The 144179-nt window shown below is 37.2% G+C and overlaps 4 protein-coding genes across 5 annotated transcripts; 3 read left to right on the top strand and 1 right to left on the bottom strand.

Annotated features, from left to right (window-relative positions):
* The first annotated feature begins 33233 nt into the window (after positions 1–33233).
* On the top strand, positions 33234–37712 carry LOC140809059 (uncharacterized). Its single transcript, XM_073166525.1, has 4 exons — positions 33234–34090; positions 34154–34890; positions 35020–35095; positions 35871–37712. The coding sequence occupies exons 1-4, from the start codon at positions 33323–33325 to the stop codon at positions 37710–37712; spliced, it is 3423 nt and encodes a 1140-aa protein (XP_073022626.1). The 5' UTR covers positions 33234–33322.
* A 52850-nt stretch (positions 37713–90562) lies between these two features.
* Positions 90563–95179, top strand: LOC140810325 (uncharacterized). The gene is made up of 7 exons (XM_073168201.1): positions 90563–90962; positions 91161–91715; positions 91809–92123; positions 92592–93091; positions 94463–94515; positions 94638–94798; positions 95109–95179. Exons 1-7 carry the CDS (start codon positions 90563–90565, stop codon positions 95177–95179), a joined length of 2055 nt encoding a protein of 684 aa, XP_073024302.1.
* A 3728-nt stretch (positions 95180–98907) lies between these two features.
* Positions 98908–108505, top strand: LOC140808848 (long chain acyl-CoA synthetase 6, peroxisomal-like). Its single transcript, XM_073166149.1, has 23 exons — positions 98908–99254; positions 100507–100567; positions 100671–100748; positions 100977–101048; positions 101140–101221; positions 102220–102325; positions 102406–102482; positions 102890–102934; positions 103026–103112; positions 103807–103896; positions 104028–104107; positions 104185–104278; positions 104975–105063; positions 105152–105240; positions 105605–105734; positions 105829–105947; positions 106149–106272; positions 106363–106449; positions 106711–106814; positions 106886–106971; positions 107562–107648; positions 108154–108240; positions 108393–108505. The coding sequence occupies exons 1-23, from the start codon at positions 99137–99139 to the stop codon at positions 108489–108491; spliced, it is 2091 nt and encodes a 696-aa protein (XP_073022250.1). The 5' UTR covers positions 98908–99136; the 3' UTR covers positions 108492–108505.
* Positions 108506–108845: 340 nt separating this feature from the next.
* Positions 108846–136232, bottom strand: LOC140808847 (aminopeptidase P2). Of its 2 annotated transcripts, XM_073166148.1 has the most exons (14): positions 135841–136232; positions 135458–135583; positions 135210–135329; positions 134403–134678; positions 133516–133688; positions 131821–132075; positions 131418–131569; positions 124095–124285; positions 111767–111875; positions 111513–111667; positions 111228–111320; positions 110107–110167; positions 109495–109575; positions 108846–108992 (listed from the first exon to the last, which is right to left on the bottom strand). In XM_073166148.1, the coding sequence occupies exons 1-13, from the start codon at positions 136153–136155 to the stop codon at positions 109532–109534; spliced, it is 2070 nt and encodes a 689-aa protein (XP_073022249.1). In that variant the 5' UTR covers positions 136156–136232; the 3' UTR covers positions 108846–108992; positions 109495–109531. The 2 variants fall into 2 exon arrangements, with proteins under 2 accessions (XP_073022249.1, XP_073022248.1); XM_073166147.1 differs by lacking the exon at positions 110107–110167.
* Between the last annotated feature and the right edge of the window lie 7947 nt (positions 136233–144179).

Raw genomic sequence — 144179 nt, 5'->3', positions numbered from 1 at the left:
AGTCGATAATTTTACGGAAAAAAAATGCAAATTTCGAGGAGTTATAGGACCAAAATTGTAATCTTCGAGAATTTTAAGGACTAAATTGCAAATTTTGAAATTTTGAGGATTAAATTCGAACTTCTGAAGAACACTTAGGTAAAATCAATAATTTTCGAGGTTATGAGAATTGATCTTGGGTCTAATAATCTTAAGATTATTGAACTTTATGTTATAAGAAACCTATAAAATGGGATTAAGAACGCCAAGAACTTATGGGTAATTGTTGAATTCTCGAGATTTAGGACAAATTCGGATAATATTCTGTAACGTACTGTACTTTTCATACTCAAAATTTGCGGAAAAATTTAAAATTTTCTTAAAAATAAAATAACATTCAAAGTTTGCCATAAAATATCTCAACCAAGTCCCCCATAAGACATGGTTGTTCAAAATAACTACAATAAAATTTGCTCACAAAGGTTTGCTCAAAGTATTTCCGTCAAAATATGAAATCAGAGTAATTTAACTTTTGCATAAAACTTAAACATGGCGGTCCTCGGGTTTAGCCTCCCGCTCAGTCCAGCCTGCCCCTAGGTCGCCACCTCTTGTCTCCTCAACAACATACTCACCTGCATCGATCAAGTCTAGAGAGTCTAAAGACTCAACACGTATAAACCGGAATAACGAGTATTACGTAATAAAACCACATTCAACTTTAAAATAGAGCGTACATACTAAAACTTGAACTTGCATAACGTAACTTGAACATACGTACATACATAGACGTGCCATAACTTGAAAGCTTTCATAAACATGCTTGCATAACTGAACGTACTTAAACATACATGACTTTATTTTGCGTAGAGGCATGTTTCAAAGCAAGTGACCCATAACAAAATAAATGTCTGATCAGACAAACCACAGTACTGGGCTGACAGGGACGTATCCACTGCCACATACATGAGATCTCCGTTCATAATTTAACGGGCTGGTTGGTCCCCGTTCATAATTTAACGCTTTCCAACCTCGATCTAACCCGTTCATAATTTAACGGGCGGATTGGTCCCCGTTCATGATTTAACGCTTTCCAATCCTAACATAATTTGGTCACAAGACATTTAGCATACCTTCAAAAACTTAAAATATTTTCTTTGCACGTCATCATACTTACTTGGCGTTGAGGGATTCGTTGGATCTCACTTGGGGCCGCTACTGCACATACTAACATAAATTTTAAATACTTAACTTGCATGTTTTAGACGTAGATACTCGAGCTCACCACCAAAGTGAATAAGTAGCTTAGGACATTCTAGTTCGCTCCTGGCTTGACCTCGTTTAATCATCGTACTAAATCATGACGTAAAACCACAAAACAAATCCTATATTTTTACATAAATAAATTTTAACCATGGTGCTAAACCATGATATAGAACCCCGAAGAAAATCCTAAAAAAAATAATTTTTTTTTTAAAAAAATTTATTTATTTATTTTTAAAAAAAGGGGGTACACGGACCCCATGTAGGGTTCCGTGTACGGATCCAGGTAGACTCTGGAAATTCGTATTTTTGAAAGAAAAAGGACACGGACTCCGTGCCGGGGTCCGGGAAGGGGTCCGGGTACCTTCTGTCTTTGCAAATTCACAAAAATTCACTAACTTAATCTTTCACCCTTTCAATCCAAGCCTAAGAACCATGAACCAACACCTCGAGACTCATCCTAGGAAGTTATTACATTGATTCAAACCCGTAAAAACGCCCCAAACGTCCCTAAGCATCAACAATTAATTCCAACACAACAATAACCCGTAATTAGGCATCGTTTCGCTTCCTACGACTTTTATTACATCCCAAGCCAATCCCGACCCAAACGAACCACCAAATAACACCTAAATACATCTCGTAACATATCTAAATGCAGTAGCACAAGCCCGGCGACGTCCAACGAAGCCTGCAACAAATAACTTCAAGAACACAATTTACATAAAAGTCGCAGCTTGAGCAGTCCCACGAAAAACTCCATAATTCACTCGATTTTCATCCAAAAATTTCGAATTTTATATCAAATCGAAGGTATCAAAACGTTCTACGTTTTTATTGTTGAAAGTTTTCTCAAAATCTTGACCATAAATTCGCAGTAACTCAAAATACAGTGAAAAACGAGATTTCAGATCTAAAAACTCTTTCAAAACGCATCGATAAATTTTTTGCTCAAACTACTACACATCATACGTGGATTTTAAGCATAAAAATAACACAACACATACTATGACATGATCGATGCAGAAAAGAGAGATTATACGTGCCTTTTTTATATCAAACTTTACCGAAACGACGTCACCGAAGCGGAGATGGAAGCGAGGTTGATCCGGGACGATCGTGGCTCGATTGTCTTGCAATAAAATCCACCAAAAATTTGATGGAAAATAAGGGGAAGGGGGCGGCTGCTTGAGGAGTAAGAACCCTAGGTTTCTTTCTTTTAAAATCTGAAAAATGAGATGTGTACGGTGTGTTGTGTGTTTATCGTGTACAAGTGTGTGTAAAAGTGTGTGTGTGCATGTGTTTTAGTAATTAGGGAGTAAATTATGCTTAATTCAATAATTAACATGCAAATTTAAAAAGGCTAATACTCCCCTAATTAAAGAGAAATACACATAAATTTTAAATAGCTCCTTAATTAAAATAACACCCACAAAATAGAAAGTTTAAAAGTCTTAAACTCTCAAAATTACAAAATAATTGATTTAAGCTTGAAAATGCTAAAACTCAATAAATTATTTAAAACGCTCCATTCCTGACTTAAAATAAAATACCGCATAAAATTTTCAAAATCGTCACCGGTCTCTTCCTCGATCCCGCCTCGAATATTCGCCTGGAATATGAATCTTGAAAAACATTCTAACGTGCATCACATAAACACGAATAATTAAAATAATGCAGTTAAATAAATCATGCAATACTAAGACTCGTTTTAAAATTAATTAAATAAATGCATGGGTTATGCGTGTGCTAAGTTTGGACTCTACAGTTCCTCCCCCACTTATAAAAATTTCTTCCTCGAAATTAAATCTTACCGAACAACTCCGGGTAGCGAAGTCTCATATCTGCTTTTGATTTCCAAGTGGCCTCTTCCACTGATTGGTTTAGCCACCGGACTTTGACTAGCTTAGTCACTTTGTTCCGGAGTCTGCGCTCCTGCCTGTCTAGTATTTGGATAGGTCTTTCCTCATAAGACAGGTCTGGAGTAAGCTGCAACGGCTCATAACTCAGAATATGCGAAGGATTGGCTAGATACTTCCTCAGCATAGAAACGTGGAACACATTGTGTACCTCGGGGCCAGATTCGGCGGAAGGGATACACGATAAGCTAATGTTCCCACTCTTTCCAAAATCTCGAATGGTCCAATAAACCTCGGACTCAGCTTGCCTCTCTTCCCAAATCTCATAACACCCTTCATAGGTGCTATCTTGACGAATACGTGATCACCAACGGTAAATTCGAGATCTCTCCTCCTCTTATCAGCATAACTCTTCTGACGACTTTGGGCGGTCTTCATTCTATCACGAATCTTGACCACCATGTCTGCAGTCTGCTGAACTATTTCTGGTCCAAGTTCCGCTCTTTCTCCGACCTCATCCCAATGAACTGGTGATCTGCACTTTCTTCCTTATAAGGCCTCGTAAGGAGCCATACCTATTGATGACTGGAAGCTGTTGTTGTAAGTAAATTCCATTAGAGGTGTCTTAGACTCCCAAGTTCCCTGAAAATCAATCATACAAGCTCTCATCAAATCCTCCAAAATCTGTATCACACGCTCAGACTGGCCATCTGTCTGCGGGTGAAACGCTGTACTAAATAGAAACTTCGTCCCGTAGCTGCATGTAAGCTCTTCCAGAAGGACGATGTGAACCTCGGGTCCCTGTCGGACACTATGAAAACTGGGATTCCATGCAATCGAACGATCTCCCTGATATAAAGCTCTGCATACTGCGTCATGGAGAAAGTCTTCTTCACTGGAAAGAAGTACGCTGACTTAGTGAGTCGGTCCACTATAACCCAAATAGCATTAAAACCCCTGACTGATCTTGGCGACCCAATCACAAAATCCATAGTAATATTCTCCCATTTCCACTCGAGAATAGGGAGTGGCTTGAGCATCCCTGCTGGCCTCTGATGTTCAGCTTTTACTTGCTGGCAAGTGAGACATTTTGTTACGAATCTACGGATGTCTCGCTTCATCCCTGGACACCAATACAATATCTGTAGGTCTTTGTACATCTTGGTGCCTCCTGGGTGAATGGAATACGGAGATGTGTGTGCCTCTGTCAAAACATCCTATCTGATCGAACCAACACTAGGCACCCAAATTCTACCTCTGTATCTCACAATGTCGTCTGAAACTGTGTACAAAACACTGCCCTTGGCTTCATCTTTCAGTCCCCATTTCTGTAACTGCTCATCTGAAGACTGACCTGCTCGGATACGGTCTAGCAAACCATATTTGACTATCAGATTAGACAGTCTAGGAGCTCTGCCCTCACGATAAATCTCTAGACCAAATCTCTGAATCTCCGACTGAAGCGGTCTCTGAGCTGACAACTGAGCAACAATGCCACTTTTATGCTCAAAGCGTCTGCGATAACATTAGCCTTCCTCGGATGGTAGCTAATTTCGCAGTCGTAATCCTTCACAAGTTTCAACCACCATCTATGTCTCATATTCAGTTTCTTTTGCTTGAAGAAGTACTTCAGGCTTTTGTGATCGGTAAATATCTGGCATCGGCAATAGGATTAAATCTGCATATACTAGGTGGCCATGAAGTTCTAGATCGATATCTCTGACCACACTGGTAGCTAACAGCTCTTCCCCTGATGGGACTGTCACTGAAAAGTTCACGTCTAGGCCAATGGACTTGAGGTCCAAATGATTAGCAAACGTCTCTGATATGAAGGAGTGAGTGGCTCTTGAGTCTATCAGTGCAGTTGAGGATAATCTCTTAATAAAAATGTTTCCTGAGATGCGTTAGCACAACACAAAACTTATATCCCCAAAATTACTAACATACCTCAAGCATAATAGAACTCAATATCCCTAGGCACACAAAATATTACTAGCACACTAATAATCCCAAGTAAAAATTCCACATGCAAGGCAAACTAATACTGAACTTAGGTAGAAAAGTTTACCAGTCAGTAAAGTGGTGTCTGGATCCGCCTCCTGTGCATGCATGGCGAATACCCTGCCCTGGGTTGGCTGCTTCCACTGCTGGCACTCTTTCAGCATGTGATCCGTAGCTCCACATTTAAAACATTTTCCTGACCCATATAAGCACTGCCCTGGATGCTGGTGGTTGCACTTTGGGCACACTGGGAAAATAACTGGCTTCTGAGGTGCCCCTTGCTGATGGATTGGACCCTTGACCTTCGGCGGTCCCTGATGAGGTTTCTTTCCTGGTGGCCCCTGGTAAGGCCTCTTGTGCTGGGGTCGCTGATGCTGCTGTTGCGGCGGTTGGTGCGGTGGCGCCTGGTAGGGCCTCTTGCCCAACCTGTCAGCCTCAATATCTCGTTGGTCTTGTTCCGCCGCCAAAGCCCTAGATACGGTGACTGCATAAGAAGTAGGGCCAGCTACCCTCACATCACGGTGCAAAATTGGCCGCAATCCATCCATAAAATGTCTTAGCTTTGCCTGAACATCATTCGCAATGAGGGTACGAAGTAACACCCCCTCTCAAACTTCCGGACGAAGTCTGCCACGCTGTTGTCCCCCTGCCTCAGTGTCATAAAATCCCTGGTCAGGCGGGAGCGTACTTCCTCAGTGAAGTACTTGGCGAAGAACGCTTCCTTGAATCCAGTCCAAGACAAAGTCGGCAAATCAATTGCCACCGACGCACTATCCCACCAACGTCTGGCATCGCCTGCTAAAAGGAATATGGCACAATGGACTCGGTCTGCATCTTGTAGCTCCATGAAGTCAAAGATCATTTCGATGGATTTAATCCATCCTTCTGCCACCATCGGGTCAGTAGATCACGAAAACTCCTTAGGATTCATCATCTGAAACCTCTCATACACTGCCTCTGGTCTAGGCTGATAGAGGTGGATTTTACGTGTTTTTGCGTATCTTGTTATGTCGTATTGTGTTGCATTTATCAATTAGATTTCATGCATTTTGTGTTATTTTAGCATTATTTTTGTTTCTGGTTATTTATGAGTTAAGTTGGTGAAAATGCAGGTGAGTTGGGGATTAACGGAAGATTTAAAGAAAAAAAATCGAAAGTCATCCGCCCGGGCGCACATTTATGTCTGCCCGAGCGCTTCCAAGATGTGGGAAAAAGAAATTTTGCGAAGACCATCCGCCCGGGCGGAAACTTATGTCCGCCCGGCGCGCCAAATAAGAAGAAAAATACAAGATTTGCGAAGACCATCCGCCCGGGCGGAAACTTATGTCCGCCCGGGCACGCCTGTAATTTTGGTAATAATTTTGGACGATTCCTTTCCTTATTTTCTGAAGGAGGCACGATTTGGGAGATATTCAGACATATTTTCAGGGCCGTCACAAGTTGGAGAGGACTTTTGCGCTTGGAGTTGGAGAGTCGAAGATTTCCGGGCGTCGTTCTTCGTGTTTTTCGTCAATTCTATTTTTTCTAATTTAGTTTTCATATTTAAACTTTGTTTTGTTTAGTTTTAATATGAACTCGAGTAGATAAACTTTAAAATTTGTTGGGAATTAAGGGGAGCCTACCCCAACTTTGATCTGAATTAATTTATATTCGATTGTTGCGTAATTCTTGATTATACTATTGTTTTTGTAACGAACCGTACTTAACTACTTGGAATTTGCGGAAAAATTAAAAATTTTATTCAAATAAAACGTTTGTACGGACGTCACCCAACATTCACATAAATATCGTTAAAATATTCCATCATCCAATAAACGTTTGCTAAAAGAATGCTGTCTCAAAACGTCTCACATAAAAAAAACAAAACATCAGAGTAGTTTAAAAGTTTGCATAAACATAAGCTCGCGGTCCTCGGGTTTAGCCTGCCACTCAGCCCAAGCCTGCCCCTTGGTCGCCACCTCCTGTCTCCTGCGCATCGTACTCACCTGCATCGATCAAGTCTAGTGAGTCTAAAGACTCAACACGTATAAACTGGAAGTAACGAGTACTACATAATAAAAATCGCATGCTTCTTTAAAATAGGACATACATAACTTTAAATTGGACTTGCATAAACTTCAACTTGAAATAAGCTTGAACTTGAACATACATACTACGACGTGCCATGAACATAAACTTTTCTTAAACATGCTTTCATACTTCAACATACTTAACTGCATAATTTTACGTGGAGGATGTTTCAAAGCAAGTGACCCTTAACATGATAAACGCCTGATCAGACTCACCACAGTACTGGGCTGACAGGGACGTATCCACTGTCGCATACATAAGATCCCTGTTCATGATTTAACAGGCCAGTTGATCCACGTTCATAATTTAACGCTTCACAACCACGATCTAACCCGTTCATAATTTAACGGGCGGATTGGTCCCCGTTCATGATTTAACGCTTTCCAATCCTTAACTTTCGTTGGTCACAAGACAATTAGCATACCTCAAAGCTTAAAATACTTTCTTGCACGTCATACATACTTACTTGGCGCTGTGGGATTCGTTGGACTTCGACTGGGGCCGTCGCTGCAACATACTAACATGAATTTCAATCTTAACTTGCATAACTTAAACGTAGAGAAATGATGCTTACTCTCGAGCTCCATCATATCTTAGGACCTTCTATAATCTCCCATGACATGACCTTAACAATCCTTGCACTAACCCATGACATCAAACCTTGGAACCAAAAATAATATTCTCTCCAAACAGTGTGTACACGGACCCCTAGCCCGGGTCCGTGTACTGGTCCGTCTACCTACTGTATCATACGTGCCGTGAACAAGAAGGGGCACGGACCCCGTGCTTGGGTCCGGATGGGGGTCCGTGTAGGCTCTGGAAGAAGGCATCGACTGAAACATGAAGACACGGACCCCGTGAGAGGGTCCGGGTGGGGGTCCGTGTACGTACTGCCTAGACGCACTAAGTGAAAAGTAACGGCACGGACCCCGTGCTCAGGTCCGTGTCCGGGTCCGTGTGGCCACTTACGTCGAAACCTGCGAGAAATCTTATACACTGTCTATACACCCAAGTTGACACTTGAATATAATGGTTCAACACTTTAAGACCCTTCTTAGGACACTATAACATTGCATCAAACTTATACAAACACCTCAAAAATACGACGCCCACTATACAACACAATGCAACACCAATTATGCAATTGACATCAATCGATTTCCTACGACTTTAAACCGATTCAAACGCCTAACGACGTCCAACGAAAACCATGAAAAATACAACAAACCTCAATACTAACATACTTATATGCAGCAACGATCGCCCGTCGATTTCCAACGAAGCCTGCAACATAAAACTTCAAAAATACAATGATACCAAACTTTTCTTAAAATTACAGTTTGAGCAGTCACACGAAAAATATCATAACTCTCTCATTTTTCGTCCAAAAATCTCATACTTTATATCAAATCGAAGGTATCGAAAAGTTCTACGTTTTTGCCGTTGAAAGTTTTCCCAAAATATGAACAGAAAATTCGCAGTATTTGAAAAGACAGCAAAAACGAGTTTTAGATCTAAAATTTTACCCTCGAAATTGATCCGATCTATAATCCGCTCAAACTACTAACATGATACATAACTTTTACGCATAAAAATCAACGCAACACATAATATGACTTGATCGATACAGCAAGAACAGAATATACGTGCCTTATGATATCAAACGTTACCGAAACGGCGTCACCGAAGCGGAGATAGAGAGGGGCTTGATCCGGGACGAACGTGGCACCGTTTTCTTGCAATAATATTGACCGAAATCTGCTGGAATATGAGGGGGAAGGGGGCGGCTGCTTTAGGCTAAGAACCCTAGGTTTTCTTTCTCTCAAAATAATGAAACTTGAATTGAGACTTGTGTGTGTGTTTTGTGCGCTACAGGTGTGTGTAAAAGTGTGTAATTTGTGTGTGTAGCGTGTGTTTTAAAATATTAGGAGACTAACTTTTGTTTAATTAAAATAATAGTCTACTAATCCAAAACACTAACTCACACTTAACTTTTAAATAAAGCTCTTTAGTTAAAATTTCACACACCATACTAGACTTTAAAAGTTTAAAAATCACTAATTAAATGTTTAGGCTCAAAATACTAAAACTCACTAAATTATTTAAAATACCCCCAAACTCAACTAAAAATAAAATACCACTTTTAAAATTGCCAAAAATCGTCCCCGGGTCTTTTCCTCAATCCCGCCTCGAATAATCGCCTGAAACATGAAACTCGAAAAATATATTTTAACGTGCATTGCATAAACGTAATTAAATTAAAAATAATGCATTTAAATAATATGCATGACTAACTTCTTTAAAATTAATTAAATGCTTTAATAATTTAAATAAATGCATGGGTTATACGTGTACTGAAATCGGGTTCTACAGTTCCTCCCCGACTTATATAAATTTCGTCCTCGAAATTAAGTCTTACCGAACAACTCCGGGTAGCGAAGTCTCATATCTGCCTCTGACTCCCAAGTGGCCTCTTCCACTGATTGGTTCAGCCACTGAACTTTGACTAGCTTAGTCACTTTGTTCCGGAGCCTGCGCTCCTGACTGTCGAGAATTTGAGTCGGTCTCTCCTCATAAGACAAATCTGGAGCAAGCTGCAAAGGCTCATAACTCAGAATGTGCGAAGGGTTAGCCAAATATTTCCTTAGCATCGAGACGTGGAACACATTGTGTACCCCGGCCAGATTCGGCGGAAGGGCTACACGATAGGCTAATGTCCCAACTCTGTCAAGAATCTCGAACGGTCCAATAAACCTCGGACTCAACTTGCCTCTTTTCCCAAATCTCATAACACCCTTCATGGGTGCTATCTTGACGAAAACGTGGTCCCCAACGGCAAACTCGAGATCTCTCCTCCTCTTATCGGCGTAGCTCTTCTGACGGCTTTGGGCGGTCTTCATTCTGCCACGAATCTTGACCACCACTTCTGCAGTCTGCTGAACTATCTCTGGGCCTAGATCTGTTCTCTCACCAACTTCGTCCCAATGAACTGGCGATCTGCACTTCCGACCATACAACGCTTCATAGGGAGCCATACCAATAGATGCTTGGAAGCTGTTGTTGTATGTGAACTCCACTAGAGGTAGTCTAGACTCCCAAGTTCCTTGAAAATCAATCATACAGGCTCTTAGCAAATCCTCCAGAATCTGGATCACTCGCTCAGACTGACCGTCTGTCTGCGGGTGAAAAGCCGTACTAAACAGTAGCTTCGTCCCCATGGCAGCATGCAAGCTCTTCCAGAAGGACGATGTAAACCTTGGGTCCCTGTCGGACACAATCGAAACTGGGAAACCATGCAAACGGACTATCTCCTTAATATAAAGCTCCGCATACTGCGTTATGGAGAAAGTCGTCTTCACTGGCAGAAAGTGCGCTGACTTAGTGAGTCGGTCCACTATAACCCAAATAGAATTAAAATCTCTGACTGACTTAGGTAACCCAACGACGAAATCCATAGTGATGTTCTCCCATTTCCACTCTGGGATAGGGAGGGGCTTAAGCAAACCTGCTGGCCTCTGATGCTCTGCCTTTACCTGCTGACATGTGAGGCACTCAGATACAAATCTGCGGATGTCTCTCTTCATCCCTGGCCACCAATACAGAATCTGCAGGTCTTTGTACATCTTGGTACCTCCTGGGTGAATAGAATACGGAGATGCGTGCGCCTCTGTCAGAATATCCTGTCTGATCGAATCAACACTAGGCACCCACATCCTGCCTCTGTATCTCACGATACCATCTGACACTGTGTACAAAACACTGCCCTTAGCTTCGTCCTTCAGTCTCCATTTCTGTAGTTGCTCATCTGAAGACTGTCCTGCTCGGATGCGGTCTAGTAAGTCAGATTTGACTGTCAGATTAGACAGTCTAGGAGCTCTGCCCTTATGATAAACCTCTAGACCAAACCGCTGAATCTCAGACTGAAGAGGTCTCTGAACTGACAATTGTGCTATGACTGCCACTTTTCTGCTCAAAGCGTCTGCTACGACGTTAGCTTTTCCCGGATGGTAGCTAATCTCGCAATCATAGTCTTTCACAAGTTCTAACCACCGTCTCTGTCTCATATTCAGCTCTTTCTGCGTGAAGAAATATTTGAGACTTTTGTGATCGGTGAAAATCTGACACTTCTCGCCGTATAAGTAATGTCTCCAAATCTTCAATGCAAAGACAACTGCGGCTAATTCCAAATCGTGAGTCGGGTAGTTCTTCTCATGCACCTTTAACTGTCTGGAAGCATAAGCTATAACTCTACCCTGCTGCATCAACACTGCTCCTAAACCGAGTTTAGATGCATCGGTGTATAACACATAGTCCCCTTGCCCTGATGGCATGGCTAACACCGGTGCTGAAATGAGAGCTTGCTTCAAGGTGTCGAAGCTCTTCTGACATTCATCACTCCACACAAATTTAGCATTTTTCTTGGTTAGTGAAGTGAGTGGCACTGCTATAGACGAAAATCCCCGAATAAACTTACGGTAGTAACCCGCTAAACCCAAAAAGCTGCGGATCTCTGATGCATTCTTTGGCTCTACCCATTCCTTGACAGCTGCCACTTTGGCTGGATCCACTTCAATCCCTCTACTAGACACTATATGCCCCAAAAACGCGACTTTCTGCAACCAGAACTCGCACTTACTGAATTTTGCATACAACTTACGGCTCTGCAAAGTCTGCAAAACTGTCCTCAAGTGCTGGTCGTGCTCCTCATGGCTCTTCGAGTATATGAGGATATCGTCAATGAACACTATGACGAACTGATCGAGGAACGGCTGGAATACTCGGTTCATGAGATCCATGAAAATAGCTGGAGCATTGGTCAATCCAAACGGCATCACTAAGAACTCGTAATGCCCGTATCTGGTCCTGAAAGCTGTCTTATGCACATCTGCATCCTTTACTCTCAGTTGGTGATACCCTGATCGAAGATCGATTTTGGAGAACACGACAGCTCCCTGCAACTGATCGAACAAATCTTCGATCCTAGGCAACGGATACTTATTCTTGATCGTTACCTTGTTCAACTCACGGTAATCGATGCACAGTCTCATGCTCCCATCCTTCTTTTTCACAAAGAGTACTGGTGCGCCCCACGGTGAGAAGCTCGGGCGGATAAACTCCTTGTCTAAGAGTTCTTGAATCTGCTGTTTGAGTTCTAGCATCTCTGCTGGAGCTAATCTGTACGGTGCCTTAGAGATGGGCACTGTACCTGGCATGAGGTCAATGGCAAACTCCACCTCTCGATCTGTTGGAAGGCCTGCGACGTCGTCTGGGAAGACGCCTGGAAATTCACTGACTACTGGCACTTCCGAAATAGAAGGAGTGGGCACGTCAGGCGCTGCTATAACACTGGCCAAGAAAGCCTGACATCCCTTTGAAAGTAATTTCCTCGCCTGCATGCACGAAATCATACGAGGAAAACTTCTCCATCTAACCGGCTCGAATAAAAACTGCTCCATACCGAGCGGTCTGACCAACACTGACCTCTTCTGAAAATCGATTAGAACTCTGTTCTTAGTCAGCCAGTCCATACCCAAAATGATATCGAACTCTGGCATCGGCAAAACAATCAAATCTGCATACACTAGGTGGCCCTGTAGTTCTAGATCGATATCCCTGATCACACTGGTAGCTAACAACTCTTCCCCTGATGGGACTGTCACTGAGAAGTTCAAGTCTAGACCGATGGACTTGATGTCCAGGTGATTAGCAAAGGTCTCTGATATAAAGGAGTGAGTGGCTCCTGAATCTATCAGTGCAGTGGTAGCTAATCTCTTTATAAAAATGTTCCCGGTCAGTAAAGTCGTGTCTGGATCTGCCTCCTGAGCATGCATGGCAAAAACCCTCCCTTGGGTTGGTTGCTTCCACTGCGGACACTCCTTAAGCATGTGGTCGGTTGCACCACACTTGAAGCACTTGCCTGATCCATACAAGCATGGTCCTGGATGTTGGCGGTTGCATTTAGGACACACTGGGTAAGCGGCGGGCTTCTGAGGCGCCCCCTGCTGTTGCATCGGACCCTTGCCCTTCTGTGGGCCATGGTGAGGTTTCTTTCCAGGCTCCCCCTGGTAAGGTTTCTTAAATTGTGGCCGCTGCTGATACTGTTGCTGCTGTTGCGGTGCCTGAAAGGGCCTCTTGCCCAGGCGGTCCTTCTCAATCTCCCTCATGTCCTGCTCTGCCTCCAACGCCCTAGCTACTGCGACCTCATAGGTCATAGGCCCTACCACCTTCACGTCACGGCGCAAGATCGGCCGCATCCCAAGGAGAAAGTGTCTCACCTTGGCCTGAGCATCATTGGCGATCAAGGGCATAAATTGGCAACCCTTCTCAAACTTCTGCACATAATCAGCTACGCTGCTATCTCCCTGTCGTAGTGTCATGAACTCTCCAATCAGTTTTGTACGCACTTCCTCAGTGAAGTACTTGGAGTAGAACACCTCCTTGAACCCATTCCACGTGAGAGTCTGTAGGTTAACTATCACGGATGCGCTCTCCCACCAAACTCTTGCACTCCCATGAAGTAGAAAGATAGCGCACCTCACTCGATCAGTATCCTGCAACTCCATGAAATCGAAGATTACTTCGATGGATTTAACCCATCCCTCTGCTATCAATGGGTCCGTCGTCCCTGAGAATTTGTCTGGGTGCATCCTGCTGAATCTCTCATAGCCAGCCTCAGCTCTGGGTCTCGCCCCTGCATCAGCCACTGTCTGGTTACCCATAAACTGGGCAAAGAACTGAGTCATTCCGGCCATCATCTGGGCCTGCATGTCGGGTGGTGGAGGTGGTGGAGGATTGGCTCTCTCCTCGCCTCGAGGCTCTCTGTCCTCCTCCCTATCTTCCCGGTTAATCTCACGTCTAGGAGGCATACTGTTTAACATAATTTACCCAACACGTAAACCCAACATGCATGATTATAATACCAATGACAAAAGATGCACGTAATTTGAACTTAAAACATATACATGCTGAAATCATGACTTAATGCATAGTACATAGCATAACTCAAAACTTTTCAAACTTACAGACTTGAGGTGTGACTTCGAGAGCTTCTTGCGACTGGCAGTAGGCGTAACCCTTTACAAGAACCTGGCTCTGATACCAACTGTAACGAACCGTACTTAACTACTTGGAATTTGCGGAAAAATTAAAAATTTTATTCAAATAAAACGTTTGTACGGACGTCACCCAACATTCACATAAATATCGTTAAAATATTCCATCATCCAATAAACGTTTGCTAAAAGAATGCTGTCTCAAAACGTCTCACATAAAAAAAACAAAACATCAGAGTAGTTTAAAAGTTTGCATAAATATAAGCTCGCGGTCCTCGGGTTTAGCCTGCCACTCAGCCCAAGCCTGCCCCTTGGTCGCCACCTCCTGTCTCCTGCGCATCGTACTCACCTGCATCGATCAAGTCTAGTGAGTCTAAAGACTCAACACGTATAAACTGGAAGTAACGAGTACTACATAATAAAAATCGCATGCTTCTTTAAAATAGGACATACATAACTTTAAATTGGACTTGCATAAACTTCAACTTGAAATAAGCTTGAACTTGAACATACATACTACGACGTGCCATGAACATAAACTTTTCTTAAACATGCTTTCATACTTCAACATACTTAACTGCATAATTTTACGTGGAGGATGTTTCAAAGCAAGTGACCCTTAACATGATAAATGCCTGATCAGACTCACCACAGTACTGGGCTGACAGGGACGTATCCACTGTCGCATACATAAGATCCCTGTTCATGATTTAACAGGCCAGTTGATCCACGTTCATAATTTAACGCTTCACAACCACGATCTAACCCGTTCATAATTTAACGGGCGGATTGGTCCCCGTTCATGATTTAACGCTTTCCAATCCTTAACTTTCGTTGGTCACAAGACAATTAGCATACCTCAAAGCTTAAAATACTTTCTTGCACGTCATACATACTTACTTGGCGCTGTGGGATTTGTTGGACTTCGACTGGGGCCGTCGCTGCAACATACTAACATGAATTTCAATCTTAACTTGCATAACTTAAACGTAGAGAAATGATGCTTACTCTCGAGCTCCATCATATCTTAGGACCTTCTATAATCTCCCATGACATGACCTTAACAATCCTTGCACTAACCCATGACATCAAACCTTGGAACCAAAAATAATATTCTCCCCAAACAGTGTGTACACGGACCCCTAGCCCGGGTCCGTGTACTGGTCCGTCTACCTACTGTATCATACGTGCCGTGAACAAGAAGGGGCACGGACCCCGTGCTTGGGTCCGGATGGGGGTCCGTGTAGGCTCTGGAAGAAGGCATCGACTGAAACATGAAGACACGGACCCCGTGAGAGGGTCCGGGTGGGGGTCCGTGTACGTACTGCCTAGACGCACTAAGTGAAAAGTAACGGCACGGACCCCGTGCTCAGGTCCGTGTCCGGGTCCGTGTGGCCACTGTACGTCGAAACCTGCGAGAAATCTTATACACTGTCTACACACCCAAGTTGACACTTGAATATAATGGTTCAACACTTTAAGACCCTTCTTAGGACACTATAACATTGCATCAAACTTATACAAACACCTCAAAAATACGACGCCCACTATACAACACAATGCAACACCAATTATGCAATTGACATCAATCGATTTCCTACGACTTTAAACCGATTCAAACGCCTAACGACGTCCAACGAAAACCATGAAAAATACAACAAACCTCAATACTAACATACTTATACGCAGAAACGATCGCCCGTCGATTTCTAACGAAGCCTGCAACATAAAACTTCAAAAATACAATGATACCAAACTTTTCTTAAAATTACAGTTTGAGCAGTCACACGAAAAATATCATAACTCTCTCATTTTTCGTCCAAAAATCTCGTACTTTATATCAAATCGAAGGTATCGAAAAGTTCTACGTTTTTGCCGTTGAAAGTTTTCCCAAAATATGAACAGAAAATTCGCAGTATTTGAAAAGACAGCAAAAACGAGTTTTAGATCTAAAATTTTACCCTCGAAATTGATCCGATCTATAATCCGCTCAAACTACTAACATGATACATAACCTTTACGCATAAAAATCAACGCAACACATAATATGACTTGATCGATACAGCAAGAACAGAATATACGTGCCTTATGATATCAAACGTTACCGAAACGGCGTCACCGAAGCGGAGATAGAGAGGGGCTTGATCCGGGACGAACGTGGCACCGTTTTCTTGCAATTTGACCGAAATCTGCTGGAATATGAGGGGGAAGGGGGCGGCTGCTCTAGGCTAAGAACCCTAGGTTTTCTTTCTCTCAAAATAATGAAACTTGAATTGAGACTTGTGTGTGTGTTTTGTGCGCTACAGGTGTGTGTAAAAGTGTGTAATTTGTGTGTGTAGCGTGTGTTTTAAAATATTAGGAGACTAACTTTTGTTTAATTAAAATAATAGTCTACTAATCCAAAACACTAACTCACACTTAACTTTTAAATAAAGCTCTTTAGTTAAAATTTCACACACCATACTAGACTTTAAAAGTTTAAAAATCACTAATTAAATGTTTAGGCTCAAAATACTAAAACTCACTAAATTATTTAAAATACCCCCAAACTCAACTAAAAATAAAATACCACATTTAAAATTGCCAAAAATCGTCCCCGGGTCTTTTCCTCAATCCCGCCTCGAATAATCGCCTGAAACATGAAACTCGAAAAATATATTTTAACGTGCATTGCATAAACGTAATTAAATTAAAAATAATGCATTTAAATAATATGCATGACTAAACTTCTTTAAAATTAATTAAATGCTTTAATAATTTAAATAAATGCATGGGTTATACGTGTACTGAAATCGGGTTCTACAGTTTTTCTTCGTGTTCTCAGAGCGTAGCTAACTTTAACAACTTTTTTATATTGCGAGTTAGTTCGAGAGAATAACTTGCGATAGGAACGAATAGTATAATCCGTGGATCTACAATTTACATAGACATATGAAATTGGATATGCGCCGATAGTCATAGTCCTTAGGGTCGAAAACTAGGGGATTTCATAAATCGACATGCGATTCACTCTTGATAAATAATTAAAGACATTTAATTACTTCATTGAGTCGAATTAGTTTGGCATAGCTCGAGAGAGCGGTTCAATTGAATAGGAAATCCTGTCGGAAGCATATAATCACTATCGAACGAATTAATTAATTAATGAGGGGTAGGTGAACCGAAATTCCCAACAAATTCATTTCTTATTGAATTTTACTCAACCATTTTAGACATTATATTTCATTACTTGATTTTGAATAATTTTGTTTGCCTGTTTATTTGATTTTAGTAGTAATACAACACCCAATCACTTTTCGTTGCTAACGATTTAATAACTGAAAATAATAATTGTTAAATACAATATTCAGTGGAACGATACTCGTACTCTTGTACACTATATTATTACTTGACATCGTGCACTTGCGATTAATTTTCGAGCTTACAAAACCATATTTTTATTGGGGATTTTACTGTGCAAGTTTTGCTCGATCAAGTGTTTGGCGTCGTTGCCGGGGACTGTTAATCTACAATTTTATTTTCAATTATTTACTTTATCATTCTCTATTTTACTTCGTTTGGAACCTTCGATTTCTTCGCAGGTATCTCTCTTGTGCATGCCAAGATCTCTAGAGTCTGAACTAGAGATATTCGATCCCGAGATTGAAAGAACCTTACGTAGGAGACGACAACAGCAGAGGCTTAGAGACATAATGAATAGGAACGAACGTGAGGAGGAGCATCACGAAGATCCAAGGGTCGGAGAGCCAAGGCGTATACCCATGCTTGAGTATACGCAACCGTCACTTGATGGAGCACGTCCAAGCATAGTGCGACCAACTATCAAGGCAAACCAGTTTGAGATCAAGCCAGCCATAATTCAAATGATACAAAACACTGTCCATTTCGGGAGAATTGCGCTAGATGATCCGAACACTCACATCGCCGACTTCTTAGAAATTTGCGATACTTTTAAATTTAATGGAGTTTCAGATGATGCTGTTAGACTACGTTTATTTTCGTTCTCTTTGCGTGATAAAGCTAAATCTTGGTTGAATTGTTTGCATGTAGGGTCAATCACAACTTGGGAAGACATGGCTAAGGCATTCCTCTTGAAATACTTTCCTCCATCGAAAACCATGAAGCTGCGAGCGGACATAACCACCTTCTCTCAATTTGAGCATGAGTCACACTACGAGGCTTGGGAGCGCTACAAAGACTTATTGTGAAGATGCCCTCATCATGAGTCACACTACGAGGCTTGGGTTAGTTGTCCAAAATTTTTACTATGGTTTAATTTCATCTAACCGAACCATGATAGATGCTGCGGCCTGTGGAAATCTGTTGAGGAAAACGGCCGAAGATGGGTATGAGTTACTAGAGGAGATGGCTGCTAGCAGCTATCACTCTCAATCTGAGAGGAACACTCAGCGAAGGAATGCAGGAGTACACCAGGTAACTGATTTTTCAGCTGTCACTGCACAACTAGAATCACTTAACAGGAAAATCGACAGCATGAACGTAAACGGAACAGCGATGCGCCTGCAAGAGATATTTTGTGAAAAATGCGGAGGAGAACACTATGTCAAGGACTCTCAAGACAGTGGTCCTTTTTATGTGCCAGAAGGGGCACCTGTGAATCAAGTGGGAGTCCAAAACCATCCAAAGAATGATCCATACTCAAACACATATAATCCTGGATGGAGGAAACATCCCAACTTCTCATGGGGTGGTCAAAGCAATCAAAATCGACCACAAGGTGGACAACCATATGGGAAACAACCGATGTACAGATCTGATCCTCCTAGGGAAGAGAAGTCCAATTTAGAGCAGATGATGTCCATGTTCATCTCATCTACCGAAAACAGACTCCAGAACCAAGATGCGTCCATAAAGGGGCTAGAGAATCAAATTGGACAGTTGGCCAAGATGATAGCAAGTAGAGAGCCGGACACCTTGCCAAGTAACACAAAGACAAATCCAAAAGAGCAAGTGAAAGCCATAGCATTGAGGAATGGAAAAGTGCTTGAACAAGATGAAAAAGAAAAAGAGGATCAAGGAAAAAAAGCGGTTGGTACACACAAAGGTAAGTTCTCAAACTCTACACCAGCACCCACTGCACAATCCAAAATTGTTATACCTCTTCCTTTTCCTGCAGCATTGAAAAAAGCAAAAATTGATGCGCAATTTGGTAATTTTCTTGAGGTATTCAAAAAATTGCACATCAATATTCCTTTTGCTGATGCCTTGATGCAAATGCCGAGTTATGCTAAATTTCTAAAAGACATCTTAGCTAATAAGAGGAAGTTGGAGGATAACATGACGGTAAAATTGACTGAGAATTGCTCTGCATTGGTACAAAACCAGATCCCACCAAAGCTAAAGGATCCAGGGAGTTTTTATATCCTTTGCATGATTGGTGATGTTGTTTTTCCTAAAGCTTTATGTGATCTTGGTGCGAGCATTAATCTTATGCCGTTATTTGTATTCAAGAAACTTGGATTGGGCGAGCCTAAACCGACACGGATGTCATTGCAACTAGCAGACGGATCCGTCAAACATCCACGAGGAGTCAAAGAAGATGTGTTGGTAAAAGTGGGAACGTTTACATTTCCTACAGATTTTGTGGTGCTTGACATGGAAGAGGAGCAAGGCCGTGATTGAAGTACAAGAAGGGAAGTTGAGATTGAGAGTGGGAAAGGAAGAAATCACTTTTAATGTTTTTAACGCTCTTAAGCACCCACTGCACACTAATGATTGTTTTATGGTTGATTCATCGGATTCACTTGTGTGTCAATTTGTGCAGGATGCTATGAAGGACCTATTGGAATCCAAGCTCACTACGACATTGAAGGAAGATGAACTTGATGAAGAAAAATCTGCAAGAATGGCGTACTATAATTCCAACCATCAATGGAAGCCAGAAGGGATGAAGTTGGAGGACATGGGGGATCAAAGAGATTTGACCCCTCAAAAGTCAAGTATTGAGGAACCACTAACACGTGAGCTAAAACCACGGCCTCCACACCTGAAGTACGTGTACTTAGAGCGTACAAAGCTAGCACCTGACAAGCGCATTTGAGAGGGGAGTCACTTTTGTCCCTTCTTTTTATTTCCTGCATTTCGTTTAGATTTTTTTGTTTATTTCAATTTCTGTTGCATGCTTAGGTCATATTGCATCTGTTTGTTATGCACTATCTGCCTCTGTTCTATCGTCTTTTGCATTGGGGACAATGCTCGACTTTAGTATTGGGGGGTGGATGGGTGTTGTGTCGTCTTTGTCATGTTGGTGCTTTGTTCGTATTGTTCGTTGGCATGTAGTTTTAGTTTTTTTGCATATGTTTGTGTGTCAGACGACAGTGTTTGGAGCAGTACATTGTTAGCCAACGATAATTAGGAAGTGATGAGACATGCCCTCTCTGTCGTGTATTCGCACACCTTTAGCACATACTATGGTAAAGACATAAAGTTTTATTTAAAACATTGAACTCTCTTTGCACAAATGTTAGAACTAGAAGCATGCATGATAAGATGGTGAAAATTTAAAAAACTAAAGTGGGGAACGAAGATGTTTGAAGGTGTAAATCGAACTTCACGACATTCTCTTGAATCGAGGTATCTATCAGCATCGAAAAAAAGAGAGAAAAAGATGGAGATGTAAGGTGTGGGGGAGTCGAATAAAGGAATGAAATCCTATTTCTGGCTAAAGATGGAGATGTAAGGTGTTGAGGAGCCGAATAAGGGAATGAAATCCTATTCCCGGCTAAAAATGCAAAACACATGGATTTGAATCTAAAATGAAAAGTTCTAATATAGTCCTTTCATTACTGTATCCTTATTCAGAAAAAAAAAAAAAGAAACAAAAAGTTGCTGATGGATACTGAGTTCAAAGGAATAAAGGAGAGTGATATCTACACTAACAGGCTGATTTAAATATCTGACAATGGTTGAGAATGGATCCCTCTATCATTTGTGATGCTAGGACTAACGACACACACACGTTCAGGCTTTATTTGAAACAATGTCTAGACCAAGGGAAGTGCAAAGAATTTTGATTTTGTGTTGATTGACAAGGGAATATGTTGAGTTTCACTGAGGCTAGTTAATGACTATGAATTCACTGTCGAGCTACTTTTTGTCTCATTCCATTTTGTCTTGTCACCTGTTTTGCTCGAGGGCGAGCAAAAGGTTAGTATTGTGGGGTTGATAGAGGTGGATTTTACGTGTTTTTGCGTATCTTGTTATGTGGCATTGTGTTGCATTTATCATTTAAACTTCATTCATTTTGTGTTATTTTAGCATTATTTATGTTTCTGGTTATTTATGAGTTCAGTTGGTGAAAATGCAGGTGAGTTGGCAATGAACGGAAGATTTAAAGAAAAAAATTCGAAAGTCATCCGCCCGGGCGCACATTTATGTCCGCCCGGGCGCTTCCAAGATGTGGGAAAAAGAAATTTTGCGAAGACCATCCGCCCGGGCGGAAACTTGTGTCCGCCCGGCTCGCCAAAGAAGAAGAAAAATACAAGATTTGTGAAGACCATCCGCCCGGGCGGACATACCGGGCGGAAATTTATGTCCGCCCGGGCGCGCCTGTAATTTTGGAAATACTTTTGGACGATTCCTTTCCTTATTTTCTGAAGGAGGCACGATTTGGGAGATATTCAGACATATTTTCAGAGCCGTCACAAGTTGGAGAGGACTTTTGCGCTTGGAGTTGGAGAGTCGAAGATTTCCGGGCGTCGTTCTTCGTGTTTTTCGTCAATTCTAGTATTTCTAATTTAGTTTTCATCTTTAAACTTTGTTTTGTTTAGTTTTAATATGAACTCGAGTAGCTAAACTTTAATATTTGTTAGGAATTAAGGGGAGCCTACCCCAACTTTGATCTGAATTAATTTATATTCGATTGTTGCGTAATTCTTGATTATACTAGTGTTGTTAGAGCGTAGCTAACTTTAACAACATTTTTATATTGCGAGTGAGTTTGAGAGAATAACTTGTGATAGGAACGAGTAGTATAATCCGTGGATCTACAATTTACATAGACATATGAAATTGGATACGCGCCGATAGTCATAGTCCTTAGGGTCGAAAACTAGGAGATTTCATAAATCGACATGCGATTCACTCTTGATAAATAATTAAAGACATTTAATTACTTTATTGAGTCGAATTAGTTTGGCATAGCTCGAGAGAGCGTGTTCAATTGAATAGGAAATCTTGTCGAAAGCATATAATCACTATCGAACGAATTAATTAATTAACGAGGGGTAGGAGAACCGAAATTCCCAACAAATTCATTTCTTATTGAATTTTACTCAACCATTTTAGACATTATACTTCATTACTTGATTTTGAATAATTTTTGTTTGCCTGTTTATTTGATATTAGTAGAAATACAACACCCAATCACTTTTCGTTGCTAACGATTTAATAACTGAAAATAATAATTGTTAAATACAGTCTTCAGTGGAACGATACTCGTACTCTTGTACACTATATTATTACTTGACATCATGCACTTGCGATTAATTTTGGAGCTTACAAAACCATATTTTTATTGGGGATTTTACTGTGCAAGTTTTTCTCGATCAAGTTTTTGCGGGCGGATGACTTTCGAATTTTTTTCTTTAAATCTTCTGTTCATTCCCAACTCACCTGCATTTTCACCAACTAAACTCATAAATAACCAGAAACATAAATAATGCTAAAATAACACAAAATGCATGAAATCTAAATGATAAATGCAACACAATGCGACATAACAAGATACACAAAAACACGTAAAATCCACCTCTATCATAGGCCTTGCCCCTGCATTCGCTGCAGCCTGGTTCCCCACAAACTGCGCGAAGAACTGCGTCATACCAGCAAGCATCTGAGCCTGCATGTCCGGAGGTGGGGGTGGAGGTGGAGGATTGGCCCTCTCCTCCTCTCAATGCTCCCTGTCCTCAATCCTAAAACCACATGCAACTTTAAAATAGAGCGTACATACTAAAACTTGAACTTGCATAGCGTAACTTGAACATACGTACATACATAGACGTGCCATAACTTGAAAGCTTTCATAAACATGCTTGCATAACTAAACGTACTTAAACATACATGACTTTATTTTGCGTAGAGGTATGTTTCAAAGCAAGTGACCCATAACATAATAAATGTCTGATCAGACAAACCACAGTACTGGGCTGACAGGGACGTATCCACTGCCACATACATGAGATCTCCGTTCATAATTTAACGGGCTGGTTGGTCCCCGTTCATAATTTAACGCTTTCCAATCTCGATCTAACCCGTTCATAATTTAACGGGCGGATTGGTCCCCGTTCATAATTTAACGCTTTCCAATCCTAACATAATTTGGTCACAAGACATTTAGCATACCTCCAAAAACTTAAAATATTTTCTTTGCACGTCATCATACTTACTTGGCGTTGAGGGATTCGTTGGATCTCACTTGGGGCCGCTACTGCACATACTAACATAAATTTTAAATACTTAACTTGCATGTTTTAGACGTAGATACTCGAGCTCACCACCAAAGTGAATATGTAGCTTAGGACATTCTAGTTCGCTCCTGGCTTGACCTCGTTTAATCATCGTACTAAATCATGACGTAAAACCACAAAAGAAATCCTATATTTTTACATAAATAAATTTTAACCATGGTGCTAAACCATGATATAGAACCCCGAAGAAAATCCTAAAAAAAATAATTTTTTTTTAAAAAAATTTATTTATTTTTTTTTAAAAAAAGGGGGTACACGGACCCCATGTAGGGTTCCGTGTACGGGTCCGGGTAGACTCTGGAAATTCGTATTTTTGAAAGAAAAAGGACACGGACTCCGTGCCGGGGTCCGGGAAGGGGTCCGGGTACCCTCTGTCTTTGCAAATTCACGAAAAATTCACTAACTTAATCTTTCACCCTTTCAATCAAAGCCTAAGAACCATGAACCAACACCTCGAGACTCATCCTAGGATGTTATTACATTGATTCAAACCCGTAAAAACGCCCCAAACGTCCCTAAGCATCAACAATTAATTCCAACACAAAAATAACCCGTAATTAGGCATCGTTTTGCTTCCTACGACTTCTATTACATCCCAAGCCAATCCCGACCCAAACGAACCACCAAATAACACCTAAATACATCTCGCAACATATCTAAATGCAGTAGCACAAGCCCGGCGATGTCCAACGAAGCCTGCAACAAATAACTTCAAGAACACAATTTACATAAAAGTCGCAGCTTGAGCAGTCCCACGAAAAACTCCATAACTCACTCGATTTTCATCCAAAAATTTCGAATTTTATATCAAATCGAAGGTATCAAAACGTTATACGTTTTTATTGTTGAAAGCTTTCTCAAAATCTTGACCATAAATTCGCAGTAACTCAAAATATAGTGAAAAACGAGATTTCAGATCTAAAAACTCTTTCAAAACGCATCGATAAATTTTTTGCTCAAACTACTACACATCATACGTGGATTTTACGCATAAAAATAACGCAACACATACTATGACATGATCGATGCAGAAAAGAGAGATTATACGTGCCTTTTTGATATCAAACTTTACCGAAACGACGTCATTGAAGCGGAGATGGAAGCGAGGTTGATCCGGGACGATCGTGGCTCGATTGTCTTGCAATAAAATCCACCAAAAACTTGATGGAAAATAAGGGGAAGGGGGCGGCTGCTTGAGGAGTAAGAACCCTATGTTTCTTTCTTTTAAAATCTGAAAAATGATATGTGTAGGGTGTGTTGTGTGTTTATCGTGTACAAGTGTGTGTAAAAATGTGTGTGCGTGTGTTTTAGTAATTAGGGAGTAAATTATGCTTAATTCAATAATTAACATGCAAATTTAAAAATGCTAATACTCCCCTAATTAAAGAGAAATACACATAAATTTTTTTAAATAGCTCCTTAATTAAAATAACACCCACAAAATAGAAAGTTTAAAAGTCTTAAACTCTCAAAATTACTAAATAATTGATTTAAGCTTGAAAATGCTAAAACTCAATAAATTATTTAAAACGCTCCATTCCTGACTTAAAATAAAATACCGCATAAAATTTCCAAAATCGTCACCGGTCTCTTCCTCGATCCGGCCTCCAATAGTCGCCTGGAATATAAATCTTGAAAAACATTCTAACGTGCATCACATAAACATGAATAATTAAAATAATGCAGTTAAATAAATCATGCAATACTAAGACTCGTTTTAAAATTAATTAAATTATTTAATAATTAAATAAATACATGGGTTATGCGTGTGCTAAGTTTGGGCTCTGCATATTCGAGGAAAGTAAGAACTAATTTTGTAAATTTTAAGAAATTTGGAGATTTGTTTAGCAGTAAGTGAGAATTGAATGGTTTAAATGATAAGACTTTTCGGTAATTTGAGCTTGAAGAGATAATTAGAACTTGGTAATATCTGGGTTATATTGTAATAAGGAATGACAATCAAGGGCATTGTAGGATGATCCAATATTGGGCTTAAAAATCTAAATGTTAATGGAATAAGAAAATGGAAAAATATATATATATTAAGAATTTAGAGTGATAACAATTTAAGGTAAAGTGATCATTTAGTCAAGTTACAAGATTAGACATTAAGTTAACTTATTTTTGGGGACTTAAGGTTTGATGTAGCATAAGTTTTAATCATGATCTTAAGAGTTAAATTATATATTTGTTGGAATTTAAATTTTTCTAGAAAGTTGGATATGTTTGATGGTTAGGTTACTTGATAGATGCATGTAAGAGGTGAGGTAGACACATTGTTTTGAGAAATTTTGAAAGTCATTAAGAAACTTGGGGCTAAGCGGATATTTGTATTGAAATTATTTTATCCAAAGTTATTTGGATTTGTTAAGTTTGAATTTCAAATTTATGGGATATGTGTTCATACGAAAATTTTGGGTGAAATAAAAACAAAAATAGAATTAGTTGTATTCAATTTAGGTTACCAAAGGACGAATGTTAAGATTTTTATCGAGTAAGAAATCTAAAAATCTTGATGTGGGAGTTCTAGAATTCTATAGATTATAAGTAAAGTTGATTTATTGAAGTTAGTCTAATGCTATCATGGGATAACTTATTAAGTTTTATACGCTAATATTAATAAGCATTAAGGATACGTAAGAATGCGACATTTGTTCCAACGAGGAAAGTCCAAGGGTCTTAGGCCTCGACTATATTGCAATTGGGAAACTGATAGTTTAAGCATGTAATTGGTGCTAGAATGATTTTATTATTTAGGTAGAAGATTGATATTGTATATTTTGGGTGTTATGGATTATCACTACTCGAAATTTAAGATTTGCAACAATTTAATATTTAGGATGTATTCTTAAATAATTAAGTGACGTAAGTTTGGTGTCGTAAGATAAAGATTCGATTCAAGGATCTTAAGTTAATATTATTATGGAGTTGAGATAAGGTTAACTTTTAAGTGTATTATCGAGGATAGAAGTCGATCAGTAATTTTTGGGTGCTAAGGTTTTTGAAGTTTAAGTGCATAAATGCTAATATAATAGGTCAATGAATATCCTAAGTATAGTAAAAGAAAGTAAGACGCAATAAAATTCGGACTATCATTTCTAATATTGGGAAGTTTAAGAAAAGTTGAAATTCGAAGTTATAGAAAAATGAAACTATGTCACCATGGGTCGTTATAAGTTAATTTTCACAAACAAGGATTTAGAAGGTTGAATTTATAGGGACCGATGAGACATAAGAACATCTTAAGATTTATTATTTTATCAGAGTAGCGCTGCGGAAGAATGGAGCATCGGGATACTAGAACTAAGTCTAGACTTTGTGATTATCAAGGATAATCGAATTTCGGGGACGAAATTCAATTTAAGTGGGGGATATTGTAACTTCCCGAAAATCGAAAAGTTCACGTAAACCGCATGCAAACAATTTATTAAATTTCTTCGTATTTTATTAATTTATTTTAAAACATTAAATACATGTTTATTTCATAAATTATGGGTTTAATTATTTTTATGCATTATTATTGCATAATAGAATTTATTTCATGAAATTTTAAAGGTTCATGCATTAAAGATTTTTAAGTTGCATTTCGCGCTCGAACGAGGAACGGAGACCGGGAAATTTTCAAGAAAATTATTTTATTACATGATTAATTTTTATTAATTAATATAAAATATTTTAAAGGTATTTTTCAAGAATTTGGAATTTATTGGGTATTTTTACCCGCAAGATTTTAATTTTTAACGGTACGTAATTTTTATGGAATCGGGGGACTTTTTGAGGGTTCGGCTAATATTTTCAAAATTTTTTCAACACGAAATATTTTTCGAGAGTATGTTTGGATTTAATGGGACTCATTTAAGCTTATTGGACTTAAATATCTTTTTAAACTTTTAATTAACAAATAAAATTCCATTAACCTAATTGTTAACTAGTTAGTTATTGTATTATTGCCTACCCCACACCTATTTAAGCATCACCAACCGACACCCTCTTCATTCTCAATTATTCCCACGGTTTCCATCATTGTTTATCCTCCCCCAGCTGAAAGTTCCCTCGGTTACTTCTTGTGCTTGCTAAAGAAATTCTTCCGGCGTTCGTTCTTCGATCTCCTCGCGTCTAATACATCAAGGCACACCATGTACTTTTATTTCTGCATCATACATGCTATATACTTTCTGATATATGTGTGTATTTGCCTAGAATTCTCGATCTTGCATATGACATTGGAAGGCTTCGGTTTTGTTCAAATTTCTTGCACCTTTTTCATCCAACTCACGTTTCTTTTTAGTGTTTTTGCGAGGTGCTGCTAATTTCCGGCTGCAAGGGGCTGTATATGTCGTGTGTAAGGGTGGATAAATAATGGAGTCTCGGTTTGACAAGCTCGAAGGGGAATCGCTCGGGTTGTAGCCGTTGTGACGTTATTCTGCAAGATCGAGAGTTGTGGGTTAGTAGCTGTGCATGGCTCATCACCAGACTTGAAGCCGACCCTCTTGGATTAGTGGGAGGACTGGGAAGGTGTTGAGCACGGCTGTTCTTGTTCCTTAAGCAAATCGAAGGATCTTTGGTGAGGGGACTCGGGTAACTTGTCTTTGGAGAGGTTCATCGAGTGCTTTGCGTGGGAGGGTTCCATGATCAGTAGGGCTAGTCAGGGTCGATCCAGGAGAGTCTTTTGGGTTCGAGGAGGGTGCCAGCTTAGTCGGTTAGGTGCTAGTCTTCCTGGTCGTGTGCTAGAATCGAAACTTGTAAGCTAAGGGAATAGGGTCTTCGGTTGCCATGGTGTAAGCGATCATTTCTACGTTTTGTTTCCACGACAGCTTTATGCTTCGGCTAAGCTTGGTTTAGGAGGTTAATGAAGGTCCTTAATGAGTCATAAAGACTGACATATGGTGGTAGGAGAATGGACCGAATGAATGAAGGGGTGGAGCCATGTGTTGGATAAATGATATGATAAGTGGGGGGTGGCCGAGCGCCACACCTTCTGTAAATTTCCTTGGGATGTGCGGCCTTCCCGCTCGGGCGATAGAAAACTACCGCTCGAGCGCCGACTCTTCTGTAATTTTTCCTTTGAGGATCACTTCTCGCGCTCGGGCGGTAGAATTTCACCGCCCGAGCGCCAAACTTTCTGTAAATTTCTTCGGCATTTCTCTTCTCGCGCCCGGGCGGTAGAAAATTACCGCTCGGGCGCCAACTTTTCTGCACACAAACTTGTTGGCTTAGCGCTTGGCTCCGGTTTCTGATTTTCCGGCCATTTTTCCTGCAAATTCGTCATGCCCGAGTGAGATATGATGAAATGCAAATGTTTATTCTAAAATGAACAAAATGTGATTGAAATAGACGTATGCACAATGCAAAATACACACAGACTAATGCAATAAAACGCGTAAAAACCACACCTATCACCGTTCAACACATTGAACTATTTTCTCCTTTATAAGCCGTTCAACACATTGAACTATTTCTCTTCTCAACAGGATCTAGAAAGCTAGTACTTGTGTGGTCCTCAATGGTTCATTGATACAACTAGCCGTGGGTTCACATCTCCATGTGTATTTCGGACTAAACATGTCCTTATATGAGCATACTCCAATTGCTCCATTCTTACTTATCAACACCTTGATAACAAGAACGTGAGAACTCAAGTCTGATAGTACCCAACCAATCATGTTAAACCCCTAGCAGCATCGCTTACATGATTCCCTAGGTATCAAATGATAGTGCCTGCAAGAACCATTCAATTATGGTTAGCGTACAGTACGGTCCCTTCAACTTATATATCCCGACCGATTCGACAACCATTGGTTTATCGAGAGTTGTCAATGAATCGATACTATGTGTCATGTCGTAGTTGCATCGATGGTGTAATCTATGAAACCCCTTTCATAATTACCATCATACTCTGATCAGAGATTTCAACCTACATACACATGAGAACACATAGGATATCCATACCCGAAGGTAAGCGGTGAATCCCCGACTACAATGTATCGACTCCTATATGTTTCGACAGAACACCCAACCTTGCCACCTGATGACCCCATGAGAGTCGGTAAACAAGTCAAAGTGTAATTCTAGCACATAGAGTCTCAATGTTGTCCCGGGTCATAAGGACTAATGGTGTACAACCATAAACTATGACGTTTCCACTCGATAAGTGAGAACCACTTGGAAAGTCTTTTATGGAGGGTTGTTCAGTGCACTCTACCAGGAGCACCTATCTGCATGCTCGGACATCACATTGTCCCCTACCAATGAACATGGTACTCACATCGCAGATACTAGTTTCGAACTCTAGCGGCCTATATCCTTCTTAGCTGCGGCTGAATCGACTAGGAACTGTTTAGAATATACAGTATTCCGAATATGAGTTTCATGAGTACGGCGGCTGAATCGACTAGGAACTGTTTAGAATATACAGTATTCCAAATATGAGTTTCATGATACTCATCATATGAGCATCTCATATTCTTTCTACTATTTGTATATTCAAGGTCTTTATCTATGCAACTAGCATGGGTATACAGATAAAGATTTGCCAAAACAATAATTTCAAATATTATTAAAATAAAGATTGCTTATACATAGAGTTTCATTGTGAACACTCGGCCAACACTTGGCTCTACGGGCACCTACTCTAACACCATTAGTAGAGTTCACCTACAACAACAGCTTCCAGTCGTCTATTGGTATGGCTCCGTATGAAGCACTATATGGCCGCAAGTGTAGATCTCCTGTTCATTGGGATGAAGTAGGAGAGAGAGCAGAGTTGGGTCCAGAAATTTTTCAGCAGGCTGCCGATGTAGTAGTCAAGATCCGTGATAGGATGAGGACTGCTCAGAGTCGACAGAAGAGTTATGCCGATCAGAGGATGAAAGACCTAGAGTTTGCCGTTGGCGACCATGTCTTTGTGAAAGTAGCACCTATGAAGGGTGTCATGCGATTTGGAAAGAAAAGGAAGCTCAGTCCGAGATTCATTGAACCATTTGAGATCCTCGACAGAGTTGGGACTCTAGCTTATCGTGTGGCTCTTCCGTCGAATCTGGCCGGAGTACACAATGTGTTCCACGTCTCTATGCTGAAGAAGTATATGGTGAATCCTTCGCATGTCTTGAACTTTGAGCCGTTGCAGCATACTCCGAACCTATCTTATGAGGAGAGACCAGTGCAGATCTTAGACAAGCAGGAGAAGAAGCTTCGGAACAAGCTGGTTAAGCGAGTCAAAGTCAAATGGCTCAACCATTCAGAGGAGGAAGCTACGTGGGAGTCTGAGCCAGAGATGAGGAGTCAGTACCTCGAGTTATTCGGTGAGTTTTAATTTCGAGGACGAAATTTCTGTTAAGGGGGAGAGAGTTGTAGAACCCGTAAACTAGACTACGTATAAGCCATGCATAATTCTAGTATTTTAAATTAAAATGATTTTATTGCATGAGTATTTAAATGCTTTTCTTTAAAGTTAATTATTTTATGCATTAGTTTAATTTTTATCTTTTCAGTTAATTCAGTGAGACCGGACTGGATTTGGAGTTTTGAGATAGAATTTAAGATTAAGAAATCATTCCCAGAGTTTATTTTAGCTAGCTAGTAAGTTAATTTATGTTAAAAGGAGGTTTAAGGAATTATTTAAGTAACTTGAGGTAAGTAGGAAATAAGTTCATTTAGGTTCCATAATTTTTGGGGTTAATTCACTAAATTATTTAAGGGATAGGTAAGGCTCTTAAGGTTTAAAAATTTACTAACTAAACAATATTTCTCCTTCATTATTTGTTAAATTTTCGGCCACCTTTAAATGACTAAACCATTCTTTGCCAACTCACCTTTGACCCTTTCCTTGTCATTCCTTAGCATGGTAATCTTTTCACCCTTAATTAATTAATATTAGAACATTATCCTAGTCTAGTTTAGCATGAGAAAATCGGCCACACCCCATTCATTTATCCCTCCAAAAATCATTTGATATCAAGTAAATTCAAATTTCAAAAGAGATGAGACTTGGTCATGCCATTGAACCCATTTATTATTGGAACTCCCTTCATCACTCCTAACCATTCCCTCCCTCTCCATTATTTCGAAATTCAGAGCACTTTCAGAGTATAAAATCGTGAACATCATAGCAAGAATTAGGAGAGAAAACTGAGAAAGAAAACAAGGTAGCAAAGCGCTTCGTCTCCTCCGCGCCGCGTCGTGCGTTTCGTTCGTTTTCTTTTCAAAACGAAACCAGGCATGCATATGTTCTTCTTTACTCTTCAATCAAGTCATATTATGATTTTTAAACATTACATGTGTAACTTCCCGAAAATCGGAAAGTTAACGCAATTTATTAAATTTCTTGGTATTTTATTAATTTATTTTAAAGCATTAAATACATGTTTATTTCATAAGTTATGGGTTTAATTATTTTTATGCATTATTATTGCATAATAGAATTTATTTCAAGAAATTTTAAAGGTTCATGCATTAAAGAGTTTTAAGTTGCATTTCGCGCTCGAACGAGGAATGAAGACCGGAAAATTTTCAAGAAAATTATTTTATTACATGATTAATTTTTATTAATTAATATAAAATATTTTAAAGGTATTTTTCAAGAATTTGAAATTTATTGGGTATTTTTACCCGCAAGATTTTAATTTTTAACGGTACGTAATTTTTATGGAATCGGGGGACTTTTTGAGGGTTCGGCTAATATTTTCAAAATCTTTTGAACACGAAATATTTTTCGGGAGTATGTTTGGATTTATTGGGACTAATTTTAAGCTTATTGGACTTAAATATCTTTTTAAACTTTTAATTAACAAATAAACTTCAATTAACCTAATTGTTAACTAGTTAATTATTGTATTATTGCCTACCCCACACCTATTTAAGCATCACCAACCGACACCCTCTTCATTCTCAATTAATCCCACGGTTTCCATCATTGTTTATCCTCTCCCAGCTGAAAGTTCCCTCGGTTACTTCATGTGCTTGCAAAAGAAATTCTTTCGGCGTTCGTTCTTCGATCTCCTCGCATCTAATACATCAAGGCACGCCATGTACTTTTATTTCTGCATCATACATGCTATATACTTTCTGATATATGTGTGTATTTGTATAGAATTCTCGATCTTGCATATGACATTGGAAGGCTTCGGTTTTGTTCAAAGTTCTTGCACCTTTTTCATCCAACTCACGTTTCTTTTTAGTGTTTTTGCGAGGTGCTGCTAATTTCAGGCTGCAAGGGGCTTTCTATGTCGTGTGTAAGGGTGGATAAATAATGGAGTCTCGGTTTGACAAGCTCGAAGGGGAATCGCTCGGGTTGTAGCCGTTGTGACGTTAGTGTGCAAGATCGAGAGTTGTGGGTTAGTAGCTGTGCATGGCTCAACACCAGCCTTGAAGCCGACCTATTAAAAGTGTTAAATAAGAAACACGTTTTCTGTTTTTTGTTTACATACATGGACACATATAAATAACTTCAAGCGGTTACTGTAATTGTATTTGAACATTTTGTTTCCTTTCATTGCTTTGTACTCGTCTGTAGCTTCGAGCTTACATCAATGGAGATTCTTTTGTTCAATCACTTTACGTCTTCTAATATGGTATCAGAGCTGATAAAATACTAAGCTACGATTGTAGTTTCTCTATGGCCAGAGGAAATCAAGCTTCGACATCTTCTCAAGCTATGAACAATTCCAGTGGCCGGTTAGTTTCTGAAGACTCGAGCAGTCCATTTTATCTTCAAAACGGAGATCATCCTGGATTGGTGTTAGTTACGCATCCACTGACAGGTACTAACTACAATACTTGGAGTCGCGCGATTTCAATGGCATTAACAGCCAAAAATAAGCTCGTTTTTGTTGATGGGGCTTATCTACGCCCTCCGATGGATGATTTGTTGTACGGAGCTTGGAATCGCTGCAATAGCATGGTTATTTCGTGGCTTTTGAACTCCGTTAGCCGCGAAATATCAGATAGTCTTCTGTATATACCTACAGCATCTGAAATTTGGATCGACTTGAGAGATCGATTTCACCAGAGCAATGCTCCGAGAATTTTCCAGCTCAAGAAGCTTTTAACTGGTTTACATCAGGGATCCATGGACATCAACGCTTATTACACCAAATTACGAACTCTCTGGGATGAGTTGAAGGATTTTCAACCTGTATCTGTCTGTAATTGCGGATCAATGAAGGATTGGATCAATTATCAGAATCAAGAGTGTGTGATGCAATTTTTAATGGGGTTAAATGAGTCTTATGCACAGATTCGTGCCCAAATTTTGATGATGGATCCAATTCCTGTGATTTCTAAGGTTTTTTCACTAGTTGTTCAGGAAGAGCGGCAACGTTCTATCCACAAAGACATTACAAGTCCTTCTGCAGATCAATATTCCTTCACTCATCAGTCTTCCGTGGCAGCTATGACTAAAGTAAACCAGTATGTTAAAGACAATTCTGGTGACAGCACTCATCAGTCTTCCGTGGCAGCTATGACTAAAGGAAACCAGTATGTTAAAGACAATTCTGGTGACAAGCCAATCTGCTCTCATTGTCATATGACAGGGCATACAATTACCAAGTGTTACAAAATCCACGGTTATCCGGTTGGTCATCCAAAATATAAACAACTACAATTAGGCAGTGGTCGGCAGATACATGTCAACCAAGCACATACTCCACCTGTTCCAGCACATACCTCACCTGCTCCCTCAATGAATTCAATGGCGAGTTCTCTGAATCCTGATCAGTGCAAGCAGCTCATTGCTTTCTTGAGTTCACAGCTTCAACTTGGTCATACTAGTGCACTGGACACACAACAACTTGGACCTTCTGCTTCTTGTTTCAGTGGTAACTATTCTTTGGCATTTGGTCTTAACCCTTCACTCAGCACACGTTGGGTATTGGACACAGGTGCTACCCATCATATTTGTTGTTCATTGAGTTTCTTCTCATCGAGCAAGTCATTTTCCTCAAGAGTTACTTTGCCTAATAACTCAGTGGTGTATGCCACACACATTGGTTCTGTACAACTGTCTCCTGATTTGTATCTAGATGATGTGTTGTTCGTCCCTCAATTTAGTTTTAACTTGCTTTCTATCAGCTCGTTAACTAATCACACTCCTTGCTCGGTTCATTTTCTTTCTGATTCCTGCTTTATTCAGGCACTTACCACGAACAAGATGATTGGGATGGATAGCAGGATGGGAAATCTGTACGTTCTACATCATTCCAGCCCACAACATCATTCCAGCCCACAACATCAGTCCAGCACATGTCATTCCAGTTCCTCTCCAACAGTCTGTAATGTTGCTTTTTCAAAATTAGAATTGTGGCATTATAGAATGGGTCACCCTTCTTTTCCTAAACTGTCAGTCTTAGAGAATGTTTTTGGAGATAATTCTTTAAAGCATGATGGTGTAATGCATTGTTCGATATGTCCTTTGTCCAAACAAAAGAGGTTACCTTTTATTTCGCAAAACACACTATGTAATAGTCCTTTTCACCTACTTCATATTGATATTTGGGGACCTTTTACACCTCTGAGCATTGAGGGATACAAATACTTCCTTACTATAGTTGACGATCATACTCGTTTCACATGGATTTATTTGTTGAAATCTAAATCCGATGTTTTGCATCTATTTCCAGACTTTTGCAAAATGATCCATACTCAATTCGGACAGAAAATAAAATCAGTTCGATCGGACAATGATCCAGAACTAAATTTTTCAGATTTCTATAAGGCCGAGGGAATTGTCTCTTATCATTCTTGTGTTGAAAGACCACAACAAAACTCTGTTGTGGAAAGGAAACATCAACACATTTTGAATGTGGCAAGATCCTTAATGTTTCAATCCAATATTCCCCTACCATACTGGAGTGATTGTGTTTTAACCTCTGTTTATCTTATCAATCGTACACCTTCTTCTCCAATTTTAAATCAAACTCCTTTTGAACTTCTATACCGTAAGAAACCCCTCTATAATAAATTTGAGAGTTTTTGGTTGCATGTGTTATTGGTCTACCCTCTTGAATCATCGCACAAAGTTCTCTCCTAGAGCTATTAAATCTGTCTTCCTTGGATACCCAAGTGGTTACAAGGCCTATAAACTCCTCAATCTTCTCACAAACGAGGTGTACATTAGCAGGGATGTGGTGTTTCATGAAACCATTTTCCCTTTTATGGACCAGCCAACCTCTTCTTTTCCACATCAAGATTTCTTCTCTGATGGTGTTCTTCCCACACAGCAATCAATTGCACGGGAAATAACTACAAATTCTGGTCTTCCATCTCGGTCAGATTCTGGTCTTACATCTCGGTCACATAGAGTATGTACTAAACCATCCCATTTACGTGATTATCATTGCTATTCTACTCATTATTCTTTCACCTCATCCACTGCTCATCCTCTGTCTCTTGTTCTTGGTGGTACTCGGTTATCCAAGCAGTATTCTGCTTTTATACAAAATGTTTCATCTATCATTGAACCTCAGTCTTTTTCCCAAGCTGTTGTTAAACCAGAATGGTGCCAAGCCATGGCCACTGAACTTGAGGCGTTGGAACGTAATGGAACTTGGTCCGTTGTTTCCCTACCCCTTGGGAAGACTGCTGTTGGGTGTCGATGGGTCTACAAAGCTAAGTTTCGTGCTGATGGCAGTCTAGAGCGATACAAAGCTCGCCTCGTTGCTAAAGGTTATACGCAACAAGAGGGAATTGATTATCTTGAAACTTTCTCTCCCGTTGCAAAACTTGTTACAGTTAGAGTTTTGCTAGCCTTAGCCTCAATTTGTGGATGGTCTCTAACTCAACTTGATGTCAATAATGCCTTTTTGCATGGTGATCTCTCTGAAGAGGTTTACATGTCTTTGCCTCCTGGTTATCAACATAAGGGGGCGGTTTTTCCTCATAATGCAGTGTGCAAACTACACAAGTCTATCTATGGCCTTAAACAGGCTTCGAGACAATGGTTTGCCAAATTCTCCTCCACATTGATTCGGATTGGTTTTGTTCAATCTCATGCTGACAGTTCCTTGTTTGTGCAAACTCGAGGTCGTACGTTCTTGGCATTGTTGGTTTACGTTGATGACATTGTATTGGCCACCAATGACAAAAAGGAAGCCAATGATTTGAAAATATTTTTGGACAGTTGTTTCAAGTTGAAAGACCTTGGAGATTTGAAGTACTTCCTTGGCATTGAGGTAGCAAGATCTTCTAGTGGCATTTCTATATGTCAACGCCATTACGCTTTACATCTTCTCACAGAAACAGGTTTACTGGGCTGCAAACCACGCTCAACTCCCTTGGATGTTAACCTGAAGTTGAGCATTGAAGATGGTGAGCTACTCCCTGATCCTTCATTATACCGCAGATTAGTAGGAAAATTATTATACCTCACTATCACTCGCCCTGATTTGGCTTATTCAGTGAATCGGTTAAGCCAATTTGTTGCTTGCCCAAGAGAACCACATCTACAAGCTGTGTATTCCATTCTTAAATATGTGAAGGGCACAGTTGGCCAGGGCCTGTTCTATGCTTCTTCTTCATCTTTAAAGCTGAGTTTCTTTTCGGATTCTGATTGGGCCACATGCCCTGATACACGTCGTTCCGTTTCTGGTTACTGTGTTCTTATCGGGGAGTCCTTAGTTTCATGGAAGTCTAAGAAGCAACACACGGTTTCTCGTTCCTCTGCTGAAGCGGAATACCGGTCTATGGCTGGTGCTACTTGTGAGGTTATTTGGATGCTAGCCGTACTTAAGGACTTATGCATATCATATAGTGAACCCGCGGTGTTGTTTTGTGATAGTCAATCGGCCATTCACATTGCCTCCAATCCAGTGTTCCATGAGCGTACGAAACATATCGAGATTGATTGCCACATTGTGAGAGAAAAAGTACAGCGTGGTCTTATCAAGCTTCTACATGTTTCATCTCAGTTTCAACTTGCAGATTTGTTCACTAAGTGTCTATTGCCGTCTCGCTTTCGCATGTTGCTTACCAAGATGGGTGTTCACAACATTCACACTCCGTCTTGAGGGGGCGTATTAAAAGTGTTAAATAAGAAACACGTTTTCTGTTTTTTGTTTACATACATGGACACATATAAATAACTTCAAGCGGTTACTGTAATTGTATTTGAACATTTTGTTTCCTTTCATTGCTTTGTACTCGTCTGTAGCTTCGAGCTTACATCAATGGAGATTCTTTTGTTCAATCACTTTACGTCTTCTAATACGACCCTCTTGGATTAGTGGGAGGACTGGGAAGGGTCTGAGCACGGCTGGTCTTGTTCCTTAAGCAAATCGAAGGAGCTTTGGTGAGGGGACTCGGGTAACTTGTCTTTGGAGAGGTTCATCGAGTGCTTTGCGTGGGCGGGTTCCATGATCTGTAGGGCTAGTCAGGGTCAATCCAGGAGAGTCTTTTGGGTTCGAGGAGGGTGCCAGCTTAGTCGGTTAGGTGCTAGTCTTCCTGGTCGTGTGCTAGGATCGAAACTTGTAAGCTAAGGGAATAGGGTCTTCAGTTGCCATGGTGTAAGCGATCATTTCTACGTTTTGTTTGCACGACAGCTTTATGCTTCGGCTAAGCTTGGTTTATGAGGTTAATGAAGGTCCTTAATGAGTCATAAAGACTGACATATGGTGGTAGGAGAATGGACCGAATGAATGAAGGGGTGGAGCCATGTGTTGGATAAATGATATGATAAGTGGGGGGTGGCCGAGAATTGATGGAGGGAAATAGATTTGGCCGAGAATTAGGAGCTTAATGTGAAGGATTTAAAGGCTGTAATGAGTGCTTTAAGAGTGGTAACAAATGTGGGAAAAATTTGGTTTAGTTTCGAGTCGATTCGGGTTAAAACCGGGACCTCTGTCCAGGTTTTTAAACGAATCGAATAAGTTATGGAATGGGCTTAATTTTACGTCTAAGAATGCTTATAAATATGTTTTGGGATATTTTGAGGAGTTTGGTAAGCTTCGGGATCAATTTTAGACGTCTAGGGGTAAAACGATAATTTTTGTGTTTCCAGGGGCAATATGGTCATTTTACACTCGAGGTGAGATTTTGATCCTGGCAGCGCCCTGAGCACAAATTCATGATATTTTAAATTTTCACACATCATGATTCACGATTTTTAAGATTTAATAAAAATATACATTGCATGCTTGAATTTAAAGGAAATTGCATTTATACATGAATTTTATAAGTGATGAAAATGACAATGTTTTGAATGATGGGAATTAGTTGTGGCTATTGAAGTATATGTAAATGGTTAAGACGTATATGTAAATGTTGATGATGAGGCCTAGGCACAGTGGATGGGTGATCCTGTCACTTATTGTCCGACATTCGCTGGGTACCGCGGTTCTATGTATGATGGATCCATCGTAAATGATGTACGATAGTCACCTCTAATGAACTGAATTCACTAATGATAAATGATGAAAGATGAATGATGAACGATGAATGATGAACGATAAATGAATGATGAACGATGAATGATGAATGATGAACGAAAAATGATAAACAATGAATGATGAATGATGATTAACGATGAACTGTTTTGGCACGTCATGATTTTACACGACACGTTTATGTTACGTTTTTAAAGTTCATGAAAGGTATGTTGAGTATGGTATTTTTCACTGCTGTGTGCTATGTATATATATTTGCTATTAATGGTGCAGGTGTGTTGAGTCTTTAGACTCAATAGGCGTGTATGATGCAGGTGAGCTTAATGATGATGGGACTGGAGGTGCCGAACTCTGAGAAGGCAGACCTGGTGCGGTGACATGACCCGAGGACCACATGTTTTCCGCATTATGATAAATGAAATTGAGAGGAGATGAACATTTTCATACGTTGATGATTTTTAAGATTTTTACTCGTTTATGTTAACGTATGATTTTAGACGTGTTTGGTTATTTTAAAATGCGCTATTTTTACTGATAAATATTTAAGATCATTTTTAAATGTTATATTTTTCTGTGCAGTGCATGCATGAGAAACGTTTAAATGATATTTTGAAAATGCGAGCTTTTAAAATTAAATAAAAAATATTTCTACATTTTTAAAAATGAGCGAGATGTTACGACATGATCATGGTTTGATAGCCAAAACCGAAATATATCAAGAACATATCGAAAATAAAAGATGCAGAATTTTCGGTTCCTCTTGTGCTTCACGGGTTGCATTGTTTTGATGGTTTCAGGTATTGGTTCGATTCCAGGCTCCCAAGGCTGCTCCTAGACATGTTAGGAACACATTTGTCCATTGGTTCGAGTCCCATGCTAGCCGAAATCAAGAGATGACAGCAACACCCCATTAAGTGTCATTGTGTGCTCGATTTTTCTTGAGTTGTTGTCCATAGAGGAAGTTTCTGATCATGGCTGCCCTAGGGGCCTATAGCCATGGTTAGATAGAACACTTCCCTAGCATGTCTAAAACGTGACCAAGTTTCCCTTTTGAGGCTTGGTCCATGGTTGCATCGGTTTTTAAATCAAAACACAAGAACTGCCCCTACCCCCTTTCGGCCTTCTCATTTTCCAGAAAGTGTAACATTCGGTTTTGCGGAATGGCGTGGATCTTGCTCGGCCTATGGCCCTTAGCCACGGTTCATACCATACCTCTGGATGTCTAGATCATGTCATGGTCAATAAATGGCCAATGGAACGACACGAGAGAGCAAACGAAGCAAAACACCCCACGCATGCAAGGGTGCTCTCGGGTGGGACTTTCAGTTGGTTTCTGGTGTGATGCGAATTGTGGCTGGCCTAAGGCCCTTTGCCATGGTTCAAATCATTCCCTAGGATGTTGGTAAGGGGTTTTGGTCGGTGGTTCAAGCCCCAATGGCCATTAGCCTCGCAAACGACGCAAGGAAACCAAAGCACAGCTGCTGTATTTTTGTGGACAGCAACTTGCTACTTCGGTTCAGTGGCTTGTTCGAGTTCTTGGTTGGCTTTTAGCCTATGGCCTTAGACTGGACAGTGCCTCATCGAGTTAGGAAGGTCATGTTTTTGGCCGTTCGTGATTCGGATCATTTTTGAGGTCGTACGAGAAATTACGGCTTGTTCGAGTTCTTGGTTGGCTTTTAGCCTATGGCCTTATACTGGACAGTGCCTCATCGAGTTAGGAAGGTCATGTTTTTGGCCGTTCGTGATTCGGATCATTTTTGAGGTCGTACGAGAAATTACGGTGCGATGTGCCAAATTGGCTCTCGAAAGAGCGTTTCATGTTTTGGCCTCTATTCACCAAAATTTTGGCCCTTCTCATTTTAGGAGAATTATTTCATCATTTTAAAGAGTATTTTAATCATGACTAAATGATGGTTTGGTGTTGGTTCGAGTTGGCATGGAGTCATGATTAAATACGAAGTCGTTGGGCGTAATTGTCTCGTTTTGGTGTCAATTACTAAGTTTGGTCAAGAAAGTTCAGTTGCATATTTTTCATGATAAATTTAGGTCGCAGTGAGCCTGGGAATGATCCAATCCATGTGGTAAAATAATACAGGATATTTCATTACGCCATTTAATTATATTACGTGCATAAAAATATAAAATATTCATTTTTGAAATTTATGCGATATTACTTGTGGCCATTTCACTATCATGTGAGCATTGTATTATACGGTCGCCAGTTACAGGTCAGTTCAGTTATGTACCACCCAGTATACTGTGGCATTAGTCTGATCAGACGTTCATTACTTCACCCGATCATCAGTTACCGGTCAGTTCGGTTCAGTTCAGTGCAGGGACCACTTGCGTAGACTATAATCTCAACAGAAAATTTATGACATGCCATTTTATTACAGTGCTCCAAGGAGCAAACATTTTCACTGTGAATTTCAATTCAGTTATGCACGTATTATAATTGCTCATGACAAATTATTTTCACGTTATGCCTCATGACATGATATTTTACTCCCATGCAACTTTATAATATTATTTACTCGTTATTTACAATATATGCATGCTGAGTCTTTAGGCTCACTAAACTTGATTGTTGTAGGTACTGATGATGTCGGGACCGAGGGCGGGGACCAATGAGCTAGCTTGGGTCGGCAGTAGTGGAACCCGAGGACCTCATTTACAGCATTCGCCATATTTTTTTTATGCTCAAACATTTCATCAGTTGTTGAATACTTTAACTGGTTATTTTGGCGAGTAATAATTTCTTCCGCTGCTATTTTCACATTAAAACTTGATTTATCAATCGATTTTGTGGATTAGGCAATTTTGATTATTTTAGAACGAAAATTTTTAATTTTTCCACAAATTTTCAAACTCGAATTTACGGGCCATTATAGTATTGGTTGCCCATAACTGAAGATTAGTACGTAGATATTCAAAGGAAACTGGACCAGCAAGCTGAACTACGCAGACAACTGACTGATCAGTTGGAATTGCTCAGTTACTACAATCAGTTGTGAGCTTATCAGCTACATCCTATCAGCTGATCATGCAGCATCACATGTCATCAGTTAAGGAAAGGATGTTCAACCGACAACTATACAAAATCTTACTGCAACAAGTAGTGCGATCGTTGAATTTCAGGAAAGCTGGAGTGTACGACTGTCAGAAGAATGTTGACGCGGCAAACAACGGATAGAAAGTTTAAAATTGTATTCAATATTATCGTTGGAGGCGAAGCCTATAAATAGCAGAGAAGAGCAGTTGAGAAACTCTCTGAAAAAACCCGATCGATATACTATTCTATCAACTGAACTGTTACTCTACTGAAAAAATATCAAAGCTCACGTTTATTGTATACATTTATAGCATTCAAGGCTATACTTTGAACTTATAAGCACAAACTATTATTACTATAATACTTGATCTTGAAGAGATCAGTTGTGCTAAATTATTTCAGTCCAATTGAATACTGTAAACTGGTTTGTAACTAAGAGTTTCAATTTGGCATTGTTAATTCCAAAACTGAAGTGGGTCTGTACAATTCTTGGTATTGATCAAAGTCTTTTAGTGAATATCATATCTTTGTAATAGAAGGGGTGACGTAAGAGTGTTTGAAATCTTCAAACATCCATAAAATCTTGTCTTCTTTTTTCAGTTTTATTATATCTATCAGTCAGTTTATTTATCGACTTACAAGATTCCCGAGTATCAGTTTAACACTAAAATGACTCGTAAAAAGAGAAAATGTTGTGAAAATTGTTAGTGTTTATTCAACAATCCCCCACCCATCTCCCTCCCCTCCCCTGCCTTCTAAATATTCTTTCACTTGTACTCAATCCTATCATAAACTTTTAAAGTTTATCAATTGTGTAATTTGTTTTAATTAGGAGATTTTGTAAAGTTAGTGTGGATTAACATTTTAATTATTTAATTAAGCAAATAATCACCCATAATTAAACTCACACACACACACGTTCTCTACGCACACACATACACGATTCACTCACACACACATTTCATAGAGTTTGTTTTATTTTTGAGAGATAGCTAGGGTTCTTGTTACTGTCTCCAGCAGCCACCCTCACCTTCAAAAAAAAGTCAGCAATCACACTTTTTTAGCAGAAAAATCCTGTCACAATCCGTCCCGGATCAACCCTTGTGTTCTCTCCGCTTCGGCATCGTTGTTTCGTGAGTATATTCATCAAAGGCATATATATTCTTTCAATTTTGCATCGTTCTCGTCATATTATACGTTTTGATGTTTATTGTGTACAAAATCCATGTATTTTGTGCAAACGTTTGAGCAAAATGATTTGAAACGCTTTTTGGATCAAAATTTTAGATCTCAAAACCGAGTTTGTTGTCATTTCGATCACTGTTAATTTTTGGTTGATTTTATAGAAATGTTTTCAACCTAGAAAACGTAGTACTTTTTGATATCTTCAATTTGAAAGTAAATTCATAATTTTTGGACGCAAAACGAGTGAGTTACGATCTTTTTCGTGGGACTTCTCAAACTGTGATGTTTTTAAATATGTTCTTCACGTGTTCTTGAAAATTCTTTGTTGCAGGCTTCGCTGGGAATCGCCTAGTGCTCATTGCTATGTTTAGGTTTGTCATTTGAGGTGATCAGTCGTCTTACGGTGTTTATTTTCGAGTCGTTATGGGTTTGGTGGCATTAGAAGGCATTGGGAAGGGTATTGGTAGAAGATGGCTTTTTGGTGTCAAATTTGTGCATGACTAGAGCCGCAGTGCTACACCAGGAGCGTTGCAGCGCTGGATTTTTGCACCAGGCAGCGCCGCAGCGCTGCAGGGTAGCTCCTAGGCTCCAGTCTGGCGCTACAGCGCTGGTTCTGGTATTTTTTGTGTTTCGAATTTTGGTGCTATTAATTCCTTTGGGATACTATTACGTTGTATGCCCTAGCATAGTGAGGGTTAGATTAGATGTGATGAAGTTTTATTGGGGAACGTTGAAATATGGTTTAAGAGAGGTCCGTGTCTTCCTTTGCTTGGGAAATTTCTTACTCCATGTCAAGGTTGTTACGGGGTTCGAGTCATGGGTTAGTATGTTGACTAAAAGTGGTCTAGTCCCGAGAGGTCTAGAAGTCATAAGTTATTTATTTACTTTGGTGGTGAGTTTGTTTGGTACAGTTAAGTTATGAAATTTAAAATTCTTGGATTAATTTACTAGTATGCATGTTCAGCAATAGCCCCAAGCCAGATCCAACGAATCCCTCAACGCTATGTAAGTATGTTTGACGTCCAAAAGAAAATATTTATGTTTTTAGGTATGCTAAATGTGTTGTGACCAAATATGAACGGGTTTGGAAGTCGGTGAATGTGGCCAGTGACCTCTCCACCCCGGTAAAGCATTATCGGGTTTAGATTAGGATTGGAAAGCGTTAAAGCATGACCAGGGACCAATCTACGCGTTAAAGCATGACCGAGGATCTCATGTATGTGGTAGTGGACTTCCCTACCAGCCCAGTATTGTAGTTTAGTCTGATCAGGCGTATTTGTATATAGGTCACTTGCTTTAAACATATCTCTACGAAAAATGAAGATGTTATGTATGTCCAAGTATGTATGATGCAAGTATGTTTATGTAAAGTTTTACGATATGATGGCACGTCTATGCTCATGTAAGTACGTTCAAGTTCAAGTATGTACGATCTACTTTAAAATACATGTGGTTTTATTATGTATTACTTGTTATTTTCAGTTTATACATGTTGAGTCTTTAAACTCACTAGACTTGATCGATGCAGGTGAGGATGAGTATGAGGAGACGAGGGGTGGGGACCAATGAGCTGGCTTGGACTGCGCGGAGGCTAAACCCGAGAACCGCCGATGTTTTAAGAATTTATGCATGTTGATTCAAATACTCTGATTTTCACGAGATTGCTTTACATTGTTTAAACCAGTTCTTTTTGCAAACTTTGTTTGGAATTGTTTTTGGACCGGGTCCCGGTTTTAATCCGAATTAATCTAAAATTCAACCAAATATTTCCCAACTTAAACGATGACTTGAACCTACATAACCAGCACTTAAACCACTTATTTCAGACCACATAAGACCCTCGAAAGTCCTCGACCAGCTGTTGCAATTTTCTGCGCGTATCGAGATTCAAACCCTAGTGCACCTAACCTTCGACCCAAAACCCAAAATCGGCGCTTCCAGACCTTGTCTAACCCCTCTAGGACCATGACCATACCCACTTGCACCTGACTGAACAAACCTAACCCACGTCTACAGCCTTTGCGATCAGGATCCCTCGAACTCACCCAAAACTCAATCTAACTTGTCTCCAAGCTTCGATCCAAGCCTACTTCTACCAGCTGACCATGGACCATTCCCAGCCCTAACACAGACCCCATACCACCTGAACCAGCATCTCGAATGAGCCATGCATGACTGCCCTCTTCCTTTCACCCAATCTAGCCATTCGAACACTAGAATCAATAAGTCACCATCGGTCCTTACCCCTTACGATCCAAAACTGATATCACCATTAAACACCTTTTAAACCTACTTTAAAATTCTCCCTAAACCTCAAAGATCCGGCAGGCCCTCGCCCATGTCAGAAACATGAGCATCATGGCGTAAAATATGCATATTTTCGTGTAAAAATCATGTAAACTCAATGCACAATGATAGATTTATGTAATATCATGTAAACCCATTCAAAATACATATCATGATGTGATTGATGAGAAAAAAGAGGTATAGGGCGTGCCTTTGCGAATTTACGCTCGAAAATTTTGAGATAGTCGCGTAGAACGTGCACCGGAGAGATGGGGAAGATGTTCTTTGAAAGAAACTTGAGAAAATCTAAGAAAAAAGCTGCTGGAAATTCAGAATTTTTCTGCTGAATATGGAGGGGGTGTGGCCAAACACTCCCGAAAAATATTTCGTTTAAGCACGTTTTTTAAAATATTGCCTGAACCCTCAAAAAATCCTCCGACTCGCTGAAATTTGCGTACCAGTAAAAGAAAATGACACGGCAAGTAAAAATACCCGACCAAGGTCCAATTTTCAAAAATCACACTTATTTACATCATATATTAAATAAATAAAATAATTATTTAATAAAAAAAAATTTCCTTAATTGTCACCGGTCTCCGTTCCTCGTTCGAGCGCGCAAAACTGCTAAAGCACTTATACATGAAACTTTAATAAACCATGTAATGAAACACATATTCATGTTAAAATCATGCATTTAATGCATTAAAATAATTTAATTAAAATACATAAGAAATTGATAGCTTGCATGCATGTGGTTCACGTTGACCTTAAAATTTTCGGTATGTTACAGGCTTACTAGTGTGTGTGTATCCAAAAGTGTGTAAGTTTGTGAAAAACCATGTGATGTTGTGTTTTGTGTTCTTTTTCTCACAAGATGTTGTTTAAGTTGTTCATCATTCTCAGCCACTAGCAGATTGAGTTTCACCTCAGACCATCAAGTTCCTTTCTCTGGGAGTAGCTAGAGTTGCTTGACTATCTATTAGGCTTCTATTCTCTATCTTGAATTCTTCGAATGATTCCAAAAGTCTTTTACATTCATCTAGTATAACATAATCCAAACTAGTCTATTTCATAAATATCGTAAAATTTTATTGTATTTACAACTTAATATCCAAAATAATAGCGAATAAAACAAACATGACGGCGGAAGCGTTTTATAACTTATTCCAACAAAAGAAATAAAAGATTAATCTTCATTGATCAGAGATTTATCATCATCCCCAAAAGTTCGGTTGTCCATCTTCTTCAACTTGTTCCTCATCCTTATCTAGGGTGAATATAAGAGGTGAATATTTGTAAAATACTTAGCAATCGGGGGTCGATCGAGACACAATGCTAAGTTTATGAAAAGTACACGGTGCTTTACGATAATGTTATGTTAAGGGCTCTTTTTTAAAAATATTATATTTTAAAAATCATTATAAAAATGTTGCAAAATGAAAGTGTTTACAAAACTAGTACAATCCGCATTTCACTGTCCCGGATTCAGACTTATTTTTAAAATAAATAAATAAATAAAATAAAATAAAAAAAGAAGTGGGGCACGGATTCAAAGAATCTGTAACAGACATTCACGGATTCTAAGAATCCGTGTCTGTTTTCCCCCACTTTAAATATTTAAAGTGCATGAATAAGATAAGCGTTTAATTTATTTTTTTACGAATTTACAAATTTTTAAAATTGAAATAACTAGTGAGAAGGCATGAATAAAATAAGCGTTTAATTTATTTATTTTTAAAATTTTATGGTTTTATTACAAATTTTAAAAAACATTCCATCACATTTTATTCAATTTTCCATCCAAATTGTCACACCTATTTTTAATTTCTCACCAAAAAAATAATAATAATTACCTACTCATATATCTACATCTTGGATTTATCACTAAATTTTTGTTCAAGCAAAGCATATTACTAAAGTTATAGTTTAGCTTTAATGACAAAATCTATTTTTAAATAAAAAAAAACTTCTTAATTATAGAATTAATTAATTTTTGTTTAATAATAAATATTTATTTACATTTATATCAATTTAAAAATAACAAAAGATATAATCATATCACTCCAATATAAATTTTTTTTATCACATAATTCATAAATTTAAAAATAACAAATTTTAATATGAAAAATTTTGAGTTTTTACTCTGTGAAACATCTCTCATTTTTTAAAATATTTTTAAAAATTATTTTGTATATAACCACACAAATTAATTTGACAATAAAAATTAATATAATTTATTTATATTAAACTTTTAAGTAAGTTATTTCAAATTATATAGTTGGATAAAAATATTTTAATTAGAATTATCAATTTCTTATATTACTTTGTATTAACATAAACATATTTATAATATTATATAAATTATATTAAAGTCACCAAAGTTATAGAGTAGTTAAACACTATTTCATATATAAATTTTTAAAAAAAACCTAAAAAAATACTATATAGATACGGTAACAAAAAACACTAGTAAATTTATTAAAAAAAATTAAATTTATTTAAAAAACTTTACAAAACACTAGTATTTTGTTACTTTAAAAAAAAAAATTTATAAAAATTTATATATGAAATAGTGTTTAGTTACTCTATAATTTTGATCACTTTAATATAATTTATATAATATTATAGATATGTTTATTTTAATGCAAAGTAATATAAGAAATTGATAATTCTAATTAAAATATTTTTATCCAACTATATATTTTGAAATAACTTACTTAAAATTTTAATATAAATAAATTATATTAATTTTTATAGTCAAATTAATTTGTGTGGTTATATACAAAACAATTTTGAAAAATGAGAGATGTTTCACCGAGTAAAAACTCAAAATTTTTCATGTTAAGATTTGTTCTTTTTAAATTTATGAATGTTGTGATAAAAAAAATTTATATTGGAGTGATATGTTTATATATTTTGTTATTTTTAAATTGATATAAATATAAATAAATATTTATTATTAAATTAAAATGAATTAATTCTATAATTAAGAAGTTTATTTTTTATTTAAAATAGATTTTGTCACTAAAGCTGATATTTAACTTTAATAATATGGTTTGCATGAACAAAAATTTAGTGACAAATCCAAGATGTAGATATATGTTAGACCTATTTTATTATGGTGATGAGAATCAAAATCAGTAGGAATAACACCAACCAGAAGATAATGCAAAGCAGTAGCTTTTTACTTGCTTTACCAGAAGCATTACTTTTGTTTGTACTCAACGACTTAGTATAACAGAAACAGAACTTAGTCCTATTGGAACAGTACTTAACGGCATTCTACTCGATTGTTTCAATCTTAATATTTACCATTACTTTACCTAGTACCAAGCATTAATTGCACCATTAATTGTTGTACCAAGACATTTATTCGCTTTACCAGTTTTGGTATAAAAAAAAAGACTGACTATGTTGAAAGCTTTTTTGCAGGATCCTCTTTAGGAAATAAAGTTGTTTCTATCAGAAATCAAAAGAGCCGTTTTTATTATAGACGTTGGATTCAAGTTATCTACATATATGGATCAAAACCATTTGGAGAAAAACACTGATCATTTTATCTATCCAACGCTACATTGAGCGACCGCGAATCAATCATCATCTTTTAAGCTCAAACTTGCAGAAAAGCAGTACACGCTTTATATTATACATCTGATCTTTGGAGATCATTTTGTACTGTTATTTCTTCATCTCTTCAAGCAAAACACTTTTACTATATTTCGGAGAAGAGTTTGTAAAACTGGAAAAGAGTCTTTTCCAGAACGTTGTTGTATTGAACTATTGCGTTGAATTACTAAGAGTTTCAGTAGGCAAAAGATAAGCCCTACTGAAGTGGTGTGTACAAGTGTGTATTGTAAAAACCAAAGTCTTTTAGTGATACCATCTGGAAACAGAATAAGGGGAGACGTAGAAGATTTTATCTTCGAACTTCCAGAAACAACTACTGTTTTAATTGCCTACTGTTATTACTGTTTTCACCTTACTCCATCGGATCGTTGCCGCACTTACTTTTGTGATCTGCTAGATTTACACTCGAACAAGAACAGCTACAATCTCTAACAGGATTCTAGAACCCTTTGCAAAAACTATCATCAAAGGAGAAGATTTTATTCACCCCCCCACCCCACCCTCTCTAAACTCTACATCGATCCCCAACAAGTCGTATCATAGCAGATTTCTCTTGTTCTGAAAATTTGCACAGTTATGGCACATTTTAGCAAGGTTCTGATGTTCTCGAAAGAAGATTTTGATGACTGGAAGATCCGGATGAAAGCTCACCATGCAGCCCAAGATAATGACATGTGGTATGTCATCACAGACGGCCCCCTAATGATCTTAAAGCCAAATACAGCTATTGCTGTTACTGAGGGTGCACCACAAATGGTTGAAAAACCAAGAAACGAAAGGACTGACTGGTGAAGATAAGAAGAAAGCCAATCTTGATAATGTCGCAAAGGACATTCTTTATAAAACTATTGATCAGAACGCCTTCAGCAAAATCAAGATGTGTTTTATTGCGAAAGAAATCTGGGAAAAGCTCATTCAGATATGTGAGTGAAATGAGCAGACAAAAGAAAATAAACTGTCTGTAGCAATGCAGAATTTTGAAATCTAAAAGTGAAGGCTGGTGAAACTCTAAATGAGTTTGATGAACGTTTCAGTAGCTTAGTCAACGAGCTTGCAGCTCTGGGTAAAGAGCAAGACAACCGAGAAATAGCGCTCAAAGTAATGAGAGCTTTACCCAGAGAACGGGACGTAAAAACCATGACTATGAGAGTATCTAAAGATTTGAACAAGTTAGAACTGCATGACTTGTTTGCTGATCTAAAAGCCTATGAGTTTGAACTGGAAGTGAGAAGCGGAGAAGAGCCTTCATCAAATCTACTACCAAAGCTCTTGCTGCCACTACTACTGCTGTAGTTGTTCCACAAGCTTTACCTGCTGTCATCATTGATAGCACATTTGAAAGACTACTGAGCAGATCAGCAGTGACGCAATGTCCTTGTTTGTAAAGAAGTTCTCCATATTCATGAAAAAGAATCATCGATCCTACCAAGGTCCCAATCGAAACTTCAAGAAAGATTCACCATCTAGTGACATGGCATGTTTTAATTGTGGAAAAGTCGGGCACTTCATTGCTGACTTCCCGAAGCCAAAGAAATATAATCAGAAGGAAAGAGATTACAAAAGAAATGACAAGAAGACCAGAAGAGACTGCAAGGCGATGATTGGTGAAGAGAGCAAATCAAAATGGGCGGACTCTAGTTCTGAATCTTCTGACTCGGAAATTCATTCTACTGATAAAGATGCAGAAGAAATCAAATGTCTAATGGCAGAAATTGAATCAACCTCGACATCTACAGAGGAACAGGTAAAGAAAGTTAATATAAGAAGCTCCACGTGGTATATAGACAGTGGTTGCTCCAGACACATGACTGGACAGAAGATTCTACTTTCTGAAATAATGATTTTTACTGGACCAAAGATAACCTTTGGAGATAACTCAAAAGGTAAAACCGTGGGTAAGGGTAAGATTATCCATAGTAACATAACTATTAATGATGTACTACTGGTTTAGAATCTCTGTTATAATTTGATTAGCATTAGTCAACTGTGTGATAATTGTTATTCTATAGCTTTTCAGAAGCGCATATGCACAGTTAAAGATTCTACTGAGTCTACTGTACTAACTGGAAAGAGAGAAGGCAACACTTACAGAGTTTCATGGAACTTAGATCATGTTAATGCTCCTGCATGTTTAGTTGCCTCTCTTAGTGATAAACATTGGCTCTGGCACAAAAGATTGAATCATCTGAATTTCAAGTCAATCAATAATCTCAAGAAGCAGAACATGGTTGATGTTTTGCCTGATATTAATTTCGTTAGAATCATGTATGTTCTGCATGTCAGCTTGGAAAACAGACCAGATCTAGCTTCAAGAACAAAGGTAGTAAATCAACTTCAAGGTGCTTGGAATTGCTGCATATGGACTTATTTGGTCCAATCTCTATCATGAGCTTAGGGAGAATGAAATATACCTTTGTTGTTATTGATGATTTCTCTAGATTTACTTGGGTAATATTTCTTGCTAGAAAAGATCAAACCAGTAGCCTCCTGATCAAGCATTCAAAATGAAAAATCAGTGTTCGTCATTAAAATCAGAATTGATAGGGGTACTGAGTTTACTAACAAAATCCTTGAGATTTATTTAGATGAACAGAGGATTCATCATGAGTATTCAATTGCCGGAATGCCTCAACAAAACGGAGTAGCTGAGAGGAGAAACAGAACTCTTAAAAAAGCTGCTAGAACAATGCTAGCAGATGCAGACATCTCTCAGTGCTTCTGGGCAGAAGCAATCAACACCACATGCTACACAAAAAACAGAACCATGGTCAACAAAAGGCATAGTCAGACTCTTTATGAGATGTGGAAAGGGATTAAGCCTAATTTATCTTATTTCCATGTGTTTGGTTGCAAATGATTTGTGCTCAATAACGGTAAAAATTATATATCTGCATTTGATTCAAAATCAGATGTTGGACTATTTCTTGGTTACTCTGCAGTAAGCAAAGCTTTCATAATATTCAATAATAGAAATCTAAATGTTGAAGAATCTGTTCATGTTGTCTTCGATGAAGGCAGCATTGCTCTTGAAATTTCTAATATGTCAAATTTGAGTATCAGGTTAGACAGGATTCATTTGGAACCAGATAGTGAAGATGATGCAGAACCAAATATCAAAGACGTTCAAAATCCAGAACCAGACATTCCAATAGTGGAACCAGAAGTACAGACATCAGATATACCAGTACCAGCAGCTGACACTCCAGAACCTGCTACTTGTTCAGCTGAGATCAATCCAAATATATCAAACCAGGAAGAAATCCCTTTAAACCCTTTTATTTGGAGAAAATCTCATCCTCCATCTTTGGTTATTGGAAATCTAGCAGCGCCTTTGAGAACCAGAATACAAATGATTAATGAATATATGCATGCTGCTTTTATTTCTTAGGATGAACCAAAGAAAATTGAAGAAGCTCTTCTGGATCCAAGTTGGATTGAAGCGATGCAAGAAAACTGAATCAATTCAAAAGGAACGAAGTTTGGTTTCTAGTACCTAGACCATCTCACCAAGCTGTTATTGGAACCCAGTGGGTATTTAGAAACAAACTAAATGAAGAGGGAATTGTGATTAGAAATAAATCAAAACTGGTGGCTCAAGGTTTCAGACAAGAGGAAGGAATAGACTATGATGAAACCTACGCGCCAGTAGAAAGGCTCGACGCTATCAGAATATTTATGGCATTTGCTGCTTTTATGAATTTCAAAGTTTATCAAATGGATGTGAAGAGTGCTTTCCTAAATTGTCTACTACAAGAAGAGGTCTACGTCGAACAACCTCCAGGTTTTATTGATCATTTTTCACCTCATCATGTATTCAAATTACACAAAGCCATGTATGGTTTAAAACAGGCACCTAGAGCGTGGTATGACACTCTGTCACAATTCCTTGTCAATCATGATTTTACAATCGGCACAGTAGATAAGACTCTATTTACTCTAGTTAAGAATAAGCATATTTTATTGGTACGAATTTATGTTGATGACATTATCTTTGGGTCAACTAACCCCAAACTTTGTGCAAAGTTTGCTAAGTTGATGCAGGATCAATTCGAAATGAGCATGATGGGAGAATTAACATTCTTCCTAGGATTGCAGATCAAACAACTTGATACTGGAATTTTCATAAATCAAGCCAAGTATACTAAGGAGCTACTGAAAAATTTTGGTATGGAAGCATGTTCTGCTGCTTCCACTCCAATGAGCTCATCTACCAAGCTTGATAATGATGAAAGTGGAATTCCAGTAGAGGTAACTCAGTATCGTGATCTTATTGGTTCTTTGTTATATCTTACTGCTAGTAGACCTGATATTCAATTTGCTGCTTGCATTTGTGCAAGATTTCAATCTAAACCTAAGCAATCTCATTATATTGCAGCTAAACGTATTCTGAAGTACTTAAAATGAACTCAAAATGTCGGCTTATGGTATCCCAATGATTCATCTTTCAATCTTATTGGATATTCAGATGCTAATTATGCAGGTTGCAAACTAGATAGGAAAAGCACAAGTGGTTTTTGTCAATTTTTTGGTGATAGGCTGATCTCCTGGTTTAGTAAAAAACAGAATTCCATAGCCACGTCTACTGCAGAAGCAGAATACCTTGCTGCTGGAAGTTGCTGCTCTCAAATACTATGGATGCAATAACAGCTCAAAGACTATGGGATTCAGGCCTCTGAATCACCTATCTTCTGTGACAATACCAGTGCCATGGCAATCACGCAAAATCCAGTAATTCATTCCAGAACGAAGCACATCGATATCAGACATAATTTTTATAAGAGATCGTGTGTAGAAGAAGGAAATTCGTTGGAATACGTCTCTACTGATTTACAGGCAGCAGACATCTTTACAAAAGCTCTGCCTGAGAATAAGTTTTCTTACTTTCGAAATATATTGGATTTAATTGATTTAACGTGATTTTATTGATGATTATCAATTTTATATTATTACACTAACAGTGTTTTATTTTCAGAAGAATAAAGAATTAATTTGTGGTATTTCATTGAGAGTTAAGGCGAAACCAGGTTACACGGGCCATTTCAGACCCTACAGAATGTTACCAAGACACGAGTACTGCTGCAAGCATCTAAATTACTTGAATCAGACATATTGAACTGCTGTTATTTTGTCGTCTGTTGTTATCTTATATATAGACAGGTTTCATTTAATGATGAAGAAGTTGAAGAGTCTCTAGTCAATCGAAGAGTCTTCTGATTAGCCCCGACTGAGTTTTTCTTACTCAAACTATTTTATCATTCATTCAATGAAAGTAGTAGATAAACAAAACATATCAAAATGAGATTTTTCATTCATAAAACCAGAAGCGTTACATTGAGTTTATCTACTACATTTTTTGACATCAGCAGATTGAAGTGCTTCGTCGCAAAGTACTTCAGCAGGAATCTAACTAAGGACTACTGGGATCCCCTATCTTCGCATGATCATGTGTAATGCCCGAGAAATTTGATCCTAATAATCCCTAATTATTGAAATATAATTTGATATGATTATGAAAGGATTAATCGGGACACGAAATGGGATTTCACATGGATTGTGTACGTTTTGGGCAGAAACGTTGGCGCCCGAGCGGTAGAAAATGACCGCCCGAGCGCCAATGTTTAACAATGAAATGTTCGGGCAGAGGCTGTGGCGCCCGGGCGGTAGATTGTGACCGCCCGAGCGCCAAATGTGCAATTCGGAATATTGGACAGAGAAGGCCGCGCTCGAGCGGTAAATTATTACCGCTCGAGCGCCAACCGAGATTCAAGGAAATGTGACACGTTGCTGAAACATGCAACGTAAGAATATATATACGTATATCCTTCATTTTTGAAGATTCAGAAGGGAAAGAATCGAGAAAAGGTTTCTGTGAAGTTTTTGAAAATCCTTACGCCTTTATATTTCAATCCGTCCGTCCGAATTGTAATCTGACTTCAGTATTGCAATCCTATCAGCGTAGGCTACACTTTGACGTAAGTTTTGCTACGTTTTGACATGCTTTGAAATTATGCTATTGTCAGAATTGAATAGGATTCATATATGATGTTCTTGACATGTTAGACATCGTAGAATCGAAGTCAGATTAAGAAATAGACTGATTATGGAATTGTTATGAATTTCTGATTATAATCGGTTGATACCGGACAGATTTGAATTGTGGCGGGATTACGGATTGTATGGGATATGAGTTATAGATTGTAACTGTTATCTGGTGAATTAGTATTGACGGGGATATTAAAAATTGTACCGTTATACCGTTGATTTTGAATTAAATCCAGATTGATCAGATTATTATGGAATTGACTGGTATATTGATATGAGATTATTGATATTATCAGTACCAGACAGATTGGGAGTTCAGGACTTTGACTGAGCCAGAAACCGACGAAAGAAAGGTATAAGTCAATGTGGTATTGGGAGATGGACTTGAGTCGGTTTAGACTTGGGTTTCCCTAAATCACATACTTTACTTTATTGCATTGATATTTGCATTGATTGATTGATATACTTGTTTTCTTGAGTTATAGATTACAGGTATTAGAAGAGTAATCTTATGACAGAAGTGCCGTTAGTGGTGGGATCACCACGGACACATTGCACGATGTCATAAGATGGTGTATTGGCGGATGTGCCAAAGTCTGTCACTGGATGTTTGGCTATCGATGTTGATAGGATGGTGGCTTTTTCTATTACTGTTAATCAGTATTGTATCGATGTGGATAGATTAGTAGCTCTTCTATTACTGTTAATCGATGTCATATCGATGTGGATAGAATTAGAGTTGCTTCTTTTACTGTTAATCGGTACTATATTGATGTGGATAGAATAATAGCTTCCTCTATTACTGGTAATCGATACCGTATCGATGTGAATAGAACTGGAGTCTTTTCTATTACTGTTGATCGATACCATATCGGCGTGGATAGAACTGGAGTCTTTTCTATTACTGTTAGTCGATATATGCATGCCAACTTCTGGAATCGGGATCCCTAGACTAGGATTGAGTCTAGTCTGAATGATGTAGCTACGAGTATTGTCGACAGTTTGATATTGATTATGTTTCAGACTTTGTTACATATATCTGTTACCTGATTACATGCTTTATATTGTTTATATGATTGCATGTTTCGTTGATTTATACTGGGAGTATATTCTCACCGGTTTATCCGGCTGTTGTCTTGTCTGTATGTGTACTTGACAACAGGTGGGACAGGTTCAGGGTCGAGAAGATGAAGAGAGAGATCGTGATTAGAGTGGTGGCACCGGACTTGGATTAGAGATAGGATTGAACACTTGATAGTAGTTGTCAAACCCCAGTTTGAATAAATGTTTATGATACAGGACTTGAATTTTATATACTGATATGTATATATGTCTTGATTTCACTACGTTCCGCAATTTAAAAAGAAAAATTTTTAGACCCTGTTTTATAATTGATTAATTAGTCCCAATGATGATTAAGAACTTGATTAGCGTCCGAGTCCCCACATCATGGTTTGTGAAAGGGATTATTTTTTGAACAATCTTACTGATTGTTCATACTATAAACTGAGGATTTTCTTCCCAGCCTTCATATCTTGAAAAAGGATGTCTTCAAACATATTCTTACGAGACGCTGGAAGTTGCTTCTGGAATTCCTCTGCTGATTCTGACTCTGGAGAAGACTCCGAGAGATCACTTGAACTAATCATTTGTTTTGATTTGATGAAAAGTTTGAATGACTTAGTTTTTGAATTTGCAGGCATTTATATAGAGTCTCGGGAAGCTGAAGAGACGGCGATCTGATTACACGAATACCAAGATTCATCTATCTTTTCCTCAGAAATCATACAGTTGCATTTATTAGTTGCATTGATTTAGGGGGAACAGTATCTTCGTCAGACTAAGATTTTCGTGCTTTATCAGTAATGGATATAATGTTTGTCTTTTCGATAAAACAACGTGTCTACTGGTTTCATCAAAGTGCTGAAATATTTCAGTACCCTGTTACATCCAGCAGACGTTATCATAAACGACAAATCTTCTTATGATTATTTTAAGTAACCAATTGGACAGCCAGCTTTTTTCAAAACTTTTTAAAAATCATTAGTTTTGCTGACACCCTCTGTTTAACTTTTCAAATACTCAACCATAAACATATTGACACATGTCCTTATGTTTCACTGACGGCTGTACATTTTTTAATTTAACCCCATCTTCCATCTCCTTTCACTTTTACGCTTCCAGTATTCTGATTATCGACTATTGCTTTCTCTTGCACTCATCTTCTTATCGAATCCTCTTTACTTACAGAAATGGCCGAAGCTTACACCTTGAATGCTTACCAAGTTAAATTTGCATCCGTCCTCACTATCAAGGATGAGAATCTTCTCAAGATGTTCCAAACTATTGAGAAATCAGGACTCAGAAAATTCTTGGAAGCACCTGCTGTGATATACAAAACTTCCCTTCTGGAGTTTTATGCTAAGGCGACTGTGGAAGAAGCGAAAATCATCTATTCCCAGGGCGATGCATCTATCTCTATCGATATTTCTTTGCTTGGATCAAATTACTTTCTCCCTTTTTCAGGGATCAATGAACTATCTGAAATTTCTAATGAGGAAATGTCTATTGCTCTACTGAATTTCTCAGCCTCTGGAGAAGAACTGTCTCCATCCTGTTTCAAGAAGCTGTTGAAGATAGAATTTCAAGTACTTGCTGATATTGTTGCCAAAGCGCTGTTAGTCAAATCCGGAACGTTTGATTGGCTAACAAAAGAAAAATTTCAAGTGATGGTTGCCATCACTTTTGTATACAAGGTGGATTGGAGTCGTTTTCTGTTCAAAATAATGAAAGAAATGGTGGTTAGGAGGAGTTCTGGTTTCGCTGTCAGATCAGTCAAATACTTAAGGATGCTGGTTTTGCTCTTACTTCTGATTTGGACGCCTTGTACGTCACAATGGCAGATGCTGATAATGTGCTTGCATTGAGACCAAAGCCAACCGTGGCTGAGTTTATTGCTTTGAAAAAGGAAGTGGGAGATGCTCAAGCTGAGGCTCTAGAACCTCAGAAGAAAATTAAAAGAAAGAGAGTGGTTATCTCCACTGATTCTGATAAGACACTTTCCGAGGAGCCTGCTGCTCCTATTCAACCATCTCTGCCACCTACTCCTAGCAAGAAGAAAGATCGCATTGTTCTTCGAATCAAGAAGACAAAAGCCATCTCTGAGTTGGAAACTGTTCCGTTAAGAAAAGTATTTCCAGAAGTTGTTCCTTTTGCACCACAAACCACCTCTGTTTCAAAACCAACTGCTATTTCTGTTACGACAACATCTACTGCTTCAACTTTCAGACCCTTGTCTGGAGTTGTTATTCGTGAATCAACTATCGGGTCTTCTGCTTTTCGACCCGTGATGACTGCGTTATCGTCAGGAAAAGGCAAGGGGAAACTTATTGAAGAACCAAAATTTTAAGCTGCCAAATCATCCGTCTCTACTGGTATTAATCTTCATTTAGAAGAAATTGAAAATTCTGCCAATGAAGAAATGACTTTCTTTGATGAATGGCACAAGGTTCGAGTATTTCATCCCCTCACATTTTTCAGAATACAAGGTACTTTTGGAAGAATGGTAAAATATGAGAGAAAGGTTTTTGAATTTGCAAAGACTGAAAATGTGATTGAAGCGATGAGACGCCGCAACTTCATTTTTGAGCAGCTTAAACGTCAGAAGCTGGAATCAGTATTAAAGACTCTTAAGTCTAATTTTAATGAATTGATTCCCACTGCTGCTCAAGATCAAAATGTGATCCTTGTACTGACTGACCGTTTGAGAATTATGGATGAGCAAATTCTTGCTCAAGAACAGAATTTTGGAGATTCTGAACCATATTCAGTAGGCCTTATTCCAGATCTTGATCAGATTAAGCCAGTTGAGGAACGAACTATAGCTCTTACAGAAATTAAGGTTTCCAGTACTCCTGCATCTCCCAAGCTGCCTACTCAGTCTTCTTCTCTCATATATGTTCGTGAACTGGCTTCAGTAGATGAAGTCATTCAATCTATCACTCGAGATGATTCTGCGGTACCAGACCCAATTCAAGCTGATGAATCAGCCCAACCAACAGTCCAATCAGCAGATCAACCCCAGGAAGAATCGCATGCTGCCCAATCTCCCTCATTGCCAAATTTGAAGATTTTCTCCACTGAACATCAAGAGGAGATGATCGCGATCTTGAATGTTCCGATTCAACCCGCCGAACAGTTGGAGGCCATGGAAGTCGGTCAACCAGAAGAAATCGCGCTTCTTGAACCTTCTGTTGTTATTGAACAAGCTGCTATTAAACCCGTTGCTGCTGAGCAATCTACTATTAACGAAGGACTTTCTCCTGCACAATCTACTGCTATCATTACTGCTACTGTCTCTTCTACTGCCTTAGTTGTCATTCCTTCTGACTCACCCTCTCAAATTGCTCGCATTGTGCACATTTCTGAAATTAGAGAACGTATGCGTGAAAGAAGCCAATCCCCAGAGGAAGATCAATTCAATATTGAATCCGAGATTGATCATCTTAAAAGGACTGTTGACAGCCTCTCAGACATTGTCAAGCATTTGTCTCATGCCCATGCTGGTGAAGTCTATGCCACCACCAATTTCAGAGAACGAGTCATGAAGTATGCCAGCAACACCGCAGAATCGTTGGCAAAAATTGAGGTCGGCGCTCAACTGTTCAAGAAAAATGTACTCAAAAGCCATGCTGACCTTGTACTTGGACAATCTGATGTTCATCGTACCCTCTCTACTCATGATGCAGCTCTTCATTCTATTTCTACGAAAGTTGACACTATGGACTCCAGACTCGAAACTATCAATGCTCAGATTGCATCCCAATCTCAATCTCTTCAGGCTCTGAATGATCAAGTTTCGAGTCACACACCAACTCTGGAGATTCTGCATAAAGGCATTGTTACACTTACTGGACGAGTTGATCTCTTACTTACTCGATTTCACGCCGCTGATGCCAAAAAGGGGGAAACAGAAGGCATGATGGAAGCACAAGGAAGAGGATCAGAAGAAGGAAGGATTGGAGAAAATGAAGCAGAAACATCCCACATAAATCAAGATCCTCAGGATGAGGAAACTCTGTTCCGAGATATTGGAACAGATGACTAGGATTTCTTGTTGTTTTACAAACTCTGTTCAAACTGTTTATTTATTTATTAATCATCTGGTTTTAGTTGCTATCTGATTTATTATTCATTGTTACTAACTTCCAGGTTTTGGCATCACCACAAAAGGGAAAATTGTTAGACCTATTTTATTGTGGTGATGAGAATCAAAACAAGTAGGAATAACAACCACCACAAGATAATGCAAAGCAGTAGCTTTTTACTCGCTTTACCAAAAGCAGTACTTTAGTGAGTACTCAATGAATTAGTATAACAGAAGCAGAACTTAGTCCTACTGGATCAGTACTTAACGGCATTCTACTCGATTGTTTCAATCTTAATTGTTACTGTTACTTTACCTAGTACCAAGCATTAATTGCACCATTAATTGTTGTACGAAGACATTTAATTCGCTTTACCATTTTTTGTATAAAACAAGACTGACTATGTTGAAAGCTTTTTTGCAGGATCCTCTTTAGGAAATAAAGTTGTTTCTAACAGAAATCAAAAGTGCCGTTTTTGATTATAGACGTTGGATTCAAGTTATATATATATATATATATATATATATATATATATATATATATATATATATATATATATATATATATATATATATATATATATATATATATATATATATATATATATATATATATATATATATATATATGGATCAAAACCATTTAGAGAACAATGCTGATCATTTTATCTATCCAACGCTACATTGAGCAACCGCGAACCAATCATCATCTTCTAAGCTCAAACTTGCAGAAAAGCAATACATGCTTCATATTATACATCTGATCTTTGGAGATCATTTTGTACTGCTATTTCTTCATCTCTTCAAACAAAACACTTTTACTATATTTCGGAGAAGAGTTTATAAAACTGGAAAAGAGTCTTTTCCAGAACGTTGTTGTATTGAACTATTGTGTTGAATTACTAAGAGTTTCAGTTGGTAAAAGATAAGCCTTACTGAAGTGGGTCTGTACAAATGTGTACTGCAAAAACCAAAGTTTTTTAGTGATACCTTCTAGTAACAGAAGAAGGGGGGACGTAGAAGATTTTATCTTCAAACTTACAGAAATAACTACTGTTTTAATTGCCTACTCTTATTACCGTTTTTACCTTACTCCATTGGATCGTTTCTGCACTTAATTTTGTGATCTTCTGGATTTACACTCGAACAAGAACAGCTATAATCTCTAACATGATTCTAAAACCCTTTGCAAAAACTATCATCAATGGAGAAGAGTTTATTTAACCTCCCCTCCCCCCCCCCCCCCCCCCCCCTCTAAACTCTCTATCGATCCCCAACAATATATGAGTAGGTAATTATTATTATTATTTTGGTGAGAAATTAAAAGGTGGTGTGATAATTTGGATGGAAAATTGAATAAAATGTGATGGAATGTTTATTAAATTTTGTAATAAAACCATAAATTTTTTTAAAAAAATTAAACGCTTATTTTATTCATGCCTTCTCGCTAGTTATTTCAATTTAAAAATTTATAAATTCATAAAAAAATATATTTAAATGCTTATTTTATTCATGCACTTTAAATATTTAAAGTAGGGAAAACAGACACGGATTCTTAGAATCCGTGAAAGTCTGTTACGGATTCTTTGAATCCGTGCCCCACTTCCTTTTTCTTTTTTTTTATTTTTTTTAAAAATAACTCTGAATTCGGTGGAGTGAAATGCAGATTGTACTAGTTTTGTAAACACTTTCATTTTGCAAAATTTTTATAATGATTTTTTTAATTTATAATATTTTAAAAAAAAAGCCTATGTTAAGATTTCAATTATATATTTGATAAACTTAGCGTCATGACATAAATCATAGTAAGCATTGAAATTCATATACTTTCTATGGTTTACTGATATCAGTCTCTAATTTTTACTCTCCTAAGGGAGCGAGGTCATATAACGGTTACAATCTCACTGTGTAAGGTTTCATATCATATTATAGTTCTGAAATCCTCTCATATCCAATCGAATCCTATCAGTACTCAAAATATAAGGTATTTTTAAAACACGAAACAAATAATTCATGCTCAAATAAAACTTTTGGAAACTGAAACAATTCAGATATGAATTATTTTAAAACATAAGCCTTCTTACAATTTATGCTCCAAAAACAATGAAGGAACAAATTGGAATTATCTCCAAAACATTAGACACTTTGCAAAAACGTTTACGACTTATTGAACAGTTGGATCAAGCTTAAACTTGGACAATACGTTCACAAGTAAGTGAAATAGGTTGTCAATGATGCAGATCGGGTTAAAAATAAGTTTTCATAAGTTTATGGGGAAAAAAATAGGTACACTTATCTAGCTTAGAATCTGAGAATTTTTCTTGAGAAGGTTATATACAAAAATTGAACCGTTGGATTTGGCTGAATTGTAGATATGATATTCAAAGCATGAGATATTTTATTTCAAATGGTGGAGATTGGATTCTGAACATTGAAGCGATGGAAGTGATTTCAAGAATTTGGATAGAATTTTGGATTGCAAGTATCACTCAAAGATAGAATGTTGCTAGAAAATTCGACAGCATTGGGAGAAAAAATTGTTTTAATTTGTGTGCTTGTGAGGGTGTGAATTTCAAATGAAGGGTGTCTAGTATTTATAAGCGTGGAGGCCATCTAAATAAACATAGCATCTTCATGTTTAAATTTTGAACAAAGATCGAGATAGATAATGAACTGGAGATTTAAATTTTATAATTGTTTGGAGCTGTTTTTCTTAAAAAATGTCAAGGGGAGGATGCTAAAATGGAGGGGAGGGCAGTTTCTAGCTTAAGGTTAGGTTTAGGGTTTGTGAAAATAGGTTTAAGCTTATTTAAAATGCACTAATGGGCCCTCACTTAATTTAAACAGGATAAAAATGATTTTTGAGCTCATTTAGCAATAAAACAAACCCATCAAGCCCAAAAATGCTCGTGAAAAATATTTCGTTTCGGTACGTTTTTGAAAATATTTTCTGAGCCCTCAAAAAGTCCTCCGAATCATTAAAATTTGCGTATCGGCTAAAAATATAACTCGGCGGGTAAAAATACCTAACCAAAGCCCATTTTCAAAAATCATTCTTAAAAAGACCTCATATTAATTAATTGAAAATAATTAGTCAATAAAAATATTTTTCCTGAATATCTCCGGTCTCCGTTCCTCGTTCGAGCACGAAATGCAACTGAAAATCCTATTGCATGAAACTTTAAATAAATCATGAATTAAAACACAAATTAATGAAACAAACATACATTTAATGCTTTAAAGGAATTTAATAAAATACCAAAGAAATTTAATAACTTGCATGTATGTGGTTCACGTGGACCTTAAGATCTTCGAGACATTACAATCTACCCCTCTTAAATTGAATTTCGTCTCCGAAATTCGCTTATCATCGATAAACAAAAAGTTTGGACTCTTAATTCTAGCATCTCAATAATCCACGCTTCCGTTCGCTATTCTGATAAAATAAGTGTTAAAATGTCCTTATGTCTCCTCAATTCTAATTATTTTTCCTACTGAAATCCTCGTTTGTGAATCGCAACTTAAAACAACTTATGGTGACAGTTCTATTTTTTCTATGTCCTCGAATTTCTGAATTTCTCGCAATTCCTCATACTAGAAATGGATGTCCAAACTTATCGCACCTTATTTTTATTATATTATACCCATAATGTTCATCGGCCTATTAAATTAGCATTTATGCCGTTCAACCTAAGAAACCTTAGCACCAAAATTTACTGATCGTACCCATAATGTTAATCGACCTATTAAATTAGCATTTATGCAGTTCAACCTAAGAAACCTTAGCACCAAAATTTACTGATATACTTCTATCATCGGTAATACACTTAAAAGTTAAACCTTATCTCAACCCAAAATAATATTAGCCTAAGATCCTTGAATCAGATCTTTATTTTACGGTACCAAACTAGCGTAAATTACTATTTACAAGTAAATCCCCATATAACATTGTTGCAAATCTTAAATTTGAGTAGTGTTAATCCATAAAACCCAAAATACACTATTCCGATCTTCTACCTAAATAATAAAATCATTCTTGCACCAATTACATGCTTAAACTATTTCTTTCCCAATTACGATATAGTTGAGACCTAAAACCCTTGGACTTTCCTCATTGGAATGAATATCACATTCTTACGTATTCTTAATGCTTAATTAATTCTAGCGTATAAAACTTAATAAGTTACCCCATAGTAGTCTTAGACTAACTCTAATAAATCAACTTCGCTTATAACTCGTAGAGATCTATAATTCTCATATCAAGATTTTAGATTTCTTACCCGATAAAAATATTAATATTTGTCCATTATTAACCTATGTTGAATACAACCAATTCTTTTTTGTTTTTATTTCACCCAAAATTTTCATATGGACACCATTTTCATAAACTTGAGATTCCAGCTTACGCAATCCAAATAATCTTAGATAACCTAATTTCAACACACCTATCCCCTTAGTTTCAAATTTTTAAATGACTTTCAAAAAAATTCTCAAAGCAAGGTGTCTACCTCAACCCTTACCACTAACGCTTAAATTTTAAAGCTCGAGATTGATTCATCTTACAATGTCCTTGATTACCATTCCTTATAACATTGTAACCCAGATATTTCAAAGTTCTAATTAACCCTTCAAACTTAAATCATCGAAAATTCTATTCGATTATCACTTATTGCTGGACTAGTCCCCAAATTTCTTACAAATTACAAAATTAATTCTTAATTTCCTCAAAAATTATCCAATTTGTCCTTAATCTCGAGAATACAACAATTACCCATAAGTTCATGGCGTTCCTAATTTCACTTTATAGGTTTCTCGTAACAAAAAGTTCAATAATTTTAATCTTACTAAACCCGAAATCAATTCCCATAATCTCAAAAAATTACTGATTTAACCCAAATATTCCTGAAAAGTTTTGAACTTAATCCTCAAAAATTTTTCAAATTTTTCAATTTGGCCCTTATTGTTCTCGGAAATTACATTTTTGGCCCTCTAACTCTTCGAAATTAGCATTTTTGTCCCCATAACATTTTCGATTTCATCCCCATTAAACCTTAAAATCCTCAAAACTCAAAATTTAATCCCAAAAATTCGGAAAATTCGAAAATAGTCCCTTAGAATTTTTATTTTTGCACTTTGGTCCTCAAATTATTGGTTATTACAATTTGGTCCTTAAAATTCTCAATAAATGCATTCAATCCTTAAATCCAACTAGGTAGTGTATGCATCCTAAATAAATTCTACGTTTTTTTATACTTCTAAAGATTGTCGTAATCTTCGAATCATTATTTCTTATATGAAATCCTCAAGAATTAACTCAACTAGTAACCACAGACCATCAGTAATTTCTTAGAAAATCTACAAGTCCCAAAAACATTCATAATCTTCATGACTAACTTACAACCCAAAGAGAAGAACATCAGTACTTATTAACAAAAAATCAGTATAGTCTAATCATTTTCAACTTTTCCTAACGTCCAATAGCCAAATTCTTATTTATGTCCAATTCCACCACAAAGCCAGCATGCATAAAAATCATATAATTTATCATTTCATGTCGTAACATGCATAAAAATTTTAAAGCATCTAATTTCAAAACATAACGACAGATAAACATATACTGTAAAACGTATAACATATAAACATGCAAGTGATAGCAGTAAATCATTTAAAACATTTAAAGCTTACAGACTCGAGGCTTGAAAACTAAGCTGCAGAAGCTGGCGGTGGCACAACCCTATACAGGACCCTTGCTCTGATACCAACTGAAACGTCTACTAATTTAAAATGCGGAAATATTTTTTTTTAAAAGCTCACATTTTCGTAAATGTCATTTAAATATTTTGCATGCATGAAACCTTACTGAAAATATCCCACTTAAAAATAATCGTAAATGTTTAACAACTAAAAATAATGTAGTTTAAAATGACCAAACTCGACCAGCATAAAGTGCTTAAACATAACAAGTCAAAATCCTAGTAACCATCATCGTATCAAAACCAATGTATAAAAATGCTCATGTCCTCTCAAAACCCATAAAAACATAATGTGCGGAAGAAATGTGGTTCTCGGGTCGTGCACGCACATCCAGTCTTACCGACTCAGAGTTCGGTACCTCCAATCCCCTCATGAACATGCTCACCTACATCACACACGCCTAGTGAGTCTAAAGACTCAACACACTTGTACCAGAAACAAAAAGTACATATACATAACACACAGCAGTGAAAATATACTATAATCAACATATCTTTCATGAACTTTAAAAGCGTAATGTAACTGTATCATATGAAATCACAACATGTCAAAACAGCTCATCATTATCATCATTATCATCATATACTTATACATCATTTCTTTTAATGAATTCAGTTCATTAGTTGTGACCTTCGTAACATCATGCATCATTATACGATGGATCCATCTACATAAACCGTGGTACCCGGCGGCTGTCGGACATCAGTGACAATATTACCCATCCACTGTGCCTAGGCCTCATCGTCATCATTTACAAATACATCTGAAGCATTTACATATATATCGTTAGTCACAACTAATTCTCATCCTTCAAAACATCATCATCATTTTTATCACTTATCAAAATCACGCACATGCGTAAATTTTTATTAAAATCAAGCATGCAACGTATTTTTCATAATTTCATAAAAAAAATCATAATCATGATGCATAAACATTTAAAAGCATGATAAATGTGTGCTCAGGGCGCTGCCGGGACCAAAAACTCCCCCCGAGTGCGAAATGATCATTTTGCCCCCAGAATTCCAAAATGATCGTTTTACCCTTGGACATCTAAATTTCGACCCGAAGCTTACCGGACTCCTTAAATCATCCCAAAACATATTTAAAAGTGGTTCTTAAAAGTAAACTCGAGTCTGTTACAAAACTTAACCGATTCATTTTTACCTGAATCGACCCGAAACTTAACCAAATTTATCCCAATTTAAAACATCACTTAATATCATCAAGGTTGACCTAAAACTCTCAAATTTGGACCCTCCAAAGTCCCCAAAACCTTGCTGCAAGCTACTGAAATTTCCAGCACCAAAAATTTGAAAACCCTACTCACCAATTCTCGGCCCTAGCTCGAAAGCCACCCCAACCAGCCTCGAACCAGACCACTTAGGACCAAGACAAGACCCTACTAGACTCCACTAACCATGACTTGCAACTAAATGCAAAACCCACGATGCCCCAACTCGTCGTGGCCCGAAATCACTCCACCTGAGGCTCACGCCTCTAACATGTGATCGACCCGCTACATGGGTGGTTCCAGGGTTGGTTGAGCCTCCCTGGGGCATGTCTCAGACCCACCAGGGTCTGGTCCATGCCTTGGTTCTGCCCTTGCACCGCCAGCTCCATCCCTCACTCGATCCACCATCAAAACAAGACACAACTCCAAGCGTACCCCTCGGCCTATTGATACGTGCAAGAATTGCACTTAAATTATATGTTAATCCATTTTATCTATGTTGGTTTCAAACAGAATTTACGCTTGTTGTTTTTTGTTTTTGCGTTGTGCAGGAGATAAACATCTATTGGACGAATGATGGCGATTAGGAGCAATTTTTTTTTGTCGAACCATTGATGAACTGGAGCAGAAGCACCAAGGATCAAGCGCCTAGGCGCCGACTGTCAGAGCCGCAGCGCTGAACTGCCGAGAAACAAGCGCCTAGGCGCTACCTCTTAGCGTCGAGGAGCCAGATAATGCGAACGTATAGCGGCAGCACCGCGGTGCCACACCCACGAGGATCGTGCGTGGCAGTGCCTCGACGCTAATGGCGGCGAGAACATAACTAATGGGCTTTCATTTAAGGCCCGGACGTGGAAATATAAACGAAAGGAGGGTTCAGAATATAGGGACACCGTTTTTTGGAGAAGAAAGCACGGGAGAGGAGGAGAGAGCACGAGACAAAGATTCGAAGTGCGAAGATCGATCACAAATACGAAGAACGACGGATCTGGGGATGGAGACGACACTTCGGATTTGTCATTTATTCTTTTGCTTCTATATTTTATTGTGTTGCGATGTCTAAAACTTTGAACATATCTTGTTTTTGCTTAGATTTCGTTATGAACTAATTTTCCATTCTAGTTGATGATGTAGCTTTGTCGATATGATGATTTGACGCGGTTGTTAATATGATTGAATTCCATTTGATTTAATTGTGTCTCTTGTTTTTATTCACTGCAATTTACTGACCATAAATTGTGTGTTGTTTGATTAATTCTACAACTCAGGAGAGGGATTAGGATTATATATCATTAGAGACACATCGTTGAATATTTATATCTTTCGAAAGGCATATAACTTTAGTGAGGCTTAATGAGAACATCGTTTACATTTATCAATGAAACCTAGATTTTTATTACGAATGTTTGAATCAAAGTTTGATTGATGCAATTTATTCGTCACTTGGAAAAGGGAGAATAAAATAATTAAGTATTCGTTGCCATTAAATAATTGGAATTCATGAACACAAATTCAATCAGGAATAATTATCGTGGAAACTTAGTGAAATCATTCCTCTAGATATTTTCTCTTAGTGATATTTCTCCATTCGGTGTTTAGTTTAATTATTTATTTGCAACTAAGTTGTTTTTTAAAACAAACCAAACATCTTTGGATTTTTCTAAATAAAGTCGAGACTATTTTAATTACAAGAATTGATATTTATATACACACTCCTCGTGGGATCGACACTTGTACTCAAAAATACATTTTACTATAATTTGACGTCGTGAGCTTGCGAGCAATCAAGAAAACACACAACAAGTTTTTGGCGCCATTGCCGGGGAGTGTCAAATTTTGAATTTATATCAGTATTGTTACCAATTAGTCTAGATTTTAATTTAGAACTTTTATTTTATTTTTATTTTTATTGAGTTGTTCATTTTTTCTGCTTGATAGTGCATGCTAAGATCGAAAAGCCCCTGACTTGCTTATTTTTTATCCAGAGATCGAAAGAAATGCGAGAAGATTAAGAAAAATAAGAAGAGAAGAGATCCAAGCAATGGCTGAACATAGAGAGAATGACAGACAAAACCTGCCAGAGGCTATACCTATCAGAGATCACTTCCGACTAGTGATCAACAATCATTACTCTGGCATTGCTCGAGGAACCATCAACGCCAATAATTTCGAGTTGAAGCCTTCTCCGATCTATATGGTTCAGCAAAAACAGTTTGCTGGAATTGCTTCTCTCAGGGACCAAGCAAGAGGATGGCACTGGGGAGCATAACAACGTGGAAAGATTTGGCAACAAAGTTTCTTTCTAAATATTTTCCCCCTGCAAAGTCTGAACAGTTGAAGATTGAGATTAGTACTTTAAGGCAGATTAACTTTGAGAAGCTTTATGAGGCGTGGGAAAGGTATAAGAATTGTTGCAGAGGTGCCCGAACCATGGTTTTTAAGACTGGGTACAAATTGAGCTTTTCTATAATGGGTTGAATGGCCAGACACGGACAACAGTGGATGCAGCGACGGGTGGCACGATCTTTGCCAAATCTTCTGCTCAAGCCTATGAATTACTTGAGCAGATGACTATTAACAGCTACCAATAGCCATCTGAAAGGTCAAAAGTAAAGAGGACAGCTGGAGTTTATGCTATGGATCTTATTACATCACTCACTGCGCAAGTATCAGCATTGTCTACACAGATAGCAACCATGAATAAAGTGAGTACATTTGAGGGACCACTGGATGTTGTCGAAGAATCACTTTTTCCTGAAGAGGTCCAATACATCAACAACAAGAATGCCGGTGGCTATGGAGGATATCGAGGGAAGCCATCATTTGAGGATTTAATTAGGACATTTGTCGCTGAATCTGGAAAAAGAATGGATATGACTGAGGTTATACTTGACAACTTAGAGACACACATGGCGAACATTGGTGCTTCCTTGAAAATCCTTGAGTCGCAAGTGGGCCAAATAACGAAGCAACTCACGTCTCAACCATCAGGCGCAGTACCAAATACTGCAGATCCAAATTTGAGAGAAGTAAATGTTGTTTTTATTCAGCATGAGGAGATCGGTAAGGTAAAAATAGAAGAGAAAAAGGTTAATCACACGCCCATCTAGGAAGATAAGTCAGCGCCGAGCAAAAGAGTCCGAGGTGAGAAAAGTGAGAGGTATGATTCAAATCAATGCCTTGATATTTCTTTACTCTCCTACCCCCGGAGATTTTTACAATTTAATTCTGAATTTCAGAAGAAAAAAATTCTTGAATATCTCAAGAACCTACACACTAACATTGAGTTTGCAGATCAGGAGAAAGTGGAATTTACCGAAGGATCACAAAGAAATCTTCCTCAGAAGCTGCAAGATCCCGGTGAATTTGTTGTACCATGTGAAATAGTGGGTCAATTAGTGGAAAAAACTATATGTGACTCAGGATCAAGCGTGAATATAATGCCAAGTTCTCTCTACGAGAAACTTGGATTGAACAGGATGAAGCTCACAGGACTAAGCTTGCAGATGGCAGATAAATCGGTCAGGATATCATTGGGTATTGTGGAAGATGTTGAACTTCGGATTGATAAATGGAAGCTTCTATCAGAGTTCGTGGTACTTCAGATGGAGAATAATCAGAACATCCCCGCCATTCTAGGACGACAATTATTGGCTACTGTTGGAGACATCATTGACGTGAAACGAGGAAAGTTTACCATGGAAGTTGAAGGTCAAAAGGTGGAAATAAAGGCATCCAAGAAATCATACGACCCACCATGAACAGGATTAGTGGCAGTCGGGCTGACAACATTAAACCAAGAACTTGTTGGGAGGCAACCAAACCAGTATCTTTTTCTTCTTTCGTTATTTTATTTATTTTCAATATTATAGTTGCTTTTACGTTTTCTTGTTTTATTTAATTATGCAGGTGAAGATTAGACATTGATACGTATTTCACTCTGCAGGTAAAAGTTGAAACAAAGTGTGCAAAGAGCTCAAATATTCCTAATCTCGGGCGTACAGGTGCCTAGGCGCTACCAACCAGCGCCGCAACACCATTTTATGCGAGGATGCAGCGCCAAGGTGCCACATATTGAGCGCCGCAGCGCCATTTCATGCGAAGGACTAGTGTCGCGGCGCTAAATGGGCCGAGAATTAAGCGCTGTGGCGCTACTTAACCAGCGTCGCGGTGCTAGTTCGTTCTACAAAAAAAAAGTGCGGCCCAGACTTCAATTTCAGAAACCCAACAGCAGCGTCACAGCACTTCACCTCCTCCACCACCAAGAATTCTCCCCTCACCATAAATCCTTCCCAATTTCTCCTTCAAAACACCACACAAATCATTCTCAAACCAAATCCACCAAAATGTCTCACTCCTAGCACCTTTTTGGCTCAAAAATTTCAAAGAGAGTTCTTCAATGAGCTGATATCCGGACGTATTGCAGCATATTTTGGTTAACCTATCATAAGGTAACAGTCTTTGGTGTAGTGATTCTTGATTTTAACGCTTGAAATTTGAAAGAATTGGGTTTTGAATTACGTACACAAGGTGTTCGATGAATTTTCTGAGTGAGTTTGTTGTTGAGAATTGTTGGATTGGAAGTATTGCATGTTAGAGGGGATTTTTAATTGATTGAATGAGTTAATATTGTGGGTGTTGTATTGTTGAATATTATTTGAGTTATGGGTGGAAAATTTTTGTTGAGCAAGGTTTTTACTGAATTGAAATATGCCTCCGAATAAGAAGAGCAAGCAGGTTCAGTCAGGATATGGCGAGTCTTCTTGTAGTAGCCCGAATTCCAAATTGGGTAATTAGCGGATTAATGGTGATTAAGAAGGTTTAATGTGTAATTTTGACCGTGGTCATGATCGGACGGACCGAAGATGGTTCGGTAGCACCGAAGAGTTCGGACGATCCGAAGTGGGTTCGGTGGATCCGATCATGAGGTGTCAAGAGTTGATCGACACGTCAGTTTGCATGCAAGTTCGGATGATCCGAAGTGTAGGTTCGGTGGATCCGATCATGAGGTGTCAAGAGCCGATGGACACGTGGGAGTTCGGACGTTCCGAAGTGGGTTCGGTGGATCCGAACATAGCCTATAAATAGTGCTCGAAATTCCTCATTTTGGATGGCAAGTTCTTGAAGTTGTGTCTCATAGTTGAGAGGTTTGGAAGGTTTCTAGGGTTAGTTGTTGGTCGAGCGATAGCCAAGAGCTGCCAGGATTGGTAGTGTAGCGACGCCTGAGTTACGAGGCAATCGACATCAAAGGGCTGTCGACGGACAAAGGTAAACCCTAAACCTTTGGTAGTACTAGGGAGTACTGGTTTTGCTAGTCGAGCATGGTAGTTTCGTTCATTGAGTATGCTTTTGATGCGTAGGCTTGTTCTAGACCTGATTAGCGGTGTTGCGTAAGGCTAGGCTTGCTGTGATAGAGGTACGAAAGTACTATCCGAGATATCCTGGTCGAGTATACATTCTTATATGTGTTGCATGATTATGTGGTGCATTGATATATGTCATATGATGCATGCTATTATGTCACGTTTTATGATGCATGTTGCATTTCATGTTGAGCCGTATCTCCTTCGAGATAGCCTTTACTGTTGAGCTGTATCTCTTTCGAGATAAGCTATATCTTGTGGGGCCGCTCAGCCCTGTCTTGTCTTGTGGACGTATGGACACCGAGAGTACACAGTGGCCGACGGGTCCGGAGGGCTTCGGTGATCCAGGACATTTTAGGTCCACGTCTGTTCTTGTAGTGGATGCAGTGACCCAGAGGAGTACCGCGCGGCACTATCCACTTGGCGCCTCTAGACTGAGCATTTTGAGATCCTTTGTTACTCCTGTTTCTTGACTACCCTGGTATCATATCATAGCATGTGCATTTCATATAGGCTTGTATACTCATGCTTTTGTACTGGGCGTTCTTATCGCTCACGTCCTCGGTTTTGTTTATCTTGGACACCCCATTCCCACGGGGCAGGCCTCAGGTTGGATGGCTCAGGAAGAGCAGGAGGAGGACAGTGAGTAGCTGGTTGGTTTAGTTTTCAGTACTATTCTATTCGATATGGTTGTACCGATTATATTTTGAGTTGTTCTGATTGGGTTGTATAACTTTTGTCGTCGGCCATATTTCCGTTGTTATCTCTGATTATTATTAATTAAGTTAATTGCATGCTTAGTTCTTGATTAGTAGGTGATTCTGGAACGGGTCACTACATTTATGGTATCAGAGCATGCTTACGATTTTGGGATATAGATTCTGTTTTGGGATTTTCGTTGACCATTTTACCATTTTCCCCATTCTATCTTGTAGCGATGGCTGACCACTTTGGTGATGAGAGTAGTCAGGGAAGTGTAGGTCGTTGGGGTGATCAGGACGATCGTAGGCGTCATCGTGAACATCGTCATCGTCGGGATGGTCCTAGGCGTTTTGATTTGCACCGTTTCATTCAGATGGGGCCTAAGCCTTTAGTCGGCGGTGAGACTCCCGATGATGCTGAGGATTGGTTAGAACGCATGGAGAGTTGTTTCCGTGCATTCCAGTGCACCGAGGAGCAGAGGATGGAGACCCTTAGTTTTCTTCTCGAGGGCCGTGCGCGCAAGTGGTGGCGATCGACTTCTGCGCCGATAGTCCAGTCCCAGGGTAGGGTGACTTGGGCCGATTTCCGTGCAGCTTTCATGCAGCTATACTTTCCTCCAGCCCTTCGCCAGGCAAAGACGATTGAGCTCCTGAACCTTAAGCAGGGTAGTATGTCTGTTGATGAATATCAGCAGAAGTTCTTCGAGTTGTTACCCTTTGCTCCTCATATCATTGGCAGTTCTGAGGCCAAGTATGACCATTTCCTCCAGGGTCTTAACCAGGAGATTTTTGATCGAGTCACTGTCTGTGATAATCCTACTTCTTATGATGGGTTAGTGAACCGGTGTCGCCAGGCAGAGATCAGTCTCCAGCGTGGTAGGGCTATTCTTTCTTCTAAACCTCCGAGTACTTTGAGCCCTCGATCTCAGTCTTTCAAGAAATCTGGTTCTTCTTCTTCTGGATCTGGATCACGGTCTAGCGGTGTTTTTCGCTTTGGTAAGAAGAAGGTTTCTTGTGTGCATTGTGGGAAGAACCATCCATCGGAGCAATGCCGATCAGCCGCGGGAGCTTGTTTTCAGTGCGGAGAGATGGGTCATCTCAAGAAGAATTGTCCTCAGTTGCGAGGTGGAGCAGGATCTGGTTCCGGATCTCAGACGACTGTTCAGCAGAAGAGGCAGGGTCAGGCAGTGGGTAGTTCAAATCTTCGACCTCGTGCCCAAGGTCAGGTTTTTGCGCTGAACCAGGATCAGGCTGCAGATGAAACGGAGAGAGTCATAGCAGGTACTTTTCGTTTATGCGGTATTCCTGCTTTTGTTCTTATTGATACCGGAGCATCACATTCATTCATTTCTGCACGATTTGTTAAGCGTCATAAGTTACCGTATGTTTCTCTAGACGTCATTCTTTCCGTTTCTACCCCGATGGGTCATTCGGTGTTAGCAAAGTGTCTAGTGGTGGGTTGTCCCTTAGATTTTGAGGGTAACGAATTGATTGCGAATCTTATGATCCTGGAGATGGAAGATTTTGATTGTATTCTAGGTATAGACCTATTGACTACATACCGAGCTACCGTGGATTGTTACCAGAAGCTTGTTCAGTTTCGTACGACTGAGAGCTCTAGTTGGTTTTTCTATGGTGAGGGAGCGCGACCTCCGATGCCAGTGGTATCTGCTCTAAAAGCCTGTCGTGCTTTAGAGTCGGGCGTGGAAGGCTACCTCATCTATGCGATTGATTCATCCACAGGTAGTGTTGGTATAGAGGATATTCCAGTGGTTTGTGAATTTCCTGATGTTTTCCCAGATGAGATTCCTGGTTTTCCTCCGGTTAGAGAGGTGGAATTTGGCATTGAGTTAATGCCAGGGACTGCACCGATTTCTCGTGCCCCTATCGTCTTGCTCCGTCAGAGATGAGAGAATTGAAGCAGCAATTGCAGGATCTTCTTGATAAAGGTTATATTCGCCCGAGTGTTTCACCTTGAGGAGCTCCAGTATTGTTTGTCAAGAAGAAAGATGGATCTATGCGATTGTGCATTGATTATCGCCAGCTGAATCGTGTGACGATCAAAAACAAGTATCCATTACCTCGTATCGATGATTTGTTCGATCAGCTCCAGGGTACCTCTGTTTACTCCAAGATTGACTTGCGATCGGGTTATCATCAGATGAGAGTTAGAGATGATGATATTTCCAAGACTGCATTTCGTACTCGATATGGGCATTACGAGTTTCTAGTTATGCCATTTGGATTGACGAATGCGCCAGCGGTGTTCATGGATCTGATGAATCGAGTCTTTCGGGATTTTCTAGATCAGTTTGTTGTGGTTTTCATCGACGATATCTTGATTTATTCTCACAGTGTGGAAGAGCATATCCAGCACTTGAGGATTGTGTTGCAGATTCTTCGCGAGAAGCAATTGTATGCTAAGCTGAGTAAGTGCGAGTTCTGGATTGATCGTGTAGTATTCCTTGGTCATGTGATTTCCAAGGAAGGAATTTCTGTGGATCCCAGCAAGATTGAGGCAGTGCTGAATTGGTCACGTCCTACGACGGTGGCTGAGATCCGTAATTTCCTAGGTCTGGCAGGGTATTATCGTCGCTTCATTGTGAATTTCTCTCAGGTAGCTAGACCATTGACGCAACTTACTCGGAAGGATGTTCCATTTGAGTGGTCATCTGAGTGCGAAGATAGTTTCAGAGAGCTTCGTCGACTTCTGACTTCTGCACCTGTTTTGGCATTACCGTCAGGATCTGATGGTTTCAGTGTTTACACCGATGCTTCTTTTCAAGGATTAGGGTGTGTGTTGACGCAGAATGGTCATGTGATCGCTTACGCATCCAGGCAGTTAAAACCTCACGAGGAGAAGTACCCTATTCATGATCTAGAATTAGCTGCTATTGTGTTTGCGCTAAAGATCTGGCGTCATTACTTGTACGGGGTTAAGTTTGAAATTTTTACTGATCATAAGAGTCTGAAGTATCTGTTCACTCAGGCTGAGTTGAACATGAGACAACGTCGTTGGATGGATCTACTTAAAGATTATGACTGCGAGATCAAATACCATCCAGGTTCTGCGAATCTCACAGCCGATGCTCTTAGTCGCAAGGTGAGAGCCTCTGCACTTCAGACCAGTGCTATGATTAGTACTATCCAGGATTGTTGTTCATTGGGATTTAATTTCAAACATCGGAAAGGTATGGAGAGCATTCGTGTTGCTACCATTTTATCTGAGCCAGCTTTGTTCGCTCGGATTCGAGATGCTCAGATGTCTGATCTCAAGACTCAGAGATTAGCTCGGTTGGTTGGTGGAGATAGCAATTTCCATTATCAGTCTAATGGTCTTCTGTGTTTGTCTAATCGGGTTGTGGTACCAGAGGATGATACTTTGAGGGAAGAGATCTTATCTCAGGCCCATCGAAGCAAGTTGAGTGTCCATCCAGGAAGCAACAAGATGTATAAAGATTTGAGGACACGATTTTGGTGGAAAGGGATGAAGCGCAGCGTTTATCAGTTTGTTTCCAAGTGTCTTGTTTGTCAGCAGGTTAAGGCAGAGCACCGTCGACCGGGAGGATTATTGTTGAACTTAACTATTCCCGAATGGAAGTGGGAGCATATCGCGATGGACTTCATTACTCACTTACCATTGTCTTCGAGGAATAGTGATGCTATTTGGGTAGTGGTGGATCGACTCACCAAGTCTGCTCATTTTCTGCCATATAACCGTGATTTCACTTTCGATCGTATGGCTCGATTGTACATTCAAGAGATTGTACGTTTGCATGGGGTGCCAGTTAGTATTGTCAGTGACAGAGATCCTCGTTTTACCTCACGATTTTTGGGTAGTTTCCAGGCGGTATTGGGTACGTCCCTAAGTTTAAGTACAGCTTATCATCCAGAGACCGACGGTCAGACGGAGAGGACTATCCGTACACTTGAGGATATGGTGCGAGCTTGTGTTATGGATTTCGGACCCGCTTGGCAGGATCATTTGCCTTTGATTGAGTTCGCGTACAACAACAGCTATCATCGTAGTATTGGTATGGCACCATTTGAGGCGTTGTATGGGCGACGTTGTCGTACTCCATTATTTTGGGATGAAGTTGGGGAACGACATGTTGAGGGACCGGAGTTAGTCCAGCAGGCTATTGATAAGGTTGCAATAATCAAGAAACGGATTAAGATCGCTCAGGATCGACAGGCTAGTTATGCGAACACCAAGCGGCGACCTCTTTATTTTCAGCCAGGTGAGAAAGTGTTTCTCCGAGTTTCGCCTTTTCGCAGGATTTTGAGATTTGGTCTCAAGGGTAAGCTGTCTCCGAGATTTATTGGTCCATTTGAAATATTGGAAAGCGTGGGAGATTTGGCTTACAGACTTGCATTGCCGCCGTACCTATCAAGTATTCATGATGTGTTCCACGTATCTTTGTTGAGACGATACGTAGCAGATGAGTCTCACATCTTGCATCCCTCTGAAGTTCAACTAGATTCGGATTTGTCTTACGTGGAACGACCAGTGCGGATTCTCGATCGCAAAGACAAGGTATTGCGGAATAAGATCATTCCTCTTGTCTTAGTTCAGTGGCAGCGCAGAGGCACTGAAGAAGCCACTTGGGAGCTAGAGAGTCGTATGCGTTCGGAGCATCCAGAGCTCTTTTGAGTTATGCTTTGTATATGTTTGTGTTTTCAGTTGTAATCGAAATATCAGTTGTATTCAACAACAATTGAGATGTAATAACGATGTTGTTATTTCGTTTTGTTCATCCTCTAAGCCTGATTTCGAGGACGAAATCTTTTAAGGGGGGGAGAATGTAGTAGCCCGAATTCCAAATTGGGTAATTAGCGGATTAATGGTGATTAAGAAGGTTTAATGTGTAATTTTGACCGTGGTCATGATCGGACGGACCGAAGATGGTTCGGTAGCACCGAAGAGTTCGGACGATCCGAAGTGGGTTCGGTGGATCCGATCATGAGGTGTCAAGAGTTGATCGACACGTCAGTTTGCATGCAAGTTCGGATGATCCGAAGTGTAGGTTCGGTGGATCCGATCATGAGGTGTCAAGAGCCGATGGACACGTGGGAGTTCGGACGTTCCGAAGTGGGTTCGGTGGATCCGAACATAGCCTATAAATAGTGCTCGAAATTCCTCATTTTGGATGGCAAGTTCTTGAAGTTGTGTCTCATAGTTGAGAGGTTTGGAAGGTTTCTAGGGTTAGTTGTTGGTCGAGCGATAGCCAAGAGCTGCCAGGATTGGTAGTGTAGCGACGCCTGAGTTACGAGGCAATCGACATCAAAGGGCTGTCGACGGACGAAGGTAAACCCTAAACCTTTGGTAGTACTAGGGAGTACTGATTTTGCTAGTCGAGCATGGTAGTTTCGTTCATTGAGTATGCTTTTGATGCGTAGGCTTGTTCTAGACCTGATTAGCGGTGTTGCGTAAGGCTAGGCTTGCTGTGATAGAGGTACGAAAGTACTATCCGAGATATCCTGGTCGAGTATACATTCTTATATGTGTTGCATGATTATGTGGTGCATTGATATATGTCATATGATGCATGCTATTATGTCACGTTTTATGATGCATGTTGCATTTCATGTTGAGCCGTATCTCCTTCGAGATAGCCTTTACTGTTGAGCTGTATCTCTTTCGAGATAAGCTATATCTTGTGGGGCCGCTCAGCCCTGTCTTGTCTTGTGGACGTATGGACACCGAGAGTACACAGTGGCCGACGGGTCCGGAGGGCTTCGGTGATCCGGGACATTTTAGGTCCACGTCTGTTCTTGTAGTGGATGCAGTGACCCAGAGGAGTACCGCGCGGCACTATCCACTTGGCGCCTCTAGACTGAGCATTTTGAGATCCTTTGTTACTCCTGTTTCTTGACTACCCTGGTATCATATCATAGCATGTGCATTTCATATAGGCTTGTATACTCATGCTTTTGTACTGGGCGTTCTTATCGCTCACGTCCTCGGTTTTGTTTATCTTGGACACCCCATTCCCACGGGGCAGGCCTCAGGTTGGATGGCTCAGGAAGAGCAGGAGGAGGACAGTGAGTAGCTGGTTGGTTTAGTTTTCAGTACTATTCTATTCGATATGGTTGTACCGATTATATTTTGAGTTGTTCTGATTGGGTTGTATAACTTTTGTCGTCGGCCATATTTCCGTTGTTATCTCTGATTATTATTAATTAAGTTAATTGCATGCTTAGTTCTTGATTAGTAGGTGATTCTGGAACGGGTCACTACACTTCTACTGCCAGTTTTGATAGACGACGGTTCTGGGATGCCGTTGCTGCTGAAAATTACTCTAAATTACAAGAAAAAAGCATGCAACGGGAAAGATGGATGGATCAGAGCATCCCGGGTTGTGAGACATTGCTTCTTGCTAAGCATTTAAATTGGGAAGAGTTTGTGAAACCTCCGGCAGACGCTGTGATTTCCCTTTGTGTGGGAATTTTATGTCAATCTAAAGGTTAAACATGAGGGTTATAAAGTGAAGATTCGGGGCCGGATGGTTGTCTTTGATAGGAAAACGATCAATTCTTTGTACTCGATGCTGATTATGACACAGATGAGTACACGATGTTCATGCGAGAGGCTTATCCTTATGAGACAATCATAACCACACTTTGTGAGCTGGGCACGGTTTGGAAGCTCAACAATCAACAAGCCACGGTCACATTCCCTGCGACGTCCATGAAGAGGGAGGCATACAACTGGTATCACTTTGTAGTCTCGCGGTTGATGCCATCTGGGCATTTTTCTGATGTGACTAAAACAAAGGCAGCCTTGGTTTTTTGTATCATCACCAGAAGGACACTCGACGCAGGCCGGGTGATTATGACTTCGATGTTTCAAGCCGCTCGGAACACCTCACTGTTAGCATGCCCATTCATCGACGATCACTGACCTCTGTCTTGTAATGGGGGTTACATGGGATGATAGAGAGCCGGTATTGCATACAAAAGGCGACATCTTACTGGTTGCAAAGCTCCCGAGGGATAGGAGACAGAGACAGATTGAGAGTGGAATGACATCAGGGAGTAGAGCACAGTCACAGCCCATTCCACAGCCCTCACACACACAACAGGCAGAGCTTGGCAGTGTACAGACCGACCGCCATCATCTCGATAAATTAGAGCGCCAGATGAATAGACTACTGAGGATGACATGCGAGCAATAGGAGTACGTGCACGATTTTAATCGAGTGCTTGCACAAATTTTCCCTGCTAATAGTTCATCTTATGAGTCATTCCCACCACCGCCAGCATTTGGACACATACCTATTGAGGATGATATTGAGTATGATGATGACGAGGAGGTTGAGCTCTCAAGCGAGGACAACGAGTCCTGATGCTCGCTGTGTGAGGTACGTAATCCCCTATTTTTCTTGCTTTATTATTGTACATTGGGGACAATGCACGTACTTAAGTTTGGGGGAGGGGGGTTATTCTGCGTTACTTTTGAGCTGAAGTTTATTTTTATTTCAGTTGTTAATTCATTTTTATTTGAGGAATTGCATGATAAGTTATTCACTGCACGGTTGAGTCTAGTTTGGTTTAAAAAATAAAAAAAAAATTATTGCATGGTAGAGTCATGGACAAATCATTGTGTGGCCGATGATGAGAATGGAGTTATGGTTCTAAAAACACGTGTTTATGATAACTTGAACGTCATAATTTTTTGCACTGTCATGTTTGTTGATACTAACGATGCTTAGATATAATTTACAGACATATGATGCTAACTGGACAATGGAGATCTGATTTTTAGCAATTCTCACATGACATTAACTGACACTTTTGCAAACACAGAAACGATATAGGCAATTTTTCTCAATATCTTGGGCATGTTTTCTTTGTTTATTTTCCATTGTGAGCCCATTGAGCCTCGAGTGGATTCAGATGCTTGACTTTTCTTTGTGCACCTATCTCATATATAATTTTGATTGAAAAATGCATGTGATTAGTTTGTACGAGTTGACTAATGGATTGACGGAAATGTAGAACTTGCTTGAACACTTTTCAAGGAGAAATACGGATAATATGTGACATAGGAATGATTTAGGTAATCTTTGGAACCGTTTAAGCCTTTGAGCCTACCAAATCAACATAAAATAATCCCTAGTGTCCCATTTTGAGCCTACTAAAAATCAAGTGGTGTGTGTCGATGACATACAATTAGCCCCCACTTGTATCTTTTCTACATCCCACAACAACTACCTGATGAAGTTTATACACTTATTGTCCTACCTAAATTTTGAAAGAAATAATCTCATTGGTCTTGTGATGACTCAAATACTCCTTGAAAAGAAAAATAAAAATTAAACGTGGAAAAAAGAGTTGAAAGAGAGACAAAAGAAGAAAAATAATCAAAGGAATGAATCAAAAAGTAGTGAAAAAGAAAAATATAGGAAATGGAGGATATGATTGGGAAGAAAACAATAAAGTGGTGGTGAATGAAATGAGAGTGAAGATGATGAAAATTCGATTATTTCTCTAAAATTTTGATTTCTATACCTTTTATTGTAGCCATGAGCCATAGCCTAACATTTCAAGCCTATAAGATCTATTAACCTTATCACATTTATCCAATATACTAGTGGAGAAAGTTGTTCAAGTCAAGCCTATGGATACCAGAGAAACATGGTTAGCAAATATGAACTTTAATCATTTGCAGTTAAGCGTCTCATTGTGTAACATCATAGATTTGTAGACTTATGTTGAATACCTATTGAACGAAATAGTTATCGTCCTTTGGGATCTGTGTAAGTGAATTTGTATAATAATGAAGTGTGGTTTGAATTGAACAGAAGATCTCTTGAGTTTATAAGGCTAGTAGGTATTGTAAATTTATTTGAGCATTTGATTGGGTAAATGAACATTGACATATCACACATGCACGTGACACTTGAGTGATTATGAATTACATAAAAAAAAATGGATTAGTCGGAGGCCAAGATCAATGGTTGCATATCCATGACTGTTAGTCGTTATCATTACTTGTTGATTAAATTCCTATTTTTACTTTTATTTTGTTCGGGACTAGCAAAAGTTCAAGTCTGGTGGTTTGATAAGTGCAAGAATTGCAATTAATTTATATGTTAATCCATTTGATCTATGTTGGTTTCGAACAGAATTACACTTGTTATTTGTTGTTTTTGAGTTGTGCAGGAGATAAACAACTATTGGACGAATGATGGCGATTAGGAGAAATTTTTGATGTCGAACCATTGATGAACTGGAGCAGAAGCACCAAGGATCAAGCGCCTAGGCACCGACTGTAAGAGCCGCAGCGGAATTTTCGAGCAACAAGCACCTAGGCGCTGCCTCTCAGCACTGTGGCGCCAGATAATGCGAACGCATGGCGCCGCGACGCCACACCCTCGAGGATCGTGCGCCTTGGGCAGCGCCGCGGTGATAATGGCTGTAAGAACATAACTAATGGGCTTTAATTTAAGGCCCAGAATTGGAAATATAAAGGAAAGGAAGGTTCAGAATATAGGGACACCGTTTTTTGGAGAAGAAAGCACGGGAGAGCAGGAGAAAACACGAGGCGAAGATCCGGAGTGCGAAGATCGATCACAAATACGAGGAACGACGAATCTGGGGATGGAGACGACACTTCGAATTTGTCATCTATTCTTTCGCTTCTATATTTTATTGTGTTGCGATGTCTAAAACTTTGAACATATCTTGTTTTTGCTTAGATTTCATGAACTAATTTTCCATTCTAGAGGATGATGTAGCTTTGTCGATACGATGATTTGATGAGGTTTTTTATATGATTGAATTCCGTTTGGTTTAATGGTGTATCTTGTTTTTATTCACTGCAATTTTTTGGCCATAAATTGTGAAGGATCGTTTGCAGAGCACCTTGAAGTGCTTCAAACAAAATATTCTCCAAGAACTACAATAGCTCGTTTTCTAAGAATGTATACACCAATGAATTAGATTGAGTTTGGTATAGAATTAAGCGAAAAACACTCGAAATAATCTTTCGTTAAGAAACACTAATATATTTCTATATCCTGTGTAACTGAATAACTAAAGGACTATATTATTTTTTGCATTCATCAGTTCAGTTATGGTGAGAACTAAGCCGACGGATGCTCTAACTAGTTAAATCGGTTTGAGAACAATAGTTAAACAGTTAAATACACAAGATATGTTTATGGATGTTCGGAGAAATAATTTCAAATGTTTTTCATGCTCTTGCTTCGACTCGGAATAAATCAACATGCAAAGAACATGGACTATTATTTAAATATCTCAAACAAATTTGAGATCAATTAAATCTTTACTTGAATTTACTCAAGCCCACTAGTTGAATAATCATTTCCAATTGGGCTCTACAAGACACAATGTTATTTAATTAATTCAACACTGAATTAATTTAATTATTTGGACTATACTAGGTACATTAGTATTTAATTAATTCAACACTTGAATTAATTTAATTTAGTCCATAAGAATGTTTATGAAAATCAAAATTTCCAAATACATTATGTATTTGAGCCAAATTTTAATTTAGGAACACTTCCACAAATTAAAATTTACATTCCTCATAATCCTCTTATAGAAGTCGTACTTCTATTTTTATTTGCGCTTACAAACTCCATTATAAGTCGTTCAACACATTGAACTATTTTTCTTCTCAACGAGATCTACAAAGTTAGCACTTGTGTGACCCTCAATAGTTCAATGATACAACTAGCAGTAGGTTTACATCTCAGTGTGATTCAGGACTAAACATGTCTTTATATGAGCATACCCCAATTGCTCCATTCTTATTTATCAACTCCTTGATAATAAGAACGTCAGAAGTCAAGTCTGATAGTACTCGACTAATCATGTTAAATGCCTATCAGCATCGCTTACATGAATCCCTAGGTATCAAATGATAGTGCCTGCAAGAACCATTTTATTATGGTTAGTGTACAGTACGGTCCCTTCATCTCATATATCTCAACCGATTCGACAACTACTAGTATATCGAGGGTTGTCAAAGAATCGATACTATGTGTCATGTCGTAGTTGCATCGATGGTGTAATCTAAAAAACCCCTTTATTAATTATCACCAACACTCTGATCAGATATTTCAAACTATATATACATGAGAACACATAATATATCCATACCCGAAGGTAAGCGGTGAATCCTAACTACAATGCATCGACTCCTATATGTTTCGACAAAACACTCAATCTTGCCACCTGATGACCTCATATGAGTCGGTAAACAAGTCAAAGTGCAATGCTAGCATATAGAGTCACAATGTTGTCCCAGATCATAAGGCCTAATGGTGTATAACCATAAACTAGGAAATTTCCACTCAATAATTGAGATCCACTTAGAAAGTCCTTTATAAAGGTTTGTTCAGTGCACTCTACAAGGAATAAGTATCTGCATGCTCGGACATCATAATGTCCCCTACCAATGAAACATGGTACTCACATCGCAGATACTAGTCTCAAACTCAAGCGGCTTTTATTCTTCTTGGCAGCGGTTGAATCGACTAGGAACTGTTTAGAATATACAGTATTCCAAATATGAGTTTCATGATACTCATCATATGAGAATCTCATATTCTTTCTACTATTTTTATATTCAAGGACTTTATCTATGCAACAAGCATGGGTATACAGATAAATATGTGCTAAAACAATATTTTCAAAAATTATTAAAATAAAGATTGTTTATAAATAGAATTTCAATGTGAAACATTGGCCAACACTTGGCTCAACGGGCACCTACTCTAACATAAATGTCATGCCCGGAAATCGAAGTGTGAGATACATGGTGTTGTTCAACAATCACACAATTTAAAAAACGAGCCTTGTAGTACAGTATAAACCAAACCAGTTTATTTCATAAATACCATAAAATTATGTTGTATTAAAAACTTAAATCTCCAAAATAATATCAAATAAAACAAATATGACTACGGAGGCGTTTTATTACTATATTCCAATAACAGAAACAAAAGACCGGTCTTCATTGATCGGGGAGTTATCACCATCCTCAAAATACTCTTGTTCCACTTCTTCAACTTCATCTTTGTCCTTATATGGGGTGAATGTATGGGCGAGTATTTTGTGAAATAATCAGCAAGTGGGGGTAGTTTGAGGCATAATGACATATATACTTGAAATCTTAACATAACATATCGTAAGCACCATCGTACTTCACTTAGTGTCATGGCATAAATCATGGTAAGCATTAAAATTCATCTATTCTCCATGGTTTAATTATATTAATCCTTACTTTTTACTCTTCAAATGAGGCGAGGACATATAACGTGTGGGGACCCGGGCTCTAACTCTATTCTTTTGGGATTTAATTGGATCTTTGTTCGAAAATGTGGGTCAAAATTTTGCTTTTAACATTAATTCAAATGTATAGATAAAGCATAACATGTCGTTAACTGAAATTAAACAACGTAATGTACATACAAGTCTGTCTAGTACAACCATACACTAGTGTTCAATGACAACTACAAACATAATTGCCACAAGTCTAGTAGAAAACACTAGGAATCTTCCACGCCCGAGATCTCCACGCTATCAACTCTCTCTTCCTCGTCGTGACCCTGATCCTGCCCCACCTGTTGCCATGCACATATACAGACACGACAACAGCCGGATAACTCCGGTGAGAACATATCCCAGTATAAAACATGGATGCATGCAATGTCATAATCATGTACAATGCATAACATAAATCAAGTAACATGAATATACATCTAAACATGTAGTAGAATACAAATCTGTATTCGACATTTCACATCTTGACTCGACTCTTTTCTAATCTAGGGATCCCGGTGTGAATAAGACGGTCTGTTACCTACCCAACCACTCGGGGCAACGGTACGTCTTATTCCTAGACTTCGGTCAACTCTGTATCGAGGGTCTACACATATAGCAAATCTGCTCCTATGCGTCGATACACCGAAACGTCTAGTTTTGGCAAGTCTGCCAATCTCTCCTATCTCAGGACTCGAATATAAATCAATAAACAAGGCATTACATAATCAATGTAATAACAATCTAGTATGTGATTTAGGGAAACTCGTATCAAATCTGAATCGAGTTGTGCAATCCCGTGACCACATGAATTATACCTTTCTTGTCGCACTGTCTGTCGAGATCTTGAATCAAATGTCAAACCTGTTACTTCAAATCTGAAATGGCGATATACAAATGTTCTATATCAAACCACAACTCAAGCAAATCTTGGAATAGTCAATAATCAGTCTTGCTACAAATTGACGGCATAACGGCGTATTCTCGCAATACCGATCAACTCAAACAATAATACACAATCATAATTCATTCCCAACAACTCATAATCTCATCTACACCTCAATCCACCAGCTAAAATCTGTAAAATCTTCACATAATACATGCTGGAATTTCGAACAAAAGCATACGATATCCGAAAATCAATCTGATAACGAATCTACGATGCTCGATATACCAAGAACACATATTTCTAACAAAATCATAATTTCCCCAATACATAGATTTCGAACCATGCTGAAAAGGAGATATACTTACATCCTTTTGAAGCTAGTGAAGCAAGGAACTCAAATCTATACTTGGACTAGAATTTGGATGGGTAAATCTTGCACAAAATGATTTCTAAGCCATGAAGAAATTGAGATATCTAAGCTTGCTCTCGGTTCATCCTTGCTGAAAGTGGAGCAGAGTGATTCAGCATCAATCCATATATATATATACATGCCATGTGTCAACATTAAAATCAAAGGTGGCAATCTCGCATGCAGACCGCGGGTGCGGTGTCTCAAGAGCGCGGGTGCGCTATGCTCACGGCGAATTAATCTAACATTGCAGCACCTAGACCGCGGGTGCGGCTCTTGCATGACCGCTGGTGCGGTCTCAGCACCGCGGGTGCGGTCTTGCACGCACCGCGGTGCGGTGTTGCTTCGCACATTTCCCTCAACTTTCTGTCACCTACACCGCGGGTGCGGTAGTCTTAGCACCGCGGGGGCGGTGTGGCTTCGGCCATGCTTCAAAAATTCCACTCTAAATGTCATGCATTACCATAGCTTCGAGTCAACACAACATCAATGACAACCGATAATTCTCGAGCCTTACATAACGGTTACAATCTCAACGTTTAAGGGCCCATAACATATAATAGTTCTAAATCCTTCTCATATTCATTTGAATCCTAACAGTTCAAAAAAACATAGGGTACTTTCAATACAAAACGAAATGAATAATTCATGCTTGAATGACACTTTCGAAAACTGAAATAATTCATATACAAATTATTTTAAAACGTAAGCCCATTTACAATTATGCTAAAAATTATGAAGAAACAAGTTGGAATTATATGCCAAAAATCAGTCACCTTATAGAAACGTTTGCGACTTATTGAACTGTTGGATCGAGCTTAAAATTATACGGCACAACTCACAAGTAAGTAAACTATATTGTGAATGGTGTGAATCGGGTTTGGAATAAATTTGGACCAGTTTATCGATGAAAAACAGTATGTATGCTAATCACTCCTAGGATCTGAGAAGTTTTCTCGAGAAGACTAAATACGAAAATTGAACAGTTGGATTTGGCATTCAAAGGAGAAGACAAAAAGCCATTCCACATCAAAGGGAACGAAAGACCTTTTCGGAGGTGGAAGAGTTCCAGAGGTCAGTTATGGCTCTGTCTCGGTCCACCACTGGATGGGAAAACCCCTGTGTCTACGTCATCGACGAGATGGTCTCGGGACCCCATTTCCCAATATTTAAATCATGAGATAGTATATTTTGAATGGTGGAGATAAGATTCTACAAATTTTAGCGATGAAATTAATTTTCTGAACTTGGACGGAATTTTTTCCTGCAAGGATCACTCGAAGATAGAATGTTGCTTGAAAATTTGACAAAACTGGGAGACATAATTCTTGAAATTTATGTGCTTGTGAGGGTGTGAATTTCAAATGAATATTGTCTAGTATTTATAGGCGTGGATGTTATCTAGATAAACATATCATCTTCATGTATAAATTTTGAACATAGATCGTGATCTAGAGGTTTAAATTTTATTCTTGGTTGCATATTGATGATGATTAAAATTGACTTATCTTGCACATATTATTTCGATATATACATCTTGATATATATATATATACACAATTTCGAAATTCATGTATTTTTATGTTGAAATTTTGAATTATTGGACACAAATCTATACAAACTTGAATACTTATCCAGTACAATTTCGAGTAGTTTAAATACTGAGTTAGAAAAATTTTCGGGTTTTACATAGGCAAAAACCAAAGGTATCCAGATTCGGATGCCACAATGATTTACCATGACAAGTTCATGATTGGTCACAAGGACCGAAATTGAGATGAAAATCCCGTATGACTCTTGGAGCCATTCAATTTAATATTGAATTTCAATCAAAATGGTCTTCTTTTTCTAAAATAACAAGAACAAGGTTTATACATGACAATACAAGCCTAACCTAACCATAATGGGCTTAAAATAAGCTATATTCTACTTTCTAAATAGCCCACAAAATTAAGTTAAGAAAATTTAAAATATAAAATAAGAAAAAGCTTGCTAATATGTAATCCACAGTAAAATCGATCCACTAACAATTTATTACAAAAATAAAGAAACCAAAACTAGGAACGAGAATCAAAACCTTTTTGGATTTTTATTTCTCTAACAATCCATGATATGGCTTGGCTCAATCCATGAGACTTGTCAAATTTGTGCAGCTCATTCTTACTTCAGTCGCTCTTGAAAGCTCTTAGTGGATCCATTTTTTTAAGTCATTTGCTTTTCGAAGGTCGTGCATGAATCTCACATCATTTCCTCTTTCTTTGAAAACTTTAGAAAGTAAAATCAATCATGAATCCTATTTTAGGTAAATAAGATATATGATAGAGATTTTCTTATTCAAAACTCTTCAAAATCAAATATTTTCACACTTGAAAAATACCACATTTTTTGATGAATTTTCATTTTTTCCGACTTTTAGATTAAAACAAACTAACGAAATAATAATATCGACTGAAAGGAATATTTTATTCCTTTATTATTTTGTTAAATTGATAATATCAATTTAAGATTTTGCCTTTCTAGACTAAAAAGATTTTATTTGATTTATTTCTAGATTATCAAATCTTGTTTGATTTATTTGTAAATGATAATATATTGGTTTACTAATATCTATATGATAAGATCTTGATTGATATATGTATAGATATTATATGATTTGTTTTAATATGATTTTTATCTCCAAGATATTTTATCTTTGTTTAAAAGAATTTTATATCTAATGAAATCTTGTTTCCATATTTTTTAGGACTCTTTTATGGAAGTGTTTCTAGGTCAAGCATTGGATATATATACATAGAGGATGGACGGCCGCAGTAGAGTTTTGAGGAGAGAGTTGGAGAGTTGAAGCTTTTCGTGTGAGTCCTTTACTGTGACTCTTTCGTGAAGTCGGCAGAAAAGCGCATATATAGAAGAAAAATACAAAAGCCGAACCTATATTTTGTTGAGGCGTTTTTGTGTGATTGATTCACTGTTATACCGCGTTGTCAACACTCAACAACAACACTGACGCAGAGTGTTGATCGAAGAGTGTCGTCGTTTGGTTTTAAGCAACACGCTTTTTATTTTATGCATATAGTTTTTATTGGTTTGTTTTGATTCATTTTTAATTCCTTGGAGTGTCAAGGAATTTGGTTTTGTTTTCTCACTAGTATTGTTGTTTTTGGTGTAAACGATTTACATAATTTTTCTAGTGAATTTTTTGTCATGAGGCACCGCACAAGTATTCGTACTTGTGTATAATTTAAATCAGGTGTTAATTTATTAAAGTTATATTTGTGTGTTAAATAATTAATTTTCGTTGTCGTGTTGTGTACAGTGTTGACAACACCGGACACAACACTAACTTCTGATACACACATTATAATGTCTCAATTGATTTCATGTATAACAATTCCTTACAAGTGGTATCAGAGCCAACGCTTGATACACTAAGTGATTGATTCTGGTTTATTGTTGTTGTTTTTTTTTTCACGAAATTTACCAGAATCCCGATGGACATATTATCCAAGAACACTGCTGTTTTGAAGGAAAAATGCTGGCTACAAGTCAACCCGCACGGTGTTGCCGCTGGTGTTGCAACACCAGGCCGCAACACCACTTCAAAATCCTTGTGTCTCAATGCTAAATCTCACAATGACTCAGGTAATCATGAAATCCAGGATACTGATTCTGATGAACTCACCTTTGAAAGTGTGCAGGCTATGTATGAAGAGTTGTATGATGATTGGCTTAAAAGAAACGAGACAAATTCAATTCTTTCAAAAGAAAATGTTGAGTTAAAAGGCAATTTGTCTCGACTCGAAGTCGTATTGAGTAAAAAGGATCTTGAACTGTGTAAAGTCAAGGATGAGCTTGAGAAGGCCTCAAAGACTCTTGCAAAATTCAACTCAAGTTCGTCAAAACTTGACTCAATGCTAACTATGGGAAAGGACAACAGAACTGGTCTTGGATATGTTGAAAGCGCATATGAACATGGTGAATCTTCCAACTCCGGATCAAAATCAACTGTGTTTGTAAAGGGAATTAAAGACAATTCTGTCCCTTTAATGGTGAAACCTCCTATGGAGAATCTGCCAATCTCAAAGCTAGCATCGGAACAAAGGCCGAAACAAAATAGAGCTTCTTCCTCTCCTTTGAAAGTTGATCCTCCAGTGAAGATATCACAAATCAAGAAACCAGTGTCAACTTCCAAACCAAAGCAAAGAAAGCGACATTTTATCTGCCACTACTGCTATAAGCCTGGGCACATCAGACCCTTCTGCTACAAACTAAGAGACGATTACCTGAATTGGAAATCAAATCGGGTGTTGCCCACCGTGTTATCCAACACCAGGCGCAACACCGCAGTCAAGAAATCTTCCACAAGGAAAGTTTGGGTACCTAAAACTGTTATTCGATGCAATATCATTTATACTTCTTTAAAAACTAACATTGCAGGTGTATGGTACTTCGACAGTGGGTGCTCACGCCACATGACCGGATCTAAAGAACACTTCACGGATTATGTTGAAATAAAAAGTGGGCGTGTAACCTATGGTGGTGGTTCCAAAGGAAGAATTGTAGGCAAAGGAACCCTGAACGTTGATGGGCTTCCTGAACTTCACAATGTTCTACATGTTGAAGGACTTAACTCAAACTTAATAAGCATAAGTCAACTTTGTGATGATGATTTACATGTTAAGTTCAATAAAAATAATTGTGAAGTTTTTAATGATGCCAATGTTTGTGTAATGTCAGGTACTCGTTCTGCTGAAAATTGCTATCAATTGGGAGAAGGTGATGATTGCCGAAGTGCCAAGGTGAGTGATTTAGACATATGGCATCAAAAACTGGGACACGTGAGTATCAATACCTTGAAGAATCTGTGTAAGTTTGATGATGTGAGAGGTATGCCCAATTTAAATTTAGGTGTTGTGTATGTCTGTGGTCCATGCAAGAAAAGTAAACAAACCCGTGTTGCGCACCCGGTGTTGCAACATTTTGGGACAACACAATGCCTTGAACTTTTGCATATGGATATACTGGGTCCAATGGATGTTGAGAGTTTGGGTGGTAAGAAATATTCGTTTGTTTGTGTTGATGATTTTTCTCATTTTACTTGGGTAAGTTTTCTTAGAGAAAAATCAGATACATTTGATGCTTTTAAGAAGTTGCATGCTAGGATAAAAAATCTGTATGATATGAGGGTGGTTAAAATAAGAACCGATCATGGTGAGGAGTTTGAAAATTCTCATTTTATTTCTTTGTGCCATAAGAAAGGTATCACTCATGATTATTCATCTCCGAAGACCCCTCAAAAAATCGGCATAGCTGAAAGGAAAAATCGAACCCTCCTAGAAATGACTCGGGTCATGCTTAGTTCTAAGAATGTGTCAAAATGTTTTTGGGCCGAAGCTTTAAATACGGCATGTCACATTTCCAACCGTGTTTATTTAAGGAGTGGTTCTACAATGACCTCATATGAGATTATAATGGGAAGAAAACCAAACCTTAAATATTTTCATATTTTTGGATCTGTAGGTTATGTGTTGAATGATAGAGATCATCTAGCTAAATTTGATTCAAAAAGTGATAAATGTCTTTTTCTTGGATACTCTACAAATGGTCGTGCTTATCGTGTATTTAATCTGAGAACTAGGACTACAATGGAATCAATTAACGTTGTTTTTGATGATCTTACATATCTGACAGTTAAAACACCGGAGGCTGATGTAGAAGAATTGCTGGATATAAGTGAGGCACTGACCAGAAATAGTGTTGAGTCTGGTGTTGAGACCAGTGAAGCAACACCAAGCACAACACCGCCTCTGAACCAACCAGAAACCATGGATAATGATAACGATGATAATGATGATGTGGTGATCAATTGTGAAAGAGAAATTCCCAGCAAGATTCAGAAGAATCATCCATCATCACAAATCATTGGTGAATTACATGATGGTGTGCAAACAAGAAACAAAGAAAAGATGGACTACTGCAAAATGATTGGTTTAATATGCATGAGCTCCACGTTTTCCCAGGTAAGTCACTCGTGTTTTGTGTCTCAAATTGAACCCAACAATAATAATGATGGTACATTGTGTCAACTCAAGTGTTATAGACATTTCTAAGAATCCTATTCAACACACTCGAACAAAACACATAGATATAAGACGTCACTTTATTCGAGATTTGGTTGAAAAAGGCATAATTCGACTGGAATTTGTTAGGACTGAGAATCAACTGACTGATATATTCACGAAACCTTTGGATTTTGAGAGATTTTCCAATCTTCGGAAATCTCTCAGCATGTGTGTACTTTAAACATTTGTTCAGTGTTGTCCATGGTGTTGCCAACACCAGAGACAACATCCGTTTGTGCATGACTATTTTTAGGATGTTAGGCATACTGCATAATCATCCTATTTATTTGTGTAATGACTGAACAGTGAAGGCAAATTTCTGAAAGGTACCCTCTGAGTGTTCATACTTCCAATCGTATGTTGAGAAATAGTTTTTGCTCAAATCCAAGGCATTGAGTAGTTGAGGACATTCATGAAAATCGTGATCTTGTCTAAAGTGAAAAAATGACTTGGAAAATGTGAGCAAAAGGAGAAAAACAGAAAAGAGGTAAATAAAAAAAAATTGTTTAGAAGAAAATGGAAAAAGCTACTAGAGGAGTCCATTGAAGACCGTTCTTCTAGTGTGGGAGCTACCACTTCTAAGTAAAAAGTAATGGAAAAAGCTACCTAGGGGAGTCCTTTGAAGACCGTTCTTCTAGTGTGGGAGCTACCATTTCTGATTCAAAAGAATTTTATGGAAGTTTGAATAAAACTCAGTGGTGTTGCCTGGAGGTGTTGCCAACACCAAGTTCAGACACAACACAATTTATACACTGTCTGACATTTCGATATCTCATCATATTGGAGGCATATTTAGGACATGCATATTGATTTTTGTTTCGTGAATTCATCATGTGCAGTGACATATCAGTATTGACTCATGACGGTTGATGAAAACCTTGATTACCTACATTTTGAATTTATGTGACTACTTGTGTCAGTGGGTTATAATCGACGTGGGTTTTCATATGATATTCTTTTGAAATCGTCGTAACACGAGTTTGAATCAATTTTTCTATTTGTTTTTGGGATAGAACCGTAATTAGTGTTTCGGGTAAATTTCGAACATATTACCTTCACCGTGCAAATTCTCTGGAGCTGAAGGATTGAATCGATTTTCTTTTCTAAGAGTAAATATGTTTTGTTGTTGTTAAATGCCTGATAATTACTCTTGCTTGTTCTCATTTACCCTCACAATCTTTCTTACTCTCGTGATTTCTTTGTGGTTTTTTTTTTCTGTGCTTAACTCCTGATATATCTTTATAATTTTCTCTCACGTTCTACACATAGCTGAGTATAATCTGCTTTTGGAAGTTGGCTAACATTCTGGCCAAAAGGAGAGAGTATGAGGACCAAAAATGCAAAACAATGATGCTGAAGCATCTGGAGTTGCTGAGATTGAATGAATACTTATTCTCTGTCTGTAATGTTGTTTTTGGGTTGCTCTTATTTTTTATGTTTTCAGTTGTTCTAATGATGGTGTTGACAACACTGTCAACAACATCAGTGCTCTTACATGTTTAATTCAGGGGGAGACAAACCTTGACTCAGGGGGAGAAGACAGGGGGAGCTTAATGACGGTGATGCTTACCAAGATTATCATTTTTGGATGTTTTGTCCAGAAAGGCAAAAAGGGGGAGATTGAAAGGAATATTTTATTCCTTTATTATTTTGTTAAATTGATAATATCAATTTAAGATTTTGCCTTTCTAGACTAAAAAGATTTTATTTGATTTATTTCTAGATTATCAAATCTTGCTTGATTTATTTGTAAATGATAATATATTGGTTTACTAATTTCTATATGATAAGATCTTGATTGATATATGTATAGATATTATATGATTTGTTTTAATATGATTTTTATCTCCAATATATTTTATCTTTGTTTAAAAGAGTTTTATATCTGATGAAATCTTGTTTCCATATTTTTTAGGACTCTTTTATGGAAGTGTTTCTAGGTCAAGCATTGGATATATATACATAGAGGATGGACGGCCGCAGTAGAGTTTTGAGGAGAGAGTTGGAGAGTTGAAGCTTTTCATGTGAGTCCTTTGCTGTGACTCTTTCGTGAGGTCAGCAGAAGAGCGCATACATAGAAGAAAAATACAAAAGCCGAACCTATATTTTGTTGAGGCGTTTTTGTGTGATTGATTCACTGTTATACCGTGTTGCCAACACTCAAGAACAACACTGACGCAGAGTGTTGATCGAAAAGTGTCGTCGTTTGGTTTTAAGCAACACGCTTTTTATTTTATGCATCTAGTTTTTATTGGTTTGTTTTGATGCATTTTTAATTCCTTGGAGTGTCAAGGAATTTGGTTTTGTTTTCTCACTAGTATTGTTGTTTTTGGTGTAAACGATTTACATAATTTTTCTAGTGAATTTTTTGCCATGAGGCACCGCACAAGTATTCGTACTTGTGCATAATTTAAATCTGGTGTTAATTTATTAAAGTTATATTTGTGTGTTAAATAATTAATTTCCGCTGCCGTGTTGTGTACAGTGTTGACAACACCAGACACAACACTAACTTCTGATACACACATTATAATGTCTCAATTGATTTCCTATACAACAATTCCTTACATCGACAAAATGAAAACTCGATTAAATAAAGACACAAAAAGAAATGATGACTCAACAAAACGTTTTATTTTTATAAAATCAATGCTCTGATATTGTGGGGACCGGATGCTAATTCATTTCTTAATTGTCTTATAGAATAATTGGGTCAATTAAATAAAATGAGTCTAAATTTTTTTTTTAAATATACAAGCGCGGAACATATTATAATCAATCTAATATAAACATTAAAAGTAAAAGTACAAGTCTTGTACAAATACATTAATGTCAAACTAGGGTTCAATCACTATACATCAAGTGTTGAAACCTATTCTACTTCTGGGTCCGGATCTCCACGCTAATCTTGATCTCTCATCCTCTTCTCGACCCTGATCATGTCCCACCTGTTGTCATGAACACATACAGACACAACAACAGCCGGATAACTCCGGTGAGAATATAATTCCCAGTATAAACCAAGTATACATGCATTTCATATAAAAACATATAAGAAAGTATAAACAGTTATCAAATAAAACGTATCACAGTCTGTGAAACATAAATCAAGATAAACTGTAAATCAAACTCGATAACTCTAAATCTCTGACTCGACTCTGATCTAGTCTAAGGATCCCGGACGTTGGCACATTATATCGAATATCTGCAATAGGAGTCGATCTACTCCTAAGCACATCGATATATACTGAATATCAAATATCTGCAATAGGAGTCGGTCTAATCCTAAGCACAACGATATAAATCAAATATCGACTATCTGCAATAGGAGTCGATCTATTCCTAAGCACATCGATATATATCAAATATCGAATATTTGCAATAGGAGTCGATCTACTCCTAAGCACATCGATATATATCAAATATCGACTATCTGCAATAGGAGTCGATCTACTCCTAGCACATCGATATAAATCGAACATCCAATGTCTTGGTACATCTGTCGAAGACTAGGCACATCTGCCCATTACTCTTTCTCGATATCTATCTTCTATTCTCTGTTTTTCTATAAATCAATAGAACAAGCATGCACAATCAAGTAATACAAAGGTATTAAAACAGTACGAAGCAAGTATGTGGTTTTGGGAAACTCAAGTCAAATCTAACACGAGTCGTATCTCCCGGTTTAATATTGATTTATACCTTTGTTTTGTCGGGTTCTAGCTTTGATCTGTCTTCAAAGTCTTCAATACCAAATCTGGAATGACATATTCGAGGAATACAATATCAACGTATATCCCAATCAATACCAGATATAATCAGAATTTAATCTAATTCTGTTTCAACGGCATAACATCACAATCTCGATATACCGGCAATACAACATCAGTATATACCAATCTCAATAACGTATAATCAATCAATAACACAACCTGATACTCTCAAATCGGTATAATATCAATCAAATCAAATCTGAAAATCATAACAATTCCATACGGTATCCGTTCTTCAATCCAATTTCGATTATATGCTGTCTAATATCTCAAGGACACCATATATTAATCATAATTGATTTCTCCAACTTCTTAATTTCAAACCATGCAGGAATTGAATAAAACTTACATCTTGTTGAAGCTCTTGTCGAGATGAGTACGGTACTGAACTCGGATTCAAAATCGGACAGACGGATCTTGCGTGAATCAAATTCTAAGAAGTGTAAAAGCGTAAGGATTTCACGGAGCTTCTCGGTTCTTCTTTCTGCTAACTATGAAGAAATAAGGAACTTGCTATATATTACATGCATGGCAAAGCCATGTGGCTTATTCTTTAGTCTGCACGTCTCACGCATATGCGCGACCTTAACTGGCGCATATGCGCGAGACCTACTGGTCTCTGCGCATCACACTTCAAGTACTCGCGCATATGCGCGCCCGGTCTTCAAGCATATGTGCGAGGTCCTCTGCCATGCTCGCGCATATGCGCGCCCTGTCTCGCGCATATGCGCGAGGTTCTCTTCCTGTCTCGCGCATCTGCACGCCTGAGATGTTTTTCCCTCGCACATGCGCGAGATGTTTTTCCCTCGCACATATCATATCTTCCCAATTCTTATCTCGGCGTGGTCCTTCTAATCGCAACAATTCATAAATCAATAATTTCGAATTAACAATTAAAAATATCGGGCATTACAGATACCAAATCATACGACCTTCTGGCGACATCGTGATGTCTGATAAGACTCAAAACAACGAAACACAGGAATAATATTTAAAATATTGTTTACTAGGAGTTTTTTTTTTTTTTTTTACTAGGAGTTAAAAATCAAGCAAGATGCTGAATTAATGAAAACTATTATTTAATATAAGACACTAAAACAAAAATAAAAACAGCAAGAACACTATATTTGGATAAAGACTTCTACATGTTGCTTATCCAATGAAGAACCTCGATATATGATTCTGCCTTAACCCATTGTCTATAATTTAGACAAAAACTTCGACACATGAAATCTCGACCCATCACTACGATGAAGCATGAAACAAAACTATTCATAAACTTACATTGAACCATTGCCTATAATCGAGACAAGAACCAAAGGTATCCTGATTCGAACACCACGTGGATTTACCTTGAAAAGTTCGTGATTGGTCACAAGGACCAAAATTGAGATAAGAATCATGTCTTGGAGACCCCAAATTCAAGGATAAATTTCAAACAAAAAGTTCTTCCTTTAGTCAAATAACAAGCACAATATATATATATATATATATATATATATATATATATATATATATATATATATATATATATATATATGACAATACAAGCCTGGCTTAATCATAATGGGCTTAAAATAAGTTATGGACTACTTTCTAAGTAGCTCACAAAATTAAGTTACAAAATCGATCCTGAACTAATTATGGTATCGGATTCAAACAGACTCGATTAAAATGGTATTGGATCCATTTTGAATCGAATTCGATTCACTATTGGTGTTGAATTCGATTCAACTCGTAACAAATATATTAGTTCCGGATTAAAGTAAGCCGAATTTAAAAAGATTTCGGATTGATATCATGGCTACATGTTGGTCAAAGTTTTATGTTAACCTATAATTTGCTCATACGCAAGTCCAATTGTCGGTATATAAAAGAGAAAACAGAATAGAGAACCCGTGGAGACTAGTACGGCACGGCACCGGCGACTAGTCTTACCCGGCTCTTACTGAAACTTATCTCTTACTATATAATGTGCACGCGCACACCACATTTTCATCATCTTTGAAAAGCGTGCCTAATTTATCTTGTTATTTTCAGAAATATATATTTATATCACACAAAGACACCATTTCCACATTCGCATTTTTTCAATCTGCGACTTAGATTTTCGATCCATCGTTTTCTTTTTTGGTTTTTCCAAACGGGTTATTGATTGAATTATAGTTCAATGGAATCGAGGGCTGAGCGGCGGCTGAGATTGATCCAAGGGCATCTCATATCCTCTGAAGATGATGATTCATTGGCACGGTTTTCTGCGAACCCCACTGCAGCTGAATTCTGTCATGGTATGATCATTTTGTGTTTACGGAAGAGTTCTTTATCAATCTTTCAGTTTTCGGTTTTTTTGGGAGTTGAATGTTGTGTTGTCTTTTTGTATGGCTGCTTTTTAGCATGGGTCCCTATTGTTTGAGCGCGCATTAGCATTTGTGTTTTTTGGGTGAAAATTGTTCCGCTTTTTAACCTTTTTTTTTGTAACGGAGCATTTTAGTTGCTAATATCAATAGTGGTTCTGGTCAACCGTCTACGCTTATGGGAATCAAGATGTACAACTTCGCGTGGAAGATTGCATTTTGAACATTGATGGACCACTGATTTCGACTTTATAGGACAAGTGAATGCATCCCTTCGATTTCTAGCTTCAGCAGAGCCCCAACTTTCCTTGTGGGGGACTGGTTGGGGGTTGCTTTGTTCTCTTTCTTCTGCCGTTGCGAGACATTACAGTTTATTGAATCTTACTTTTATGATTCTTTAGGAGTTGTTCCGCCACTGATAGGTGAAATTCGGTGGCATGTATTATTTCCTGGTTATCTGAATATCCCGTTTCTTTTAAGAAAAGATAGGAGTTCTTGGTACCAATGAGCCCCGCTATTTTTTGTGACCTTTGTACCTTCTGCCAAAGCTAATAGCTTGGACAACACGTCATTATTAGACAATCCAATATCTTCAATCATATATGTGTCAGATTTTGTGATGGCAATTTGTTTCTTTTTTCCATAATATCTTTTATATTGTGCAAAATTATTCTGTTCACCGCTTTTATTTTTAAATTGAACAACATTTCCTTTTCATAATAGATGATCTGGGCCATTTGGCTGTAGGCCATTGCATGACAGGAGTATTCTTTAACGATTTCTTAGAAATCAGATTACAGACAATGCCAGCCCAATAGAACTGGTTTTGATCAGTTTTTAACGTAATTTCCAGATTTAAGTTTTCTGGAAGATTGGATTTTCTGAAATCTAGACTTGACTCTGTGCCACAACCTTCCTTGTATCATGTGAAACTGAACAATAATATCAATCATTCTCCAAAAAAGAACTTTACTGGTTTGGAATTTGTGGGATTTTCTGACATTTAATATTACTTCAAAAGACCCACTTTTTTCGCTGAGCCCTCCTCTTTTTGAGGCCAACGTGCTTATGCATGGAGAGACATGCTCATAATTGATTTGATTCTTGTCCTTCGGTCCTTTTGAGGTAGGGATATCCAAATATATATCAGTTTAATTTGGAAAGTAAATTTTTTTAACATGTGTAGGTCAAAGATATAGTGTGGTTCTTCCTGAGAAACTGAGGACGGGGAAATGGAATGTCTATAGGTGCTCTAATTTCTTAAACTTAAACTATTTAATATTCTTCTATTGTTTGTCTCGTGGAAGTATGCATTTTGACCTTTTCTTTGTAATGCTTGTCTCATGGAAGGTCCACAATCTCTCCATTGAAGCTTGTTGAAAGATACCCTTATCATCCTCAGATCGGCACATTGCATGATAATTTTCAGTGAGAATTCTTGCTGTTTGTCATTTACCATTCTGGTGTTGATCCTTGTGTTTGATATTTATTTTCTAATGAATTCTATTTGTAGCTATTACGCGAATGTGTTTTTAGGCCCCGTTATTCTTTTTATAACTATCAATATTCTAATGCTTCCATATCTGTTGGAGAATCTGCTTTTCAATAAACTGTTATAGACTCGTATAGTTCCCATGTAAGGTTATGTACTTCCAGGCATGCAGTTGACAATTTCCAAGACCACAAATACTTGGGAACTCGTATTCGAATAGATGGAACTATTGGAGAGTAAGTTTATCCATGAAATCTTATCTTCTCGAGTCGGAAAGAATTAAACTAAACAAACCTAAATATTGTTTATTATCCTCATCATGTGAAGCTACAAGTGGATGACATATGGAGAGGTAGGCACTGCTCGATCAGCAATAGGCTCTGGTCTCCGCCATCACGGATTACAATCGGTATGTTATGGTTTTCTTTTCCCATTTTATATGTCAATCTTGGCAGTCAGTGTGTTCAACAAGTATGATTTGATTTAAATGTTTTTCCATGTCATGACATGAAATTCTCCTTTAAAAAAAATGAAAGATGGGATTTACCAATCAAGCAATTACTCTGTCATATAGCGTACTTTGTTGTTAACAAAGCCTCTGATTACCAAACTCGTAAGTCGCTTGATAAGTTTCTTCACTATTTCCTGCTCATGAACGTAAAGACTAATTACTAGTAGATGATGCACAATCATGGGAAAAAATGCCCTTGCACTATGGATCAACGCTATATGCTACTTGTCTCGTATCGTATCATTTTTCTCATGGATTAACACCATATATTACCTTTCATGTTGTAGTTATTCTTCATTACAATATCGGAACTTTTGCAACTCATAATTTTGTAATGACACTTAAATGATACAGATTTACGGTTCTTGTCTCGTATGGTAAGATGAATCGAAGGGATAAAAATTGGTGATGAAAACGCATAGTATAGAGAGCGAAAATTGAAATTATGATAGTGCAATGCCTGTCAATTGCTTTGAGAACTCAAGGGCTTTATAATTAAAATAAAGCTTCATTAAAAACTCAATGTTGAGCTGAATAAATCCGAAGACAAAAGTTTTTTCTCTTCTATTTGTTGTGACAGTTATGGCTTGAATTATATGGTGCTGCAGCGGCCCTGGGGTTTGACAATTATCTCTCCCTCCAATAACTTTTAATAACTTTGTTGATACAGTATCAAAAAAAGTAAATGAATTATTATTCTCTTTTTGATTATCTGTCCATGGACTTGTAGCACTGGACTTGTTTTGGAACATCTGTTAAAACTAACAAATGGCACCTTTCCTCTTTGATATGGATATTTGAATGTGTATCAAATATTTTGAGTTATCATGCACCATCAGTGAAATATCATACAGAATCATGAGACTCTGAAGTAACTTGAATTTTTCTCGGAGTAGGGAGCTTGTATTGGACTTTATTTTATCAACAGACCAGAGTGGCTCATTGTGGATCATGCCTGCTCATCATATTCATATATATCAGTTCCTTTATATGACACCCTTGGTGCGTAAGTTTGCACTTGATTCATTCTTCTTTAGTCTACTCACCTTTATTAAACTCGTGACAGTTTGGTTGGTTTGCAGGTCCTGATGCTGTTAAGTATATAGTCAATCATGCCGACATACGTGCAATTTTTTGTGTTCCCAATACCTTGAACACGGTGAGTCCTTTTCTTCCCTGTAATTTTTGGTTGCTCATCTCTGGTAGCATGTGACGATCCATCAAATGACTTCTGGAACACTCACACTTATGGTAGCTTTTGCTGAACTTTAATCCACAACACAAGGCATGGAGATGGTGACAGTCTAGTTTTGAAATCGCTTGTACATTTCTCGTTCCTCCTAGTAAACTGAAAAAACTGAAAATAAAATATCAGACCGTAGTATCAGTATGTGGAGGTGTATAATTGGATTTCGATGGCATGATCGTCATAGCTGTTCTTTCTATTGCACCATTTATATTACCTTGAACTGAGAGAAAGAAGCACTATTTGTATTGTAGTTCTTCATTGAAGTTAATAATTAAAGTTCTGGAATTTTTTTTAACTTATTTGTCTAAATTTTGCAGCTTCTTACGTTCCTGTCAGAGATTCCATCTTTGCATGTTATAGTGGTATGCTTATGAATCCCGTCTGACTTCAATTTTGTAATAAAAAAACATAGCGCTATTTCTTTTAATCTGTCTGAATGTTTCTTAAATTTAGGTAGTGGGAGGTATAGATGAACATCTTCCAGCTCTACCCTCCGCGTCAGGGGTTACGATTATATCATATTCCAGGTTACTCGGTCAGGTAATTGTAATTTCTTTGCAGTGGCATGCTTTCCTTTTTGGAGACTGTGCATTAAGACTTGTGATTTCATTTGACGGGCGTGTGTTTTGGGGCCTGTACTAGAGATACTAGTCAATTTTTTTGCTCGCAAAAATTGGTATATACATGTCAAATTACATTGATAACATGAAATATCAGCCACAAGTACTGAAATAACACATGTTCATTACGAGGATTAATACCTTTCCCTTGAATTATGTCTTACCTTCTAACCTACCCAGTTTAACTCGTCTCATCCAAGCTAATAAATTCTGTCTGTCTGATGAGAAGAGAAAATGGATGTATGCTTCTTTTGTGAATCTTTCTGATGAATGGAATGCAAATTTCAGTAAAAGAAACACAAGAAACGTTCATTGTTCCTTGATATTTTACTTGAGCAGCTTGTTACCAGACTCTACAGACACATGAACATGATAACACCATTTTATTTTTAAATGAGACACATAATGGAATAAGAAGATATTTGTGGCTTCCTCCCCACTTCTATATGCAAGAACTCTTGACGAGATTTCTTCTTTCCTTAAGTTTCTATTATGTTTTCCATGTAGTAAATTAGTGATCCGCTTTCTCCGAATTGGATATTTTTCTCTTGGAAAACAATTGCCCGGTGATTGAAAGATCGATATGTAAATACTGTTAGTTTTGTACTTGTTAGGGCCGCGGTAATATGCATCCATTTTGTCCTCCCAAGCCTGAAGACACAGCTACTATATGCTATACAAGTGGTACTACTGGGACGCCAAAGGTGCAGTTGTCAATATTAGTTTTTAGATATAGACAGCTGAATCATCCTACTTGAACAATAGGTGGTTATTACAATGTGATACCACTTTTTCTTGTTTTCCCATCTTTTTTATTTTATTTTACTTTGCACAGGGAGTTGTATTATCACATAGAAATTTGATAGCAAGTATTGCTGGAATGACACATTCAGTCAAATTTTATTCTTCAGATATGTGAGTTTTGTCTTGTATTACATGTATTATTTCTATTGCCCTTTTAACAGTGGAATAACTTGTTACTCTTTGGATAGTTACATATCTTATCTTCCCCTGGCGCACATCTATGAGCGAGCTAATCAAATCATGGGTGCGTACTACGGTGTTGCCGTTGGCTTCTACCAGGGGGTATGTGATTCATACATGGCAGATCTTTTTCTTCCAGGGATCTGTTTATACACTTGAGGGTATTCCTGGCTCTGTTATGGTTCATTTCACATGCATACCAGTATGACATGAATAAGGAAAACATACTTCTGAAACTTGATGCTTGAAAATAATCTTCTTCCATAGCTTCTCACCCTCCCTCCTCTTGCTTTCTCTCCACCTTAGATAATTTTCCTGATATATGATCATGGAACAAAAGATAGTTATGTTGTAGAAGAACTGGGTTATTAAGTGTGTGGTTGTTTAGAAAATTGACTAGCTGAGGCATCTATCTTTACTCTCGTACAAACGTGAGGAAAGAACTTATCTGTGTTTAGTAATTTAGTACTTAGTTATACTTTTCACTGTGGACTTAAATTATGCATAAAATTGATCAACACCCAGCGACTCAGAAAATCAATTATAAGTGGAATCTGTTTTCGAGTGCTTATACCTACAGAGTGGCTAAGTAGGGACTCACTAGTCACTGAGCCGTGAAAATTATGTTCAGGTTACGAGCATTAAGCCAATAGCCTAAAAATTGGATAGGAATAGCAATTTCAGCTTTTGGCTGTTAATTGAAAAAGTTTTCCCACTGTAAAGTGATTTCTTTGTTCGAAAATTTGAATTGATATGCCGTATGAGTGCCATGTGTATGAAATTTGCTACAAACTGCAGGATAACCTGAAGTTGATGGATGATCTAGCTGCTCTAAGACCCACAATATTTTCAAGTGTTCCTCGTCTATACAACAGAATTTATGCTGGGTATCAACTGATTATGTCCATTTAATGATTGCTTGAAACCCTTCATTAGAACTCTAGTATGATTTTCTTTTGTGGTGTCCTATTGCAGGATAACTGGTGCTGTAAAAACTTCTGGTGCCCTGAAAGAGAAGTTATTTAATGCAGCATACAATTCCAAAAGGCAGGCCTTGATAAATGGTATGACCTAGTGCAACTTGGTATATTTGTTTGTACAGTTCTTTTTTGAAATCTCTGGTTTCATCATAATGAAAATTTTAGTCGTGGGATATCTCTCACATCAAAAGAGCCACTATAAGTTTTGTGTACATTCTGTGTGTTTTTCTTTTTCAGCAATTATCAGTGCTATGATAATTAGGATTAGGGCTTCTGTTCTAAGATCTATATTGTTTAAGTTCTCTTTGTACTCTACCTATTAATTCCCCTGTTGTTGTTTTTAACAGCAAATTATGTAGCGCAGGATTTGGCTTGAGTTGATTTATTTCCTCATAAAATAAGTTTTATGTTGTTTCTGCATATGTTTACAATATTCAGTGCATTTTAGGTCGAAAACCATCACCAATGTGGGATAGGTTGGTATTCAACAAAATAAAGGACAAACTTGGAGGTCGAGTTCGTTACATGACCTCAGGTGCTTCACCGTTATCTCCTGATGTGATGGAGTTTTTAAGGGTGTAAGTTTATTATCACATTCTGCCTTTGAGTGACTAATATGACCAGTTCCAGTCATTTTTAGTGACTCTCTTACCATAAAGCACCTATCTGCAGATGTTTTGGCTGTCAAGTAATTGAAGGTTATGGCATGACTGAGACTTCCTGTGTCATAAGTTCTATGCAGGAGGGAGACAACTTGACTGGTCATGTTGGTTCTCCCAATCCTGCATGTGGTAAGCAACCAAATTATCCATGCAAATTTCAACACTGTGATGCTGCAGAATTTTTAATGTGTAGGAATTTTTAATTTCCTCACCCTTGAAAACTCTTGGAATAGAGTGAATATTAGAGAGCTTAAGAATATGCAGTATGTCTTAGGATTTTTCCTTGAATGGTATGATGGTTATTTCAAATTGATTTCTTATTCTTTGCAGAGGTAAAGCTAGTGGATGTTCCTGAGATGAATTACACTTCTGAGGATCGGCCTCATCCTCGTGGGGAGATCTGTGTTAGAGGACCCATTGTTTTCCAAGGCTATTTCAAGGATGAACTTCAGACGTACTTACCTTTCTAACTTAGAGTTTCATGTTCCCAGATTGAAGTTTCAATTCAAATCATAGTTGCTTTTTTTAATATGATGAATAACAGGAGAGAGGTATTAGACGATGAAGGCTGGCTGCACACTGGAGATATTGGATTATGGCTACCTGGAGGTCGCCTAAGAATCATTGATAGGTAAGTTTTACCATTACTTTAAGACATCCCTGTCCTTGCCCAAACAATGCAGTTAGTTGGGCGTTTTTATCATCTTTTTATTGACCTTTAAATGTTGCTGTTCGGATAAGGACTCTCAATGAGGTTTGAAAATAAAGATATTGGTTTTTTCTTTAACTACGTTTTTGTTCAAGATTGCTTGAACTGATTTAGTCTGAAAGCGTTCTTTTTCTAGTCTGGTTTAGGTAGAGGTGCAAATATTTACTTTTCGCTGTTAAACAGGAAAAAAAACATTTTTAAGTTGGCCCAGGGTGAGTACATAGCTCCAGAGAAAATTGAGAATGTCTATGCAAAATGTAAATTTGTTGCCCAGTGCTTCGTATATGGTACGCTCATTTTTATCTCCTTCATAAAACTCTCAAATCATTTATTTTTATTGAAAGTATCATGTTTATAGGTGATAGCTTGAACTCCTGTTTAGTTGCTGTTGTCAGCGTGGAGCCCGAGTCATTAAAGGATTGGGCTGTATCAGAAGGTATCAAGGTAATTTATACCCTTCTACTTGTTCCGTGGGCAGACAATTACGGTAGCACTGATATTATCATCTCACGTGTGTGAAGCTGCATTTTCTTGTTCATTTCTCATATATGAAATCTCTCTTATTTACACAGCTATTTATACAAAATATTTACTGTACTCTATCTGCGACAGAGGAAAAACAATCCTAACAATCTTCTAAGGAAACGGACATAAAAAAAATTATGATATTCTTTTATAATTGGATCTTCCTCCAATATAAGAAACTGAGACATGGAAAATGTTGATTTTGTTGTCTTTTCGAAAGAAAACACGAGGGTTTCGGCTTGGACTATTGTCATCATGAGAAATGGTTAATTATGTATGCACTTCATTTCCTTTTGTAATGATAGTTGATCTCATAGTCTTTGATTTGATTCTCTCTTCACTTCACTAAATCCTTGATCTCACTGCGAAGCGATGGAATCCATTTAGGGAACTCAAAGTCGGTGTAAAAATAAAAATAACAAATCCACACTTGTTCGTTTTGTTCATTCTCTCATTAAGAGGATTCTATCTTATATATGTCATGCTTGTTGAACTTGCATGTATCACAGTATGATAATTTGGGGGAGCTGTGTACCAATCCAAGAGCAAAGGCAGCGGTTCTCGCTGAAATGGATGCTGCTGGAAAAGAAGCTCAGGTAATCTAATTTCACGGAGATTTAACTTTAAAATTTTTCAAAAATATTTGGTTTGAAGGCAGTGATCTGAATCAAATATATATATATATATATATATATATATATATATATATATATATGAGCAATGGTACCCTGCACACTCTTTTTCTGCACACCTGTGGGCGCCTGTCTACGTGGCACGCCCACAACCACACAAAATTTTTTGTTTTGTTTTTTTTAAAAAGGCTGACCAATGGCGGTGCTCATGATACCCTGCACACAGGGTAACAAATTCGTGTATATATATATATATATATATATTCCCACCCCCAATGTGAACCTGTGACTTGGAAACAAATAGTTCTGGTTTGGACTATACGATTATATATATATATATATATATATAGAGATATATATATATATATTCCCACCCCCAATGTGAACCTGTGACTTGGAAACAAATAGTTCTAGGTTGGACTATACGATTACATTTGATTCAATATTTATTTTTTGCATTGTTGTGCAGTTGAGAGGTTTCGAATTCGCAAAAGCTGTGACATTGGTTCTGGAGCCGTTCACGGTGGAGAATGGCCTGTTAACACCTACCTTCAAGGTATTCAATTTTGCTTGAAAATTTTAAACCTCGAATGTAAATAAATTTCCGAGGTTGAGATTGCTACAAAGTTCTATAAATTCTTATTTTAAATACTCATTTTGCATTAAAAACCGCATATATTTTTTGACACTATTTGTTTGGAAACTCAGATCAAGAGGCCTCAGGCAAAGGCCTACTTCGCTGAAGCATTATCTAAGATGTACAAGGAGCTTCCCACATCTGATCCAACACAACAGCCGATGCTATGACAAGGAGTCTCTTATCAACCAACAGATACTTTCTTGAATTTTTGAGAAATGGTTACAGTTGAAGACGACAAAAATTACTACAGCTTTCACAAAGATTGTAGATATTGTCTGGCTTAACTAAGACTTGCACAAAGAACGTAACCAACCAACGCCTTGAACTGTGTTTATGACATCCACAAACATGTATATTTGGGCGAACCAGAACTTTATTGTTTTAAAAATATATTATTACATATGTGATCCTTACAATAATGCTGTGAAATTAAAATATAAGACTAAGTTCGAACATACACGAGATCCAGTTGAGCCATATCCAAATATTAGAAATTATAAGCTATTTCTGTGCAGTATACAAACTAGCATCTACCGAGTGTATGCTAAAATGCGGGTCTCCACGTTATAACTGGTACATTTCCATGTGCTTGAAAATCAAGGCTCAACAACTGGCCTTGTGTTGTCCCAAAGCCACTGTCTTGCTGCACCATCCAGCAATGGAGAAACCTGAGGATAAAAAGGAGTGTTTCAATATGAACCGTGTGCATTCTAGGCCCGACCATTAATCTAGAAATGCAGTTTCAAAAGAAAATAATATACGGCACAATTCATTAGTTAATTTTTTTTATGTATCATACGTTCTTGGAATGCATTCGAATAAATAACAACATCAAGTTTAATGAATACACTTGCAGTACCCTAATATGTCATCGCTCCATTACTCAAGGAACTTTGACCAAACAACATGCCCGAAAAACAGATAAATTAACTACCGAAAGTCACTCTTTCCAGCCCTGCACGCAGATTAGTGGTCAGCAAGTAAAGAGGGAAAAGCTATGGCAACAACATGCATAGATGGCTGGTAGAATCCACTAAAAGTTCAAATGGCCATCACAGTTACCAAGGACTAGTTTTGATGATATTGTTGACGTCTCAGTCATAAAATGGGAAAACATTAAATAAAAAGTGAGCAGATATATATTACCCAAGTTAATAGACGTTCTCTTACCTTCTCCCACACTTGTTCATGGTAAACATTGAGCCAATCAATCTCTGCCGCAGAGAGTAATGAGAAGTCGACCAATTTGGTCTGCATGGCATATTGGAGTGATTTAAAAATTAAAAGACAAGTATTTAATGACATAAAAGTTCTGAATCAGATCTCATCACAAGAATGCAAGTTAAACTCATGTTACACCATCAGGAAAAAATGAGTCTTCATGATATATAAGGAATACCTAAGGCTGTGTCAAATGGTACAACAATTTTTGAAGTGTATTAAGATCTTTTATTTGTCTCTGGAATAGGTGGGATTCAGAGAACGTTGCGTGTGTGAATTAGAATAGAATTAAATTACAGGTAGCGCACAAGTTATGTCACGAGTTGTACCAGCTCAAGTCAGAGGCCAAATGAGCACATAAAAACAAGTAGAAACAAACTAATGCCCTGTGAATATAACATAACGTACACCTTCAAATTAGTCGGTAATGATCCAAATCAAACACAAGCAAATTGTTGAACAAGTCAATGTACTTGTTAACCTTGAACCCTATTGACATGTAGGAACAACACAAAGCCTTACTGCCTAGAACCTATTGCCCCGTGGCCACAACCGACTTACTCATAAAAACTCCCATGCTGGTACGTGAAGTTCTTGTTGTATCTGATTCAAGCTCCATGATCTAAACCACAATTAGAAGCACATTATGGTGGAGAGTAGATAGCGCAAGGAGTGAATGAGATTCAATTGTCCGAACTACGTCATCCATAAATAGCTAGTCGGACTTTTAAATCAAATAATTATTTGCCTCACTATTGGTACAGAACAAATAGTTAGACTAATGAGATATCCACTGAACTCAACACATTACTTAGTGATCAAGTGAGAAGCTTATACAGAGTTCCAGATTCATGCTTCGCATTGTGAGCACACTCGTAATGCAACTGGTCACTTTTTTAAAATTTTTGGAAATTGAAAAGAAAAATGGTATCAAGACAAAACTGATTAGCAAGCACTACGTGTTGTTGCAATTGTCCTTGCCCTATATCTTAGCTACGACGTGTTAAACAAAGAATATACTTACTGCTACCACAACATTGATCAGTAGGCCTTCTTGATCAGATTATATGTGTGTTGTTTACTCCACTAAAAGCCCTTTGGCTAAGCTTGAAAACCAAAGATTATATCAAACAAAGGTCTAGAAGATTCAAAATGTATGATGATTTCTAAATTATGAGAAGCACTAGAGCATATGATAATTGAGGTGTTGAACTATTGGCTTAATATGTTCTCCACTTCTCCATAAAAGTGAAATGCTGTGTTTAGTAGGATATGATGTTCTAGCCTTGCATCAAAACCGCCTTTCATCATTTGCATTTGTTTTCAGTAAACCATGTTTGCAGGGTAATTAGAAAACAGAATTTTACACACACACACACATATATATATTAACTTTCATAACTGCTAAAAATCGCAGGCAATTGTTATGACCGCAGATTAATAAAAATGGTAACCATCATCTGTGGTACCATTTGACATTTTCCATGTTCATGTAATTCATCTTACGGGTAAAGTAAACGGGTCATAGTAAAAAGACCAATGATGCAATTGAGTATGCCATAGGTCAATAAAATTAAGATATTTGCTTTAACAAAAGGTGGTTGAAGAAACCAACCCCCCAAGTTTCTAAGACAGGAAATTGAGACAGAGCAGAACTTGACCTTAATAGTAAGTTAAATTACCTGAATTGGAACAAATGTAAGCTTTTCAAATCCAAAATATCCAATTCCTCCAAAGCGATTTGGCGTGTCAGCTTCTTTCACGTAAAGGAGATTCTACATAACAAAAATGCATTAAGAACATTTTTATAACACAGCAGGCTGATAATAGTGTCAAATATTGCGAGGTTAATGCCATAAGCTCTCATGGACCCAAAAGTTTTTTTTAAAAAAACATATCTTGCAACTGATACCATTTATGTATTAATGTTGCTATGAAGAACAAATATGAGAAAAATGGTCACAAACTTCGATCCTGATGCCAAATGAATGGTCTTCATAATATCCTGGTTCATTGCTGACAACCATGCCTTTCAGCAACGGAGTCATATTTCCAAATCGGAAGCTGATACTTTGCGGGCCCTCGTGAACATTCAAGGCAGCTCCTACACCATGACCAGTACCTAAACAAAGGATGAAATGAGTCACAATAGCAGATTATTTGAATCTAAATAAGCATCGAGAAAATCTATCTACGTTACAAAGGATAAGATGACAAATACCATGGCGATAGTCAAGACCAATCTTCCACAGTGATGACCTTGCAAAGGCATCTAATACAAAACCAGGGTAATTTTCAGGAAAAATGGCCTGATCAAGAGCTATATGTCCCTGTATAAAAGCGGATTACTATTAGTTCAATCATTCATATGCTACACTTTTTTTTAGAAATACAGATGAGCCATGAAGACTTCTCAAATGACAACAAAAGTAAAGAAAAATACTCTATATGTCGGGGCACTTAACAGAAGCAGCTGATTACTAATATAACTATACCACCCACTAGGTTTATGCTCATCACTTATTTATGCTGCATGATGGTAAGATGAATCGTTTAGATTACAACTCTAAAACTAATGATAATCACATATTTAAATATCTCATTGAATGAACGTGGAATGTATTTCTCTTTCTAACACCTGTCCTTCAAAAAGAATTTGTGAAGTAAATGACATCAGAAAAACCTAGTTATCTAAGTTGGTCAAGTAAACAGGAGCTACAGTATCATCATACATCACTAGGTTTTTGTACCTATCCAGTGAAATATCCCTTTTTTCCCTTGCCTGGGATCACCATGACCACATATTGAGACCACTGAAAGAAGTTCTTGCCATTTAATGTGTGATTTGGTAATGAGAAGAGAGGACTGTATGAAGCAGTGATAAATGAATTTTGGGAACAGAAACTAGATTCCTCACTCAAGGTTTCTACAGCCCCCACTCAAAGTTTCTTTTCTGGATGTCTCCATGGCTGAGAAGATGTTTCTGAGCCTTCTCTGATACCATGAAGATTTGGAGGGAAATACAATTAATAGTTTTATCGAGTTAAAACAGTAAAGACATACAAAGGAAAGCAAGAAGAATAAAAAAAAGATAATATAGAGATTTACACAGATTCAATTTAGGAACTTATAAATACTAGCACGTGGCAAGTGCACTCAGACGCGAACCCACTTTTATATGGCACAAATTAATTAGTTATATATTCTAACAAAACCAATATTAAAAATAACAAAAATACGATTTTAGACTTTGTGTGTATAGTATTTTTAAAAGTTTTTTACACAAGTAAATTGGACACTCAGAATTTTTCATTTATCTATTTTATAGTACTAAATTTTGTGTGCAATATTTCTCTTGCTTGCTATGGAGAAATTTCCTATTTATTATTTTTATTTTATTTTTTACAAATATTATAATTATAAATAATTAAAAATTTATATAAAATGAATATAAGTTGTTGCTATAGCTTTTTATTAGAATTTGTTTTGTTTGCATATTTAATATATTTCCTTTCTTTTTCCGTTGTATTTAAGAATATTTTACTTTTTCTACAATTTTTATTACTTATTAGTAGTTGTTATATATAACTTGAGTTTCTTAATTTATTTGTAATTGAACTAAATGAAAATAACTTTTGAATTGCAATTTGATATCTTTTAATTATTTTACTTTCTTTTAGGTCAAAACGATGGCTTGGTAGTAATACACGATGGGTAGCTACTTTTGATTCTTTATTAAACAAGAGTAGTTAATTAGGTAGATTGACATGGTTGAGAGTTCCCAAGGATTACTAATTGAGTTGTTTAAGTTAAAAAAAAATTCAGACATTTTATAGTTATAAATAGCTATATGATAAATAATCATTAATAAGTAACATGGTCATGTAAAAATAGTAAATAGGATTAATTATATATTGCGTATTTTTAATCAAATTTGTACGATAATATAAATGAACAATGAAACTAAACTTTAAAAAAAATAGAACTTAAAGCAAACTATCCAAAATCTTCTATCAGCTTTGTAGTTTTATGAGATCATAACGTACTAAAATTTATAATATTATGTGCAATATATTAGGGTTTTTTTACTTCCAATTGTAACTTCAACTTTAGGAACTTAAATTCTTGTTCTTATTTAATTTAACTATGCAAATTTTTTCTATATATTTCACTCTCATTTATAATCCTCGGTTTTATAATAATTGATTGTTCATCCATCTCTTACAATACAATATTGTAGCATATTCACTTTTTGCAAGATAAAACAATATACTTCAACTTCCAATTTATACTACAAGTATATTTTCCCATTTTTTCCATAAACTTTCTATAGACTTGTTTTTGCTTACTCTTCCCTCTTTCTATATTAAATAAATAAAATATTTATCAAACACAATGTCCAATTAAAGAATTAAAAAATATAGCATTATGGCATTAAGTACTAAACATAATTAATTAACCTAGAATTTAAGTGGGAATTAAAAAATACTAAGTAAAACTCTTGATAACAATAAGCATGAAAGTACGCCTTTTGAATCAAGTCCATTTCAATCCTAAAATGAAAAAACAAATCAACCGATAAAAAAATACAAGTAAAGTTAATTAATCGATTCATCTAATTCCCTGTTCATTTACTCCATGATCTCCTATTGATGTTCATTTTTTATCAAGTTGGTATGTTCATATGCGTGTGTCATTGAGGTTATTTTGCATTTGAATGTGCTAAATTATGTAGTTATATAAATCATTCATTTACAATTCATTTAATTTAGAAAATTTTAAGTTCGTAAAGTTGGATAATAAATTGCACAATTAACTCAAGTAACTTATGAGAGTTGCACATCAATGGAAAATGTATTCTTCCATGAACAACTTTATGACTCTTTACTTTACCGCATTTGCTAATTGTTATTGTTTTCATAGGCATTGTTGGATTTTATGTGTTCTATCAAATACCAAAATGTTGCATACAAAGTTTTGATAAAATGCTTCAACCAAATTGTTTTTATTATTTCAACTTGCATTCTTTTCAAACAATTTCCAAAATGTTTAATCAGTCTCTAGAGTGTTATGTTGAATTTCCTTCACTTGGTTTATAACCAAACTTAATATAATATCCCAGTGTTTAGTTCATTGTTGAACTTTCAAGAACGAGCTATTGTAGCTCTTTTCAATTGTAAAATTGTTTAAAAAGTTTATTTAACCATCTTCTAAACACTATCTTTGATCCTAACAGTTTATATACATAACTATTGGGATTTAAAAATAATAATTTTTATTTCAACGAAAGACATGAATGATTTTAGTTTCTAAATCGATGTTATTAATTTTTCATATCAATACCTATTTATTATCGTTGTATTTTATAATTGTTTTCCATCAATATTGTCAATTACTACAATTAATGGTCTCCATTGGAATCTTTGCTAATTTTTTGTGCATATATACCACACATTCCTGAAGAGGAAGCATCGCATTTTCATCCAACATAAAGAAATACGTTTTTCCTGCAATCTAACAATTGTGTATTATAGCCATGTATGTGCTCTACTAATTTGAGTCAAATATCCTTCTTTACTTCTTCTAACATTGTCACATAATACGAGAGTTTTTCATGAAAGCCTTACTCCGAACCATGCAACTCACGAGCAAGACAAGATCGTAGTAGTCTGGGAAATATTTGGTTATAATCATGTTGTATCGGGGTTGTAGTGCTCAAAAACCAGTACACATAGACCGCATGCATAGTTTAATGAGTTCATTAATTTAAATGATTTAAATGGATTGAATGATGCATTCAACATGTTTGATTTAGTTTAAATATTTATGTGTTTATTTTCTTGGGATTTTATTGTATTTCTCGAGTTCAAGATTTTCAGACGACTATTCGATTCTCAGCCAGGGATAGGAGACCGAAGACAATTAAGGTGCAAAAATTAAATCTTATATTTTTATTTTGAGCCAATAAATTATTTATTTTAAATGATTTATGAATTTTAGCATTTTAAAGTCAAATTTAAATTATTGGATGAATTAAAATATTTTTAAGCATGATATGAGCAAATTTCCTTAAATAGGAGATTTTATTCTTGGGCGTGATATTTAATGTTCTATTAAATTATTTTAAAACTTAATAAATTTGATTAGTTAGTATTTTATTAATTTGCAAAGTTTTTTTTTAAAAAAAAAAGAATAAAACACACACTCGCGAACACACAATAAAACACACAAAAAAGTGAGAAGTTAGAGTTTTGTCCACGTCTACCTACAATAATTTGGTGAATTTTCACAAGTTCTTAGCAAGGAAAACGTCTAGCAATCGCCCTCCGTTCATCCTCTACGCTCCATCGCACCAGTATTCGTTTATTCGAGCGTCTAAACGCAAAGGCGTGTTCTAAACCTTTCATTTATGCATCAATCTTGTTATATATTGTTATTTGATGATAAATATGCATGAAAAACGTTTCCCTACATGAAAGATTTGAATTAAATCGTTTTTACACATGCTGAAATTTTCTGCACAAGTTCCTTCAAGTTTTCATGAGATTTTGATGCGTAGACTTCGTGTGGATCGTCCGGGCTGTTGCTGCTGTGTATGGGGATGTATTAGGATGTTTTTAGATATTATTTATCAGTCCTTTAAGGGTCCTAAATGGTCTGGTCGCGCGAAAGAAAAAGCGGAGCGCAAGCTGCCGCCATGTGCGCGTGGAGGCTGCTTTCGGTGTTCGGCTGGTTGGGGTAGGTTCGGGCTGGGCTAGGGCTCGTGGCTAGGGTCTCAACCGTGTCTTAGGGTGTTAAATTAATTAAATAACATCGGGTCTTATAGAGCCTAAATGTAAATAAGTAATCAACAAGTGGGCTTAAATATATACAAGTAAGATTTAATTGATCTCAAATGTGTTTGAGATATTAAAATAATAGTCTATGGACTTTATACATGTTACAAGCCCAAATAACATGCTAGGGAGGTGAAAGGTTGGGACTTGGGAGTCAACTTTTTAAATTAAAGGCAGCATGCCTTTGAAATACACAACACCTTTTTGTAAGAACCAAGAAAAGACTCCCCTTTCTTTCCTCCCTCTTGGCCGAAATTTTTAGCCCAATTTTTCCAAAATTTGCTTCTTCATTTTGATGAATTGATAGCATATTTCTCAATTAAAATGCCTTACATTTTCTAGTGCAAGTGTAAGATGGTTCTAACTTGTTGGTGGTGGGCTTGATTTTGAGCAAAGAGTTCTCAAAGAAAGCTTGTAGATTTGTCTACCCATTGAAGAGCTAAATTGTTTAACAACTTAGTCTGAACAATCATCAATCTTTCTGATTGATAGGTAAAAATCTATAACACACTATGTATGTTTGTGTTTTTGTTTTTGTAGTTGTTACACACCAGTGAAGGGTGCTCGATTTTTGCCCATGTAAAATGCTATTTTAACACTTCCGTTGCACATTCCGGGCACTCGTTACCGATCCCCTTCAATTGGAACTTAAACAGATTCCCTAGAGCGCTCATGAAAACCAGAAATGGTGCAAGGCCAAAATATGCCCAACTGCTTAGAACAACTCTGTATAGAGAAGTGAATTGTCGGAGGTAAGTCACTGTATTCACATTAGGAAGCCAGGTTCATAGAAATCAAATTTCACCAAACTTCCGTTGATTAACACCTATTTTCACTACGTGTTGGTATTTATCACCCCAAAGGTACCATCATTTGTGCATTTCATTTCTCAATCTGTCACAATAGTTCTTATTGTTGAAAATAAATGATTTGAATATTGAAAAGTAATAGTTGATATTTGAATGTTGAAAATAAGAGTTGTAAAATTAAAAATTTGTGTGTGATGATCTAGGTAATGATGTATTTTATTTTTTGGATTATGTGTAATGAAACTCTATAAATAGATCTCTCATTTGTGAAGAAAATCACAATTGAGTAGAGAGAAAAATATTATAAAGTGTGTAGTTTGGTAAATTTTGAGAGTTTGAGTTTTTTAATTTTTACCATAAATTTTTACTTTTTCACAACACGTTATCAGCACGAAGCTCTAAAAGTCCTACATACTTTTCCAAGCTCCAAACAGAAAAAAAAGGTAACAAAAGTAATAATATTTATTTTACTGTTATTTATTTATTGTGTATTTATTTAATATACAATATAATGTTATTATTAGAAATAATAAAAATAAATTTTTCATAAACTTGTTATAAATCCTGGGAGGATGTTAAGACGACATCCCACACTCCCGGTAAGGGATACGACAAGTATAAAAGCCTATAAGGTTTTTAAACAAAATAAATTATGACACTCATTATAATATTATGATATGATATACATAATTATTTAAACATGGCTAATATTATATATACCATATTATTACCATAAAATTATACAAATACATACCTTTATTTTTTTGTACACCAACGGTCATAAATAGTAAAAAAACGGCTAGTTTTTGCCCTACAAATATGATCTCACAAACACATTCAATCACTTCAACTTTCTCTTCTTCTCTAAAAATTATTCATCATCAAATTTTTCGAAGAAAAAAGAAGATGGCTTTCTCAAGGATATTTTTAATTATTTTGGTTATCATACTCACGAGTCTTGTATTTATCGGAGAATATCCTCCTCGTGCGTTTTCTTTATTTTTACAAATACTTGTACTTGTTGTTTATCTGTTACTTTGTATTGCAATATTTATTAACTACTAAAATGCATCGTAATTTTTTTAGTATCACCATGTCAAATTTAACAAAGCTCGAATTTGTTTCGCTCGACATCACGGGAAAGAATTATATGTCATGGACTCTAGATGTAGAAATACATCTTGAGTCATTGAGTCTAAGCGAGACCATTAAAGAAAATGGCATATGCACGTCACAAGAAAAGGCAAGAGCCATGATATTTTTGCGTCGACATCTCGACGATGGATTGAAATGTGAATATCTGACTGAAAAAAAATCCCACGGCTTTGTGGAAGGGATTAAAAGAAAGATTCGAACATATAAGAGAAGTTATACTTCCGACCGCCCGGGATAAATGGAATACATTGAGATTCCAAGACTTTAAAAAAGTCTGTGATTACAATTCGGCGATGTATAGAATAATCTCGCAATTAAAATTTTGTGGACATGAGGTCACAGAATCTGAGATGCTTGAAAAAACATTTTCCACGTTTCATGCATCAAATATTACTCTACAGCAACAATATAGAGTACGTGGATTCGCGAGATATTCTGAACTCATCGCCTGTCTTCTTGTGGCGGAAAAAAACAACGAGCTATTAATGAGAAATCATCAGTCCCGACCCACTAGATCAACAGCATTTCCAGAAGTAAATGCTGTAAGTAAAAATGAATTTAAACCTGGAAACCAAAATCAATTTCAAAGACAAGGTTTTGGTCGAGGTCGAGGTCGTGGACGTGGAATTGGTCGTGGTCGTGGACGCGGCCGTGGTTTTGAAAATAATAGAGATAGTTATTTTTATAACTCATCTCAAAAGAGCGTCCCAAACCATCCACTGAAAAGACATCATGAGAATACAAGTGTTAACGAGAATCACTCAAAAAGATATGAAAGTTCTTGTTACAGATGTGGTACTCCAGGACATTGGTCCAAAGTTTGTCGAGCCCCTGAGCACCTTTGTAAACTTTATAAAGAATCATTAAAGGGGAAAGAAAAGGAGACCAACTTCACTGAACGCAGTGACCGTTTGAGTGATTCAACTCATTTTGATGCTGGTGATTTTATGAATGATTTCTCTGGAAATGATCAATATGTTGGTGGGATAGAAATGAACAATATTGATGCTGCAGATTTTCTCAACGATTTCTCTGAAAATGAACAATATAATGGTAGAATATAAATGTACAATAATTTATTTTTCATTTATTCATAGAATAATGTTTTATTGTATAATTATGATATGTGTTATATTTAAATATATATTGCCAGTAATTTATTTCATTGCATATTTTTTTGAAGTTCAAATATGGAAAATGCTATGAGCAAAGCTGAAGTTTGCATAACCGATAGTGGTACAACGCACACTATCCTCCGAGATAAAAGATATTTCTTGGAACTAAAACCAACAAAAACAACGGTGAATACAATATCAGGTCCTGTAGACTTGATTAAAGGATGTGGTAAAGCACAATTTTTGTTACCTAATGGTACAAAATTTTTGATCAATGATGTTTTATATTCACCACAATCGAAAAGAAATTTGTTGAGTTTTAATGATATATATTCCCATGGGTATGATACTCAAACAATGAATGAAGGGAATGAGAAATATATGTGTCTTATCACATATAAATCAGGAAAGAAATATGTGATTGAAAAACTACCAATGCTCCATACTGGATTGCATTATACACATATAAGTCCCATTGAATCAAACATGGTAGTTGATAATTCTTCGATATTAACCAATTGGCATGATCGATTGGGACATCCTGGTTCAACAATGATGCGAAGAATTATAGAAAATACACATGGTCATCCACTGAAAGACCAGAAGATCTTTCAGAATAATAAGTTTCAATGTAAAGCATGTTCTCTTGGAAAACTTATTATAAGACCATCACCAGTCAAAATCCAAACTGAATCACCAATGTTTCTTGAACGTATTCAGGGTGATATTTGTGGACCAATCCATCCACCATGTGGACCATTCAGATACTTTATGGTATTGATTGATGCCTCCAGCAGATGGTCACATGTATGTTTATTGTCAACTCGAAATGTTGTATTTGCAAGATTACTTGCTCAAATAATAAAATTTAGGAATCAGTTTCTCGATTATACAATCAAGAAAATTAGACTTGATAATGCTGGTGAATTTACTTCCCAGACTTTCAATGATTATTGTATGTCTATGGGAATCATTGTTGAGCATCATGTTGCTCATGTACATACACAGAATGGATTGGCTGAATCATTGATTAAACGTATGCAAATGATTGCTAGACCAATGATTTTGAAAACAAAGCTCCCTATTTCTATATGGGGACATGCAATTTTACATGCTGCTTCATTAATTCGCATCAGACCAAGTGCATATCATAAATACTCCCCATTACAGCTTGCATTTGGTAAAGAACCAGACATTTCTCATCTGAGAATTTTTGGATGTATGGTGTATGTGCCTATTGCACCACCACAACGAAAGAAAATGGGACCTCAAAGAAAGGTTGGAATTTATATCGGTTATGATAGTCCATCAATCATTCGATATCTTGAACCTCAGACAGGCGACGTGTTCACAGCACGTTTTGCTGATTGTCATTTTAATGAGGAAATCTTCCCAATGTTAGGGGGAGAACAGAAACATACCGAAAAGGAAATTACATGGTATGTATCATCATTGTTACATCTGGATCCAAGAACAAAACAATGTGAAAAAGATGTACAACAAATTGTACACTTGCAAAGAATAGCAAATCAAATACCAGATGCATTTGCAGACACAAAAGGGGTAACTAAATCATATATACATGCTGTAAATGCCCCTGCTTGAATTGAAATTCCAAAGAAACAAATGGAAGATACTCATGATGTCATTAAACGCCCGAAGCGTGGAAGGTCAGTCGGTTCCAAGGATAAAAATCATCGAAAAAGAAAATTCATAGAGAAACACGATGATCACAAAATAAAGAATGATGTTTCTGAAGAAACACATGATGATCACAAAATAGAGAATGGTGTTCCTGAAGAAACACACGATGATGAAAATGTTCTGTCAAAACCACAAACTGACGAGAATCATGAAATCTCTATCAATTACATTAATACTGGAAAAATATGGAACCGAAAAGATATAGATGAAATTGATGATATATTTTCTTATAATGTGGCAATCGACATCATAAATGATAACGAAGATCGTGAACCAAAATCTTTTGGTGAATGTAAAAATCAGCAGGATTGGATAAAATGGAAAGATGTCATCCAGGTTGAATTAGATTCGCTAAATAAACGTAATGTTTTTGGACCTATAGTCCTTACACCTGAAGGTGTAAAACCTGTTGGATACAAATGGGTTTTTATTCGAAAGCGAAATGAGAAAAATGAAATAGTAAGATATAAAGCTCGACTTGTTGCACAAGGTTTTTCTCAAAGGCCTGGAATTGATTATGAAGAAACGTATTCTCCTGTGATGGATGCAATTACGTTTCGGTATTTGATTAGCTTGGCGGTATCTGAAAATTTAGAAATGCGTCTTATGGATGTTGTTACAGCTTACTTATATGGATCACTTGATAGTAATATATATATGAAAATCCCTGAAGGATTTAAGATGCCTGAAGCACAAAGTTCAAAACCCAGGGAATGTTATTCTGTGAAATTACAAAGATCATTATATGGGTTAAAGCAATCAGGTCGAATGTGGTATAATCGACTAAGTGATCACTTGATGAAAAAGGGATATGTAAATAATTCAATATGCCCTTGTGTTTTCATTAAGAAAACAACATCCGGATGCGTAATTATTGTTGTATATGTTGATGATTTAAACATCATTGGAACGAATAAGGAAATTCAAGAAGTTGTGTCATACTCGAAGGAAGAATTTGAAATGAAGGATCTTGGAAAAACCAAGTATTGTCTGGGTTTATAAATTGAACAAAAAGAATGTGGAATGTTTGTTCACCAGACAAATTATACAGAAAAGATCCTTAAACGTTTTAATATGGATAAAGCAAATCCTTTAAGTACTCCAATGGTTGTTAGATCATTAAACATAGAAAAGGATCCATTCCGTCCATGTGAAGATGATGAAGATATTCTTGGTCCAGAAGTACCATATCTAAGTGCCATTGGTGCCCTGATGTACCTTACAAATTGTACAAGGCCTGATATATCTTTTGCCGTGAATCTGTTGGCAAGATTTAGCACATATTCAACAAAGAGACACTGGAACGGAATTAAACATATATTCCGTTATCTACGAGGAAAGACAGACTTGGGACTTTTGTATTCAAAAGATGCTAATCCAATTATAATTGGTTATGCTGGATACTTATCTGATCCACACAAGGCACGTTCCCAAACTGGATATGTATTTACTCGTGGAGGCACTGCAATATCTTGGCGTCCACAGAAACAAACGCTCGTAACAACTTCATCAAATCATGCCGAGATTATTGCACTACATGAAGCAAGTCGTGAATGTGTGTGGTTAAAATCAATGACCCAACATATCCAAATTTCATGCGGATTATCATTCGATGAGAAGTCTGTGATACTATATGAAGATAATGTTGCACGTGTTGCTCAAATGAAAGAAGGATACATAAAAAGCGACAGAACTAAACATATTCCTCCTAAGTTCTTCGCATTCACCAAGGAGCTTGAGAAGAATAAAGGTATTGATGTTCGTCACATTCAATCAAGTGAAAACTCATCAGATCTCTTCACAAAGGCACTTCCTACGTCAATATTCAGAAAGCACATATATAATATTGGGATGCGCAATCTACGAAATTTGTGAAGAATTGTTCATGTCAACATCAGGAGGAGTTTACGTGAGTGCACTCTTTTTCCCTTACTATGGTTTTTATCCCAATGGATTTTTCCAAGTAAGGTTTTTAACGAGGCAGTACAAAACACGTAATGAAGACATCATCGTATCATGATCATCATCACAAGGGGGAGTGTTGAAAATAAATGATTTGAATATTGAAAAGTAATAGTTGAATATTTGAATGTTGAAAATAAGAGTTGTAAAATTAGAAATTTGTGTGTGATGATGTAGGTAATGATGTATTTTATTTTTTGGATTATGTGTAATGAAACTCTATAAATAGATCTCTCATTTGTGAAGAAAATCACAATTGAGTAGAGAGAAAAATATTATAAAGTGTGTAGTTTGATAAATTTTGAGAGTTTGAGTTTTTTACTTTTTACCATAAATTTTTACTTTTTCACAACACTTATCATCTTTATCAAAACTTACTTTGAAATATGTGGAGGATTGTTGGGATTTTAAAAAAATCATTTTTAGTTCAAAGAAAGATATGATTGATTTTAATTTCTAAATTAAATATATTAATTTTTCATACTAACACCTAGTTATTATCATAGTATTTTGTAGCCATTTTCCATCATTATTCTTATTTAGTACTATTAATGGTGTCCATTGGAATCTTTGCTAATTTTTGTGTATATATACTATACAGTATACACGTTCCTGAAGAGAAGATGAATCACATTTTATCCAACATAAAGAAATACATTTTTCTCTTGATAGTTTTGTTTTGCAATCTAACAATTGTGTATTCTAGCCACTTATATGCTCTAAGTTGAGTCAAATCTCTTTTACTTCTTCAAATACTGTGACATTATATGAGAGTTGTTCCTCCTAAAATTGTTTTTCTCCCCAACCCATCGACCGAAATTCTCAACAATAACTAGGGTTGTTTAGCCCTTTCACAATTGGAAAACATTTGTCTTTCATCCACAATTTTATAGGTGTATAGATATAGATTAACTTCCCCTTAACAGTCATGATTACCGACATTAACTATTAAAAAATAACAGTAATACCTGGAGAACTCGGGTAAAACATTCTTTTTGCCATGAAGTAGGCTGGCCAAAATGCACTGTACGGGTAACATCGGTTGTTCCATCAATATACTGAGCACCACTGTCTAATAAGAAGAGTTTCTCAGGATCTATTGTACTGCAACTGTTTGGCTCTGGTTTGTAATGTATGATAGCACCATTTGCACCAGACGCTGTGGAGAACAATCTGACAACGTGAGACTAATTTGGGAAAGAGATGACCTAGTATGATTCAAAATGAAAAATACACAAGTAGAGATGGTATGCTTAATGTTCATAATGCAACTCATGGATGTCCAACATCCCTAATGTTATAGATTGTTACCTGGAGTTCAAAGGAGTACACTAATGAAAAAGATAATGTGTTACATATTTCCACTGAGTATTCAGGTTTCTGATAAAGAGAGAAAGTAAATACGCTTGCAGCACAACAAATATAGTGAAAATTTCATTCACCACATTTCTATTCCACAATTTGATTACATTAACAAATTAACAAGCTTATGAATCTGTAAATCTATTGGAAAGGGGAAGGACGTAACTTTTATTTTAAATTAATTACCCAAGGGAATTGTACAACCCCACTATTTGGTTCTCGGCCATTTTATGATCTATGGTATATTAGAGTATTTGTATTGGATAGGGCAAAAAGGTAGAAGATTGGAATGACCGAAATCAAAGGGGTTATTGTGTCCAAAATATAAAATGAACAACTTTGCGATTTATAATTCCCACAGCACTTCCTCGTGTTTCCCATCCTTCGACAGCCTAATTCCAGCACTATGTCGACAGATTCTTCCACTACCTCTGCAATCTCCAACGAAACAATAAGGGAAAAATCTATTGGCTCCATGGCTTCTCTTCCGATAGCAAGTTTTCATCTCTACAGATTACCACCCACAAATTAAATGGGTGAATTATCTTCAGTCACAATCAATCAAGATTGTAGTGTGTGGTCGTTGAAAGCTTGGCTATCTCAATGGCGAACTACCCACGCCAAAGCTGTCTGATCCTATGTACAACACTTGGATGGCAGAAAACTCCTTTGTTCTTGCCTGGCTCTTCAATTCAATGGAGCCCGATATCAGTAGGCGATACTTGTGGTTACAAACTGCAAAAGAACTAAAGAAGTATGTGACGCGTTTCGAAAAATGTATTCAGATCTTGGAAACTCATCTCAATTCTTTGAACTTAAAACAAAACTGAAGGACGTCAAGCAAGGGGATGATTGTCACTCAGTATTTCTCTGATCTACAGGATATTTGGCAGGAATTAGACTTGTTCCTTGAGGATTCCTCGTTGTGTTCCAACTGCATTATCAAAGTCCGGCAGTCCCTCGGAAATGAACGAGTCTTCGACTTTCTGGCTGGCCTTAACTGCAACCTTGATGATGTTCGTGGCCGAGTGGTTTCCCGTGATCCATTCCCCTCACCTGAAGATGCCTTTGCTTATGTTAGGCGTGAGGAAATGAGCATAAAGGTGATGTTTTCTGATGATACATCATCCCAACGTTCTTCCCCTGATATCTCTGACTTTGTAACTCACAAGATGCCAGCCACTGCTAAACGAACGTTCAAACGACCGCTGTGCGAGCACTGTAAGCGCCCGGGTCATACGAAAGACAAGTGCTGGCAGCCCCGAAAGAAACGTGATGCACATGTGTTTCAGACTCGAGCCACCCAGGATGTTCCTGGACACTGCCCGTCAAAACCATTCACCAAGGAGAAATTTAAGTAGATTGAACAGTATTGTTAATTCCTCTGTCAAATGTCGTCCTTAAATCCTCCAACATGACCCAATCTGGTATGGCTGTCTCGGCCTTCTCCTCAAATTGTGTTGGCTCTTGGATTGTTGATCCAGTGCTTCCAACCACATGACACCAAATCCAAACTTATTTTGCGCCTTTACTAATTATTTGAGCCCAACTGTAAAAATTGCAAATGGGTCATTGACTCCAGTCATTGGTATTGGTAGCATCCGTCTTTCTAAGGATAATACCCTAAATTTTGTTCTGCTTGTTCTTTCCTTAACTTGTAATCTAATTTCTGTTATTAGGTTCACAACTGATAATAGATGTGTTGCTAAGTTTGTGCCTCTATCGTACATTTCAATTTCTTTTTTTTATAAGAGACGAAATTTTATTAAATATTAAAAGGTTTTAAGTACAGAAAGTAGTCCACTTTCAACGAAATACTAAACAATATCCTAACCAAATCAACGATACACAAAAGCACAATCTCTTAGTAAATCTGATATCGAAAAATTCTCAAATTCTACATTATAGATCAAATCTAAGTAGTTATTTTAATCTTGATCTTTTCCCAATACTCTTCACCCGCGTCTTCAATGTCTTCAAAAATTCTTTTGTTTCTCTCTAGCCACACCAACCAACAAATGCCATGAACTACCACTCTCTAAAAAGTAAAAAAATTTGTCTTTCTTACCGAAAAGCTGTCCAAGATCCGTAGCGAATAAATCTTGTCTTGATTTTCGCACAGCCCAAACCAATCTCAATACTTCCAAAGCCCTAGCCCATAATCCACTTGTGAAAGTACAATTAATCAACATGTGGTCTTGAGTTTCCATCTCCTGCCGACACAACAAGCACCAATTAGGGCACAGAGCACACATCAAGTCATCTCTTGTGTATCATCTCATAGGCCAGTAACTTTCCCAAAACAACCATCCACGAAAATACCTGAATCTTGGTTGGAACCGGAGTCTTCGAAATGATATTAAAAAAACGGAAAGATAGGGAAGCGACTGTTCGAAAAGAATGACTCAAAGTCGTGTCAATTTCAGGACCTACTATCAGGGAGGTTAATTGGTAGTGCTAGGATTCAAAATGGCCTTTACTCCGTCTGAAGGTCTTTCCACACAGTTTCATGCAAATATCCAAACCCTTCGCACAGAGAATGGTAAAGAATACTTCAATATCATTATGGGTGACTATTTTTTAAAACATGGGATCATCCATCAAAGTAATTTGTGTCCGATTTTATCGAGTATTTTTCCTTTTGAAAAGCAAGTGACGTGAACAATCTAGCTTAGATTTTATTCTTTCTTACAATCCACAACAAAATGGGGTCTCCGAAATAAAAACCGTCATCTGAGCCCTAATGTTCACAAAAGAATGTAACAATCTAGCAAGTTACCTTATCAATCGCTTGCCAAGCCAACCTCTAAATTTTGCAACACCGTTATCAATTATCATCCACACATATCCGCAGCTATCTCAAACCATAAACTTCCCATCAAATGCTTTGGTTGCACATCCATTGTCCATATTCATAATCAAAACCGAAGCAAACTAGATCTCCGAGCCATCAAAACTATCTTTCTCAGTTACTCACCTACTTAGAAGGGTTAACGGTGTTGCTGCCCAAAAATAAGAAAATTATTTCTCTGGGGATGTCATTTCCTTGAAAACACCCCACTTCTCTTCCACTTTGCTTCAAGAAGAGAACGATCGTGTATGAAGCTTTTTTTATTATTATTATTAGAAAGGAAATTTTATTAGAATAGAAAACAAAGTACAAGTAGGTGGATGAGAAATTCGCAAAAGCCACAAGGAAGGAAAAATACTACACTTTCGTTAATAACATAGAAATTTCTAATACCTCACTACGTCTGAGGTAAGTAAATGGTTAAACTCTATCAACTTTGTCGTCCAACTAGCGACCCTAAATGTGAATGAAGCTTGTTGGGACAATCTACTTTTCCCACACCTGATCCTGTTCATCTTACTTTTACCACGACAAATCCAAAACCAGTTAATCCAAACATCCAATACTCCAGAACATACCTCAGGGTTAGAAGCAGGGAGAGAATCAATACCACTACAAGAGTTGCAAGTCTACTCAAGACGGAAGCCTCAAGATAAAAAGACCATTGTGAATCCTAACCACAGTCAAGAAGAAGAACCGGTAGCAGATTCTCAGTTAGGCACTACCTCCGATATAAATATACCTATAGATGGTAGAAAAGGTACAAGGACTTGTACCCAACATCATATCTTAAACTGTCCCTAGCTCAAACTTATCATCAGTTTGTCTAGTATAAAGATTCCCAGGATTGTTCAAGATGCTATTATTGTCCCTGAATGGAAAACATCGATTCTTGAGGAAATGCGTGCACTAAAGAAAATAATACCTGGAGTTTGGTGAAACTACCACAAGGAAAAAATATGGTGGGATGGATATTCACTGTAAACTATAAGGTTGATGGTTCAATTGAACGATACAAGGCGCATCTTGTAACCAAGGGCTTTACTCAAACCCATGGCATTGACTACACTTCGCTCTTGTTGCTAAACCTAACACTATTCGAATTTTTCTATCATTAGAAGCAAATCTAGATTAGCCATTATATCAACTCGATATAAAGAATGACTACCTAAATGGTGAACTTAAAAGAGGAAGTGCATTTGTGTCAACCTCCAGGATTTGAAGAATAATTGGGGAATCAAATAGTATGCAAGTTTCACGAGCCCCTGTATGGGCTAAAACAATCCCCCCACGCGTGATTTGGTAGATTCTCCAAGGTTCTTAAAACATTTGGATATTTTCAGCGGCAAGAAGATAATATTCTCTTCATCAAACACTCTGCGAACAATAAAATTATAATTCTGACAATGTATGTTGAAAACATTATTGTCAATGACGATGACTGTATAGAAATGGCGAATATAAAACTGATGATGGCAAGAGAACTTGAGGTTAAAGATCTTGGAACACTCGAATATTTTTTGGGAATGGAAATTGCCAGGAGAAGGGATACCTTTTGGGAAGATGTGGGGGGGTGTCAGTCGTTCAAAGAGAGGTTTCCATCTATTTTTCAGATTTGTACATCAACTAATAAACCAATCAACACTTTCTTGGCAGCGGAGTCGAGTGTTCTTTCAATTCAGTGGGATGTGCGATCTAGAAGAGATTTAAATGAGGTTGAATTGAGTGAGTTTGCTGATCTTTTGGGAGTTCTGGGTTCGGTTAGATTAGAAAGGGGAGTGGGAGATTTCAGAATTTGGTTGGGGAATTTTACGGGTCTTTTCTCTGTCAAATCTTTTTACAATTCCTTCTTTCCACCTTCGTCTTTTCCATTCTTCGCGTGCCACGCAAACATCTGGAATGTACATGTCCCTAAAAAGATTCAAATTTTCTCGTGGATCGTGGCATTGGGAGGACTACCGATTTGTGATTCAGTGCAGCGAAGGTGGCCGAATTGTGTGTTGAGTCCGCATTGGTGCACGTTGTGTCAAAATGAAGACGAAAATCAGGATCATTTGTTGTTCCACTGCTATTTCTCAAAAGATATTTGGACAAGAATTCAGCTAGAATCGGGTTTTTATTATGTTTTACCACAGAGGGCAGCATGCTCATTTGTTATCGAGCCGGGAGGAAGTTGGAGCACAAACACGAGGATCTTCTGGTACTTGGTGGTACATTGTACGTTTTGGTCTATTTGGCTAGAGAGAACTAACAGAATTTTCAAAGATGAGTACGAGACCGGTGAACAAGCTTTGGGATAAGATCAGGTTCAGGGTGGCTAGTTGGACGACCAACATTAAAGAATTCAGTCATTTGTCTGTTTCAGACTTAATTAGGGATTGGAAATTTGTTTTGGCATGAAATTATTAGTGTAATGTTATCCTCGGGTTTATAACCCATTGTGCGGATTACTCATCCGCGTATTATGTAAAACTAATTCTATCAATAAAAAATAGTCTCTTCTCAAAAAAAAAAGTACAAAACTGAACCAGCTAAGCTAGAGTAAGGCAATTTATTAGATTTATGCGGTCATTTGTGATGCAGAACCCTGGAAATTGGTACACCTTTTCAAACATTCATTTTGATGATAGGTTGCCATAATTGAACCTTAAAAGACCATAAATAATGTTGTATTCATCAGACAAGTGACAAACTGTTACGGTGTTTTATGGGTAGTAGTGATAATGGCTGGATTCAACTAGGAACTATACATAATATACATGTATTAGAATTAAATGGGGTAGGGTTAGTAATTTTGTGCGTGGGCAAGGGGTAGTTATTTGGATATAGATGTATATTTTGTTACGGTTGTTGCTAGCCTTGCTAGGGAGAGAAATTTATTCTCTAAGAATATTTTCTGCTCTAGGGGTCACTCTCCTTGTAAGAATTGATCGTTTCTTATGTATATTTCTCTTTTAATTAATGAAATTATAGTTTTCTTTGTATCTGTGGGTTGAGTTCCCAACACAAACCCATCAGCTTTACAGCAAGAAACTACACAATAGTAGTATATATCTTTGGTTGGTCTTATCGGTTATAAATAGACTTCTGTTCATACTTCACGACGGGTTTATAATACATTCAAAAGGAATTTATTCTTATGGTTAAGAATGTGTTGAACATGTATGTGTTTGAAATGTTATGATCTAATGAGATTTACACATGCTATTTTCTTGTAATTATCGTGCTCGATGGCAGCGTACCATTCATTTCTCTACTGTTTTTAGACTGGATGGATTTTCTGATTACTCGTTGAGTTGTCAGCTCCGATTTTTGCAAGTTATTTTAAAACGATGAGGACCTTAGACTAGACTTGGGAGTCAAATGCTGGAAATTTTTCCCAGTCTTGGCCTCTCCCTCCTCTAGCTCATTTTAGAAGAAAATATTGTATAAACAGTGTTAAGGCCTCAGTTTAATAAATTGTAGACAAAATTGGGTATCTATAAGTCAATCAAATTTTTTATTGGATGCTGGGAGAGCTATTTTATCTTGCATCATCAACTGAAAGACCCTATCTAAAGAGATGTCATTGAACAACGTTCAATGCGGTACTTGATGATGTAAATTGTATTGGCACCTGGCTTGACATAATAAAAATTAAGGAAGAGTGATTTTGATGGATTAGGGCGCATCCACATCCTGTTCTCAAATAATACATTTGGATTAAGTCATTTGAAATGTATTTCCATTGTTTATATAACTTAAACATAGGAAAAATTCATCTCATGCTTTTTACACAATAATTGTTCTAATTACAATGGATTTAAAACGACTCCAATATTATGTGGATTTGAAATTCATTGTGAACTCCAATTATATACAGCAGATGGATTTAAATTCATTTGTTTAAGTTATCTAAACAATGAAAATGTATTCAAAATAATGAATTTCAAGTGACTCAATCCAAATGAACCCTAAAATCAATTAAAGTTATGGGTTCTAGCGACTAGGGTGATCAGTAATCCTTTTTTTTAGCAAAAAGGAAAAAATAACAAAAAGTAGAAAAGATCAAATTCAATAACACGGCAAGCCGATTTACCACTTATTGTGTCGAAGCTTGTATCAACAAAGCCATCTTGCCTCGACCGGAATTCGAGAAGTTTGTCCACGGCGTCTACTTCTGTCAAAATAGCACCATTGCAGATTTCATTCTCCAACCAAGTCCAAAATTGTGCAAGAGCAGCTGCATCCCTGCAAAACATTAATCTCACTTAAATACTCCTAATAAAATTCACAAGTTAGTTCATTAATCACTACTATTAATTGTATCTAATGCTAAGCAATAAAATGTAAACCACATAGACACTTGCAACATATTCAATCAAATCAACCAAAAATGATGTAAAAAAGGATGGTGATTCAATCCAAGTCACATTTGCAAAAGTAGAGTTTCATTAATTGTTCTCTGCATGAAGTACATCCTTTCAAAGAGGTGGTGTTACCTTAGATGAGAGCCACACATCCCTTGTAATTCAGCTTCATTCTTGATAGCTTTAGCCAGAGAAACAGGAGAGCTCTTGTATACGGCAGTGGATCCATAGGATTGGTCTTCTATTCCATTTGGTAAGACCCTTTTGTTTTTACTAGCAACTCCGGCAGTGCCCATGTATTTATTGCATGAGCTTTTGTACGTGTCAGTGATAGCAGCACTAACAGATGATGAGTCCAACCAAAGGCTTGTCCCTTTTGCAGCCAAACTTCAAGAAAGTTACGCTCAAGTTAATTGGTTATGAAAGTTTAGTAAACAAGTGCTCTGAACGAAGATCACATTCCATGAATGACACAATAACTTTATGCTGAAAAGGAAATTACAAAAGACTGTTTCAATGCCAACAGAATGAGTAAAGTTATCATAGGATGGCAGGGTGATCTTTCCCAACACATTGACAAAAAGGTATGGTACCTTAATGAAAACTCTTCACCCATCCATGGAAATAGAATTTATATATATATATATGAATGTCAACCAGCAGAAGAAGATATTCTTCTTGGCAATTGAATAGGTAGAAGCGTTGGAATAGCAACCGATGCCTTCACAAGACTTGGTATAAGAGGTGTCGAAAGTGATATTCAAATCCATTTGCTCATCACCTTCTATGCGTTGAAGCTAGGATGGATAAGATGCATATAGAGGTCAACAAAGAAAGAACACAAGCTTCCGCTTATCACAAGAACGCAGAAAGAGTAGCTAACATAAGAATTTGCGAAGGATTTGTAGCAAATAAGAACAAGTGGAGTTTGAAGTGATTGCATTAATAGGTCATCTGATGCAATGCAAATCAAAGATAAATTGCAGAAAATAGCATCAACTAAGGCTACTATATGTATGGTTTTGTAAAGGTGTTTGGATTAGAATAGAAACAAGTTTGCATTGATATGGCAATTAAAAACAACTTATATATTGTCATATTGATGGATCAAGTTTGGAGATGATGCATGATGAAACAGAAACAAAAGGTCCATGTAGCTAAAGCATGGCAAGTATGATTTATTGTTTCTGTTAAATTTAAGCAGAGTTGCACCTTCATCCAGTTCATGCTCTGTTGATAAGATCAAATTTGTTAAAATGACGGGGTTAATCTTACTCTTTTTTAGACACAACCTCATAACCAACACTTAAGTCCTTCAATTTTTGTTGATGCTGCCTCTTGTGATGACTATACTCAGTCATGTGAGTTTCTTCAAATTTCTTTTTTGGATAGGAAACAATATTATATTAATAAAATATTTTAGTTACAAAAAGCAGACCAGAGGTCCACGCCTAATGAAGTAAGACCCAGAATCAACTTAACATAATATTAGACTAGGATTTCTATACATATCTGAAACCAAGAACGATTTACACTCCACATTCTTCAAACTCCAACAAGAGACTCTAAATTTAATTTCATCCCAGCACTCTTGAAGTGAGTCTTCTAAGTTTTCAAAAATCCTCATTTTCCTCACCACCCAAACGGACCAACGTAAGCCATGGATCAACACAACCCAGAATATTCTACCCCTCCTCGAGTTTCTTCCAATTTTTAGTTTCAGTAAACCATCTATATGACTCTAAAAATCTCCCAACCCTGAAAGTCAACAAAGGAATGTAGCAGGATAGAATTCACTTCAATGTGCACTTGATGCTTCTGAAATACCTTTCTACTTCTGCAAGAATGGATTCATATGGTCTCAACTCTATTCCGGAATTCTTCAAATATTTCATCACTTCTGGGGTAATTTTTGCATCATCGGTAAGTAATTTTGCTTCATCAATCTCCACAACCAAATAGGCATACATGACTGGTGAATGTGGCACATCACTACCTCTCTGTTAACAAAAGTTATATGTCAATCACGGGGAGGAGACAATAGTAAGAACCTCCATTAATTTCTCACAAAATCAATAGCGTCTTCATCGGAAGAAAAGCACAAGGAAAAGTCTTTATACATATGTGTTGCACCAAAAATAATCAAGATTCAATCTTAGTATATCCTCAAATCACTAAAATGAATTTTGATGATATAATTAATTAACCAAAGAGAAATTTAAAAAAGGTTAGAGTATCCTAAAATGGAATCTACTTGACAAAATTATGAAATAAAAAGTTTATAAAATTCTTCACTCTTACATTTTAATTTAGAAAAAGCCTGACGTGAAACAAATATAATTCAATGGAAGTGTTTTTTTTATTTAGTAAAGAATATACTTGGAAATAAATATTTTCTTACCTGCATGGAACTACACCTGAACCTGATCCCCTCTTAATTAAATCTCCACCCACACCACTCCCTGCCTATTTATGGGATCCTGATGGTATTTCTCAAATGTAGGACCCACAATGTGATTTGACATACACAACAAAACATTCATTCTGCTATTATGTTTCAATATTTTTCTAGGCTAACTTATCGGAAACATGAAAAGCTTTATCACACTATTAAGGCCAGGACTTTTTTCCGCTTTTTATGGGGCAAAGAAAGCAGGAATCTATTTTCATCAACCAGACGACGAAAGATTCAAGAAAGCAGGTTAGCTATCTACCAAGTTCAACAGCCATGCTATCTCATCCAGCATTGAGATAACAATTGCAGATGAACCAGCATCATTTAATTCTGCTCGCAAAGAAGACAGCTTAGAGGACACATCTAGACCGGCATATTTAAGGTCATGCACTCTGATATGTTTCTTTGGTGGCTTTGGTCTGGATGGTTTCCATATCTCATCCACAAGATTGATATCATATAAGTAGACCAACTCATGACTCTTTTCAGATACGGCTTCCTTCAGTTCATCAGCAGCATTTGAAGAAAACAGGAACTGCACTCTTCACAAAAACAAAAGGCGGGATTAGATGGATGCAGTTGAAGAAATAACAAAACAGAGATCGACACTCTCTGTGATCAAGAAAACAAAAGAGGGAAGAGTCATGAGCACATACAAGAAAATGATTACCGAAATGGCAATGCCAGATAGTAGGAAAACTATTAATAAAGATGCTGGAATTAGTTTTTGTTCAGTAACCAGACAAACATAATTTCTATTCAAACTTAAAAAAAAACAATTTTTACAAATATAAAAAAAAAATATTATTCCCTTTGCTAGCTTACATCGTTCACTGAAGGTATAAATAATTTTTGTGTGGATAGCTGCTTCAATTTTCTGAATAGTTTGAGCACATTTTCTGGATTTGGTGAAGGCCATGGCACAAGGGGAAACAGGACCAAAATCACCACTACTTGACAGAGATATATTCACTAACTTTGAGTGAACGAGTTTAAGTGCTATTAGGGGAAAAATGAATGAAGATCATTTGCTACAATACTGAACGCAACAAAAGATATTACTCACAGGATCAATACCAATTCTGGAACCAGGAACCAGGACATTATTAAGCCACTCACTTGTCGTGGGTACTCCAAGATTACCAGCTCTCATAAGAATCCAGCCTGAAGTTAACTGCTGCTCAGCCTGTTAACAAAATGCGGAGGTAATAACATAGATATAGGCAAATCCCATAAAACTCATCAAAATTAAATCATATTCCAGAGTCCCTGACATATAACTGAAGAGATGATCTATCCATGCACATGCCAAACCTGAAGGAAGTAACGTCCATCAGTCCAAAGAGCTGCTTTATCTTTCGTTACAATAGCCGTGCCTGCGCTACCAGTAAAACCTGATATGTATGATCTCCTCGCATAACATTCCGCAATAAACTCGCTCTGAAATTAAGAAATTCGATGTAAGAAAATCCAACTGCAACCACGATTACACTAATGTTTAGGAGAATTCAACGAAACGTTCAGTTTCAAACAACGAAATGCATGCTACCTTGAGTAACACTACAGACTATAAGCAAAAACAAAGAAAAGTAGCACCTAAATGACCAAGAACAAAGACGGATGATGCATTCACAAATTTCCCAATTGTCCATCGATACGAGAGTTAAATTCAATTTCTTGTGAAAAAACTCCTGTACCTGATGAGCATCCTGGGAAGGAATGATATAGGCGTCTATGTTGATGTTAGGCCTGGAAAAGAGTTCGCGAAGGGCGCTGAGCTTGTGATCAGGCTCGGAGCTTTCGGGATTCCTTCGGAGCTCTGACGAAGGCTTGGCAGTGATGGAGGCACATATTTGGCGGGTGGGTTGGCCTCGAAATCTGGGGATGAAAATGAACCCACGGTGAAATGGGGTCGAAGAGGAGAGGAAAGGGAAGCAGATGCGAGCGTGAAGTTGAAGAGAGGAGTGGGAAAACAATTTGGTAGCAGAGAAAGATACCGCTGATTCCATCATAGCAGCCAAAGATTCCGCAACAGAGATGAGGATAAGACCTACCTTTTTTTTTCCTTTTTTTAATGAAAATAAGGCCTTAGTTTTCTTTGTTTTTTGGAACTAAAGATAGGTTCATAGAAGGAAATATGGGAAAATACCAATTTCGACCTTATTGTTTGTTGTTTTTTCATTTTAATCCTCTCTATTGTTGACCTCGTAATTAATCCCTAAAGTTTCCAAATTCGTCCCTATCGTTATCATCACGTTAAAAAAATTAACGTTGATCCAGGCATGTGCGTCTCATATGACCCATTTTTATTTTCAACTCAATCGAGACACTACTTCTGATTTCATTCTCTCCAAATAGAATTGTAATCCCCAAATTCTCCCAAATCAGACAAAAGAAGGCCAATTGATTGGAGGCACGACAGGGAAATCGAATAAGGCAAAAATTTGTGTGAGACGGTCTCACGGGTCATATTTGTGAGACGAATCTCTTATTTGGGTCACCCATGAAAAAATATTACTTTTTATGCTAAGAGTATTACTTTTTATTGTGAATATGAGTAGGGTTGACCCGTCTCACAGATTATGATCCGTGAGACGGTCTCATACGAGACCCACTCATCGAAGAATTATATCTTTTTCGATGAAGTAAGCTCGTTATATTTGATTAATTTGTTGTTACAAACGATTAAACTTGTAACGTCATGTCCTTTTTATTACTTTAAAAGTACTAGAAAATTTTTTTTAAAAAAACCTCACATAGCATCGGCCGAATCATAAAATATTTTGGAACCATTTTAAAAGTAAAACAACCAACTACTTTACTAAATCTAAAAATAACATTTGAAAAATATAGCTCATACTATAACCTTTCAAAAACCACTCATACATAAATTGTCGTAAAAAAAATATCTTTACCATCACTTAAAATTATAAATCATGACTAGTGCGGAAAACTAGCGTCGGTCATCGGGTTATGTGCACCTTCAGTCCAGTCAGATCAACCACCAAGACCTCCATTAATCATTATCATAATCACCTGCATCAATCACACCTAGTGAGTCTAAACACGTCATATCCTTGATATCAAGTAATACGTAATACAATTAACATATAACAGTGAAAAATACTTGTACTTAAAATATCGTTTTCATGAAGATACGTGAACTTTAAACAAAAACATTTTTCATAAACTTTTCATGATGCATAACTTTAAATAAAAAAAATTTCATAATGATGCATGAACTTTAAACATAAACATTTTCGTAAACTTGATCATATCATCCTCAACATATTCATATTCATATTATCATCAACATATACGTATTCTTTTTTACTTTCGTTGAATTCAGATCGTTAATTGTGACTTTCGTGTTCATCCACATCTACGTCTACGTGTTGGGCGATGGATCCATCTACATGTAACCACAGTACTGGGCGGCGGGGACACCAGCGACACTCTCACCCGTCAACTGGGCCTTGGCCTTACGTATTAACATATCATCGTATACATCTACATATCTGTATCCAAGGAAACACGATCGTCGGGCTCCCACTGGGACCATAACCCTCACGAAATTTCCAACATATCATCGTATTAGTCACAATTACTTCACTTCCTTCAACGTTTCATATTCTCATCACTTTAAAAAATTAAACATGCGTATAACGTTTTTCTTTTAAACCAAGCATGCAACATATCTTTTAAATGTCCATAATTAAACCATAAAATCCATAAACGTTTTAAAAATAACATTTTAACATATAAATAACCATGAACATTTAAAATAACATTTTAACTTTTCAAATCATAAACATTTGAAATAAATCTTTCGTCATAAAAATCCCTAAATATATAAAATTCCATTAGCATTTAAAATAATCATATAAAACCCCATAAACATCCATAACCATTGAAAATAATCATATTAGCACATAAAACAACATTTCGGGCACTGCCATGACGTTTACTAATTTTTAGGTGTAAAAAGACCGATTTATCCCTGGACGTAAAATTTCACGTTTTTGACATTTTCTTAATTTCATTGACTCTAACATGTCCCAAATAGTTATTTAAGCCTACATGAATTTTCTCATATTTTTATTTAGCTTAATTCGATGATTTTTAAATTAATCTTAAAATGTGACGTATTAACGCATTGTAATCACGAATTAAACCAAACCTTAATATAAAATTCCCAAATTAAAAACTTAGGTTTATAATAATTATTTAAGCTTAAACCTAATTTTTCATAATTTTATAAGGCTTAAAACTAAGCGTTTCAATTAATGCGTTAATTAACGTTTCGTGCGGCGATTAAATCCCGATTAAATCCCAAACTCGTTATTTTGATCCCAAATTTTAAACATATTTTTTAATATTTAATCTACCCTTCCAAGTCATGAGCCACAACCGTGGACCCTTGGATTCAATTTTTGTTCCTTAATTTTCGAAATTGACACTCTAACGAACCACCCGAGCCAACTCCCAATTTACCCGAGACACGCCCGAGCCACCTCGAGCCAAACCCTAGCCAACCCGCCTAGGGACCCTACTGACCAATCCAAAGCCCCTAAACCGAGCCCAAGCTCGCCCAAACCCTGCTGGAAACCGACCCCAAATCTGTGAGTGTGTGTGTGTGTGTGAGACTCCTTGCACTTCTAGGACTCCTAACCCAACTAGGACACTTTCAGTTGAGCCACCACCCAACCCACCTGACCCTAACCTTCCCTGGACCACGCCCAGACTCGACCCAGACGATCCCAAGCCTCTAAACCCAGCAGCGAAGCTCCTGAATTCAGAAGCATCATCTTGCGCGTACAAGCTGCCTTCATGGTGCCTCCTCACGTTTTCTGTCTTCTCTTGAGCCAGCACAGATCCCAGCCACTCCAGCCCCTGACCCAGCCCTTTCCCATCATCCTTAGACCCTAAAGACTCGTCCTAGTTCGCCCCAGCCCCAACAGCGAGCCCCTCTCTTTTTTTTTTCCCGAACAGCTGCTTCTGCGCGAGAAGTGTCCCTTCTCGTGAGGACTCTTCCCCATTCAACTTAGCACGAGCCCAGGCCTTCTAGGACTCTACCAAACCCTCTCCCCTGACCCTACTCGAGCCCTAGCTAGCCCTGTCCAAAGCCCCAAGTCCCATGCAAAACAACCGAAAACTTGCACCATACCAAACCCAAAACAAACTCACGCTATTCTTTCCTTGTTCCAGCTTACGTTTCTGTTTATTCCTTTTTGTGCAGCGTTTTGTGTGAGTGCTTAGGACCCTAGACTTGTGTAAAAACATGCTAGATCATATCCTAAATCATGGCAGTCCTTTTTCCATCATACAAACATGATTTTGAAACAAAACCCAAGCCTTAAAAATCCATGATCATGTATAAACGAAAAATAAATAAAAAGTCACTTGTTTTTCATGCAAAATTCAATTAAATAAAATACTATGGTGTGATAGATGGTTCGAGGAAAGAAATATGGCGTGCCTTTGTGTAATCAACGCACGATAAAAACGTCGGCGACGAAGAACGACCGCTAGAAAACTTTAGCAAAACTTGAAGATTTTTCCTTCCCAAAATTTTGTGTGTGCCGTGTGAGTGGAGAGAATTTTCAGAAATAAAAAGTGTGTAAGAGGCGTGAAAGTGATGCATGGTGTAGGGTTTAGAACAAATTAAATACTAATTAACTTACTACTAGGCTTAGGCCTATCAAGCCCATTAAATTAAGCCCATGAGTCTTAGTTAGAGTTAAATAAAATATTAACAAAGTTTTTGTTTAAATAAATTTGTGAATTTATTAGCCGAGTTGTCAAAAAGCTCGCATTTTTTAATGAAATACCAACACTGATAAAAATCTACGTCCCGGTGTATAAAATCACCTCAAAACCCCTTATTTTAAAAAATATGAAAAAATTTCACCCTTATTTTAAATAATTAAACACAAATAACCAATAAAATTATTTTCTATTTTTTCAGCCCCCGGTCTCCGTTCCTCGATCGTCAATTGAATATTCCTTAAAAAATATATTTTAATGCAACCATATAGAAAAATATATTTTAAACATGTAAACATGCACATCATAATTAATTTATGCAATTAAAACGAGTAATTAAAATACAAGAGCATTTAATAATTACATGCATGTGGTTTTTGTGGACTTTTAAATTTTCGGGGCGTTACAAAACTTTTATGACGATGGCCACAATTTTCTTTAGAACTTTTCGAAATAATTTCCACTCGTGACATTGGAGTTTCAAGGCTCACGTTCTTTGCCTACGAAATCACAGCATTAGAGTTTTTATATCTCCATACCATGTCCAAAAATTTTCTATTTTGTTATACTATTTTTTTTCATTGAGGAATATTTTTATTTTTTTAAATATTCAGAATTTTTGTTCATTCTAACTAGAATTACGTTTTTTTAATACAAAAGCATAGCTGTGATTTTTTAATTGTCTATTTAAGTCGGAAAATCTCTCACTATAGCATTCACTGATTTTTTTAGTTGTCCATTTCAGCCAATTTTTGAAATTTCAGCTTATTAGTGGATATTACATTTGTTGTAAGTGGAAGTTGTTTACGGCTAAACGAAGTACACTTTCTCTTAAACTCATCCTGAATTATAATGATGATTATATTTTTTAAAGGTGATGAATTTCTGAATAAATTTATTGAGGTTTATGACAAGTACTTGTTTTAATATTATTTGTTTTTTACGCTGGCTGTGAAACTCACTATTGTTACAATTAAATTGTATTACAATAATTCAATGGAGACAAGTAACAAGAGAAAAATATACAAAGGTGGGAGTATTGAAAGAGTTAGTAGGCCAGCTAAATTTAGAAGACAACAACTTGTTGAAGTACCAGTTCAAGGCAAACAAAACTGAAAGGTGTGGAATGAAACATATGTAAGAGATGTGATGAGTTTGGCCACAATCAAAAGAGTTGCAGCATAAGTAAAGTAAGTGGCTTACGTATAAAACAACACAAAAAAACAATGAAATGAGCATGGTTGAAATGGAAGCACCGCATGATTACAGTGAAATGGGTATAGGTGATGTTGAGTCTTTTTTTTACTATATATTTACTAAGCTGTACAAAATTTTTTGACCAGATTGATGTTGAGTTGAAATGAAAGCACCACAAAATTATAAATGAAATTGAACCTCAACAAGATTATGTCAATAGCATTAATTTCTCTATTTATGTACTATCCAAACACTAGTACACGTAAACCCCATGCATGATCGAAATAAATTTTTATTTAGTTAATAATTTAGATGATTGCATTTATGTGTTAAATTATTTTAAAATTATATATTTATTTTATTATGCAATTTTATTATATTTAAAATGTTTTCATGAGTTTTAGTTTTCAGACGAATGTTCGACACCGAACCGGGAAAGGAGACCAGTGACGATTAAGATGTTAAAAATTTAAGTTATAATTTTATTTTAAGTCAAGAAAATAGTGTTTTAAAAGATTTATAATTTTTAGCATTTTTAGTGTTAAATTTAATTTATCGAGTATAATAGAAACGATAAGCATTTTAATTAGAAAAATTCAAAAATAAGGGATTTAAATAAGTCCACTCGAAATAAAATGTTTTAATAATTATTTTATGACTTAAATAATTAAATTAGATAGTATTTAATCATGGATAGAATTTTAAAATTGTAGGACTCTTAATTCAAAAGTTGGAAAGCTAAAATTAATCATTTAAACTAGTGCACCGACGCACGCGTTGCGTGCTTGTATAATATTTTTTATAATTCATTTGATTTATATTTAAATGAGGATCATAATATAACTATAAGAAATAGTGAGGGACTAAACTGTAATTTTGATAGATAAATTAAAAAATAAATGAAAAAATAAAAAAATGATCTCAATAGGAATTGATCCTTTAACCTAAAGGTTAAGAACAAAGACTCTAACCACTGAACTACATATAACTTACATAAAAATTTTAACATTTTATTAATATATATAATTAATAAAACAGACCATGACACCAAAGTTAGTTACTATAAGTGCCTCACCCTTAATAGATAGTAATAGATTATAAGGGTTTAATTATTAAATTTAATTAGTGTTTTAATTAAACTAAAACACCTAATAAATATCCTAAGTGACCTATAAAAGAATCCTGCCCTAACCTGCAACCCAACTCACCTAAAATCACAATACACAACACACACACACACTGTAAGGCCCAAGAATTTGATTACCGTGATCTGAAATGATTTGGTGATAATTGAGGTAATTATAGACGGAAAAGATTAGACCGGAAAAGACGAATTAAAATACGAAATATGTGCGAGGACAGAACACCTCGCGCATATGCGCGCCAAGGAGCCGCGCATATGCGCGCCAGTGGCAGAAGACCTCGCGCATATGCGCGATACGTGTGCGCGCATATGCGTGAGAGTTCCAGTAGCTAATTGTGATGTCCAAAGAAGTTGGCGCATATGCGCCGAGTAGGGCGCGCATATGCGCGAATGGTAATATGCCGAGACAGTAGGTCTCGCGCATATGCGCGAATGAGAGGCGCGCATATGCGCGAGTCACCGTGAAGCTACGCGCTGAGACTTTGTGTCTCGCGCATATGCGCCGATGGTAGTCGCGCATATGCACGAGACGTGTATTGCAAAGGAGTGAGCCACGTTTTTATACATGAACGGGATATATATATATATATATTTATATATATATATATATGTATATATATATATATACATTACCTCCTTTATTCAGAAGTAAGGGAGAGGAAGGAAACGAGGGGAAGAAGCTCCAAGTCCTTACGTGTGAGAATTTGAGCGTTACGCAAAATCCGTCCGTCTGATTTGTAATCCGAGTACAGTACCGAGTTCCTAGCGATGACAGCTACAACAGGGCGTAAGTTTTATTGAATTCTAATATCGTTTGAAATTATGATATTGGAGGAATTGGGATTTGACTGATATTATATGTTCTAGATACACTGATCAATATATAATTGAAGTCAGATCGAAGAACAGATTGTTTATATAATTGTTATGATTTTTGGAGTTAATATGATCGAAATTATGCAGATTTGCGATTGTCATCTGTTATTATTGAAGATTAGGATTCGTATTGATATCGATTATGAGTTGTGGTATTATATCTGTGATGTTGAGATTGACGGGGTTATCAAGACTGTATTATTATGCCGTCGAAACATCAGTAGATTGATTTTGATCAGGCTCAGTATTGATTGAGATTGTATCCTGATATCGTTGACATGGATCAGATTATGTTTGATTTGAGTATTGATCAGAACATGTTTTCAATTAAGTTATACATTGATACAATGTATTCGATATTGTCATTTCAGATTTGATATGGACAGATTTGACTTCGAGACTTCGACTTCGTCAGACCGAGAAGAGAAAGGTATAAATTGATGTTGACGCGGGATTGCACAACTGGAGTTCGATTTGACTTGAGTTTCCCAAAATCACATACTTCATCTTATTACACTGATATTTGCAATTGATGTGATTGATATATTTGATCTGATTGATATTTTGATCTACTGAGTTATGTCTTGAGTCATAGGCTGGTGCGCCTAATTGTAGACGATTAATCTCGTGACAGGGGTGCCTGATAGTGATGGAATCATCACTGGGCCCATTGCACATTGTCACATAGGTTTGACAGGATATGCCAGGATTGTTATTCCTAGATGATTGGCAGATATGCCAAGGCGGATGTGCCTAGTCTGTGACGGATAGGTCAGGACACCGGACGTTTGGTTATATCGAAGTTGATAGAATTGGAGTTTCTTCTATTACTGATGTTCGATATGGAAAGAGCCAAAGTCCGTGAATAAGAACGTGCCACCACCCCGATCGGGAGTGTAGGTGGGTGTATGTTCTTATTCAGATCGGGATCCCTAGACTAGGATGAGTCGAGTCCGAGTCTAAGAATCACGGAGTGTGATTCAGAGTTTGTATTGATTCATGTTTCTGATTTTGATACATGTTATGAAATATCTATTTCATGCTTTTATATCT

This window comes from Primulina eburnea, chromosome 13 (assembly GCF_022965805.1).
Source record: "Primulina eburnea isolate SZY01 chromosome 13, ASM2296580v1, whole genome shotgun sequence".
NCBI lineage: Eukaryota > Viridiplantae > Streptophyta > Magnoliopsida > Lamiales > Gesneriaceae > Primulina > Primulina eburnea.
The sequence above is the reverse complement of the archived record's forward strand: the minus strand, read 5'-3'. Positions and strand labels throughout refer to the sequence as shown.

Excerpts from the sequence above, each read along its gene's own strand:
- LOC140809059 (XM_073166525.1), top strand. The coding sequence starts at position 33,323 with ATGGCCAGAGGAAATCAAGCTTCGACATCTTCTCAAGCTATGAACAAT. Across the intron at positions 34,891-35,019 it reads GATAGCAGGATGGGAAATCT|AATGGGTCACCCTTCTTTTC; the intron begins GTACGTTCTACA and ends GTGGCATTATAG. Across the intron at positions 35,096-35,870 it reads ATTCTTTAAAGCATGATGGT|CCAACCTCTTCTTTTCCACA; the intron begins GTAATGCATTGT and ends TTTATGGACCAG.
- LOC140810325 (XM_073168201.1), top strand. The coding sequence starts at position 90,563 with ATGGACATATTATCCAAGAACACTGCTGTTTTGAAGGAAAAATGCTGG. Across the intron at positions 92,124-92,591 it reads GGATGTTGAGAGTTTGGGTG|GTTATGTGTTGAATGATAGA; the intron begins GTAAGAAATATT and ends TTGGATCTGTAG. Across the intron at positions 94,516-94,637 it reads ATTCTGGCCAAAAGGAGAGA|TTGTTCTAATGATGGTGTTG; the intron begins GTATGAGGACCA and ends TTATGTTTTCAG.
- LOC140808848 (XM_073166149.1), top strand. The coding sequence starts at position 99,137 with ATGGAATCGAGGGCTGAGCGGCGGCTGAGATTGATCCAAGGGCATCTC. Across the intron at positions 106,273-106,362 it reads TTCAAGGATGAACTTCAGAC|GAGAGAGGTATTAGACGATG; the intron begins GTACTTACCTTT and ends GATGAATAACAG. Across the intron at positions 108,241-108,392 it reads TGTTAACACCTACCTTCAAG|ATCAAGAGGCCTCAGGCAAA; the intron begins GTATTCAATTTT and ends TTGGAAACTCAG.
- LOC140808847 (XM_073166147.1), bottom strand. The coding sequence starts at position 136,155 with ATGATGGAATCAGCGGTATCTTTCTCTGCTACCAAATTGTTTTCCCAC. Across the intron at positions 135,584-135,840 it reads CTTCCCAGGATGCTCATCAG|AGCGAGTTTATTGCGGAATG; the intron begins GTACAGGAGTTT and ends TCTTAATTTCAG. Across the intron at positions 133,689-134,402 it reads TAGCATGGCTGTTGAACTTG|AGAGGTAGTGATGTGCCACA; the intron begins GTAGATAGCTAA and ends TTTTGTTAACAG.